General features: G+C 44.1%; 1 protein-coding gene across 2 annotated transcripts; it reads left to right on the top strand.

The window, feature by feature from the left end:
* The first annotated feature begins 73987 nt into the window (after positions 1–73987).
* MBD6 (methyl-CpG binding domain protein 6) lies at positions 73988–134153 on the top strand. 2 transcript variants are annotated; one of them, XM_075851991.1, is made up of 14 exons: positions 73988–74443; positions 112423–112609; positions 113416–113552; positions 114675–114777; positions 115215–115383; positions 115905–117590; positions 118323–119023; positions 119996–120185; positions 120280–120452; positions 120593–121336; positions 122843–122895; positions 124740–124815; positions 126061–126133; positions 133345–134153. In XM_075851991.1, exons 3-13 carry the CDS (start codon positions 113440–113442, stop codon positions 126130–126132), a joined length of 4080 nt encoding a protein of 1359 aa, XP_075708106.1. In that variant the 5' UTR covers positions 73988–74443; positions 112423–112609; positions 113416–113439; the 3' UTR covers position 126133; positions 133345–134153. The 2 variants fall into 2 exon arrangements, with proteins under 2 accessions (XP_075708106.1, XP_075708104.1); XM_075851989.1 differs by having other exon boundaries at positions 126061–134153.
* Positions 134154–144179: the final 10026 nt, after the last annotated feature.

Raw genomic sequence — 144179 nt, 5'->3', positions numbered from 1 at the left:
ACTGAGGTTAAATACATTTGCATAATTCAGAACTTTTTTTATTTTTTTTATTTGGGTGAAATTCTCTTTAATCATCCGCTCAACAGCTAAATAGCTGAATTTGCCAGGGGAAACCGTTGCCGGACAGACATATCCACTGCAGTGAGCGCAGAGGGGGATCCTGAGCAAGGGACTTATGGACAGGGTTCTCTTCATGAAACCACCCCTTTAAATGGGCAGGATATCCAATGATCCTCTCAGGTTTTCCTTATTTGCTTTATAGTTCAATGGGTGTTTTGTTTATTCTACTTTTCCTGATGTGACATAGGTCATCCACATTTGGCAGGATATTGAAACTTTTATTTTTGTTAGGCTATTCACCTGATGTTACAGGTCCCTTTTAGGCCCCAGGCCTAAATACACGTCACAGATCCACTTTAAATAGACAAAGACAATAACTTTTTAAACAACTTATTCTAATCTAATAGTATACCTGATATATATCAACTTTGTAAGTTACTTACTGTTTAAATTTTGTTGTTTTATCCATGCAAATTCTGTGTGAAGTTACTGCCGCTAGGTGTCTCCCTTTATGTAATCTGCTGTTCACCCCTTGTCCAGCAAAATCTGTCCCTAGTTACAGAGATGGACTACAGGATGTGGGAGTGTGTCTCTTCACAGCCTGCCCATAGAAGTCTACGGCGAGGGGGAGCAGAGAGAGAAGACTGACATGCTGCCCATACAAATTTTTTGAGAGAGCAGGAGGAGAAGGGAGCAGAGTGAGGAACACAGACATGCTGCCCATAGAAGTCTATGGTGGGGGGACAGGCAGCAGGAGAAGAGTGAGAAAGATACACAGGCATGCTGCAGCTTCCTAGTTATTGTTACTTCTCACCCCAGTGCTGGATTTTCAGCTACACTGATAATTACTGCGGTGTAATCTCATTCATGCTGCTGCTGCTGCTTCTATGTATATTGAGATAGGAGAGCAAGATTCTCCTCTTCTCTATATGTTTAGTGTATGTAAGACATCATAGCAGTTAGGCTCCGCCCACAAGCTTGCAGACAACTTAGAATTCGAGATTAGAGCCTGTAGAGGAGAAAACTGCAAAGAAATGTAAAATACAAGTCATAATAGCCAGAAATAGTGTTATTCCTCATGTACACACATATGACCGCTTATTCTGAAAAGTTAGTGTCACGATCTGTGGGTATGTGGACACACTGGGCCGTACCGCCTAGCGGGATAGCAGCTGGCCAAACAGTTTACCAAGTCAATGTCTATATAGTCCAAGCACAAGGCTACCTGTAGCAGTTTAGACAGTAGTAACGGCTAGGCTCAGATGGGACTTTGGCACCAGACACCAGGTGTGGTGTAGCACCGCAGGTGTGACCGATGGCACAACTCGACTCCAACATTCTAAGGCACAGGAACAACGGTAGCACGGGATACAGGTAGCAGGTACAGGAACACTGGGAACAGGATAACACTAAGGGACCATTTGCAAGACTAACACAGGTAAACCGCTCAGGCAATGAGTGAAAAGGCAGAGCCCTTTTTATAGTCCAGGGTGATCATGGGTAAATTGATTATTATTTTCATGTGGAAGGAGGTGCGGGCTGGCGCTCACAGATCCATGGCTGCGGCCGTCGGGGGTTGAGTAATCCCGACGGTCCGCGGCCGTGAATGCTACAGTTTCCCCCCTCTTACGCCCCCTCTTCTTGGGGCCAGAGCGAGAGAGGAAATTTTTAATGAGAGCAGGAGCATTGAGGTTCCCTTCTGGCTCCCAGGACCTCTCCTCTATACCAAACCCTTCCAATCCACCAAATAAAACGTTCTTCCTCCTACTTTTTTGAAGTCCAGGATCTCATTAACCTCGAATACATCGGAAGAACCGCTGGGAGCAACTGCAGGGCTACGCGTTTTTGTGTAGCGGTTCAGGACCACAGGCTTCAGGAGGTACACATGAAAGGAGTTGGGGATCCTGTGGGTAGGAGGCAGCCGAAGCTTGTAAGAGACAGGGTTGATTTGCTGTAGGATCTCAAAGGGTCCGAGGAACGTCGGAGCAAACTTGTATGATGGCACCGTCAGCCGGATCTTCCTTAATAGCCAGACTTTGGTACCTGGAAGATACAGAGGTGGCACTCTTCTCTTAGCATCTGCTTTTCGCTTCATGCGATTGACTGCCTGCAGAATAGAGGACCGGGTTTGCTGCCAGACCTGTAGAAAATCTTCAAATGCAGGGTCAGCTGCGGGTACCAGGGATGTAGCCAGAACAGGAAGAGGAATTTGTGGATGTTGGGCGTAGACCATGTAGAATGGTGTGGAGGTGGTCGACTCGCTTGTATGGTTGTTGTACGAGAACTCGGCCCATGGAAGAAGCTGTACCCAATCATCATGCTGCATGGAGATGAAGTGGCGAAGATAATTTTTCATCATTTGGATAATGCTCTCGACTTGGCCATTAGACTGGGGAAGATAGGCTGAAGAAAAGTCCAACTTCACGTCTAGGAGTTTACAGAGGGCTCGCCAGAATTTTAAGGTGAACTGAACCCCCCGATCAGACACGATATGAAGAGGCAAACCATTCAAACGGAAGATGTGCTGGATGAAGAGATTCGCCAGTGAGGAGCAGAAGGTAGGCCGGTCAGCGGGATAAAATGAGCCATCTTCGAGAACCGGTCCACCACCATCCAGACTGTATTGCATCCTGCAGAGGAAGGAAGGTCAGTGACAAAGTCCATTGCTATACGCTGCAAGGGAACATTGGGCACAGACAGAGGTTGGAGCAGACCGGCAGACTTGGAGTAACTACTTTGTTGGAACCACACAGAGTGCAGGACGAGCCAAAGTCCACAATATCTTTGGGCAGTGTGGGCCGCCAGAAATGACGGGCAAACAGATGTCGGATCTTACGAGCATCCACGTACCCAGCCAGTTTGGAGCTCTGCCCCCAGCGAAGGATTCTCCTCCTGTCTGCCAACCGCACAAAAGTCCTCCCCAGAGGGATGTCTCTAACTTGCAGAGGATTAGCAGAAATAATACAGGATGGGTCAATGATACTTTGCGGAGGCTCCACGGTGTCCTCTGTTTCAAATGACCTGGACAGGGCATCGGCCCTCACATTTTTGTCCGCGGGCTGGTAGTGGAGCACAAACTGGAACCGGGCGAAGAACAGTGACCACCTGGCTTGACGGGGGTTCAGCCTTTGAGCCGACTGGAGATATGTAAGGTTCTTGTGGTCGGTGTATATCAGGATGGGGTGCGCCCTCTAGCAGATGTCTCCACTCCTCCAGAGCCAATTTAATGGCCAGTAACTCCCGATCCCCAATAGAGTAATTGCGCTCTGCGGAAGAAAAAAGTTTTGAGTAATAGCCACATATCACTGCCTTTCCTTTGAAGCCTCTCTGGAACAGAAGTGCACCTGTACTAACAGTGGAAGCGTCCACCTGCAACGAGAACTGTCGAGAGATGTCAGGATGATGGAGGATTGAGGCTGCGGTAAAGGCATTCTTGAGGCTATTAAATGCAGATTCTGCCTCGAGTCCACACCTTGGCGTTCACTTCCTTCTTGGTAAGGTTTGAGATAGGAGCTGTCAATGATGAGAAGTTTGGGATAAACTGCCGGTAAGAGTTGGCGAATCCCAAAAAACGCTGTATGGACCGCAGGCCCTGAGGACGTGGCCATTCCAGGACGGACTTTACTTTTTCAGGCTCCATCTTGAGACCTTGATCCGAGATTATGTAATCCAGGAAGGGCAGAGAGTTATTTTCAAAGACGCACTTCTCCAGCATGGCATACAGATGATTCTTCCTTAATCGCAGTAGAACTTGACGAACATGCCTCTGATAAGTCGTTGGATCCAGAGAGAAAATCAGAATATCATTGAGATGGACCACAACACAGACATAGAGAAGATTTCAGAAGATATCATTGACTAATTCCTGGAAGACCGCGGGAGCATTACACAGACTGAAGGGCATCACCAGGTATTTGTAGTGCCCATCTCGAGTGTTAAACGTAGTCTACCACTCATCACCTTGACAGATTTGGATCAAATTGTAAGCCCCACGCAAGTCTAGTTTAGAGAAGATCTTGGCTCCTTGTATGCAGTCAAATAGTTCTGAAATTAGTGGCAATGGATATTTGTTGTTGACCGTGACTTGATTGAGACCACGGTAGTCAATGCAAGGCCAAAGAGATCCGTCTTTTTTTTCTTGACAAAAAAGAACCCGGCCCCTGCCAGGGTGGAGGATTTTTGTATACCCCTCTCCAGATTCTCCTTGATATAAGCTGACATAGACTGAGTGTCTGGCAAGGAGAGATGGTATACACGACCACGGGGAGGGGACACATTTGGAACCAGTTCAATGGGGCAGTCATAAGCCCAGTGTGGAGGAAGCGTCTCAGCCACCTTGCTGAAGACATCTGCAAACTGAGCAAATTAATGGGGTAATCCTGCCAATGACTGAGGCAGAGGAGGCTGGACAGGATGGATCTGTAACAAACAGCAGCTGCAACATTTGGAGCTTTATTGGAGAACTTCTCCCGAATTCCAGTCCAGGACTTGGGCATGGAGTCAGAGCCAAGGCAGGCACAGTAGGACACGATTGATGGCTTTAGGCAAAACAAGACACGAAATTACTCCAACTTGGAGCTTCAGCAGCTTGGTTTCAGATACGATCGGGTCGGGCAGAGGCAGTCCATTCACTGAGTCAACAGCCAAAGACGTCTCCAGAGGGACTGTGGGCAAAAGGAAAAGATCCATTAGGTCTTTTTGGATGAAGTTTGCTGCGTTCCCTGAGTCCAGATATGGAGAAACCCTGTGGGTCTTTTCACCAGTCACTTTGGTCACGGGAATGGACAGTTTTGAGGAGACCTTTCTATCTAGCGCCGTTCCACCTAGGGTTGTCTCTTCAACCAATCCTAGGCATTGGAGTTTCTTTTGCGTCTGAGTGCACAAACGCACAACATTGCCTCCGAGGCCGCAATACCGACAAAGCCCTGAAGTGCGTCTGCAGTGTTTCTCCTGGGCAGGCAGTTTGAGCCGGTCCACCTGCATAGTCTATTCGGGTGGCACAACTGGCGAGGGCAACAGGGATTACTGGAAGATAGGAGCCAGCTTAGGGAATCTTCTCTGCCGACAAACCTCTTGGGATCGCTCCCGGATCCTCATGTCAATCCGGGTGGCTAGAAATATGAGATCATCCAGGGTAGGTGGCAGATCACGAGCGGTAAGCTCGTCTTTCATTTTAGGAGACAGTCCCTGCCATAATGTAGCCACTAAGGCCTTGTTGTTCCAGGACACCTCTGCCTCCAGGGTGCGGAACTGAATGGCGTACTCGCGTACAGCGAAGGGTCAGAAGAGATGCAGATGCTGAGGAGACTCGTCCAGGTTCCTAAAATACTGTGTGAAAATTCTGTAGGAAACACTGGCAGGCAACAGCTACTACATTATCTTTACTCAGAGAGTTATCACTGTGTTATCTGTGGCGTTACATAGGACTGCAGGTAACACTACTATCTGTATTTAGAGAGTTATCACAGTGTTATCTGTGGTGTTATATAGGACTGCAGGTAACATCTACATTATCTGTGCTGTGTACATATGTGCCTGTGTGTGTATATATGGGTCTGTTTGTGAATGTGTCTTTGTGCTTGTATATATGTGTCTTTTATGTATTTGTATATGTTCCTGTCTGTGTATTTATATGCCGGTGTTTGTGTGTATATGTGTCTGTACGTCTATATATTTACCTGTATGTATATATTCTAGAATGTGTGTGTATATTTGCCTGTATGTCTAAATATCTATCTTTATGTATGTACAGTATACAGTGAAGGAAATAAGTATTTGATCCCTTGCTGATTTTGTAAGTTTGCCCACTGTCAAAGACATGAACAGTCTAGAATTTTTAGGCTAGGTTAATTTTACCAGTGAGAGATAGATTATATTTAAAAAAAAACAGAAAATCACATTGTCAAAATTATATATATTTATTTGCATTGTGCACAGAGAAATAAGTATTTGATCCCTTTGGCAAACAAGACTTAATACTTGGTGGCAAAACCCTTGTTGGCAAGCACAGCAGTCAGATGTTTTTTGTAGTTGATGATGAGGTTTGCACACATGTTAGATGGAATTTTGGCCCACTCCTCTTTGCAGATCATCTGTAAATCATTAAGATTTCGAGGCTGTCGCTTGGCAACTCGGATCTTCAGCTCCCTCCATAAGTTTTCGATGGGATTAAGGTCTGGAGACTGGCTAGGCCACTCCATGACCTTAATGTGCTTCTTTTTGAGCCACTCCTTTGTTGCCTTGGCTGTATGTTTCGGGTCATTGTCGTGCTGGAAGACCCAGCCACGAGCCATTTTTAATATCCTGGTGGAGGGAAGGAGGTTGTCACTCAGGATTTGACGGTACATGGCTCCATCCGTTCTCCCATTGATGCGGTGAAGTAGTCCTATGCCCTTAGCAGAGAAACACCCCCAAAACATAATGTTTCCACCTCTATGCTTGACAGTGGGGACGGTGTTCTTTGGGTCATAGACAGCATTTCTCTTCCTCCAAAGACGGTGAGTTGAGTTAATGCCAAAGAGCTCAATTTTAGTCTCATCTGACCACAGCACCTTCTCCCAATCACTCTCAGAATCATCCAGATGTTCATTTGCAAACTTCAAACAGGCCTGTACATGTGCCTTCTTGAGCAGGGGGACCTTGCGGGCACTGCAGGATTTTAATCCATTACGGCGTAATGTGCTACCAATGGTTTTCTTGGTGACTGTGGTCGCAGCTGCCTTGAGATCATTAACAAGTTCCCCCCGTGTAGTTTTCGGCTGAGCTCTCACCTTCCTCAGGATCAAGGATACCCCACGAGGTGAGATTTTGCATGGAGCCCCAGATCGATGTCGATTGACAGTCATTTTGTATGTCTTCCATTTTCTTACTATTGCACCAACAGTTGTCTCCTTGGTATTTCCAAAGCAAGGTACCAAAATCTACAACCACAAGTGTATTCGTACAAATCTGAGGTCAGGACTGGCACAGTTCATGCAATGTGAATTTATTTCTGTTACGAAAATTTCTCCAACATATTCTGCAGCGCTGTACAGAAGTTGTCCTCACATGCTGTCCCCAGTGGGGCTCACAATCTACCTATCTGTATTTGTTTTTGGAGTGTGGGAGGAAACTAGAGTACTCAAAGAAACCTCTCGCAAACACAGGGAGAACATACATACTCCATTCAGATGTTCTCCTTAGTTGGATTTAAACCCCGTTTTTCATTTAGCGTCATTGTGTACACACTTTTTTATGGCATTTAAGTCCTATAGAAGCCTTAAAAAAACGCGATTGACTGTAAAATTGCCTTAAAACTGCCACAAACCAAAACGCAGTTGTAGTGCATTTGATATTTTACTATAGACTTTAATGTTACATCTGCACTAAAAAAGCGCATAAAAAAACTTAAATCGCTTTATGTGAATCAATCCTTAGGCTCCATGCACGCGACCATGCCCGTAATTACGACCTGTAATTACTGGCACGGATGGCCGCGGAAAGCCGGCCGTATTTACGGGCCATGTTCCCATTATAAAGTTTCGGAGCACGGTCCGTAAATTAAAGAAATAGGACATTTTTCTCGGCACGTTTCTACGGCACGGACAGCTTCCTGTAAATATACGGGAAGGCGTCCGTTGGCTATAGAAACTAATGGGCCCATAATTCCGAGCAATTTTACGGTCGTGTGCTTGGGGCCTTAGGGTGTATTTACATGGGTAGGTTTTGTTACATGGTTTTACTATGGTTATAAAAATTGTAGTGAAACCCATGACAAAAATGACTCACGTATAAACACTTTCAAATGGACATGATCCAAAAAACCCTGATGCTGAAGCTTGTGGTGGCAGTTCTGAACAGGTTTAATTAATCAGAGGTGATCAGCCACAGGCGGAGCACCGACCTGCTGACATCATTGAGGCTTCCAAATCCAGTCTGATGACTGTGCGCGAGCTGTATATTTAATGCCAAAAACTGATTATATTCCATTACAGTGAGGCAGGAAAACCTTCCCCAAAGATTGCGAATTGTTTATAAGCCAATTCGCTGTATGTGTTTCAGAGACAGAAGTCGCACCCAAACCCTGGTGCTTGCGGGGCTCAAAGGCTATAAATGGCACATTGTAGAAGGGGGTTTGTTACAGATTTTGCATTCGGGCTCAGGAACTTCAAGTTGAAAGGTATTCCAGTGAAAAGCATTTTCTCATCTATCTTCCCGTTCTGACCAGCAGGTTTGTGGATCCACTCGGCTACTCCACCGGTTTGGATAAGAGCCACCTCTAAGGCTACATGCACGCTTTGCGGAATTTGGTGCAGAAAATCCGCATCAAAACCACAGGTAAACACATGTAATTCCGCGGGTGAAATCTGCACCTAATAGTGCGATCGTTTATGCGTTTTTAAGTGCGGTTTTTAAATTTTGATGTGGAAATAGGTGCGTTTTTATGCTGCATATTTTGGTGCATTTTTTAAAAAACTTATCAGATACAATTCACAAGCGCAAACATAAGATAAGTTGACATGCGGCGGATTTTAAAATATGAACCGTAGGTCAATTTACGTGCAGAAAAAATCTGCAATCCGTGTAGATGAGATTTCTTGGAATCTTATTTACTTTGCTGGTACTGTATTATGCGGCGGATTTGCCGCACAAAAATACGCGCGGCAAATCCAAATGTAATACACATCGTGTTCATTTGGCCTGAGGGCGTTATCTACAGGGATCTGGTCTTCGCTGTGGCGAGGCTACCAGGTAGCTGCCTCTTGAGGTGGTCCCGGCGGAGTAGCTGCTGGCCAATCGGACTAGAAACAGGCACTGGCAGATGGTACCAACCGATCAGGCTTGACACCAACCGTATGGGGCAGACTGACAGCGGACAGCTGGGTGGAAGCTGATCGCTGGACACTGATGGATAGCAGATGACTGGACACAGGCAGATAGCAGACAGCTGGAAACTGGCAGGCAGCAGATTACCAGATACTGGCAGACAGCAGGCAACAATAGCAGACTGGATACAGGCTGACAACAGATAGGTATAGTGCAGGGGCGTAACTAGGGGGGGCAGGCGGGCCATGTGCCCCGGGCGCAACCCGGAGGATAGGGATGGGGGGCGCCGAAGAGCAGCTGATCGCTGCTGACAGGCGCTCCGTATGTCGGACACCTGCAGCAGCTTAGGAAGAGCCAGGACATTACGGCGTTCTGACTGGGGTCTGTGACGGCCAGGGAGTGGACCAGTCCAGTCACCTGACCTCACGTCAGTGACATGAGGTCAGATGACTCAGGTCAGGGGACAGGTCCACTCCTGTGCTGCAGCCTCCCTGCATCTGCCTCTACTCTGTGCTCTGTGCTCTGCCGAGAAGCAGAGAGGAAGCTCCGCCCACAGCCCGTCCTGACCTGTCAGCAAGGAGACATGGTGAGTGTCTGTGTGTATATATATATATATAATAGTGTGTGTGTGTGTGTGTGTGTGTGTGTGTGTGTGTGTGTGTGTGTGTGTGTGTGTGTGTCTGTCTGTCTGTCTGTCTGTGTCTCTGCATGTGTTTGTCTCTTACATCTACTACATTATCTGTAATCAGAGAGTTATCACTGTGTTATCTGTGGTGTTACATAGGACTGCAGGTAACACTACATCATTATCTGTACTGTGTGCTAAATTACAATCTCAGCTCTGCTACACAGTAAAGATAATGTAGTAGATGTTACCTGCAGTCCTATGTAACACCACAGATAACACAGTGATAACTCTCTAAATACAGATAGTAGTGTTACCTGCAGTCCTATGTAACACCACAGATAACACAGTGATAACTCTGATTGCAGATAATGTAGTAGCTGTTGCCTGCAGTCCTATGTAACACCACAGATAACACATTGTGCTGAATTACAATCTCAGCTCTGCTACAATGTGTTATATGTGGTGTTACATAGGACTGCAGGCAACAGCTACTACATTATCTTTACTCAGAGAGTTATCACTGTGTTATCTGTGGTGTTACATAGGACTGCAGGTAACTTCTACTATATTATCTGTACCCAGAGAGTTATCACTGTGTTATCTGTGGCGTTACATAGGACTGCAGGTAACACTACTATCTGTATTTAGAGAGTTATCACAGTGTTATCTGTGGTGTTATATAGGACTGCAGGTAACATCTACATTATCTGTGCTGTGTACATATGTGCCTGTGTGTGTATATATGGGTCTGTTTGTGAATGTGTCTTTGTGCTTGTATATATGTGTCTTTTATGTATTTGTATATGTTCCTGTCTGTGTATTTATATGCCGGTGTTTGTGCGTATATGTGTCTGTACGTCTATATATTTACCTGTATGTATATATTCTAGAATGTGTGTGTATATTTGCCTGTATGTCTAAATATCTATCTTTATGTATGTACAGTATACAGTGAAGGAAATAAGTATTTGATCCCTTGCTGATTTTGTAAGTTTGCCCACTGTCAAAGACATGAACAGTCTAGAATTTTTAGGCTAGGTTAATTTTACCAGTGAGAGATAGATTATATTTAAAAAAAAACAGAAAATCACATTGTCAAAATTATATATATTTATTTGCATTGTGCACAGAGAAATAAGTATTTGATCCCTTTGGCAAACAAGACTTAATACTTGGTGGCAAAACCCTTGTTGGCAAGCACAGCAGTCAGATGTTTTTTGTAGTTGATGATGAGGTTTGCTCACATGTTAGATGGAATTTTGGCCCACTCCTCTTTGCAGATCATCTGTAAATCATTAAGATTTCGAGGCTGTCGCTTGGCAACTCGGATCTTCAGCTCCCTCCATAAGTTTTCGATGGGATTAAGGTCTGGAGACTGGCTAGGCCACTCCATGACCTTAATGTGCTTCTTTTTGAGCCACTCCTTTGTTGCCTTGGCTGTATGTTTCGGGTCATTGTCGTGCTGGAAGACCCAGCCACGAGCCATTTTTAATATCCTGGTGGAGGGAAGGAGGTTGTCACTCAGGATTTGACGGTACATGGCTCCATCCGTTCTCCCATTGATGCGGTGAAGTAGTCCTGTGCCCTTAGCAGAGAAACACCCCCAAAACATAATGTTTCCACCTCTATGCTTGACAGTGGGGACGGTGTTCTTTGGGTCATAGACAGCATTTCTCTTCCTCCAAAGACGGTGAGTTGAGTTAATGCCAAAGAGCTCAATTTTAGTCTCATCTGACCACAGCACCTTCTCCCAATCACTCTCAGAATCATCCAGATGTTCATTTGCAAACTTCAAACAGGCCTGTACATGTGCCTTCTTGAGCAGGGGGACCTTGCGGGCACTGCAGGATTTTAATCCATTACGGCGTAATGTGCTACCAATGGTTTTCTTGGTGACTGTGGTCGCAGCTGCCTTGAGATCATTAACAAGTTCCCCCCGTGTAGTTTTCGGCTGAGCTCTCACCTTCCTCAGGATCAAGGATACCCCACGAGGTGAGATTTTGCATGGAGCCCCAGATCGATGTCGATTGACAGTCATTTTGTATGTCTTCCATTTTCTTACTATTGCACCAACAGTTGTCTCCTTCTCACCCAGCGTCTTACTTATGGTTTTGTAGCCCATTCCAGCCTTGTGCAGGTCTATGATCTTGTCCCTGACATCCTTAGAATGCTCTTTGGTCTTGCCCATGTTGTAGAGGTTAGAGTCAGACTGATTAATTGAGTCTGTGGACAGGAGTCTTTTATACAGGTGACCATTTAAGGCAGCTGTCTTTAATGCAGGCACCAAATTGATTTGGAGCGTGTAACTGGTCTGGAGGAGTCTGAACTCTTAGGGTATGTGCACACGGCGGGGGTCCGTAACGGCTGAAATTACGGGGATGTTTCAGCCTGAAAACATCCCCGTAATTTCAGCCGTACCGGCATGTGCAGGCGCTTGAACGCCGCGTCAATTACGGGCGTAATTAGCGCTGCTATTCATTGGAGTCAATGAATAACGTCTCTAATTACGGCCAAAGAAGTGACAGGTCACTTCTTTGACGCGGGCGTCTATTTACGCGCCGTCTTTTGACAGCGGCGCGTAAATATACGCCTCGTGTGAACAGACAAACGTCTGCCCATTGCTTTCAATGGGCAGATGTTTGTCAGCGCTATTGAGGCGCTATTTTCAGACGTAATTCGGGGCAAAAACGCCCGATTTACGTCCGTAAATAGGCCGTGTGAACATACCCTTAATGGTTGGTAGGGGATCAAATACTTATTTCTCTGTGCATAATGCAAATAAATATATATAATGTGATTTTCTGTATTTTTTTTAATATAATCTATCTCTCACTGGTAAAATTAACCTAGCCTAAAAATTCTAGACTGTTCATGACTATGACAGTGGGCAAACTTACAAAATCAGCAAGGGATAAAATACTTATTTCCTTCACTGTATATGTTCCAGCGTGTCCATATATGTGGTTCATTTTTGGTTTGTGTAGGGGGCGGCAATAGAGAGTCCCGCACAGGGCGCCATCCAACCTAAGGCCGGCCCTGGCTGTCACCAACCTTAGTCAGAAGGAACTCCGCCGCTGCCTGCGCTGAATGACCTCCTCGGCTCCTCCGGTAAGTCACACCAGGCAGAGCGGAGAGTGGTAGCGGTAGGCTACTGCTCACCGGTCTGTTCACAGTGTGGCGCTAAGTACAAGGGGTGAGAGTGTGGCGCTAAGTACAAGGGGTGGGAGTGTGGCGCTATTTAAAAGGGGGGGGTGTGGCGCTATTTACAAAGGGGCAGCGGGCTGTGTGTGGCACTATCTACAAGGGGGGCTGTGTGGCACTATATACAAAGGGGGCTGTGTGTGGCGCTATCTACAGGGGGCTGTGTGTGGCGCTATCTACAAGGGGGCTGTGTGTGGCACTATCTACAAGGGGGGCTGTGTGTGGCACTATCTACAGGGGGCTGTGTGTGGCGCTATTTACAGGGGGCTGTGTGTGGCCTCTTTAATTAATTTTCTTTTAATTTATTTTTATGTTAATTACATTATAGAACTATATCGCTTGTAAAATGTAGAAATGCTTTTATACTCGCGTTACATTAAAAAAATTGTGAACAAAAAATTACATCTCATTGATTGGTAGGGAAAGAAAACATGGCGAGGGGGAAGGAGATGTTGGGGGGGTGGGGCGCCAATCTGAATCTTTGCCCCGGGTGCAGGAGAACCTAGCTACGCCTCTGTATAGTGGACTGGAATCAGATGCACACAAGAACCTTCAAAGGATACAACTAGGTTGTTTAAATGATGTTCAGGCACCAGGTGGACAGCAGAGGTGTCTTAAAGGAACAGTGTCATCACAAATAAATTTTTTATATGTTAAAGATGTTAGTGCTTTAATAAAAACGTTTATATTCATTTGTGTGTTTGTGTTTTACTGTTTCTTATTTTTACACTTATTTCTTCCCTATGGGGGCTGCCATTTTTTGTTCCATTTCTGTGTGTGTCGATTAACGACACACACAGACATGGAATACGGCAGCCACAGTCCCATAGGGACTGTGAACGGCTCCCGTCCCATTGACTGCCGTGCACGGCGTCTGTGTGGGAACTGCGCATGCGCCGCTCCCACACAGTCCTATTCGAAATTGGCGCCGTCCGGCGCCATTTTCCTGTGGACCGGAAGTCGCGGCCGGACAGTAATATTACTACTTCCGGTCGCGGCTTCCGGACTTGTGCACATGGAACAGCGGCAGCAAACGGAGCGGACGGGCCGGAGGGAGCCGCGGCGGCAGGATCAGGTAAGAGATTTCAATGTATGTTAGTGTTTGTGTGTGTTTACTACTGTATGTAAACCTACTACACTGTGGGTTACCTCAAAAAATGGCGACACACAGTGTAGGAGGTTAAACCTTTCAAACCCCTCGTTTATCCCGGCACTAGCCAGGATAAAGGAGGGGGGGATGCTGAGAGCTCACTAGAGCGAGGGCTTTTAACCCAATGTTGCAATGCTGCAATTTTGGGAACTAGCTCCATCTAGTGACCAAAAATGGGTAGTATTATAAATTAGAAAAAATTTATAATATTTCCTGACTCGCGAAAAAAATAAAAAAAATTTGAACAATGTTCAATCACCCACACACTAAATGTTTAATTTTTTAAAAAAAAACATGTTTTTCTGGCAACACATTCCCTTTAAGTAGTCCTGGGGGCAACAGGGACTGGAGAGTGATTTTTAAATTTTGTGCGCGCTGGCCCTTTAAAAGACGGCCAGAATGCACGCTCACTAGGGACAGTGCCGCCACGAGCTGAGGACAGCAGAAGACGCCGCCGGCATTATACTTCCCAGCACAATCTAGTGATCCGTGGGATTCCCAGCGGTTGGACCGCCATCGATCTGACATTTATCACCTATCCAGTTATTTGGTGATAAATGCTTTTATCTTGAATACCCTTTTAAGCCTTTGGTGACGTGACTGAAACAATGCTAAAGACCATTAAAGGATTATTCCACATAAATGTCTGATGCAAGTCCCAGCTCTAAGACCCGCACCTATATTGAGAACCGGGAAACAGCCGAGCAAACGCTGCTCGGCTATTTACGTAACGCCCATAGAACATAATGGAGAGAGTAGTGTACATGAGTGGCTACATCTCCACTTAGTATCTGTCTTGAATCGGCTGCTGCCTCACCAGGCGAGACGGGGGTCAGGTAACCCCCATTCTCGATAGATGTCCCACTCTGGGACCCACACCTATATCAGACATTTATAGCATATCCTGTGAATATGCCATAAATGTCTGAGATGGAAATGACCCTTTAAAATTAACTGAATGTAAAGAAATTGTATTTGTGCAATATTTCAGTATGTGTACTTAACTTGCTGAGTCACACTGGAAGCTTCTCCTCGCCCCACAGTTTGCTTCTTTTATAATATGCGTGCTGAAAGGAATATAGGTAGAGAGTCATGCAACACAGATAAACAACAATTATCAGACAAGTTATATGTAATAGGACAGTTGATTGTGGAATATCTAGGAGGGAAGAAATCTCTCGAATTGACTTGTTGCATCGGTGGCGTCCCATTACAGGACCACGCCAGAAGTCCGGGATCTCTTTAGAACGACCCACTCTTTCACAAATGCTTGTAAAGGCAGACTGCATGCATTAGAGCCTGTCCCTACTCCAGGCCGCCGGACTCTGCTTGTGTCCCCTGCTCGCGGCCGCACTGTTCTTGGCACACATGCGCCAACCAGGGGCGTAACTAGGAAAGACTGGGCCCCATAGCAAACTTTTGACTGGGGTCCCCCCTCCCCCAGGTGTCACACAACCCCCCCCCCCTTGTAGATAGCGCCTTTTTTACAAACCCCCCCTTTTGATAACGCCATACAGCCCCCTTTGTAGATATCTACAGAGGGGGCTGTATGGCGCTATCTACAGAGGGGGCTGTATGGCGTTCCCTACAGGGGGGGTGTATGGCGTTCCCTACAGGGGGGTGTATCGCGTTCCCTACAGGGGGGTGTATGGCGTTCCCTACAGGGGGGGCTGTATGGCACTATCTACAGGGGGGCTGTATGGCGCTATCTACAGGGGGCTGTATGGCGCTATCTACAGGGGGGCTGTATGGCGCTATCTACAGGGGGGCTGTATGGCGTTATCTAGAGGGGGGACTGCATGGCGTTATCTATGGGGGGGCTGTATGGCGTTCCCTACAGAGGGGGCTGTCTGGCGTTATCTACAGGGGGGACTGTAAGGCGTTACCTACAGGGAGTCTGTGTGGCGTTCCCTACAGGTGGGTCTGTAGGGAACGCCATACAGCCCCCCCTGTAGGGAACGCCATACAGCCCCCCCTGCCCTGTAGGGAACGCCATACAGCCCCCCTCTGCCCTGTAGGGAACGCCATACAGCGTCCCCCCCCGTAGGGAACGCCATACAGCGTCTCCCCCCCCCAGTAGGGAACGCCATACAGCGTCCCCCCCTGTAGGGAACGCCATACAGCGTCGTCCCCCCGTAGGGAACGCCATACAGCGTCGTCGTCCCTGTAGGGAACGCCATACAGCGTCCCCCACCTGTAGGGAACGCCATACAGCGTCCCCCCCCCTGTAGGGAACGCCATACAGCCCCCCGCCCTGTAGTGAACGCCATACAGCCCCCCCCTGTAGGGAACGCCATACAGCCCCCCCCTGTAGGGAACGCCATACAGCCCCCCCCTGTAGGGAACGCCATACAGCCCCCCCTGTAGGGAACGCCATACAGCGTCCCCCCTCCCAAAAAAATGCGACCCACAGTGTGTCCTAATAAAAGACATGTATCCCCTATCCACAGGATAGGGGATACATGTGTGATCGCTGGCAGCGATAGGGAGAACGGGGGACTGAAAGTCCCCTGAAGTTCTCCATGACTAACCTCGGACTTCTGGCGTCTGCGCAGCTCACTAAAAATTAAAGGAGCGCTGGTCACGCATGCGCACAAGCGGGACCGGCGCTCCATTCATTTCTCCGGAGCTGCCGACACAGACCCCGGAAGTCCGAGGTTTGTGATGGAGAACTTCAAGGGACTTTCAGTCCCCCGTTCTCCTTATCGTTGCCCACGATCACACATGTATCCCCTCTCCTGTGGAGAGGGGATACATGTCTTTTGTTTACTGGCAGAGCGGGGAGATACCTCCCTGCTCTGCCGTACTGTTCAGTGGCGTCCCGCTGTAGCAGCCATAGCGGCTGCTAGCGGAGCCTCCGGCCATGGTGGGGGCCCGTGCCGGTGGGCGACACGGGCCCCCTCATGCCGCGGGCCCCGTAGCAGCCGCTACTGCTGCTACGGCGGTAGTTACGCCACTGGCACCAACCACTTCTTAAAAGGCCAGTGTGTGCGAAATTCAAAAATATCTCACAAATCACTGTTTCCCCCTAGGACTTTTTAAGGCACCTTCACTATTTACCTGGTGCCTAAGCAATATTGGAACAACCTAGTGTTATCAAGCTATTGTTATCTGTTACCAGCCTGTATCCAGTTGTCCTTTCCAGTCCGCTATTGCTCTCTGTGATCAACCTGTATCTGGTTGTCCATTACCAGCCTGTTTCCAGTCCGCTGTTGCTATCAGTGGTCAGCCTGTCTCTGGTTATCCATTACCAGCCTGTATCCAGTCCGCTATTGCTATCTGTGGTCAGCCTGTATCCGGTTATCATTACCAGCTTGTATCCAATCCGCTGTTGCTATCTGTGGTCAGTCTGTACCTAGTGGGCTGTTGCTATCAGTCATCTGCCAGTGCCTAATTACCTGCCTGTGTCCAGTTACCTGCTTGTGTTGTTACCTGCTGCCTGCCTGTGTCCATGTACCTGCTACCTTCTTGTGTCCAGCTGCCCGCTAGCTGGATGTATCCAGCTACCCACTACCTGCCGGTGTGCAGCTATCCACTATCCACCTGCGACCTGTAATCCGCTGCTAGCTTCTATCTGTCAAGGTACCATTTGCTAGTGCCTGTTTCTTGTTTGGCCAGTAGCTACTCCGCCAGGACCACTTCAAGGAGAGGCCCAGTAGGTTCACAAACCTGATGTAATGTCCGTGGCTGTGGGCTGTCCGCTCCAACCTCCTTCTGACAGCCGAAGCCGCGAGTCGGCAAGCGCTGGCCCCAGCCTCCTCCTCAGGAGACGCCAGCGCTCGCGTCCATTCACCTCTGCCGGATCCCGTAGGGTGCGCGCGCACGCTTGTGCCCGCTCTTAAAGGGGTACTTACGGGTCAAAGTTGATCCATGAGGCCCGGTGCGCACGCTACCCCTTTTAGAGCGGGCACGAGCGTGCGCGCTCACCGGACCTCATGGACGAACTTTGACCCATGAGTACCCTGGACTATAATAGGAGTCCAGCCCCCTAGTTCTATGCCTGAGCGTTGTTGTGTTCCCTATAGTTTGTCTATGTGATGGCCTACTAGTGCGTTTCCTGTTCCAGTCCCTGTCCCTGTACCTATGCCTGTTTCCAGTTCCTGTTCCTAGCAATCCATACCTTCCTGGTCTAGCACTGAGCTGTGCGAAAGTCGTGCTGTGCTGTATCCACGTTTAACGCCTAACGTGCGCCTGTTACCTAAGTACCAGCCGAGCCTGCCCTGCTGCTGTCTGAGCTGCCACAGGTACCTATACAACTATAGACCCTCACCTGCTCCCTGTTGTCCAGCTGCCTTACCGCCAAGGCGGTACGGCCCAGTGGGTCCACAAACCCTACGTGACAGTACGCTCAGGCCATGGACCCCGCTGGTCGTTTCAACATGACACAGGACACTATGACGACGACACAGGAGATTCGAGCGGATATGCTGATCTCCGGTCTCGAAAGGACCAACTCCTCCTGGCGTTGAACATTCTTGCTTGTCGGCAGGAGGCACAAGCTGCCGTTCCTCCTGCTATACCTTCTGGCAATATGGATCCTCAGTCTACACCTCTTGGCAGTATTGACCCACGTGTTTCTTTGCCACTTCCTGACCGCTATGATGGAGAAGCAAGTACCTGTTGTGGTTTTCTTAATCAACGCCAGATCCACTTCAGCCTGTATGCTAGGACATTTTCGTCTGATGGTGCCAGGGTCGCTTTCATCATTTCTCTCCTCACAGGCAAGGCTCTTGCATGGGCGAACCCTATCTGGGAGAGACAAATACCAGAGACCCGTGACTTCCCTGCCTTCCTCCAGACGTTTCGCATGATGTTTGAGGAGCCCGGACGGGTCTCATCTGCAGCGGCCTCTTTGATTAACCTGCGCCAAGGAGACACCTCCGTGAGTGAGTACGTCATTCACTTCCGCACCCTGGCGGGAGAGCTCTTATGGAACAATGAGGCTCTGGTGGCTGCATTCTGGCATGGACTATCCTCCAGACGAACTTGCCGCCCGGGATCTGCCGTCTACCCTGGATGACCTCATCCTTCTGTCTGCCCGGATTGATATACGGATCCGTGAACGCCTCCAAGAGGTTCAACGGGAGGGAGCCCTTCCTAGTCTGGTCCCTACTTTGCAGCAACCCCTGCTGTCCTCCGATGTCGATCCTCCTAAGAAGTTGGTAATAACGGACCAGTATAAGTTATCTACCTAAGAGATACAGCGCAGACGCACATCTGGACTCTGTCTTTATTGCGGTCTCGATGGCCATCTGGTGCGCCTGTGCCCCCAAAAATCCCAAAACCTAGGGTTGCTAGGAGTGACAACCTTGGGTAAAGATGGACTTCCGTCTAAATTGTCCATACCTGTCACCATAGTGTCCGGCGCAAAAACGCATCAGGTCTCTGCGTATCTGGACTCTGGATCTGTTGCTAATTTCATCCGCAGAGATCTGGTAGACCTTCTGCAATTGCCCACCACCCCTCTGGAGAGCCCGTTGACAGTTGCTTCAGTAAATGGACTACCTCTGCCAGATCCTGTTATAGCTGTGACCAAGCCGCTGAGGCTCCAAGTGGGAGCCCTTCACTCCGAACTTCTGTCTTTCTATGTCCTGCCCAAAGCTGTTAACCCTGTGTTGCAGGGCCTGCCTTGGCTCCGACTGCAGGGCCTGCCTTGGCTCCGACTGCATGCCCCAGTTCTGGACTGGAATTCTGGAGAGGTTCTCCAGTGGGGCACTGAGTGTCAAGGTCGTTGCCTGGTGTGGATTTGTTCGGCTCAGCCTTCGCTGCCTCGGTCATTGGCAGGATTGCCAGGTCATTATGCTGCCTTTTCGGACGTCTTCAGCAAGAGGGAGGTGGAGACATTGCCCCCACATCGGGCGTATGACTGCCCTATTGAACTGATTCCTGGTGCATAGCTTGGTGTCATCTGGATGTTACGTTTTTACTTTTTTTTGCAAGACACAGAGGGCTTTCTTATTATTTAAAATTGGAGCTCATATCTTTTATTTTGTCAGTTTTACTTCGAAATAAATGGTCAGAAACCAGAAAAAAAAGTTTACATTTTTTTTTTCATCAATAATATTTACACACAAAATTATTTACTCTAATTCTTAGTCATATCAAATATGTGTATACTGGCTAACATATGAATAAAGACTCCTGTACGTTTTACATGCATCTCCCTCACTTCACTTTAGATGCAGCATCTGCACATGAGGGGTTTAATCATACTGGTACAGACATTTTTTATTGAAGACAAGAGAGCAGATAGAGCCCGGGTAGAACAGACAAAAAAAAATTGTGGTTAGGATTAAATATTGTATGTTTGGTATAAAATACATTCTGTGTGATATGAATGATGCGTGAGCACCCTGTGATCTTGTCACACATGATGTCTAATATTGGTTGGTGTAGGATTGGAGAGGTATGGGTTTTTTTTATTGCGGAAGTGGATTTTGGTTTATTTTTTGCTTTTTTCATTGTTTTATTATTTTTTCTAAGTGTATTTATGTTTTACAAATTACTTTATTCACTTATTTTTTTATTATAGGGGCAGAAGTAAGACCAACTTTATATGGTGTTTTTGCCTTCCGTCAGAGGTAGTCCTGATGTATACCTTTGACAGAAGGCTGCAGCGCATCCCATAGGCACACAGTGGCATATGTCGCCGAAAAACCCTCCGGGAAGATTGCTATCTGAAGAGCTGTGCCCGGGAAAGCTCCTGGAATCACTGTACATATATGGACAGTGATGTCAAGAGCTACAATGCCGCAGTTCCTGGCCAGAGCATCGCAAGTGCTCTGGCCAGGAACTCCAGCATTGGGGAGCTTCCCGACTTATACGTTTAACTACCATGTTAAAAAAACCGTATACTTTTTTTTTTTTTGCACCATTCCTTTAGGATAACATAGCGTAGTCTACTACGATATTCTATCCAACAAAATAAGGTATAATGACATATACCAACCTGACGGAGACCAAAAGGACACTCTTTTGTTCTCCGTTTGGCTAATAAAGCCCTATGGACACGTTTAGCGTGTACGTCGGGAGCTTTCCCAACACGCTAAACGTAGGCCAAATGTGATGAGAATTAGGCCTTAACATAGGAAATATTCTAAAGAGGAGGACAAGACTGTGTGTATGAAGGGCACTTGCACACGAACATCCATGCAAAAAGTACATACAAAGGTTATTTAAGCCATAAATAAGTACAAAAACATATGTGAGCTACAAAAGTTAAAAGGTAACTAAACGTTCAACAAACTTCTGACATGTCATAGTTTTGATTGGTGGGGGTCCGAGCACTGAGACTCCCACCAATCGCTAAAACGAAGCAGCAGAAGTGCTCGTGTGAGCGCTCAGCCGTTTCGTTTCTGTTCTGATTTTTCCGGAAATCGATGTAGCGGTGTACGGATTCAATAGAAAGTCTATGGGCTCGTACTCCACTACATCGGCTTTCTGGTAAAAGCCGAACAGAAATGAAGCGGCTGAGCGCTCACACGAGCACTTCTGCAGATTCGTTTTAGCGATTAGTGGGGGTCTCAGTGCTCAGACCCCCACCAATCAAAACTTATGACGTCACTATGACATGTCAGAAGTTTGTTGAATGTTTAGTTACCCTTTAACCCCTTCCCGTCATTTGTCATATGGATACGTCATGGAAAGCTAGTTCTTCCTGCATTTTGCCGTACCCACACGACAAATGGTGGACACCAGCTCAGAAGCTGAGTCGGTGACACCATCCCCGGGTGTCAGCTGCATGTTATAGCTGACACCCTGAGGTAATGGCGAGGAACGACGTTTGCTCCGATCCCTGCCATTAACCCCTTAAATGCAGCAGTCAAAAGCGATTGCTGCATTTAAGGTGTTTTCAGCTCATCGGCACCCCATTAATAAAATTACCGGGATGCCAGTGGCTACAAAGGCAACTGGAGGCCTAATACCGGAGGCGGGGCCTAAAAGGCCTCTGTAGCTGCCAGTAAGATGGCGCAAGCTCAGGAGCTGAGCTGGCATCATCAGCGGTGAATGTCAGCTGTATGTTACAGCTCACATCCACCTGTAACGGCAGGAACCGGCGCTAGCTCCGATTCTTGCCATTAACCACATCGCTGCATCTTAGTGGTTGGCAGCAGATCAGCGGCTCTGCCCTGCATTCTCATGACTGCCGACTGCTACTATGGCAACAGGAGGCCTAACGATGGCCTCCTGCTTTGCCATTACGGAAACTGATAAGGCCCCACCCGGAGGCGAAGCCTAATCGGCTTGCTGTCAGTGAATGACTGACAGATCTAATACATTGCGCTACGTAGGTAGTGCAATGAATTAGAAAAAAATTTGGACAGCGGGACCTTCAAGTCCCCTAGTGGGACTAAAGAAAAGTGAAAAAAAAAAAGTGTAATAAAAGTTTCAAGTAATAAAATAAAACACAATCGCCCTTTTTCACTTATCAAGTCCTTTGTTATTGAAAGAAATAAATAAACCATACATATTTGGTTTCAACTGTATTTTTATTGAAAATTTTCAAAATATACACATAACATTAGTACGCATGGGTAAGCCATACAATCCATTTGACATAGCAGTAAATTCAAACAGACAAAACAAGACACCAGGGAAAAACAAAAAAAGGGGGGGGAGGGGATAATCAGAGATCAAGCTACGGCCTAGTCCTGAGATATCGGAAGTCAATACTTATCCCACGTATCCCACACCACTTTAAACCTGTCTAGCGTGTTATCAATAGAGGCCGTCATATACTCCATAGTGCGAATTTCCCTAATTCTAGTCATTAATTCGATGTGAGAGGGAGGGGCGGTCTGTCTCCATTTCCAAGCTATCAACGTCTTAGCAGCGGTGAGAAAGTGTCGAAAAAGTCGGGCTAGTGGCTTCTCCAGGGACCTAGGGGGGACATTCAGGAGATAATGAAGAGGGTCTAGAGGAATATCCTGCTGTAATACCGCCATCGCCAAATTCCTCACCTCCAACCAATACTGTTGGACCAGTGAGCAACCCCAAAAAATATGGAACAGGTCTCCTCTCTGATCTCTACATCGCCAACACTCCGAAGGAATACCCGGATTGAAGCTATGCAGAAAGGCAGGGGTATGGTACCAAAACATCAGAATTTTGTATTGATTTTCTTTATATGCAGTGCAGATGGAAGTTTTAGCTGCTTGTGACCAGATAATCTGCCACAATGAGAGTGGGATAGTTTTATTCAGCAGGGTCTCCCATTTCAACATGTATCTATGCCCAGGCGTAGGGGAGTCATCCGGGGACAGCAGTATTCGGTAGATAGCGGATATAAGCCCCTTAGTTGGTGGTAGCATTCCTACACAACCTTTCGAAGCTTGTAGGCGTAGTGACTTGCGTGGTTTTGAACGTTTGTTGCATGTAATGTCTGATCTGAAGGTAATGGAAAAATGCGGAGGAGGGGACGTTATGATGTCGTTGAAAATATGAGAACGGGTGAAGTTCTAGTGTGTGGGGGTCAACCATGTCGGCCAAATGGAATACTTCCCGTCCACAGTCGTACTATTCGGGAGACAGTACCGCCCGGATTAGTGGGAGTGTAGAGTACCGAGGTCAAGGGTGGACAACCCGACGCCAAATGAAAGCGTTTTTTACAGGTTTCCCACACCTCCCTCTGGAATCTCATGGGACCCAGCAGAAGTGAAGACGGCATTGCCAGCGGATCGCCCCATAACAAGGAGTTTGGGTGAACCGGAGCCATCCATAGCTTCTCTATTTCGGTCCACTTGTTGTATGCCCTTAAGGACACCCAACAAGGTATGCGGCGGAGATGGGTCGCCCAGTAGTATTTCACCACATCAGGAACTGATAACCCTCCCCCAGATCGTCCAGACAATAAAACTGATTTCGGGATTCGATGTCTGCCGGAGTGCCATATGAACCTGAGGATGGAAGACTGCAAAGCCCGCAATTCCCTCATAGGTACTGCCACTGGCAGGGTCTCAAAGAAATATAATAATTTAGGTAGCAAGGTCATTTTGACCGCCGCTATGCGCCCAAAAAATGACATGGGAAGAGGATCCCACTTGGCCATCAGTCGACGTAGATCCACAAACAGGGAGGGGAAATTAGCCTTGTAGGCCGATGCATAAGAGGGAGTAAGTTGAACACCCAGGTAAGTCAAGGAGGTTTCCTTCCAGTTGTAGGTGTAGTTTTGTTTGAGGAGCATGAGTTCCCTTTGTGGGACGTTAAGCGGGAGCGCTTCCGTTTTAGATGTATTCGTTTTATACCCTGAGAGCCGCCCATATTTACGGAGAGCCGTAGTAAGGGTAGGGAGGGAGATATGAGGTTTAGTAATAGTCAGAAGGACGTCATCCGCAAACAGGGAGACCTTAAACTCTTTATCTTGTATCTTAACCCCCGCTATATCGCCGGATTTCCGTATTTGAGCTGCTAGGGGTTCGATGCAGAGCACAAACAGGAGAGGGGACAGGGGACACCCCTGACGCGTACCATTCCAGATTTGAAACGGGGGAGAGGTGGAGTGTGGGAGTTTAATTGCCGCTGTTGGGGTGGAGTAGAGACCACGCAGCGCCGTCAAGAAAGGACCCGATATCCCAAATGATTTTAGAGTCTCAAACATAAATGGCCATCCCAAGCGGTCAAACGCCTTCTCTGCATCCAGGCTAAGAAGGATCACTGACTCCTTTTGCTTATGTAGGGCATCAATGAGATCAAGGGTCCTTCGTGTATTATCTCCCCCTTGTCTAAGAGGCACAAAGCCTACTAGATCAGAGTTCAAAAGAGCTATGGGCCTGTAATTGGAGCAATCTGCGTGGTTCTTACCCGGTTTAGGGATCAATGTAATGTGGGAGTGCAGAAACGTTTGAGGGATGGGAGAACCCTGCAGGAAGTCGTTAAACAACGAGGCCATCTTTGGAGCCAGGATATCCGCAAATGTTTTATAATACTCATACGTGAAGCCGTCTGGCCCAGGGGCTTTACCACCAGGGAGGTCCTTCAATATATCAGACAATTCATCTGCAGAGATCGGGGCATTCAAAGAGGAAAGCTCCTCGACTTTCAATCTAGGGAGAGCACAGGAGGAAAGATAGGCTTGAAGGGTTTCCTGCCGGCGGGCTGGGTCGGGAGGTAAGGTAGTCGGTAAATGATATAGGGATTTATAATAATCGTGGAAGAGTGTGGCTATCGTGTCTGGGTGATGTTGGAGGATGCCCGCGTTATCTCTAATCGCCTGTGGGGTACGAGCAGTCGCCTGGTCCCGCAATAGCCTGGCCAGGTGCGAGTGTGCCTTATTGCCTTTGTCATAATATTTCCTTTTCGTATATTGGAGTGATTTTTCTACCCCCTTCATGGCTAAATCCTTAAAGGGGTTGTCCCAAGTTGACTCAAATTTTTTTTTTTTAAACATTCTAAGCAGGAAATGAATTTTAAAACATTTGCTGTTAAAAAAATTTAAAAATTCATTTCCTAAGTGCTTTTTTTTTACACTTGATAACTCAGCAAGTGCTGGTTATCTTTTCTAAAAAGGGGCGTGAGCGGCTTGATGTCAATCAAGCCGCTCTGCTCTGCAGTGTGCGCGCTCCCGATGTTGCTAGATACTGTAGTTCTAGCAACATCGGGAGAATGTTCGTCTCAAGCGGGCATGGTAAGCCCGATTGAGACGAACTTACCGTGAATGTCATCAACCCTACAATACACTACACTACACTACATTACACTACACTACACTACATTCACCCCGTTTCGGCAAACAACTTCTCTCTCCCCCCCTGTCACTACATGTAATTTGTGTACCCGCCGCATCGGTGCTGCATCAGCTGCGAACAACTAAAAATATATAAAAAAAATAAACTCACCTAAGACGTTCTAACGGCGCTCTGAACAGTCCCGTCACTTGCTATCTTCCTTCTTCTTGGCGCCGCTCGCATTCATAGTAACAATGCGTTGTGGCGCTGATGACGTAATCATATCAGGCACACGTGATTACGTCATCTGCGCCCACCGCTATGTTATTGTGAATGGGAGCAGTAAGAAGAAAAGTGACGGGACCTTTCAGCTCTTCGTGGGAACGTCTTAGGTGAGTTTATTTTTGTATGTATGTTGTCATGTATGTATGTATGTATGTATGTATGTATATGTATGTTTTCTTGTATGTATGTTGTCATGTTTGTATGTGTATGTATGTTTGCTTGTATGTTTGCTTGTATGTATGTATGTTTGTATGTGTATATGTGCATGTATGTTTGCATGTATGTTTGCATGTATGTATGTTTGCATGTATGTTTGTTTGTTTGTATGTTTGTATGTATGTATGTATGTATGTTTTCATGTATGTATGTTGTCATGTTTGTATGTGTATATGTGCATGTATGTTTTCATGTATTTATGTTTTCATGTATGTATGTTTTCATGTATGTATGTTTTCATGTATGTATGTTTGCTTGCATGTATGTTTGTATGTATGTTTTCTTGTATGTATGTTGTCATGTTTGTATGTGTATATGTGCATGTGTGTATATGTGCATGTATGTTTGCATGTATGTATGTTTGCTTGTATGTATGTATGTATGTTTCTTGTATGTATGTATGTATGTTTGCTTGTATGTATGTATGTTTTCTTGTATGTATGTATGTATGTTTTCTTGTATGTATGTATGTTTGCTTGTATGTATGTATGTATGTATGTATGTATGTATGTTTGCTTGTATGTATGTATGTTTGCTTGTATGTATGTATGTTTGCTTGTATGTATGTTGTCATGTTTGTATGTGTATATGTGCATGTATGTGTATATGTGCATGTATGTTTTCATGTATGTATGTTTGCATGTATGTATGCATGTATGTTTGCATTTATGTATGTTTGCATGTATGTATGTTTGTATGTATGTTTTCTTGTATGTATGTTGTCATGTTTGTATGTGTATATGTGCATGTATGTTTGCATGTATGTATGTTTGCATGTATGTATGTTTGCTTGCATGTATGTATGTTTGCTTGCATGTATGTATGTTTGCTTACATGTATGTTTGCTTGCATGTATGTTTGCTTGCATGTATGTTTGCTTGCATGTATGTTTGCTTGTATGTATGTTTGCTTGTATGTATGTTTGCTTGTATGTATGTCTATGTGCATGTATGTTTGCATGTATGTTTGTTTGTATAAATGTCTGTATGGCCATGTATGATACTGTCTGCTGGCGCCCGGTATCTTAGCCAACTTTGCCGCAGGCTTCTATACATGGTATAACAGTCAGTATCACACATGAAAGTGAAACTAAGCCTACGACATGTTTTATTTCATTTTTTTTTTTATATTTTTGATTTTTTACAGGTTTGGTGTTTGGACTACGTCGGTTTCGAGGACTATTTAGATGACGCTTTTTTTTTCCATCAATAAAATGGTTAATGAGGGTTGTGTTGGGGGTGCTTTATTTCAATAAAATATTTTATCTATATCTTTGTGTTTTATTTTCAAGTTTTATTACTATCACTTTAGTAATGGCCGCTGTCTGAGTGACAAGGTCCATTACTAAGGGGAGGCTTAGTGTTAGCCGGTACAGAGGCTAACACTAAACACCATTATTACCCCGTACCCACCACCACCAGGGGTGCCGGGAGGAGCTTGGTACGATCCAGTACCCGACCATCTGTTGTGATGGTCGGGTCCTGGGGCGGCCGCAGGCTGGTATTATGAGGCTGGGAAGGGCCAAAAACAGTGGACCTTCCCACCCTTGTAATGCTAGGCTGCTGCTGCTATGTTGTATCTGGCTGGTTATAAAAATGGGGGGGACCCCACGTCATTTTTTTTAATTATTTATTATTTTTATTAAAAAGACATGGGGTTCCACCCAATTTATCATAACCAGCCACAAACACAGTGTTATTAGCCTGGGAATGTACTAAACCAGTGGCCCCTCCCACCCGTGTAATGCCAGGCTGCTGCGGCCTTGTATATGGCTGGTTATTAAAAATGTGGGTGACCCGTCTATTGTTAAATTTAAAAAAAAAACGACGTGGGGGTCCCCCACATTTTTATAACCAGCCCGATACAACACAGCAGCAGCAGCCTAGCATTACAAGGGTGGGAAGGTCCACTGTTTTTGGCCCTTCCCAGCCTCATAATACCAGCCTGCGGCCGCCCCAGTACCCGACCATCACAACAGATGGTCGGGTACTGGATCGTACCAAGCTCTTCCCGGCACCCCTGGTGGTGGTGGGTACCGGGGTAATAATGGGTGGTTAATGCTAGCCTCTGCACCGGCTAACACTAAGTACCGCCTTTATAATGGACGCTGTCAATCAGCCAACTACCATTATCTAGGCACTAATAAAGTTTGAAAAAAAAAAACACAAAGACAATTTTTTTTTATTGAAGTAAGAAATCCCCAACAAAACCCTCGTTAACCATTTTATTAAAATTTTCAAAAAACGTCGATCTACGCAGTAGTCCAACGAATCGAAGACGTAGTCCAATTGGTACATCAAAATCTGCAACAACATAAAAAAAAGTTATCAATGTGAACAATACCGATACTTATACTCACCTACACACACACAAACAACCACACACAAACATATACACAAACTCATATAAACACACACCCATATATTACATAAACACATACACACAAACATATACACAAACACACACATACACATGTACACAAACACCCATATATACACAAACACACAAACATATACACACAAACATATACACAAACACACACATATACACAAACACACACATATACACAAACACACACACACATATACACAAACACACACACATATACACACACATATACACAAACACATATACACAAACACCCATATATACACAAACACACATAAACTCCAAAAAACACACATATACACACAAACCTATACACAAACACATACACACAAATATACATATACAAAAATACACAAACATATACACACAAACATATACACATATGCACAAACACACCCATATATACACACACATATACACACACACACACATATACACACACACACACACACACACACACACACATATACACAGAAACATACGTACACACAAACATACGTACACAAACACACCCAAATATACACAAACACACATACACAAACACACACACACAAACATATACACAAACACACCCATATATACACAAACACGCCCATATATACACAAACACGCCCATATATACACAAACATACACAAACACACACATATACAAAAACACACACACACAAACATATACACAAACACACCCATATATACACAAACACGCCCATATATACACAAACATACACAAACACACACATATACACAAACACACACGTATACAAAAACACACACACACAAACATATACACAAACACACCTATATATACACACACACCCAAATATACACAAACACGCCCATATATACACAAATACACCCATATATACACAAACACACACGTATACAAAAACACACACAAACATACACACAAACCTATACACATATGCACAAACACACCCATATATACACAAACACACACATATACACACAAACATATACACACAAACATATGTACACAAATACACCCATATATACACAAACCCACACATACAAAAACACACACACAAACATATACACACAAACATATACACAAACACACCCACACACACACACATATACACAAAAATATACACAAACATATACACATACACACAAATACACCCATATATACACTCACACACACACACATATACACAAACACACACAAACAAACATATACACACTTACCTTTAGCGGAGCGCAGACTTCTCCTTGCGACGGGTGCCTTCCACTGCATCTTCTGCGCATGCGCCGAGAAGCGCCGAGATGCGCGTTCACGAGCAAATGACATCCTCTGCTCAGGGCGCAGAGGATGTCATTACGCATGCGCGGCCACCGCTAAAGGTAAATAGCGGTGGCCGGGAACCTAGGCAACGAGCAGGATACAAAGAGGGACCGACCGCAACTTCAATCAACGATATCAAGAAAACGACATCGCTGGACGACGGACAGGTAATTAGAATTCTTCTTATTTTTACATGGGGGAGCTTTATAGCTCCATTTATCAACTTGGGACAACCCCTTTAAGTTGTGCCCTAGCCTCTATTAATTTCCGTAATGTCGACACCGCCGGTTTAGTCCCCATTTCCCTTTCCCGCTTAGCAATTGTCTGAAGGAGAGCCACCCGCTTGGCCCTAGCGTCTCTTTTCAGTCTAGAACCCATAACGATGCATTGCCCCCTCATCACCGCCTTATGCGCCTCCCAGAGAGTGGATATAGAAGGAACCGAACCCTCATTAAGTGCATAAAATTCACGCATGTGCCCGGCCAGGCTATCCCTAAGAGCAGGAGACTTAATTAAAGTTTCGTTTAGGCGCCAATGACAGACTCTCGTGGATGGTTTCCCTATTTGCAAAGTCATAGAGACTGGCGCATGATCTGACCAGGAGATGGGGTCTATAACCGCCATTTGAAGCAAACGGAGGGCCGGAACATTACCAAAGAAGTAATCTAAGCGCGTGTGAGTGCTATGCGTATGGGAGAAGAAAGTATAGGACCTATCGCCTGGATGATCCACCCGCCACAGGTCATAGAGGTGGTGTTCCCTAATCAGTTGCCTGAAGCGAGTAGAAAGTCCTGCTAGGGTGGGGGACGGAGTCGCGTGTGTAAGAGAGACCCTGTCCATAGTCGTGGAGAACGGGATATTAAAATCTCCCCCCACCAGCCATGCCCCCCATGGAAGCTTTTGGAGCTTGGAGAGGAGTCTACGTAGGAATGGAATCTGCGCGGTATTAGGGGAGTAAATGTTACATAAAACAATGGGCTGGCCCAACCGAGTCCCCTCCAAGATAACATACCTGCCCCTCGGATCTAAATGTGAGGTGTGAACCTGGATGGGACAGGCTGCGGCTATCAAAATGGCCACCCCCTCCCTCTTACGACCAGACGAGGCAGAGTACACAGCAGGATACGCCCCTCGGGCAAATTTGAAAGATCCGGAGGAATCTAAGTGCGTTTCTTGCAGAAAAGCGACCTCTGCACCAAGCGATTTCAGCTCCCTGAGAAGCAAGCGTCTCTTCACATTGGAGTTGAGGCCCTTGACATTAAGTGTTACAAATTTAACCATGATCAAAGATGTATGAAAGAGCAAAGAAGGATGTGAAGAGTGCGGATATATACAGCTCACAGTTACGTCGGGGCCAGTCCCAGAGCAGTTGTTATCTCGGGTGAAAGTAGGAGGGAAGGGAGAGACATTGGGATAGAGACATACCGGGGGGACAAAATACATATCTGCAGTAAGAACAAAGAGAAATGCATGAGATCAGTGTACTTCAAACAAAAACAGAAAGTACTACCAGGGAGAATACTATACCCTGGGGCGGGTGATATTAAAGCAAACTAAAGCTGGTAATAGAATATTACCCTTTGCAACTCTCTAAAAACAGAGGGAGAACTGCAAAAATATTACCCCTATCAAAAGAGGAGGTCGGGTCTCAGCAGTCAAAGAACCTGGTACAAAAGTACATATAAATACTTAAAGGCCAAAAACACAATAAAGGGGTGAATGAGCTAAGTGAACCCAGGTCAGTCGCACCCTGCCACAATTTACTTTAGCGAAACAAAAGAAAGCAATATAAAACAAGAAATATATTCCTAAATGCATTTTAGCCTAAAATAGTGCAACTGGTAAGGAGAGTATCTGGTATAAGTGACCAGGCTCCTTCACATATATCACAGAAGTGCCATGTAACAGCGCAGCGTCCATCAATTCTGGTCAGGTCTCGAGGAACTTCGGCTTGGCAGTCGTCTTGGGGAGAGCCTACGCTTGTTTCTGACAGATTGCCAAACTGGGGAAGGAGATGAAGGCGGCAAAGGAGTCTCCCAACTCTGCATCTTGGGCGTTGGTATACCAAGGGAGTCACAAAAATGAGGCAAATCCCCTGGGTATCTGAGGGTGGCAGAGACGCCATCTCTTCTGGCTGTGAGGGAGAACGGGAACCCCCATCGATATATAATATTGTGATCCCGCAAGGTGGCGAGAAGCAGGCGCCGTTTCTGCAGCGTAATCCAGGAGAGATCCGGAAATAGCTGAATCGGAGCACCATCATACTCCAAACTTTTGCGCTGTCTGGCCTTAAGCATAATGTCCTCTTTAGTACGGAAATCCTGGACGCAGCAGATGATATCCCTAGGTTGAGATGTGATAGATTTCGGTTTCAGCGCCCGGTGTGCTCTATCAAGTGGTATCCGATTAGACGGGGGTGCACCCAATAGGTCGTTAAAGATAGTCTCTAACACAATGGGAAGATCTTCTGACCCTGATGGCTCCGGTATACCCCTTATCCTTATGTTGTGGCAGCGTCCCCGGTTATCCAAATCCTCCAGGTGCAGTTGCATATCTCTAATGGACGCCAGCTGAGAAGACACCGAGGATTGTATCACAGAAACATGGCGCCTAGTAGCATCGTGGTCGTCTTCCAGGGTCTCTACCCTTGTAGCTATTTGCTGTATATGCTGAGAAACCACCGCCAATTCTGAGCGAAAAGTTGCCTTCACCTCTTGCATCATACTCTTAAAGGCATGGTGTCGCCCCAAAAACATGTTTTTTTTTTAAATTTAAACATTTAGTGTGTGGGTGATTAAACATTGTTCAAATTTTTTTTATTTTTTTCGCGAGTCAGGAAATATTATAAATTTTTTCAAATTTTTCAAAATTTATAATACTACCCATTTTTGGTCACTAGATGGAGCTGTTTGGAGCTAGTTCCCAAAATTGCAGCATTGCAACATTGGGTTAAAAGCTATCGCTCTAGTGAGCGCTCAGCATCCCCCCCTCCTTTATCCTGGCTAGTGCCGGGATAAACGAGGGGTTTGAAAGGTTTAACCTGCTACACTGTGTGTCGCCATTTTTTGAGGTAACTCACAGTGTAGTAGGTTTACATGCAGTAGTAAACACACACAAACACTAACATACATTGAAATCGCTTACCTGCTCCTGCCGCCGCGGCCCGTCCGCTCCCTTTGCTGCCGCTGTCCCATGTGCACTTGTCCGGAAGCCGCGACCGGAAGTAGTAATATCACTGTCCGGCCGCGACTTCCGGTCCACAGGAAAATGGCGCCGGACGGCGCCAATTTCGAATAGGACTGTGTGGGAGCGGCGCATGCGCAGTTCCCACACAGACGCCGTACACGGCAGTCAATGGGACGGGAGCCGTTCGCAGTCCCTATGGGACTGTGGCTGCCGTGTTCCATGTCTGTGTGTGTCGTTAATCGACACACACAGAAATGGAACAAAAAATGGCAGCCCCCATAGGGAAAAAAAAGTGTGAAAAAAAGAAACAGTAAAACACAAACACACAAATGAAAATAAACGTTTATATTAAGGCACTAACATCTTTAACATATAAATAAAATATTTGTGATGACACTGTTCCTTTAAAGTCCTCTTTAGTGGGCAATTGTGAGAAACATTCCCTCCACATAGGAGGCACATCTGAGGGTAGTGAGGCCGAGTCCTCCAGGTCTGAATTTGAGGCATACACCGGGGCCTGAGCATATGGGGTCAAGGATGGTGTGTCTCCCAGGTCATCTCCCCTCCCTGGCTGCTGGATTATGGGCCTTTGGGGCTTGGGTGCAGGCCAAACCTGAGGGGCTGTTTGTATGGAGGGCTGCGACATTGGTGGGTCAGGCGGCTGAAGTACTGGGTCCCCTGACTGCGGGTGTGCACCACGTGGCATGGCCGCCATCTTCTCATTCCATGAGGGCCCAGCTCTCTGCTGTTCACAGGGCGAGGCCGAGGGCAGTATGGGGGAGCTCGGAGGGTGTAAACTAGCCGTCTGGCTATTCTTCTTACCCTGCGGGTGGGGAGCTGCGCCTTCCCCCTGCAAGGACATCTCTCCTGTCTGCCGGCACGAGGCTGGTAAAGATGGCCGCCGCTGGAGCTGAGGGAGCGGTGTGGTCTGCCGCCGAAGAAAATAGCCGTCCAACGTTGGTGGAGCAGGAGCGACCTGATGTAACGCTGCAGGGGTAAGTCCAGACTCTTGGGGTCTTCTTTTCCCCATGTGTGGGCACCTATTAATGCTGTAGGCTGCGGATGATGTGTGGCAGGGCACGGAGCTCTGTGCTTATGCGACCGGCGCCATCGACTGCTGGCCACGCCCCCCAACCATACATATTTGGTATCGCTGCATCTGTAACGGCCTGAACTATAAAAATATGTTATTTATTCCACGCGGTGAACAGCGTAAAAAAAACCTTAAAAAACAATGCCAGAATTTAGTTTTTTTTGGTCACTTTGCCCTGGCATAAAAAGTGATCAAAAAGTCGCATGCATCCAAAAATTGTACCAATACTAACTACAACTTGTCCCACAAAAAACCAAGCCTTCATACAGCTCCGTCGATGAAAAAATTAAAAAGTTATGGTTCTCAGAATATGGCAAAAGAAAAAAGACATTCTTTTTACAAAATAAATTTTATTGTGCAAAAAGTTGTAAAACATAAAAAAGTGCTATAAATTAGGTATCGCCGGAATCTTACTGACCCGTAGAATAAAGTTAACATGTAATTTAGGACGAGTGGTGAACTCTGTATAAAAAAAACTATGCCAGAATTGCTGTTTTTTGGTCACTTTGCCTCCCAAAAAATAGGATAAAAAGTGATCAAAAAGTCGCATGTACCCCAAAATGGTACCAATAATAACTACAGTTCATCCCACAATAAAACTAAGTCTATGACAAAATAAATATGTCAGGAAAGAAAAATATGCAGTTGTGCCGACCCGAGGGGAACATGTCTTCTGTTTCAAAAGGCTTTTTATCAAGGCCCTAAAATTAGGGAACCAGGATGGGTAGGGCCCAAACATATCTGCTGGAAGCGAGAGCGTCCGTATTATACCAGGACAACACTTTCCCAGCAAAATTCCCCAATCTGCAAATGTGCGGAGTTTGGACCAAAAGAGGATAAGAAAGGACACCATTTATCAGTGGGACACTGGCCTGTGCAGAAAGGATTGCTTCACAGCGTAACAAATATTTATGGATTATTTAATTGTTTTTTTTACCCCATTATTATACCACCTGACTATGCACCTGATGAACTCTGCCCAGCTTACATGTACCCCCACATTATAAACAAAAATACCAGTAAAACTCCAAACAAAACTACTACCAAGCAAAATCCACGCCCAAAAGGCGCTACCTCCCTTCTGAACCCTACAGCGTGCCCAAACAGCTGTTTACTTCCACATATATGGCATCGCCATACCCGGGAGAACCCTTTTAACAATTTTCAGGGTCTGTGTCTCCAGTGGCACAAGCTGAGTATGGCATATTTGCCACTGAAATGGCATACCTGGGGAAAAATAAAAATGTTACATTGCACCATCCACAGCGCAATCATTTATGGAAAAGACCTGTGGGGTGAAAATGCTCATTACACCCCTTAATAAATTCCTTGAGGGGTGTAGTTTCCAAAATGGGGTCACTTCTCAGGGGTTTCTTTTAGTATTTCACATCAGAGCCCTGCAATTGTGAACCAATACTTTGTAAGCCGCCAAATTAGGCCTCAACTTCGCATGGTACTTTCACTCCTGAGCCTGGTCGTATGTCAAGGCAAAAGATTAGGGCCATATGTAGGGTGTTTATAAAACCAGGAAACACAGCATAATAATTAGAGAGCTGTCTTTTCATGGTGGCACAAGCTTGGCATATGTATGCAAAAAATCCCATTTTCACTCTGCAAGAGTGCACACTAATTTCTGCAAAACACCTGCGGGGTTAACATGCTCACTATACCCCTAAGTGAATACCTTGAGGGGTGTAGTTTCAAAAATGGGGACCCTTCTGGGGGGTTTCCACTGTTTTGGTCCCACAGGGGCTTTGCAAATGCGACATAGCACCCAGAAACCAATCCAGCAAAATCTGCACTCCAAGAGCCAAATGGCGCTCCTTCCCTTCTGAGCCTTGCCGTGTGTCCAAACAGCAGTTTATGACCACAAATGGGGTATTGCCGTACTCTAGAGAAATTTCTTTACGAATGTTGAGGTGCTTTTTTTCCTTTATTTGTTGAGAAAATGAAAAGTTTTGAGCTAAAGCTACGTCTTATTGAAGAAAAATGTTTTTTATTTATTTTCACTGCCCAACTCTAATAAATTCTATGTGGGGTCAAAATGCTCACTATAAACCTAGATCATTTCCTCAAGGGGTGTAGTTTCCAAAATTGGGTCACTTGTGGGGGGGTTTCCACTGTTTTGTCCCCTCAGGAGCTTTGCAAATGCGACATGGCCTCCCCAAACCATTCCTGCTAAATTTGAGCTCCAAAAGCCAAATGGTGCTCTTTCCCTTGTAAGTCCTGCCGTGTGTCCAAACAGCCGTTTATGAACACATGAGGGGTATTGGTCTTTCTCCTTTAGTCCTTGTGGAAATGGGAAAACAATAGCTAAACCTACATTGTCTTTGAAAAAAATTTAGATCTTTATTTTCACGGCCTACTTGCTCACTATACCCCTAGATAATTTCCTTTAGGGGTGTAGTTTCCCAAATGGGGTTTTGGGGGATTTCCACTGTTTTGGCACCGCAAGAGCTCTTCAAACCTGACATGGTGCCTAAAATATATCCTAATAAAAAGGAAGCCCCAAAATCCACTAGGTGCTCCTTTTGCTTCTGAGGCCTGTGCTTCAGTCCATAAGCGTACTAGGACCACATATGGGATATTTGTAAAAACTGCAGAATCTAGGCAATAAATATTGAGTTGTGTTTCTCTGGTAAAACCTTCTGTTACAAAAAAGATGGATTAAAAATGAATTTCTGCAAAAAAAAAATGAAATTTGTCAATTTCACCTCTACCTTGCTTTAATTCCTTTGAATGTCTAACAAATTAAGAAACTTTCTAAATGCTGTTTTGAATACTTTGAGGGGTGATGTTTTTAAAATGGGACGACTTATTGGGGGTTTCTAATATATAAGGCCCTCAATGCCACTTCAGAACTGAACTGCCCCCTGTAAAAATAGCCTTTTGAAATTTTCTTGAAAATGTGAGAAGTTGCTGCTAAAGTTCTAAGGCTGGGTTCACACGACCTATTTTCAGGCGTAAACGAGGCGTATTATGCCTCGATTTACGCCTGAAAATACAGCTCCAATACGTCGGCAAACATCTGCCCATTCATTTGAATGGGTTTGCCGACGTACTGTGCCGACAACCTGTAATTTACGCGTCGTCGTTTGACAGCTGTCAAAAGACGACGCGTAAAATTACAGCCTCGTCAAAAGAAGTGCAGGACACTTCTTGGGACATTTTTGGAGCCGTTTTCTCATAGACTCTATTGAAAACAGCTGAAAAAACGGCGCGAAAACGGCGGGAAAAACGCTGCGAAAAACATGAGTTGCTCAAAAAACGTCTGAAAATCAGGTGCTGTTTTCCCTTGAAAACAGCTCCGTATTTTGAGACGTTTTTGGCTCAGCGTGTGAACATACCCTAAGCCTTGTAACGTCCTAGAAAAATAAAAGAATGTTCAAAAAACGATGCCAATCTAAAGTAGACATATAGGGGATGTTAATTAGCAACAATTTTGTATGGTATAACTGCCTGACTTACAAGCAGATACATTTAAATTTAGAAAAATTCACATTTTTTTTTTCTTAAAATTTTGAGGTTTTAAATAAATAAATAAATACTGAATGTATTGAACAAATTTTGCCACTAACATAAAGTCCAATGTATCACGTGAAAACAATCTCAGAATGGCTCGGATATGTAAAAGTATTTTGAAGTTATTACTACATAAAGTGAAACATGTCCGATTTGAAAAATGAGGCTCTGTCAGGAAGGTCAAAAGTGGCCAAAGCGGGAAGGGGTTAAAAACACATACCGTATTTTTCGGACTATAAGACGCAGTTTTTAGCAAGAATACATCTTGCTAAAAAGTCCCTGCCTCTTATAGTCCGCAGTCAAAGGATCCGGCATCGCCGTGCCCCCTGACCGCTTCATTACTTAACCCCTTCCCGACCCATGATGTGCTGGCACATCATGGAGCTGGAGGGGGATGATGTATGTAGCGGGCTCACGCACTGAGCCCGCTCCATATACTGCAGGTGTCAGCTTCTGACACACTGCTCTAACGGCCAGGAACAGCAATTTTGCTTTTCCTCGCAGTTTAAAGGGGTTGTGCCATAAAACACATATATCCCCTATCCACAGGATAGGGGATACATGTGTGATCGATAAGAAGAATGGGGACTGAAAGTTACCAAGAGCGCTGCATGAGAAGCTGTGACTTCCGCGTTCTGTGTCCGGCAGCTTCATAGATATCAATGGGATTCTTCTGCGCATGCGCGAACGGCTATCCATTGATCTCTATGGAGCTGCGGAACAGATAAGACGGACACAGAACCCGGAAGTCCAGGCTTCTCATATAGCGCTTTCGGTGACTTTCGGTCCCCTGTTCTCCTTATCGCTGGGACCCCCAGCGATCTCACATGTAGCCCCTATCCTGTGGACAGGGGATAAATGTGTTTTATGGCAAACCCCTTTAACTAGTTAAATGCCGTGGTCAATAGCGACCGCGGCATTTATAGGGGTTTTTCTATGAAGGACATTTATGACATAGCCACAGGATATGTCATAAATGTCAGATAGATGCAGGTCCTACCTCTGGGACCCCCACCTATCTCTAGAACGGGGCCCCCTAAACCCCGTTCTAGCTTTCTGTGCTCTCCCGGCCACTTGATTACATGTGGAGTTACTGAGACAGCGTAACTCGCTGAGCTATGCTGTTTCCGCAACTCCCATAAAACTGAACAGTAGTTACGGAAACAGCGTAGCTCGCATGCTACGCTGCTTCCGTAGCTGCCATTCACTACTATGGGAGTTAGGGAAACGGCGTAGTTACGCTGTTTCAGTAACTCCACATGTAGCCAAATGGCCGCTGGTTCAAGTCCCCTAGTGGAACTAATAAAATGTGTAAAAAAAATAAATGTTAGATACATTTTCAGGAGTGTAAAAAAAATATATATTAAAAGTTTAAAAAAACAACTTTTCCCTGTGTCCGTAAAAGTCTGATCTATTACAATATACCATTACAACTTGCACGGTGAGTTTAAAAATTTAAAACAAAATAGTTTTTTGGTCACCTTAGTGCTTAAAATATGAAATAGAAAAAAAAGTGATCAAAAAAATCGTATGTATTAAAAAATGGTACCAATAAAACTACAGCTCGCCCCACAAAACGTAAGCCCTCACACCGCTCAATCGATGAAAAAAAAGATGAAAAAATTATGGCTCTCAGAATGTGGTGAAACAGAATAAATAATTTTTTTCCTATTCTCTGTTGTCTAAAACCTGGGTGCGTCTTATGGTCAGGTGCATCTTATAGTCCGAAAAATACGGTATTCCTCCCACATGAGGCAATCCTGAAAAGGATGAGCCTCCTGTATGGACGCTTCCTATTACGAAATACAAAAGGTATTATCCTGGCTGCCCAGAATGTAGCATACATCAATGTAACGTCAGGCATAATGCAAGTAAACCAAAAGATGGCAGCCTGTGTAAATAAAAATGGATACATCCCTGTTTCAGAAGCGTCCACCTGGGACCCGCCTCATGTATTACACTGACATCAGGGCTTCCATCTGTGACAGATCCACCAAGTTAATGGGACAGTGGTGCAATATCTTGCACAACCGCTACAAATGCAACCGGCGCCTACAAGTACAAATAAGAGGGAAAACCACGTAAACAAAATGTGGCCCCTTCAAACAGCTGATTGACGGTCGGACCCCCACCAATCTACTATTGATGGCCTATCTTAAGGATAGGCCAACAATTTTGAAAACCCATATAACCTCTTTAAGGGTATGTTCACACGCTGAGCCAAAAACGTCTGAAAATACGGAGCTGTTTTCAAGGGAAAACAGCACCTGATTTTCAGACGTTTTTTGAGCAACTCACGTTTTTCGCAGCGTTTTCGTGCCGTTTTTTCGGCCGTTTTTGGAGCTGTTTTCAATAGAGTCTATGAGAAAACGGCTCCAAAAACGTCCCAAGAAGTGTCCTGCACTTCTTTTGACGAGGCTGTAATTTTACGCGTCGTCTTTTGACAGCTGTCAAACGACGACGCGTAAATTACAGGTTGTCTGCACAGTACGTCGGCAAACCCATTCAAATGAATGGGCAGATGTTTGCCGACGTATTGGAGCCGTATTTTCAGACGTAAAACAAGGCATAATACGCCTCGTTTACGTCTGAAAATAGGTTGTGTGAACCCAGCCTAAGGGTGACTTGCATTTATCGCAAAAAATCTCACCATGTCAGAATTCTTGGGATTGTTGGTCAACTTTTTTACCTATGAGAAAACATTGTGGCCGTCTGCGAGTCAGGCTCTGTTCACACCTTGTCAGCACCTTCTGTCGGAGGTATACGTTGGGAATATTCCTCGATGTATACCCCCAACGTATGCTAATGTATACGTTTTTTTTCCAGTGGCTCATTGTACATGAATAGTGTATTCTACTAAGCTATTCCATACCGCAAAACTAAGGTATACAAAAGTACACGGGCCCCTTGGAAGCCATATAGATACTCTTTTGGTCTCTTGAATGGAGCCCTATGAATATGCTTTTCCAGTGTACACGGTGTGAACAGGGCCTTATATTAATGCCACGATTTTACAGCTACTAGCAGGTGGCCAAATGTCACAGTAAGGGTATGTTCACACGGCCAAATTTCAGACGTATACGAGGCGTATTATGCCTCGTTTTACGTCTGAAAATACGGCTCCAATACGTCGGCAAACATCTGCCCATTCATTTGAATGGGTTTGCCGACGTAATGTGCAGACGACCTGTTATTTACGCGTCGTCGTTTGACAGCTGTCAAATGACGACTCGTAAAAATACAGCCTCGTCAAAAGAAGTGCAGGACACTTCTTTCAGACGTTTTTGGAGCTGTTTTCTCATAGACTCCAATGAAAACAGCTCCAAAAACGGACGTAAAAAACGCCGCGAAAACGCCGCGAAAAACGCCGCGAAAAATGCGAGTTGGTAAAAAAACGTCTATAAAGCAGGGTCTGTTTTCCCTTGAAAACAGCTCTGGATTTTCAGACGTTTTGGTTGACTACGTGTGAACATACCCTAAAGCCCTAGTCTAAACACTTATCAGGTAATTACAGGCTGCCTGCTTCCTGATCTCTGTGAGTCAGATAATGGTTCTACTATCAGACTATACAGATCTATTCTCTGTGGCTCAACAGGAGTGCTCCGTTATATGGGTTTCCTGCCAGGTTATGTAACAGTTAGAGGGGGCTGAAACTACAATGAAGGATGTACACCCCTTTTTTTTTTTTTTTTACAAAAGAGGCAGCTGCACAGATAAAGCTCACAAGTACTTTACCAATATACAGCACTAAAAAATCATGGCTCAGAGGGCCACCTGCTGCTGAAGTGTAACATTTCTATTTACATGTAGCTTAGGCTTCGTTCACACCTGTCGGAACGGAGACCTGACTGACACAAACTAAAACCAAAGGTTTCCGTTTACATCACCATTGATTTCAATGGTGACGGATCCGATGACAATGGTTTCAGTTTTTCTCAGTTGTGCAAGGGTTCCGTCGTTTTGACGGAATGAATACTGTAGTCGACTACGGTATTCATCCCGTCAAAACGACGAAACCCTTGCACAATGGAGACAAATCGAAACCATTGGCACCAGATCTGTCACCATCGAAATCACTTTTGGTAGGTACTGACCACTGCATTCTGGAAACAGCCCACAAGACCTGCCGTTTTAGAGCTGCACTGGCCCTGCCATCTAGCCATTACAATTTGGCCCTGGTCAAAGTTGCTGAGATCCATATGCTTGCCCATTTTTCCTGCTACCAACACATCAACTTCAAGAACTGACTGTTCTCTTGATGCCTAATATATCCCCAACCTTGACAGGCGCCATTGAAACAATTTAATTAATCACTTAACATGTCGGTAGTTTTAATGTTATGGCTGATCGGTGTATAGTATAATATAAATGTATGTATGTATATGTTTTTACTTGTTTTAAAGACCAAGAAATTTTTCAGTCCTCTAAGGCAGTGATCCCCAACCACCGGGCTGCGGACCAATACCTGGCCGCAGATCATTCGGTACCGGGCTGTGGTATCTGGTATCAGCCTCGGTGGCCGCAGGGAATTTCTGGTCATCCCAGGAGACCGCTGCAGCTTGTAATTGGCCGATGCAGTGGTCACATGGGATGAAATATCATCCCAGGAAGCCGGCCTGGAGGAAGAACACGGACTTCTGGGCAAGTAAATGTTTTTTGTTTTTTTTCCTGAGTTGCGTTTTTGTGGCGGAATCGTTGCTATTCTGTTGCAATAAATGCAATAACTACTATTTGTTGTGGGCTTTACCTTCCCATTGAATTTGATGGGAAAACCCACAACAAATAAGCAGAGTTTACACAAATACAATTGACATGCTGCAAAATAAAACTCTGTACCGCATGTACATTTCTGAGTTCTTCCGCTCACTATTTATGCAGCGTGTGGATGGGATTTGTTCTATTTCATCCACTTTGCTGCTACTGTATTATGCTGCGGATTTTCTGCAACCAACTCAATTGTGGAAAATCCGCTGTATTTACGCAACGTGTGAACTAACCCAACCCCCCCCCCCCCCCCAACCACAAGATTCCCATCTCCCCTCCGCCCCCTGGTAAAAATTTCTTGCATGAAACTGGTCCTTGGTGAAAAAAATGTTGGGGACCGCTGCTCTAAGGCCATATGACAACCGCTGTTTTGTCATCCCATTTCATTGACCCTACATTGACGGTGAGCTTCTCGATGCAGCTATGACACCCCTGCTGCAGCTCTGCCACAATATTACAGCTGAATAACCCCAAAAAAAACAAGTTGATTGTGGCGTCTTGCCACTAGAGAACCAGAAGGTGCTGTTTGTTTGAACAAAAGGCAACTAAATACACTGTTAAAGCCAATATTTTTAATACGTGCAATAACTTTAGATGTGATTGATATCCGAGCTTGTCTTAGGACGAGTGTTTACCACTGAGAGCTGTCTCGCATGCATTATAGCCCTTTAAAGGCTATGTAAACCTTTGATGGGCATATTTATTTTTTATAAACAAGCAGTGTGATTAGTGCAACTTTTTAATTAGGCTTTATTAAAAAGTTGCTTTACTTCTTTAGATACAGCTGCTCTGTGTTCTGTATACAGAGCAGCTGTATGCGGCGCTAAATACTGTTACCGTCAGGTCTGCAGGACTGACGGGTTCAGTGACATCGGATCATGCCTGTCTCTGAGCGAGCTACGCTGTTTTCGTAATTCATGGTCGGGAATCACACGTGTCAGCCACAACTCAGAGCTGTATAACGGGTTTTAGGGGGCACCGTTCTAGAGATGGGTGTGGGTCCCAGAGGTGGAACCCGCATCTATCTGACATTTCCTGTGGATATGTCATAAATGTCTCTGATGGGAAAACCCCTTTAACCCTTTCCCATTGCTAATATGCCTATTTACGTCGGGAAAGGGTGTTTAATATGGCACCTGCTCAGAAGCAGAGCGGGCGCCATAGCAACCGGGTCCCTGCTGTGTTACGCAAGCATTTAACCCCTCAGATTCCGGTGTCAGATGTGCAGGTGTCAGGTCTCAATAGCAATACACTGACTTTGCCGTAGACTGCAATATTGTGATATTGCACTCTGTTCGAGCCCCCTAGGGGTGGATAAAAATGTTAAAAAGAATAAATATATATATATATATATATATATATATATATATATATCTATATATATACACTATAAAAATATTTATTCAATAGGATAAACATCGTAGCGGGAAAAAAGGTCAAAATGGGCGAATCGCAGGTTTTTTTTGCCACTTCAACCCCCACAAAATTTTTTATAAAAAGTGATCGAAATGCAAGACATTCGCCAAAATGGTATTAATAAAAACTACATATTTCCATGTACAAAAGACGCTTTACACAGCTCTGTACACAGAAATATAAAAAAAAGTTATGGGAGGGTCACAATATGGCGATGCATTCAAACTTTTACATTTTTTAAAGGTACTAAAATATAACAAAAACTATATAAATTTGGTATCACCGTGATCATACTGACCCGCAGAATAAAGCTAACGTGTCATTTTCACCGAACATTAAACACCGTAAAAAGGAGACCCATAACATTTTTTCGGAAGTGCTGTTTTTTCCCAATTACACCCATTCTGAATTTTTTTTCAGCTTCCCAGTACATCACACTTAATATTAAATAGTACCATTAGAAAGTACAACATGTACTGTAAAAATTAAGCCCTCTTATGGCTGTATCAACGGGAAAGAGTTTTTGAAGGCGGGGAGGAAAAAACAAAAACAGAAAACCAAAAATTTGTCTCGTCCTGATAGGGTTAAGCCAGGGGTAAGTGGGCCACATATAGAAAGAATTAGAAGTTAACAAGCCGCATTTCAACAATCCAGTTTTCCAGTTTAAGTGTCGCTAAATGCAGTCTGGCGGCCCAGTTGGCAGCGTTTGGCAAACACACAAATGTCAATATTGGGCAGCCCCTTTTAAGATACTGCCACAGAGCCCTCTGTAGATACTGCCACAGAGCCCTCTGTAGATACTGCCACAGAGCCCTCTGTAGATGATGCCACAGTGCCCTCTGTAGATACTGCCACACACCCACCCATAGATAATGCCACAGTGCCCTCTGTAGATGCTGCCGCAGTCCCCTCTGTAGATAATGCCACACACCCCTAGATAATGCCACAGTGTCCTCTGTAGATGCTGCCACACACCCACCCATAGATAATGCCACAGTGCCCTCTGTAGATACTGCCACACACCCACCCATAGATAATGCCAGCGTGCCCTCTGTAGATACTGCCACAGTGCCCTCTGTAGATAATGCCACACACCCCTAGATACTGCCACAGTGCCCTCTGTAGATGCTGCCACACACCCACCCATAGATAATGCCACAGTGCCTTCTGTAGATACTGCCACAGTGCCCTCTGTAGATACTGCCACACCCACCTATAGATAATGCCACAGTGCCCTCTGTAGATACTGCCACAGTGCCCTCTGTAGATGCTGCCACAGTGCCTTCTGTAGATGCTGCCACAGTGCCTTCTGTAGATGCTGCCACAGTGCCCTCTGTAGATGCTGCCACAGTGCCCTCTGTAGATACTGCCACACACCCACCCATAGATAATGCCACAGTGCCCTCTGTAGATGCTGCCACAGTCCCCTCTGTAGATAATGCCACACACCCCTAGATAATGCCACAGTGTCCTCTGTAGATGCTGCCACACACCCACCCATAGATAATGCCACAGTGCCCTCTGTAGATACTGCCACACACCCACCCATAGATAATGCCAGCGTGCCCTCTGTAGATACTGCCACAGTGCCCTCTGTAGATAATGCCACACACCCCTAGATACTGCCACAGTGCCCTCTGTAGATGCTGCCACACACCCACCCATAGATAATGCCACAGTGCCTTCTGTAGATACTGCCACAGTGCCCTCTGTAGATACTGCCACACCCACCTATATATAATGCCACAGTGCCCTCTGTAGATACTGCCACAGTGCCCTCTGTAGATGCTGCCACAGTGCCTTCTGTAGATGCTGCCAGTGCCTTCTGTAGATGCTGCCACAGTGCCCTCTGTAGATGCTGCCACAGTGCCCTCTGTAGATGCTGCCACAGTGCCCTCTGTAGATGCTGCCACAGTGTCCTCTGTAGATGCTGCCACAGTGTCCTCTGTAGATGCTGCCACAGTGCCCTCTGTAGATACTGCCACAGTGCCCTCTGTAGATACTGCCACAGTGCCCTCTGTAGATGCTGCCACAGTGCCCTCTGTAGATGCTGCCACAGTGCCCTTTGTAGATGCTGCCACAGTGCCATATATGGACAGTGATGTCAGGGGCTTGCCCAGAGCTGGAGTCCCGGAGCAGAGACATTTCTAGCAGTCTGCCTGGGACTCCAGCTGTGCTGCTGACATCACTGTCCAGTTCTGGGGAAGCCCTAGACATCGCTGTTCATATGTGGACAGCGATGTCAGGGGATTCCACAGAGTCCCGGAGCAGAGCCTATACTAGCGCTCTGCCCGGAACTCCTGCTCTGGGAGAGCTCCAGACATCGCATGTCCATATATGGACAGGGATGTCAGGTAATTCCACAGAGACCCGGAGCAGAGCATATACTAGCGCTCTGCCCGGGACTTCGCTCTGGGGAAGACCCTGACAACACTGTCCATATATGGAAAGCGATGTCAGGGAATTCCACAGAGTCCCGGAGCAGAGCCTATACTAGCACTCTGCCCAGGACTCCGCGCTGGGGAAGCTCCAGACATCGCGTGTCCATATATGGACAGCGATGTCAGGGAATTCCACAGAGTCCCGGAGCAGAGCCTGTATTAGCAGCTCTGTGTCCCGCGGGCCACAAATGACAGCCTCAGGGGCCGCATGCGGCCCGCGTGCTTGAGACCCCTGGTTTAAAGAGACTCTGTCACCACATTATAAGTGCCCTATCTCCTATATAAGGAGATCGGCGCTGTAATGTAGGTGACAGTAATGCTTTTTATTTTAAAAAAACAATCTATTTTCACAACGTTAGGAGCGATTTTCGTTTATGCTAATGAACTTTCTTAATGCCCAAGTGGGCGTATTTTTACTTTCGACCAAGTGGGCGTCGTACAGAGGAGTGCATGACGCTGACCAATCGGCATCATGCACTCCTCTCCATTCATTTACACTGCACTAGCGATATAGTTATATCACTATGTGCAGCTACATACACAAGAACCAAACATTACTACAGTGTCCTGATAATGAATACACATGATCATCCAGCCTGGACGTCATGTGTACTCAGAATCCTGACACTTCTGAATCTTTTTTGTGAGATTCCGGCAGGTGAAACGAAATCTCGTTTAGCTCCGTAATCTCGCGAGAAAGACGCTGCGAAAATCGGCGTGCAGGCAGAGCAAAATCTGCCTGCAAAAAACTCTGTGTGAAACCAGCCTTATAGTGAAGTTCGGGTTCAGCATCATCATCTTATTATTATGCTTTTCTACAGCAGGGGGGGGATCTTGTTAAAATTTTAGTTCATATGGATGGTGCAAAATACAGTGATGGTGCTTCAATAAAAAGGAAGTACATTTATACGAAGCAATTAAAGGGGTTTTCCCATCAGAGATATTTATGACATATCCAAAGGATATCCTCAGAAAAAGCATGGTTGAACAGCAGCACTAGTCTCCCAAGTTTCAATCAATATGTTCTTTTATTGGTCAAACAGAGGATGTTTGACCAATAAAAGAACATATTAATTGAAATTTGGGAGATGTGTGCTGCTGTTCAACCATGCTTTTTCTGAGGATTACATTACGTCAGACTGGGTTTGTCTGATTTTACAGCGTGACACCGCTCCTGATATCGGGATTTGTGCTGCTTCAAATATTTTGCTTTTTGGAATATCCAAAGGATATGCCATAAATGTCAGATAGATGCCGGTCCCACCTCTGGGACCCGCACCTATCTCTAGAACGTGGGTCCCCTAAACCCCGTTCTAGCTTTTTGTGCTCACGCTACCTCCCAGCCACTTACTGATTACGTGATCGGGAGTTACAGAAAAACAGCGTAACTAGCTAGGGGGCTTCGTTCTAGAGATAGGTGTGGGTCCCAGAGGTGGATATGTCATAAATGTCCCTCATGGGAAAACCCCTTTAATGTTTCTCAAGGACATTCTTGAGATGAGACCATAAGTAATTTTAGATATTTTTATTGTGTTTTTTTTTTTTTTTAAAAAAGGTTCAGACAGTTGTATCATTATGATTAAATGGTTTTATGTAATAATATATTTTGCACTAAACATGTTTCAATGAGTAGTAATACCTAAGTATTAATTTTTGAATAGTTCCTTCTGTTTATTAGAACTACTGACAATCTGGAAGATTCAGAAGGGGAAGATTACGTCTACAGGCCAATATATTGACCTTGATAGAGTCAGCCACACCACCAAACAACCCACGTCAGTGTTTTCAAGCGCTGGAACACTGGCGCAGTTCCACAGATGGTGGTTCTACATTTCTGCCCCCTTCACCACCTGCCCAACAACCACCATTACCTCCCCCAACATGGCAACATGAGTATCGGCAGATGCCATATGATGTGTCCCCTCCCCTGTACTCACAGGACAGACATTATGGTGGTTATCAACGGCATCCCGATATTTAAGTTCCTCCTGGCACAGGCCCTTTCTACCCCAGCCACCAACAATACCCTTATGGCTCACAGCATGGGCAGGACCGTGGTGATCACAGTACTTGTGAGACATCATCCAGAGCTGGCTCACCACATTTTTTTATGACCTTTTATTTTGATGCTAATACATTTTCACCATGTTGGTGTGTTTAGTTTATATACAGAATGCATATGTGTTATGTTTCGCATTTTTTGCCAAAGTACATTTTTAAGTAATAAATATGTGAAACAAACATTTTCCAATGTTTGAGAAAAACAAAAATGGCAAATATTTTTTTTTATTCATTGCAAATAATTCATGTAGTGATTGTTGGGAGTTATATGTATACTCAAGCTGTGAGATGATAACATCACAAACCTCCATACTTCAAACACTATATACACTGTGTATGGTTGGTGAAACAAAAACTTGGCGAAGCTTGGCTAAAAAGGCAAAACATAATTTCCATAATCTACAGTGCAGTGTGATTTAGTTAGTGACCTCACAGTACCGATTGTATGATAGTGGTTGTGCGATGTGATGTTTGGACATTAAAGTAATATTTTGTTTATGACGACTATAAGTAAATAAACGCACACACAGTTTCAAACACTTTATTATTATTAAAAAAAAATTGGTATTGGTTGATTTTTTTGAAAAATGTCAGATATTAAGTGTTTTTTTAAATTTTCGGAAAGGTAATTCTACCGTTACATGTCACTAGAAATGGCTAACAAATGTCTATAGCTAATGTTTTATACAGTACTAAGTACATCACTGCAATTTACATTTGTCCAAAATATTAAATATCGCAACCCACGTCAATGGTCCTCATTGTCTTGCGAGTCCCTACACTATCCAATAAAGTGAAAAAACAAAATGAAACAATCATAAACATGATGTTGAAATTCAAAATTGTCGACTTCCGGTTCCGGTCCCTGCATGTGAGGACGTGCAGAGGCAGAGCTCCGGCCTCCGCTCCAAGTATCTGTAACGTCTATGGCCACGGCCCGTCGGTCTGACTTACCCCTCCACGGCCGTGGCCAAGGACATCCGAGTTGCTTGCAGCATCGTCCTCCTGTGAGGCGTCGGCACTCACTTCCGGATATCGAGACTGTCTCCGGAGGGCGCACGTGCGTGCATGGCCTTAAAGGGCCAGTGCGTGCATAATTGCAGGAAGTCTGCAATCTAGTCCAGAATGCTCTGGGCTATAAAACGGGCTCTGCCCTCTTGTTCCTTACTGGAGTGTTGTTTGTTACCCAAAGTTTGTCGTGCTAATGGTCCCGTAGTGTCTTCCAGCTTCCTAGTGTTCCCTGTTCCTGTATCCTGTTCCCGTGCTATCCTGGTCTAGTGCCGTGCTGAGCCGTTGCCGTGTTGTGCTGCATCCCACGCCTGTTCTGCTATGCCATGCCTGACGTCTACCTGCCGCCTGGTCCCAGCCGTGCCTGCCTTGCTACTGTCTACATTGCCTCAGGTATCCTCTCTGAACTATAGACTCTATGTACTTTACCCCGCATTGTGACAGTATCCTTCTGTCTGATCACCCTGACAGATACCGACGACGGTGTGTAACTCACCTTATAGCTTCAGCAAAGTGCCGTGGGGTTTACGGACAGATTTATTTCTGTCATGGGAAAATCGGGGACTCAAACTAATCGTCTGGCTGACCAGCAACCAAACATGGCGGAGGATCACATCCCGCCCAGCGGCTCCCCGGGCATAAACAGTCAGGATGCTACGGGTAAGGATTCACCTGAAGACCTGGAGGGTCTTATTGATTATAAAAAACTGGCGATTACCGTGGCATCGCTTATATCGCCAGATCTTCAGGAGTCATTATCAAAGACGGTGGCCTCCTCTTTGTCCCTACTGCATGCAACTGTGACGCAGCATGAAGAAAGGCTGGACGCCAATGACACCTCTTTAGAGCACGTGCGCTCACATATGGAGGATTTGTGTTCCTTTATACATGATGCTCAGCAAGGAAATAAAAAAATTATGGGATCGCATTGAGGATTTGGAAAACCGCTCCAGACGTAGTAATCTACGTATAATAGGATTACCTGAACAGGTGCCGTCCAAGAATTTGAGATATCTTTGTGAAATTGATCTTCCAGCAGCCTTAGGTATAAATCGCTCATGCAAGGTCGAACGAGCACATAGAATTGGACCGGATCTGAAACAAGCTTCTTTGGATCAACGGAAGGATGCCACTGTACAAGACAGACCGAGGCAAGTCATTGTTAAATATCTTGATTACTCGGATAAAATGTCGATACTGAAAGCGTTTAAAAATTAAAATAGTGGACTGGATTTCAAGGGTCAACGTATATTAAAATTTGGGGAATTTTCAGCTGAAGTTACCAAGAGACGCTTTGCTTTTTCTAGGATTTGCTCGGAACTTTACAACAAACATGTTAAATTTGCGCCGTTATATCGATCTTGCGAGTATTTCACAAAGATGGCACATCGGGTGTTTACCATTCCCCTGAGGAAGTGGCATCCCAAGAAGCAAGGGGAAGCATCTGTGTCTCAGGCTGTGGGTGACTTGGACTCTCTAATGCCTTCATCATCACCTTTGCCAGCTCCTCTGGAACAACGTAGACAAAAAGCTGCACTTCCCTCTACCTGACAGTCGTCAGTTGGGTGACACTGATGATTATGATGATGATGATACTCATGTAGGTGGGCCAATATGACTCCTTTATTTGCAACGGATGGACATCATGTTTGGAGTCATCGTTACTCCACGTGCAGTGGCATTATATCTTTTATTATGTGATAATTCATTATGTTCTGCAAAACGGTTACTGGAGATGTGCTGATATAATGTTCTGTCGTCACCAGGGATGACTTTTTGCACATCGATAGGCATCTGAGTTGAGCTTTAACATATAAAGTGGATCGGTTATTTACTCAAGAGATGGGAATGTGTTTCTGAGCATTTATGTTTGATATTCTATGTTAACTGTCGGGTAAGTCTAAGGCTGGGTTCACACGAGCATGTTACGTCCGCAATGGACGAAACTTATTTCGGCCGCAAGTCCCAGACCGAACACAGTGCAGGGAGCCGGATACTAGAATCATAGTTGTGTACGATGTTAGGAGTCCCTGCCTCTACGTGGAACTACTGTCCCGTACTGAAAACATGATTACAGTACGGGACAGTTGTCCTGCAGCAAGGCAGGGACTCCTAGCATCGTACATAACTATGATGCAAGGAGTCCCGCTCCCTGCAGTGTGTTCGGTCCAGGACTTGTGGCCGAAATACGTTCCGTCCTTTACGGAACATGCTCGTGTGAACCCAGCCTTAGACTTACCCGACAGTTAACATAGCATATCAAACATAAATGTACAGAGGAGTGTATGATGCTGACCAATCAGCGTCATACAATTCTCTTAATTCATTTCCTCAGCGCATAGGGATCCTGCTAAATCAGTATGCCAGGATGGGATGTCTATTCACAATCCCGACACTTCGGTAACGTTTCTGGGATACTTACAGCAGAGCAAGCGTAATCTCGCTGTAACCTGTCATTTAAAGCGTGATCTCGCGAGGTTACGCTTGCTCTCCTGTAAGTCCCACAGAAACGTTACTGAAGTTTTGGGATTGTGAATAGACATCCCGTCCTGGCTGGAAGGAATGTCTATTCACTGTCTAAAACTTCAGTAACGTTAATGTGTCAGTATAAGACAGCACATACTGATCTAGCAGGATCCCTATGCGCTGAGGAAATGAATGGAGAGGTCAGCGTCATACACTCCTCTCTACAATGCCCACTTGGTCAATAGTAAAAACACGCCCAGTTGTCCATTAAGAAAGTAGTTAGCATAAAACTAAAATCGCTAATAACGTGGTAAAAATAGATAGTTTTTCTAAATAAAAAGCACTGCTGTCATCTACATTATAGCGCCCATCTCCTTATGTAAGAGATAGGGCACTTATAATGTGGTGACAGAGTCTCTTTAAGTAATTATAATATATATGCACCTAACACTAAGCAAGCAGCCTTTTATCGTGAGATTGGTACACTTATAGGAACTGACCTACAGCAAAATAAAATCTTGGGCGGAGATCTTAATGTTGTTTTACATCCGGGGGAGGATAGGACTTGCACACGCTCATCGAGTGTTGGCACGAGATCTGTACAAGATGACACGTCAGATTTCCTTTCAGGGACAGGTCTGATAGACCCCTGGCGACTTTTCAATCCGGAGGGAAGAGAGTATTCTCACTATTCTCATGCCCACCAATCGTGGTCAAGGATAAACTATGCTTTGGTGTCGAATTCTCTGTTGCCAAGGGAAGGGCATTGTGAAATTGAGAGTATGGTCATTTACGATCATTCTCCTGTGGTGCTGGATATACACGATACTGTTCCTAGGGGGTCAGATTATTTATGGCGGTTCCCATCTAATCTAGCATCAGAAGAGGCTTTTCAGGAAAAACTGTGGGGTTGGTGGCGAGAATACGAATTAACGAATGGGGCGCATATAGAGAATCCCAAATTGTATTGGGATACTGCTAAAGCAGTATTACGAGGGAATTTGATATCGTATATATCCAATCTCAAAAGGACTATTAAGAAAAAAAATCAAGATTTTAGCCAGGGTCTTAGATTGGCTTATACACATTTGCAAAGACAACAGACATCGGAAAATAAAGAAAAGTGGCAGAAGGCGAAACAGGATTATGAGATGTGGATAGATAGGGATGTCAAATTAAAAAGATCGGCTCTGGGTTTATAGCGAGAATGAGAGATTCAACAGGAAAAGCACATATTCACCCTCAAACTATCAATGACATATTGCAGGATTTTTATACTAAATTGTATGCCAGTCCTCTTACCGGCGGACCCCTTTTAGATACCCCCTTCACTACATTAAGATTACCTACTCTACTCGGATCAAGCCAGGATATCTCTTTGTTTTCTCCCCTCCCCCTTCTATTGTCTTGTCGTATATGTTGTATATGTTTGCTAGTTTTTTTTTTATTTCTTTCTTTTTATTACTTCTCTGAAAGCAGAGTCTACTTAAGCGATAGAAAAATATGGGGTCCATATATTACCAAATTACTTGTTCTTGGTTGGGAAATTTTTTTCGTGACATGACTGATTTTTCCTATGATGCTCATTGTAGAATGTATGATATTTTTGGTATTCACCATGTTATACCTCCATACCACCCCTGCCACGGCTTATACTCTATATTGTATTGATACCATGTATGTTTTGTTCTTTATGAAAAAAAATATATATATATAATAAAAAAAAAAAAAAAAAAAGATTACCTACTCTTACGGCAGCTGAGAATGAAATGCTAAATGCGCCCATAACTGTGGAAGAAATTCGAACTACTATCTCACACATTAAAAATCAGAAGGCACCAGGTCCGGATGGATATTTCAATGAATATTATAAAATATTGAAAGATCATGTGATGCCTTGTTTAGTTTCTGTAAAGGGTTTGCCAAACACAGGTTCTGTGTCGACGCCCGGGGTTAATCAGCCCTCATCAGCTCCAAGGTCTGCTAGAGTGACGCGATCTGTTACCACTCAGGCTTGAAGGCTGAAGAGAGGGAGAACCTTTCACAGCCTGGCCTGACGGTTCTAGCTCCCGCCCTTGGTTTATTTATACCCTCACTTGCAGCATGTTTCTTGCCTGTGTGTCTGGTTTCCTGGCTCTGCTGTTCCTGCTATTTACCTGACTGACCATTGTTTCTTATTGACCCTGGCTTGACGGACTATTCTCCTGCTCTGATTTTGCTACTACGTACTCTCCTGGTTTGACTCGGCTCGTTCACCACTCCTGTTGCTCACTGTGTTTCCGTGGGCAACTGCCCCTACTTCCCCTTTGCTTCTGTGTGCCCGAGTCTTGTGTTGTCTGTCTTGCACTTATTGAGCATAGGGACCGTCGCCCAGTTGTACGCCGTCACTTAGGACGGGCGGTGCAAGTAGGCAGGGACTGAGTTGCGGGTAGATTAGGGCTCACCTGTCCGTCTCCCTACCCGAGTCATTACATAATCACAGGCCCCATACCTTTTCTTACCCTGGTCCCTGACTCTACTATGGACCCCCTTGAGGCCCTGGCTCAGCAAATGCAGGGTCTCTCCCTACAGGTCCAAGACCTGGCTCAGAGGTTCAACCAGCGTGATGTTACCCAGCTAGTGCCCTTCATCTCACCTCTTGAACCCCACCTCAAGTTGCCTGACCGGTTCTCAGGGGACCGAAGGACTTTTTTCTCTTTTCGGGAGAGTTGTAGGCTCTATTTCCGACTCAGACCCCACTCCTCAGGTTCTGAGAGCCAGCGAGTGGGCATAATTAGGTCCCGGCTCCAGGACTGCCCCCAGGAATGGGCCTTCTCCTTGGCCCCTGAACTTTCTTCTGTTAACCTTTTTTTTTCTGCTCTCGGGCTCATCTATGACAAACTGACAAGACTGCCTTGGCCGAGAGTCAGCCGGTGACCTTACGTCAGGGTAAGAGACCCAGGGCCGCCATCAGGGGGGTATTAGGGGTAGTGGTGTGAGGGGCCCGGCCAAACCTAATTGAAAGGGGGGCCCGGCAACTGCCTCGACATTCTTTTGGTAGGAAAAAACGGGCCCCTGCAATGGGGCCCGTTTTTTTCACCAAAAGAATGTCGTGAGCTGCTGCTGCTGCTGCTGCTGCGGGCCCCCTCCCCTCGTCATGGGGGGCCGTCAAACCGTCCGCCAGCGCGCGCGCACCCGATCGCGCGCACAATGAAACTCCCGCGCGTGCGCACTCGCGAGCGCGCATCCACGAACGCCCGCACTGGAGACCGCCCGCGCGCGCACCCGCGATCGACCGCGCGCGCACCCGCGACCGGCCGCCCGCGCACCCGCGACCGGCCGCCCGCGCACCCGCGAACGAAGCGCGCGCAGCCGCGGACCCACATGGACAAAACTTACCTGGAACCTGGCTGGAGGTGAAGGACTGGACGTCTGGACCGAAGACCTCCCCTGGAAGACATCGCCGGAAGAGGACTGGAGTGGGAGCAGCTCTTCTGACAGTGAGTAAATTATCTCAAAGTGTTGTTTATGTATGGCCCTGTTCACACAGTATTTTGCAGGCAAAAAAAAATCTGCCTCAAAATTCCTTAAAGAATTTTGAGGCAGATTTTGACCTGCCCACACTATCTTGCCGCGTTTTTTTGCTGCGTTTTTTGCCCGCGGCGATTGAGGACAGCAGACAAAAAACGCAGCGAAAAATGCATTTTCTGCCTCCCATTGATTTAGATGGGAGGTCAGAGGCGGAACCGCGGCAAGAAAGGACGTGCTGCTTTTTCTTTTTTCCGCGACTGGCTCCCATTGATTTCAGATTAAATCAATGGGAGGCGGTTTTGGAAGTTGTTTGGTGCTGATTCTGACGCAGTGTCCGAGTCAATATCAAGGCCCAAAAACTCTGTGAACTGGGCCTTGTTGTTAGGGCTTATTCAGACGAACGTGTAATACGTCCGTGCAACGCGCGTGATTTTCACGCGCCTCGCACGGACCTATGTTACTCTATGGGGCCGTGCAGACTGTCAGTGATTTTCACGCAGCGTGTGTCCTTGTGTCCGCTGCGTAAAACTCACGACATGTCCTATATTGGTGCATTGTTCGCGCATCACGCACCCATTGAAGTCAATGGGTGCGTGAAAATCCCGCCCAGCGCTTCCGCAGCCGTATAAACTATGAATGAAATTAGAAAAGCACCACGTGCTACAAACATACAAACAGAGTGTCGTAATGATGGCGGCTGCGCGAAAATCACGCAGCCGCGCATCATACGCTGCTGACACACGGAGCTGTTATGGACCTTTTGCATGCGCAAAACGCCACGTTTTTTGCGCGTGCAAAAAGCACACGCTTGTGTAAATCCGGCCTTATGGTAGGAACACACTAGGCATGAACACTGCGGATTTTATGCAACACATTTTATTGTGGAAAATCCGCAGCGTATCACAGTCGCAGCAGAGTGGATGAGATTTTAACAAATCTCATTCACACGCTGCAAAAAAAATGGACCTGCAGTGTGGCTTTGGCTTTTTAAGTCGCATGTCAATTTATTCTGTGGAATCGCCGCTCCTCTGTTGCGGAAATGCTGCGGTTCTGCCGCAAAAATCACACAAGAGAAGAAAAAAAAGGTACTTTTTTAAATTGATAAAGTTTAGACTTGCCCCGGCCGTAGTCCTGGTGACGCGATCCTCTATTCTTAGCGCAGCCCGGCCTCCTGTCATGACGTTTCATCCCATGTGACTGATGCAGCGGTCACATGGTCTACAGCGTCATCCCAGGAGGCGGGGCTACGTTCAGAAGAGAGAGATGCGTCACCTAAACTACGGCCGGGGTAAGTCTAAACTTTTTTTTCCCTGCAGGATTCCCGCAGCGGACACGCCTCACGAAACCTGCGCCGCTATTTGGTGCGGTTTTGCTGGCAGAATTCCCTGCGGCTCCCGGGATAAGCTGTGTCGTTTTACTCAGCATATCCGCCTAGTGTGTCCCTTATGATGTCGCTCCTGGAGCTGCTGCCGCTCTCTAAATAGGCAGTTGGTCCAGTAGAATTTGGAATTATTTTTTTTTGTGAACCAGCTTAAAAAAATACAAAACTTTTGTGTTAGGGCCTGTTCACATCACTGTTCGCTTCCGCTCCGGGGTTCCGTCTGAGGTTTCTGTCGGGTGAACCCCGCAATGGAAAGTGAAAGTGATAGCACAGCTTCCGTTTCCATCACCATTAGCGCAGTCGACTGCGCTATTAATTCCGTCCGAAAACCAGCCGGAATGGTGACGAACCACCGCTCCGGGGTTCCGTTTGAGGTTTCTGTCGGGTGAACCCCGCAACGGAAAGTGAAAGTGACAGCACAGCTTCCGTTTCAGTCACCATTGATCTCAATGGTGACGGAAACATCGCTAATGGTTTCCGTTCGTCACCATTCCGGCTGGTTTTCGGACGGAATTAATAGCGCAGTCGACTGCGCTAATGGTGATGGAAACGGAAGCTGTGCTATCACTTTCACTTTCCGTTGCGGGGTTCACCCGACAGAAACCTCAGAAGGAACCCCGGAGCGGAAGCGAACAGTGATGTGAACAGGCCCTAACACAAAAGTTTTGTATTTTTTTAAGCTGGTTCACAAAAAAAAATAATTCCAAATTCTACTGGACCAACTGCCTATTTAGAGAGCGGCAGCAGCTCCAGGAGCGACATCATAAGGAACACACTAGGCGGATATGCTGAGTAAAACTACACAGCTTATCCCGGGAGCCGCAGGGAATTCCGCCAGCAAAACCGCACCAAATAGTGGCGCAGGTTTGGTGAGGCGTGTCCGCTGCGGGAATCCTGCAGGGAAAAAAAAGTTTAGACTTACCCCGGCCGTAGTTTAAGTGACGCATCTCTCTCTTCTGAACGTAGCCCCGCCTCCTGGGATGACGCTGTAGACCATGTGACCGCTGCAGCAGTCACATGGGATGAAACGTCATGACAGGAGGCCGAGCTGCGCTAAGAATAGAGGATCGCGTCACCAGGACTACGGCCGGGGCAAGTCTAAACTTTTTTATAAATTTAAAAAAGTGCCTTTTTTTTTTTTTCTCATTTGTGATTTTTGCGGCAGAACCGCAGCATTTCCACAACAGAGGAGCAGCGATTCCACAGAATACATTGACATGCGACTTAAAAAGCCAAAAAGTCACACTGCAGGTCCATTATTTTTGCAGCGTGTGAATGAGATTTGTTCATATCTCATCCCCTCTGCTGCGACTGTGATACGCTGCGGATTTTACACAATAAAATGTGTTGCATAAAATCCGCAGTGTTCATGCCTAGTGTGTTCCTACCCTAAGGCCGGATTTACACAAGCGTGTGCTTTTTGCGCGCGCAAAAACGTGGCGTTCTGCGCTTGCAAAAGGTCCATAACCGCTCCGTGTGTCAGCAGCGTATGATGCGCGGTTGCGTGATTTTCGCGCAGCCGCCATCATTATGACACTGTTTGTATGTTTGTAGCACGTGGTGCTTTTCTGTTTTCATTCATAGTTTATACGGCTGCGGAAGCGCTGGGCGTGATTTTCACGCACCCATTGACTTCAATGGGTGCGTGATGCGCGAACAATGCACAAATATCGGACATGTCGTGAGTTTTACGCAGCGGACTCGAGCTGCGTGAAAATCACTGACAGTCTGCACGGCCCCATAGAGTAACATAGGTCCGTGCGAGGCGCGTGAAAATCACTGACAGTCTGCACGGCCCCATAGAGTAACATAGGTCCGTGCGAGGCGCGTTGCACGGATGTATTACACGTTCGTCTGAATAAGCCCTAACAATAAGGCCCAGTTCAGAGTTTTTGGGCCTTGATATTGACTCGGACACTGCGTCAGAATCAGCACCAAACGACTTCCAAAACCGCCTCCCATTGATTTAATCTGAAATCAATGGGAGCCAGTCGCGGAAAAAAGAAAAAGCAGCACGTCCTTTCTTGCCGCGGTTCTGCCTCTGACCTCCCATCGAAATCAATGGGAGGCAGAAAATGCATTTTTCGCTGCGTTTTCTGTCTGCTGTCCTCAATCGCCGCAGGCAAAAAACGCGGCAAGATAGTGTGGGCAGGTCAAAATCTGCCTCAAAATTCGGTGCGCGGTTCCAGGCGGTCGCCGGTGCGCATGCTTGGGAGTTTGCGGGTGCGCGTGATCGGTCGCACGGGCGGCGGTGTTTGACGGCCCCCATGCTACCCAGGGCCGCCATCAGGGGGGTATTAGGGGTACTGATGTGAGAGGCCCGGCCAAACCTAATTGAAAGGGGGGCCCGCAGCTCATGACATTCTTTTGGTGAAAAAAACGGGCCCCATTGCAGGGGCCTGTTTTTTTTCTACCAAAGGCAAGTCGCGGCAGTTTGCCGGGCCCCCCTTTCAATTAGGTTTGGCCGGGCCTCTCACATCAGTACCCATAATACCCCCCCTGATGGCGGCCCTGGGTACCATGATATAGTACTGGACGGAGTACCGTTAACAGGCGGTTCCACGGTAGGGGGGCCCAGAAAATGTAGCTGTAGGGGGCCCTGAAATTCCTGATGGCGGCCCTGAAGAGACCCGTTGAGGAGTACTGTTCTGACTTTAGGAAGTGGTGTGTAGCTTCTCGGTGGAATGACCCTGCCTTGAGGTGCCAGTTTAGATTGGGTCTGTCGAACGCCCTGAAAGACCTGGTAGTTAGCTATCCCACCTCAGACTCTCTAGATCAGGCTATGGCTTTAGCAGTACGTCTTGACCGACGTCTCAGGGAACGACGACTTGAACGTTCTGGTGCCTTCACCTTTGGCTCCCCTATGATGGCTCCAGAGGTTCTGTTGCTTCGTTGTTCCACTGAGAACTCGGATGAACAGATGCAACTCGGGGCCTCCGTGTCTCCCCAACAACGTAGAGATTTCCGCAGGAAGAATGGTCTCTGCTTCTACTGTGGGGATGACAAGCATCAATTTAACTCCTGTCCCAGGCGCAAGAATAAGCAGCCGGAAAGACTTCCGCGCCTAAGTGACCATCAGGGAGGTCACTTGGGCGCACAGGTATTTCCTGTAAACATGAAGACTAATAAAATCTTGCTTCCCTTTCAGGTCTCTTTTGATGGTAGGTCTACCACCGGCAGTGCCTTCGTGGATTCAGGGTCTGCTGCTAATATTATGTCTGTGGAATTTGCTATGTCTCTAGCTATGCCACTAATTGATTTGCCTAAACCTGTGCTGGTAGTGGGTATAGACTCCACACCGCTTGCTAATGGTTATTTTATACAGCATACCCCTGTTTTTGAACTCATTGTTGGCTCCATTCATTTGGAGCAGTGTTCTGTGTTAGTGATGCAGGGGTTATCGTCCGATTTGATTTTAGGCCTCCCTTGCTTGCAGACGCATAATCCCACTTTTACCTGGAATACTGGTGATCTTACTAAATGGGGTAATGAATGCATGACGTCATGTTTTTCTATTAATTTGGTTTCTCTCGTTGAGGAGGTGATCACTCTACCTGAGTTTATTCAGGACTTCGCTGATATCTTTTCTAAAAGTGCCTCCGAAGAGTTACCTCCTCATAGAGAGTACGATTGCGCAATCGATTTGGTACCAGGAGCTAAGCTCCCTAAAGGATGGATATTTAATCTCTCTTGTCCTGAACGTGAAGCCATGAGAAAATATATCCAGGAAAGCCTGGCCAAGGGTTACATTCGCCCCTCTACTTCTCCGGTAGGTGTTGGCTTCTTCTTCGTAGGGAAGAAGGATGGTGGTCTTAGGCCGTGCATCGATTACCGAAATTTAAATAAAATCACTGTATGTAAGGAACCAATATCCCCTTCTTTTGATTCCTGATCTCTTCAATCAGGTTCAGGGAGCCCAATGGTTCTCTAAGTTTGATCTTCGGGGGGCTTATAACCTTATCCGGATCAGAGAGGGGGATGAGTGGAAGACTGCGTTCAATACACCCGAAGGTCATTTCGAATATCTCGTCATGCACTTTGGGTTGTGTAATGCACCCGCGGTCTTCCAGAATTTCATAAATTAGATTTTAAGAGACTATCTGGGGGTATTTCTTGTAGTGTACCTTGATGATATACTTGTGTTTTCCAAGGACTGGTCCTCCCACATTGAGCATGTCAGGAAGGTGCTCCAGGCCCTTCGGAAAAACAAACTCTTTGCAAAAACCGAAAAATGTGTGTTTGGGGTGCAGGAGCTACCATTTTTGGGTCAAATCCTCACTTCTAACGAATTCCGTATGGACCCTGTCAAGGTTCAGGCTGTGGCAGAATGGGCCCGCCCTGCCTCCCTGAAGGCCTTACAGTGTTTCCTGGGGTTTGCTAATTATTACAGGAGATTTATTGCTAAATTCTCGGTCATCGCTAAGCCTCTTACGGACCTCACTTGTAAAGGTGTTGATCTCCTCCACTGGCCTCCGGAGGCGGTCCAGGCTTTTGAGATCCTTAAGAGGTACTTTGTCTCTGCCCCAGTACTGATTCAGCCTAACCAAATGGAGCCATTCATCGTGGAGGTTGACGCCTCCGAGGTGGGAGTGGGTGCTGTCTTTTCCCAGGGTACTAGGTCTCTCACCCATCTCCGTCCCTGTGCCTACTTCTCCAGGAAGTTCTCCTCCACGGAGAGAAACTATGACGTTGGCAACCGCGAACTCCTAGCCATTAAATGGCCATTTAAAGAGTGGCGCCACTTCCTGGAGGGGGCTAGGCACCAGGTAATGGTCCTTACTGACCACAAGAATCTAGTTTTCCTAGAATCTGCCCGGAGGCTAAACCCGAGACAAGCTCGATGGGCGTTGTTTTTTACGAGATTCAACTTTGTGGTTACCTATAGGGCTGGGTCAAAAAATATTAAAGCTGATGCTCTGTCGCGTAGCTTCATGGCCAGCCCTCTTCCAGAGGAGAACCCCGCTTGTATTTTGCCCCCAGGTATAATCATATCCTCTGTGGATTCAGACTTAGTCTCCGAAATTGTGGCTGATCAAGGTTCTGCTCCCGAGAACCTTCCTGAGAACAAGCTGTTTGTTCCCCTGCAATTCCGGCTAAGGTTGCTCAGGGAGAATCATGACTCCGCACTATCTGGCCATCCAGGCATCCTGGGTACCAAGCACCTCATTTCTAGAACCTATTGGTTGCCTGGGTTGCTTAAAGATGTTAAGGCCTACGTCGCCACTTGTGAAATTTGTGCTAGGTCTAAGACTCCCAGGTCCCGACCTGCGAGCTTACTATGTTCTTTGCCCATTCCCCAGAGACCTTAGACCCATATCTCCATGGATTTTATAACCGATCTACCTCCATCCCAAGGCAAGTCGGTGGTGTGAGTTGTAGTAGACCGCTTCAGTAAGATGTGCCAATTTGTACCCCTCAAGAAACTACCCAATGCCAAGACGTTAGCTACCTTATTTGTCAAACATCCTGCGTCTCCATGGGGTCCCGGTCAATATTGTTTCTGACAGAGGGGTACAATTTGTTTCATTGTTTTGGAGAGCTTTCTGTAAGAAGCTGGAGATTGATCTGTCCTTTTCCTCAGCCTTCCATCCTGAAACTAATGGCCAAACTGAGAGGACTAATCAGTCTCTGGAACAATACTTAAGGTGTTTTATCTCAGACTGTCAAAACGATTGGGTCTCCTTCATTCCCCTCGCCGAATTTTCCCTTAATAACCGGGTCAGTAACTCGTCGGGGGTCTCCCCCTTCTTCTGTAATTTTGGTTTTAATGCACGGTTCTCCTCCGTTTCACCTGGTGGTTCCAACAATCCCGAGGTAGATGGCGTTCATCGGGAACTGTGCACAGTCTGGGCCCAGAAGAACTGTGAGGCGTCCCAGAGCATCCAAAAGACTCAGGCAGATAAAAGTCTTCTATTAAATATCTGGGGATACACATTGGCCGAACTCCTGAATCACTTTATACACTTAACTATCCTCCCCTGATAAAAAAAAAAATATTTTCCCAAACGTTTATATCCTATGCAGACCATTCCTCTGTTGCTAAAGCATAAAGATGTTATTGCATTGAACTCGATTTTCTCAAAGTTTATATGGTCTAACAAACGGCCTAGAATAGCGGTCCGAAAGTTAATACTTGCAAAATCGGTAGGGGGACTAAATTTACCTGATATACGTAGCTACAATCTGTCCTGCCTCTTTCGACATTGTATAGATTGGATAATACACTCTAAATATTATTCCAATTATACTCTGTAAGCTGGAATAGCACAACCCTGGCATTTGTCATCTTTGTTACATCTTTCGGTGCTTTTGTATATGTCCCTGTGTTTTTATCGGTTCTGTACATACTGCTATGTCTGGATTGCCAAAAAACATAGATTGTTATTTAGAGATACTATAATGACATGGAAAATAGTTCAAACATCATTCAACTTATCATTTCGGGTGTCTAAACATACAGTGGAGGAAATAAGTATTTGATCCCTTGCTGATTTTGTAAGTTTGCCCACTGTCAAAGACATGAACAGTCTAGAATTTTTAGGCTAGGTTAATTTTACCAGTGAGAGATAGATTATATTAAAAAAACAAACAGAAAATCACATTGTCAAAATTATATATATTTATTTGCATTTTGCACAGAGAAATAAGTATTTGATCCCTTTGGCAAACGAGACTTAATACTTGGTGGCAAAACCCTTGTTGGCAAGCACAGCAGTCAGACGTTTTTTTTGTAGTTGATGATGAGGTTTGCACACGTTAGATGGAATTTTGGCCCACTCCTCTTTGCAGATCATCTGTAAATCATTAAGATTTCGAGGCTGTGGCTTGGCAACTCGGATCTTCAGCTCCCTCCATAAGTTTTCGATGGGATTAAGGTCTGGAGACTGGCTAGGCCACTCCATGACCTTAATGTGCTTCTTTTTGAGCCACTCCTTTGTTGCCTTGGCTGTATGTTTCGGGTCATTGTCGTGCTGGAAGACCCAGCCACGAGCCATTTTTAATGTCCTGGTGGAGGGAAGGAGGTTGTCACTCAGGATTTGACAGTACATGGCTCCATCCATTCTCCCATTGATGCGGTGAAGTAGTCCTGTGCCCTTAGCAGAGAAACACCCCCAAAAGATAATTTTTCCACCTCTATGCTTGACAGTGGGTACGGTGTTCTTTGGGTCATAGGCAGCATTTCTATTCCTCCAAACACAGCGAGTTGAGTTAATGCCAAATAGCTCAATTTTAGTCTCATCTGACCACAGCACCTTCTCCCAATCACTCTCAGAATCATCCAGATGGTCATTTGCAAACTTCAGATGGGCCTGTACATGTGCCTTCTTGAGCAGGGGGACCTTGCGGGCACTGCACGATTTTAATCCATTATGGTGTAATGTGTTACCAATGGTTTTCTAGGTGACTGTGGTCCCAGCTGCCTTGAGATCATTAACAATTTCCGCCCGTGTAGTTTTCGGCTGAGTTCTCACCTTCCTCAGGATCAAGGATACCCCACGAGGTGAGATTTTGCATGGAGCCCCAGATCGATGTCGATTGACAGTCATTTTGTATGTCTTCCATTTTCTTACTATTGCACCAACATTTGTCTCCTTCTCACCCAGCGTCTTACTTATGGTTTTGTAGCCCATTCCTGCCTTGTGCAGGTCTATGATCTTGTCCCCGACATCCTTAGAAAGCTCTTTGGTCTTACCCATGTTGTAGAGGTTAGAGTCAGACTGATTAATTGAGTCTGTGGACAGGAGTCTTTTATACAGGTGACCATTTAAGACAGCTGTCTTTAATGCAGGCACCAAGTTGATTTGGAGCGTGTAACTGGTCTGGAGGAGGCTGAACTCTTAATGGTTGGTAGGGGATCAAATACTTATTTCTCAGTGCACAATGCAAATAAATATATATAATTTTGACTATATGATTTTCTTTTTTTCTTTTTTTTATATAATGTATCTCTCACTGGTAAAATTAACCTAGCCTAAAAATTCTAGACTGTTCATGTCTTTCACAGTGGGCAAACTTACAAAATCAGCAAGGGATCAAATACTTATTTCCTTCACTGTATGTATTTATGGGGTCACCCAGAGTTTCCCCAGGGAAGGGACAATGCTTATTTTCGTACATGGCGTGGGTTAGGTATCACTACTGTTAGTCATCGTACACATACTTCAGAAAGGAGATATATGACTTTTGCAGAAATGACCTCCAGTCTGGACATACCTCTACATCATCATTTGGCATATTGTCAATTGCTTTCCTTTTTGCGGTCCAAATTAAGGGACATCTCTCAGGAGTGTATAGGGAATGTCTTGGATCGTCTGATTGTACCATCAAATACAAAAAGTTCTCTGTCTGTTATATATCTTGCTATAAGAGAGGGTTTGGCTAAATTTGCTTCTGCTGATATGTTCAGACAGTGGAACAAAGATGTCACAGATTCACAACTTTCCCTTAGAATATTAGAAGTTTGGGCTATAGTTAGAATGGAGAGAAACACATTTTAAATTTATACATAGAGCAATCTATGGATTTAATATACCTCGCAATCCGCAGACATTGGATAGGTTGATAGCATGCCCTAGGTGCGATTTACCGAAGTCAAACTTGTTTCATGGCATGTGGACCTGCCAACTTATAAGTCGACTGCGCTATTGATTCTGTCGGAAAAACGGAAACTTGCCAGAATGGTGATGAACAGAAACCATTAGCAATGTTTCCGTCACCATTTATATCAATGGTGACGGAAACGGAAGCTGTAGTTTCAGTTTGACTTTCCGTTGCGGGGTTCACCCGACGGAAACCTCCGACGGAACCCCGGAACGGAAAGCGAACGGTGATGTGAACAGGCCCTTATGCCCAGTCAAAGTGTATATATTGTGGAAATATACTGTTTGTTTTTTATTTTTTTGAAAATCAAATAAAAATATTTATATAAAAAAAGCGTCAGGCGGCCACACCCTTCCGCACTATAATTGTACCTGCGTCTATAGGATGCAGATACAATTACATGCATAAACCCTTAACGGCGGGGCACATTCTGGGCCCCGCTATTCAGCGCCTTTCAATGACGTAAGCGGCGCGATGACATCACACCACTTGGGTCGTTGAGTGACAGGGTACACTGCCAATCAGCGCCTTTTAACGACGCAAGTGGCGCGATTATGTAATTGCGCTGCTTGCGTTGTTCAGCCCCAGCAGACCAGCTCAGAAAAGAGCAGGCCTGCATTGAAAGAGGACGGTGCTGGAACGTGTTTAGGTGAGTATGTAAAGTTGATTTTTTTCTGTTAAAAGTGAGTGACTATATGTGGAGCACTATCTACAGGGGGGGGCTATATGTGAAACACTATCTACTGCGGGGGCTATATGTGGGGCACTATCTACAGGGGGGCTATATGTGGGGCACTATCTACAGGGGGCTATATGTAATAAACTACTAATAAAATACACTAAATGACAAAGACAGAGAATCTAAAATAAATCCTTGTACGGATCACAGATGTATACATTGATGACAGTATATATATATATATATATATATATATATATATATATATATATACACACATTACACTAATGGTATGCACGGTTAATATAACTCAATGTAGCTCCAACACAGGGTGCATCAAATAAAAGTGGTTTAAAGTGCAAGCAGTGCAAGGATAGACAAAAATGCCTAACTCAAAAGGCCTGTAACTACTCCAAGTGATTAGTGCCTTGGAAAAACGGCATTAAGCCAAATTGAGTGACTATATGTGGAGCACTATCTACAGGGGGGGGCTATATGTGAAACACTATCTACTGCGGGGGCTATATGTGGGGCACTATCTACAGGGGGGCTATATGTGGGGCACTATCTATAGGGGTTACTATCTACAGGGGTATCTATGGGGGCCACTATCTACAGGGGGATCTATGTAGGGCACTATCAACAGGGGGCAGTATCTACAGGGGTTTTATGGGGGGCAGTATCTACAGGGGGCTCTACAGGGGGCACTATGTATGTGGGACACTCTCTACAGGTGGCTCTATGTCTTCTACAGGGGCTCTATGGGGCACACAATATCTACAGGGGGCTCTATGGGTGGCGGGGGGCACTATCTACAGGGAGCACTGTGTTTGTGTGGCGGACAAAGTGTATGGTGCTATTCTAATCGGGGACACATTGTATGGTGCTATTATAATCAGGGACACAGTGTATGGTTCTATTATAATTAGAGGTGCAGTGTATGTCGCTTTTATATTTAGGGGCATAGTGTGTGGCACCATAAGAATTTTTGTAGCACCCATGGCCGCGGGCCGTTGGGTTTACTCACCTCCCGACGCCCGCAGCCATGGATCTGTGAGCGCTGGCCTCCGTCTCCCTCCTAGGAGATGCCAGCGCTCACTTCCGCTCCGTCCGGGTCCCGTAGGGTGCGCGCGCACGCTCGCGCCCGGCCTTAAAGAGCCAGCGCGCACAATTAGGAAATCATCATCATCAACTGCCACGATTTCCTGGTTTATAAGTAGGCCCCTGCCTTCTAATCCTTGCCTGAGCGTTGTTAGTCTTTCCCAGTCTGTCTCGCAAATGGTCCCTTAGTGTCTCCCATTCCAGCTGTTACCCGTGCCCTGTTACCGTTCCTGTATTCCGTAAAGTGCCATCTGCCACGTCAAGTGCCATCTGCCACGTCAAGTGCCATCTGCCACGTCAAGTGCCATCTGCCACGTCAAGTGCCATCTGCCACGTCAAGTGCCATCTGCCACGTCAAGTGTCTACTGCTCATCGGATACTGCCCGCCACGTCTGGCGCCACTTGCCGCACCTGCCTCCATCCGTGCTGAAGCCACAGCCCGGACTATTTCAGGTACCCAAGCATTACTGTCTGCCATTTACTTCTGCTTAGACTGTGACCTGGTCAGCTGCCTCTCCATGACAGGGTCCGTGACAGTTTTATCTTTGTTTATAGGTGCAGAAATGTTTGAAAAGTGAGAAGCTGAAGACATCTGAGTGGAAAACTGAAAAAGCGGGACGTGGCCGGGAGAAGTCATTATAGAGGTCTGGACCGGATGGAGAACTAAAGAGAAAAAGACTATAACAGCCTTTTTTCCCATAATAAGTCTTTTATTATAGGAAAAAACGGAAAACATAAAAAAAAAGTACACATATGTGGTATCACCGCGTCCGTAACGACCCGAACTATAAAAATATCATGCTATTTTACCCACATGGTGAACACTGTAAAAAAACGAAAATAAAAAGCTATTCCAGAATCGCAGTTTTTTAGTCACAACCCCTCTCAAAACAAAATAAAAAGGGATCTGAAAGTTGCATGTACCCCAAAATGATAGCATTAAAAGCCTGTCCCGCAAAAAACAAGCCCTCCCACAGCTTTTTTGACGGAAAAATAAAAGTTATGGCTCTCAGAATATGGCGACACAAAAAATTCATTTGAAACAAAAAGTGATTTTATTGTGCAGACGCTGCAAAACATAAGAAAAACTATATACATATGGTATCGCAGTAATCGTACCGACCCGCAGAATAAAGTAAAATTGTCATTCATAGCGCATGGCGAACGCCGTAAAAAAAATAAAAAACATCAGACTTGCTGTTTTTTGGTCACCTTGCTTGCAAAAAAATGAAATAAAAAGTGATCAAAGAATTGTGCACCCCAAAATGGTAACAATGAAATCTGCAGATTGTCCCGCAACAAATAAGCCCTCACGCAGCTCCGGTGGAGAAAAAATAAAATAGTTCTGGCTCTCAGAATATGGTGATGCAAAATGTGCAGTGTGTTCCAAAAGCAGATAAGATTGGGCACCATTTATCAGTGCGACACCGGCCACATATCTATGAAATATTATGTATTTACCCCATTATTATACCCTCTTATTATACCCTAATGTACCCCGCACAGATTCCATATACCCCCACATCATAAACTGAAATACCAGCAAAACCCCAAACAAAACTACCACTAAGCAAAATCTGCGCTCCAAAAGCCATGTAGCGTCCATGGCCGCGGGCCGTCGGGTTCACTCACCTCCCGACGCCCGCAGCCATGGATCTGTGAGCGCTGGTCCCCGTCTCCCTCCTAGGAGACGCCAGCGCTCACTTCCGCTCCGTTCGGCTGTGTCCCGTAGGGTGCGCGCGCACGCTCGCGCCCGGCCTTAAAGGGCCAGTGCGCGCAATAAGGAAATCGTCATCATCATCAACTGCCACGATTTCCTGGTCTATAAGAAGGCCCCTGGCCTTCTAATCCTTGCCTGAGCGTTGTTAGTTTTACCAGTCTGTCTTGCAAATGGTCCCTTAGTGTTTCCCGTTCCTGTTGTTACCCGTGCCTTGTTCCCTGTTCCTGTTTCCCGTGCTTTGCCTTAGTATCAAGTCGTGCCACGTCCTGTGTCATCTGCCACGTCCAGAGGAATCTGCCACGTCCTGTGTCACCTGCCACGTCCTGTGTCACCTGCCACGTCCTGTGTCACCTGCCACGTCCTGTGTCACCTGCCACGTCCTGTGTCATCTGCCACGTCCTGTGTCATCCGCCACGTCCGGAGGAATCTGCCACGTCCGGAGGAATCCGCCACGTCTGGTGCAACTTGCGGCTCCTTTGTCATCCGCCACGTTTGGCGCCATCCGCTGCACCCATCTCATCTGTGCCAGAGCTGCGGCCACCATCTGGACTATTCAGGTACCCTTGTGCGGGACATTGGATTTCTGGGGTTTCCTGTGGTTTGTCCAGCTGCCTTCCCGCTACGGCGGTACGGCCTAGTGGGTCCACCAACCCGCTTCGCGACAAGCCAAATGGCTTTCCCTCCCCTATGAGCCTTACACTGTGCCCAAACAGCAGTTTACGTCCACATATATGGCATCGCCATACCCGGTAGAACCTGCTTAACAGTTTGAGGTATTTGTCTTTAGTGGCACGAACTGGGTACAACATATTATGCACTAAAATGGCATATCAGTGGACAATTGCAATTTTCACTTTGCACCATCCACTGAGCATTCATTTCTAATAAAAAAAAAAAACCTGTGTGGTCAAAATGCTCAGTACGCCCGTTAATAATATGCCTTCACGGATGCAGTTTCCAAAATGGGGGTCACTACTTGGGGTTTGTTTTACTATTTCACCCTAGAGCCCTGCCATTGTGGGCTAATATTGTGAAAATCACCAAAATAGGCCTCACATGCGCCTTTCACTCCTAAGCCCTGTCATATGTCCAGGCAAATGATAAATGCCTTGAGGGGTGTAGTTTACAAAATGGGGTCACTTCTCAGGGTTTTACACTCTACTCTGGTACCTAAGGGAGCTCTGCAAATGCGACATGGCGCCCGTACACCAGTCCAGCAAAATCTGCGCTCTAAAAGCCAAATGGCGCTCCTTCCATTTTGAGCTCTGCCATGTGCCCAAACAGAAGTTTAGGGCCACACATGGGGTATTGCCGTGCTCGGGAGAAATTGGGTAACAAATTGTGTGTTGTTTTTTCTCCTATTACCCCTTGTGGAAAAAAAATTGGGTGCAAAATTACATATCTTTGGGGATTTTTTTTTTTTTCCATTTTCACTGCCTTATGAAACACCTGTGGAATCAAAATGCTCACTACACCCCTAGATGATTACCCTGAGGGGTATAGTTTCCAAAATGGAGTAACTTCTCAGGGGTTTCTACTGTACTGGTACCTCTGGGGCTCTGCAAATGCGACATGGCGCCCAAAAAACAATCAACCAAAATCTACATGCCAAGTAGCACTCCTGCCATTCTGAGCCCTGCCGTGTGTCCAAACAGCAGTTTATTACCACATATGGAGTATTGCCGTACTCGGGAGAAATTGCTTTACAATTGTTGGGGTTCTTTTTCTCCTTTATTCCTTGTGAAAATGAAAAAAATGCAACATTTTAGTGGAAAGAATGTAGATTTTCATTGCCTAATTACAATAAATTCAGCAAAAAACAATTGGGGTCAATATGCGGACTATACCACTAGATAAATTCTACGAGGGGTGTAGTTTCCCAAATGGGGTCACTTTTGCAGGGTTTACACTATTTTGGCCCCTCAGTAGCTTTGCAAATGTGACATGGCGCCGCAAACCATCCCAGCAAAACTACTCCAACAAATGTCAAATGGCTCCCTGTCGTTTCCCCGCCCTGCCGTGTGTCCACACAGCAGTTTATTACCACATATGGGGTATTGCTGTGCTCAGAAGAGTTTGCTTTACAAATGTTGAGGTGCTTTTTCTCCTTTATCTATTGTAAAAATGAAAAAATATGAGCTAAAACTAAATTTTATTCAAAAAAATTTAGATTTTCAATTTCACGGCATAATTCCCATAAATTCTGCAAAAAACGTGCTGGGTCAAAATGCTCACTATACCCCTAGAAATATTCCTTGAGGGGTGTAGTTTCCAAAATGGGTCACTTTTGGGGGGTTTCCGCTGTTTTGGTCCCTCCAGGATGTTGCAAAGACGACATGGCACTGAAAACTATTCCAGTAAAATCTGCTCTCCAAAATCAAAATGGTGCTCCTTCCCTTGTGAGCCCTGCCGTGGGTCCAAACAGCAGTTTATTACCACATATGGGGCATTCCCATAATCGGGAGTAGATGCTTTGCAAATGTTGGGGTTCTTTTTCTCATTTATTCCTTGTAAAAATTAAACATTTCTAATTTTTTTTTTAGAAATAAGTAGATTTTCATTTTTACAGACTAATTCGAATAAGTTTAGTAAAGAAACTGTAGTGTCAAAATGCTTACTATACCCCTAGATAAATTCATTGACGGGTGTAGTTTCCAAAATGGGGTCACTTTTGGGGGGTTTCCACTGTTTTGGCACCACAAGACCTCTTCAAACCTGTGATAGTGCCTAAAATATATTCAGAAAAAAAGGCAGCCCCAAAATCCTCTAGGCGCTCCTTTGCTTCTGAGGCCTGTGCTTCAGTCCAGTAGCACACTAGGGCCACATGTGGGATATTTCTAAAAACTGGGCAATAAATATTGAGTTGCATTTCTCGGGTAAGACTTTCCGTGTTAAAGAATTTTTTTTATTACCAATGAATTTTGGCCAAAAAAATGAACATTTTAATTGTCCCCTTTAAGTTGCTTTAATTTCTGTGAAACGCCTAAAATGTTAAAACACTTTCTGAATGCTGTTTTGAATGTTTTCAGGGTTCTAGTTTTTAAAATGGAGTGATTTATGGGGACTTTCTAATATATAAGGCCTTTAAAGCCACTTCAGAACTGAACTGGTCTCTGAAAAAATGGCCTTTTGAAATTTTCTTGAAAATGTGAGAAATTGCTGCTAAAGTTCTTAGCCTTGTAACGACCTAGAAAAATAAAAAGACTTATAAAAAACAATGCAAACATAAAGTAGACATATGGGAATTGTGAAATAGTAACTATTTTGTGTGGTATTACTATCTGTCTTACGAGCAAATACATTTAAATTTAGAAAAATGCTAATTTTTGCACATTTTCTCAGAATTTTGGGGTTTTTCACAAATAAACACTGAATATATCGACTAAATTTCACCACTAACATAAAGTACATTGTGTCACGAGAAAAAAATATCAGAATCGCTTGGATACATAAAAGCATTCCAGAGTTATTACCACATCAAGTGACACGTCAGATTTGAAAAAATTGGATATGTCCTTAAAAAAGCAGGGGTTAATATAGGGTGTATTTGGAATATTGTAATTATTTTGATTAATAGAATCATTTTTTAAGGCGCATATCTTTGTAGGCAAAACAGAGAACTTGTTGTTAAAAATTTGAATCCCACCCCTGGATATGGCGGACAGAAGCTGCTTCTCAAGGCAGGGACCCCTGTTCTCGAGATAGGTGCAGATCTCAGAGCTGAGACAGATCGCCTCCTAGTGGCAGCAACCAGCAGCTGAGATTTTTACTAGTATGGAGGAGCCTTTACCTGCTGTTCCACTGAAAGTTCTTTTAGGGCCTGTTCACATCACCGTTGGCTTTCCGTTCCGGGGTTCCGTCGGAGGTTTCCGTCGGAATCAATAGCGCAGTCGACTCCGCTATTGATTCCGTCGATAAAACGGAAACCTGCCGGAATGGTGACGAACGGAAACCATTAGCGATGTTTCCGTCACCATTGATATCAATGGTGACTGAAACGGAAGCTGTGGTTTCAGTTTGACTTTCACCCGACGGAAACCTCCAACGGAACCCCGGAACGGAAAGCCAACGCTGATGTGAACAGGCCCTTACTACCTAAGGGTATGTGCACACGGTAGCAGGCTTTTACGTCTGAAATGACAGTTTTCAGGAGAAAACAGCTGCCTCGTTTCAGACGTAATTGCTCCTGATCGCATTTTGCGAGGCTTCTCTGACAGCCGTAAATTTTGAGCTGTGCTTCATTGAGTTCAATGAAGAACGGCTCAAATTACGTCTGAGAGAAGTGCCCTGCACTTCTTTTGACGAGGCTGTATTTTTACGCGTCGTCATTTGACAGCTGTCAAACGACGACGCGTAAATGACAGGTCGTCTGCACAGTACGTCGGCAAACCCATTCAAATGAATGGGCAGATGTTTGCCGACGTATTGCAGCCCTATTTTCAGACGTAAAACGAGGCATAATACGCCTCGTTTACGCCTGAGAATAGGTCGTGATGGTGGTATAGTTAGTGGTCCCTAACCTAGTGACAGGTTTCAGCCATGATGGATGTGTGAAAAAAGCCAGAGCCTCTTCTGTCCCCCACTAACCATGTGTCCAATAACATGACAACTGTGTCATCCAAGGCAACAGTCAAGTACCAATGTGACGCAAAATCGGATTCGATGACATGTCACTGAGGCATAGGCATGGGGGACAGAAGTATTATTTTTTTTAGCAGTAAGTATATTATAAAGTTCTCGATTTTTTAACTTGTTCAAGAGGTTTTGTAGAAAATGACTGAATCCCCGCACAAAGTGAATATACAGCAACAAATACCTCAGGTGCACTATGTTTGTGTATTTTCTTCTCCCTCATGACCTACTTTTTTTTTTTACTCCTCCTCACATAATGGTAAAATTACAGTAAACCAATAATGAATGAAAATATAAAGAAACCGCGCTCCTTATAACCTCCATGTCAGGTTGGGGCACGGCCACAGCGCTCATCTCTCGCCTGTCACTCCCCTTCTATGATACTTGTCTATGTCATGAAACCGTTCGTGTCACCAGCCATTTTGTGCAGTTATTGTACACGTCTGAATAGGCGCCGCAGAACTAATGTTTTATCACATTATTCTTTTTAAAAAAAAAACGATTAACGTAAATCACGAAGAGTAATTAACCCCTCCGACTGGCAGTAAAGGAGTTACAAAACGAAAGCAACGCATTTGTTTGCCCACAACCACAATGGCGGGTCGCGCAATCCTCCCGGCTCCCGTAGTGAGGATTGTGTATTGTGGGCAAGGAATCCCCAGGGCTGCCCTTCTATCTTCTCCGCGCATGCGCAACAGGAAACTCCATGATCTGGCTCCAGAGCCCAGGGAAGGAAAACAGCCACTGAGAAGAGAGAGGCAGGGGTAGCTGGGAAATCTAGTAGCAAGCACAGGCCTGAGCCAGCCAGCTGCATTACCTGCAAGCTATCTTCTAAGCGAACGGACCCCCTGGGGGCAAGCAGATTCTGTGGGCACTTCACGGCTTTCCTATGCAGCCAGACACGGGGCATAGTGACACAACAACCCCCCACGGCCAGCCAAGAGGAGCCTAATAAGGAGGGGCTGCTGCCAGAACATCAACAACATCCAGCAAACACAACAATAACAAGAATGAGGGGGAAGCAATAAAACGGAGCCGGGTTTATTGCTCTTTGTTGTGGCATTTATTTACCCCCTGCTACAGAGGCCTGCGAGGAAGGGGCAGCTGCTGCAGGGGAGCCTGTCATCCGCACTGTGCTGCCACACAAACTTCATCTGCTGGAGGTAAGTGCCCGTGTGTAACCAGCATGGCACTGTGTGAGAGCTGGCAGCTGCTGCCTGTCTGTAACCTACATGACACGAGCATGTCACCTCTCCAGGTGTGGGGGCAGGGAGAGGAAGTGTCCTGTCTAGGTCAGATGGACGACTATATATATATATATATATATACCAGCGCTGGATACAATGCTGCTTCTCATGCTGACAGCTTGGTATCTGGGGCTGGACGACAGTTTCTGTGAGTATTTAATGTAATAATAATTACTACTCCATATTTTACCAGGACTTGCCTGGCTTGTAGGCTACTGTTATGCCACCATAACGTCACTTTTGGTATGTGGCAGGAGCTGTCGCCAGCCAGTTACGTTATACAGGAACGCAAAATGTATGAGGCGCTGCAGCAAAAGTTGTCCTCAGCTTGTCTGACATTGTCATGCGGCTGTCACCATAGTAGTGAGTGAAAAGTCACACTACAGTAAAGCAGTTTTTATTACGACCGTCTGCGTCTTCTGACAGGAATCGTGCGACACAAGTCGTCGTCCGGGCCTAGAAACAACTTCTGAATGTGGTGCCTAAAGTGCTGGGACTCACTCGTGTGGCACGACTTGTCTGGTGCCCATCTTTTTTTTCCTCGAAGATTGCACTTTTGCATGACAATCACAATTTCTACTGATATCAACAGAGCTGAGTTGAAAAGAAAATTGCTCGACCATTCCGCGCCAGGATTTACAGCGGATAAATCGTCTTTATTGCCAATCGTATTGTAGTTATTATAGTGTCTGTCTCATACACTGCCCAGCTCATGGTTAGATTTCCATATTTGTTATTATATTTTGACTGTGTAACTTAATACTCTATTAGGGCAGATTTTGTAGTAAAAAAAGCTAACTTAAGCCGGAATTTAGAGTAAAATGCGTAACGTATAGGGCATGCTGTAGATCTTTTCCGCGTTGTATGACTGGGGTTTTGTAAAGCCTTTATATACTTGCATTGTACTTTTACTTTATTGCAGATTTTCTGTGCAGAGTCTGCACTGAAAATCTGCTACATATGCTATGTGTGAACATGGCCTTACTGGTATAAGCGATACACTTTATCTCATTTATGGGTTGTTGAGTTCAACTAAATTACCACAAAAAAAATGAGGTTGAACAGCACCAGTTAAAGAGACTCTGTCACCACATTATAAGTGCCCTGTCTCCTAGATAAGGAGATCGGCGATATAATGTAGGTGACAATAATGCTTTTTATTTAAAAAAACGATCTATTTTTACAACTTTATTAGCGCTTTTAGATTTATGCTAATGAGTTGCTTAATACCCTAGTGGGCGTGTTTTACTTTAGACCAAGTGGGCGTTGTACAGAGGAGTGTATGACGCTGACCAATCAGTGACCAATCGGCGTCATGCACTTCTCTCCATTCATTTACACAGCGCAGAGGGATCCTGTTAGATCCCTATGTGCTGTCTTATACGAACACATTAACGATACTGAAGTGTTTAGACAGTGAATAGACATTCCACGGGATGTCTATTCACAATCCCTGCACTTCGTTACTCTGTCTGTGGTAGTTACAGCTGAGGAAGCGTGATCTCGCGAGATTACGCGGTAAATGACAGGTTACAACGAGATCACGCTTCCCCTGCTGTAACTACCATAGAAACAGTAACGAAGTGCAGAGATTGTGAATAGACATCCCGTGGAATGTCTACTCACTGTCTAAACACTTCAGTATCGTTAATGTGTTAGTATAAGACAGCACATAAGGATCTAGCAGGATCCCTATGCGCTGTGTAAATGAATGGAGAGAAGTGCATGATGCTGATTGGTCAGCGTCATACACTCCTCTGTACAACGCCCACTTGGTCTAAAGTAAAAATATGCCCACTTGGTCATTAAGCAACTCATTAGCATAAATCTAAAATCGCTAATAAAGTGGTAAAAATAGATTGTTTATTTAAATAAAAAGCATTACTGTCACCTACATTATAGCGCCGATCTCCTTATGTATGAGACAGGGCACTTATGTGGTGACAGAGCCTCTTTAAAGCCTAGCGTTGTTGAGTAGGGTGCCTCTTTTTGGGGGCTCTGGTTACTACACCTCTTCTGACTGGCATAGCAGTGTTCGTAAATCTTCCCAAGTATCAGCTCTTATGTCTTCACAGGTTTAGATGCTATGCTGTTAGGTATTACTGCTTTGCTCCCTCATGCTTCTTTGGAGGTAATTTATCAGTATTATCCGGTTCCTGTGATTTGGCGTACGGTGTAACTCATTGGTGTATTTTGCTTTCAGACAGGAGTTCCAGTATTTTTCACGCCAAGAATTATGTAGTCTGCAAAACTATACTTGCCGTCAGACATACTGGAAACCTGATGGACCCCATTATAAGTACACAAGATAAGGTAACAGCTTTTTGTTGCCTTTTTAAATGAGTTTTTTTTTTGGTTTGGTAGATAAAACTGCCATGTCTCTCAATGAGAGCTCAAACCAAAACAAAAAAAAAGCGTTAAAAACTCAACAAAGACACAGTGGGTGAAGTAATAAAAGAGAGGGGCCACCAATCACACCATAAATATGTGAGAGATAGACCACATTGGTGAACACCATCTAGGTAAGTATATTTGAATATAGGAAGGGAGGAGAAGAAAAGTATTCTGGCTTCTTCCCCTAGAGGAAGCCAGAATGCTGGAGAAACGCGCGTCGGGTGCTCAGTGCTTTTTAATATTGTAATGTGCAACAATAGGTTCTTTAGCTACCTAGTGCATCACAATTGTACGTAGCTAACCTCTTTGCCACAACCGGACAGGCTATCAGCTGTCCTGCAAGAGCAGAGCCTAGCCTCGCGTGGTTTTGTCTGAGCAGTGGTGCGAAATTCAGCGCTCAACTGCTTCTCTCCTGCCACGTCTGGAGGTTTACCCCTCCGGCATCCCACGCCGGCCGGTCTGTCCTGCATCGCCGCCCCAGCCTTGCCTCGCTGGGGCGCCGCTTCAGTTGACTACCTTGTCCGGAGTGGTTCCAGTCGGGCATGACATAGCGAGATCCTCTTGCCTCTGCCGGCTTGCAGCTCCGGACGGCACCCCCCCGCACTGCCGCTCTGCTGATCTTAGTGGAGCGCCGCTGTGGGAGATCGCATCGTTGGGAACATAGGGAGATTCTCTCGCTGCTGCCGACTTGCAGCTCCCAACGCCACCCCCCGCTCTGCTGAGCTTGGTGGAGTGCCGCTGCAGGTGATCGCATTGTCCGGACTCTATTCACACAGTGTTGCCTACCAGGCGAATATTAGCACAGTATTCATGTGCTTTTTCCAGTTCATACTTTGGTTCACAGCTTTTAGTGACATACACATGTTACATTGTGTTTTTGGCCCATAGGAGAGTGTGAGTTTAGGGGTCACTCTCACATACCCAGTTGCACTAATTGGAACTTTTATCATTATTTGTTTATTTTAATTAAATTAATAAAAGTTATATATTATAAGACCACATACTTTTCTTCTCCTCCCTTCCTATATTCAAAGACACAATGTGAACCCAGCCTTAGGCCACTTTCACACGAGTGTAATATGGGTATTTTTTTTTTTTTTGCGCTCCTATTACAGATGCGACATTTGGACCTCTCGATGTTCATGAGAACCCATGTTTGAGCACCTTTGAAACCTTTGGAGAATCCTTGATGCTGCCGCGACACGGCCAACAACCTCTCCGGCACCATGTTCGGCGCGGCTGTCAAATAGCCTGTTAATGAGAGCGCGTTATTGTGCGTAATACAACCCTTTACCTGCAAAATTATGCAGCCATTAATTAATACACCCTTTATGGCCACACGATATTGTAGACAAAGAGCTGTTTTACGCACAATAATGTGCGGCCATTAACAGGCTATTTGACAGCCGCGCCGAGCATGGTGCCGGCGCGGTTGTCGGCTGCATCGCGGCCAGTTCAAGGCCGCTCCTTTTGGACTTAACCTTACTCCAGTCTGATTGTTTTGTCCATAATACAGGTGCAAAAAACTACCTGTATTACGCTCAAGCGGCCGGCCCTGTTCGCACAGGGTTTTTTTTGCAGGCAGAAAAAATTTGCCTCAAAATTCCTTCAAGAATTTTGAGGCAGATTTTGACCTGCCTGCAAATTCTTGCTGCGATTTTTGCAGCGTTTTTTTGCCTGCGGGTAAAAAAACGCTGTTAAAAACGATTTCTCTGCTTCCCATTGATTTCAGTAGGAGGTCAGGGGCGGCAAGAAAGAGCATGCCTTTTTTTTTTTTTACCAGAAGAAAAACACCTCCGTCTCCCATTGAAGTCAATGGGAGGCGGTTTCAGACACTTTTTTTTTGTCGCGGATTCCGACGCGGTTTCCGCATCAAAATCAGCGTAAAAAAACTCTGTGAGCTGGGCATTAGACCTCATGCACACGACCGTAGTAGCGTGCATGGCTCGTGTCATCCGTGGCATGTCAGAAGTTTTGATCGGTGGGTTCCGAGCAGTGAGACACCCACCAATCGCTAAAACTAAGCAGCAGAAGCGCTCGTGTGAGCGCTATGTCACTTTGTCTCTGTTCAGCTTTTTTCGGAAAGCTGATGTAGCAGTGTACGAGCTCATAGATTTTCTATTGAGTCCGTACACAGATACATCGATTTCCGTAAAAAGCCGAACAGAAATGAAGCAGCTCAGCAATCACCTGAACGCTTCTGCCGTATCATTTTAGCGATTGGAGTGGGTTTCAGTGCTCGGACCCCCACCAATCAAAATTCGTGAAAAACGCACGTGAATCGGGTCCGTGTGTGTGGCGTTATGCATCAGAGTGCTTTGCGAGTGGCATGTGTCATTCACGCACTCGCAAAGCACATTTTTTTTTCTTACTTTCAACTGAATTGATGCGTACATCACGCACCGAACATGCATGTGTATGTGTGTGCAGTATGTGGTTTTCACGCACCCATTGACTTCAATGGGCGCGTAGCTGCGTGATAACGCACCAATATAGGACATGCAGTATCTTTCACGCAGCGGACTCTCGCTGCCTGAAAAATCACGCATGTGTGAAAGGCCCTAATGAAATCAATGGGTCCGTGTGCTGTTTCAATCATCATAGATAACCATGATGCTAGGAGCCCGGCTCCGTGCAGTGTGTTCGGTCCGGGAAATGCGGCCGACATACGGACCATATATCACGGACCAAACACGCTCGTGTGAGGCTCCTCAGACAAAGAATTTAAGCTGTTGAATTTGCCTCAAAATTCCCAAGATCTATATCCAATTGAGCATCTATGGGATGTGCTGGAAAAATAAGTTTGATCCATGGTGGCCCTACCTTGCAATTTAGGGCTCATTCACACAAGCGTGAATCTCGTCCGTGTTCTGTGCGTTGAAACAGCGCACATCACACGGCCCCATTGATTTCAATGGGGCCATTTTACACATGCGTGAGTTTTCACCCAGCGAGCATCCATTGCATGGAACTCTCTGCATGTCCTATATTGGTACATTTTCACGCGCCTAGCTGCCCATTGAAGTCACTAATGTATTTCAGTATATCTTGACAGTCTCCTTTTGATGCCCTGCCAGAAGCAGAGCTTTAAAGGAGTACAAATATGGCAGACCTGGGGGTCTTCATTAGGCTGCCATGACAACAGTCGTCAATTGCCGAACCTGTCGCGGGGTGACGCGATGGCGTGTTTGGGGGGGCGTCCCCCTGATTCTAAGGGTATGTTCACACGCAAACGCAAAATACGTCTGAAATTACGGAGCTGCTTTCAGGCGAAAACAGCTCCTGAATTTCAGATGTTTTTGCAAGTACTCGCGTTTTTTGCGCCGTCAATTACGGACGTAATTGGAGCGGTTTTTCAATGGAGTCAATGAAAAACGGCTCCAAAAATGTCCAAAGAAGTGACATGCACTTTGACGCGGGCGTCTTTTTACGCGCCGTCATTTGACAGCGACGTGTAAAATGACAGCTCGTCTGCACAGATCATCGTAAAACCCATTGCAAGCAATGGGCAAATGTTTGCAGGTGTAATGAAGCCGTCTTTTCTGGCGGAATTCGAGGTGTAAAACGCCCGAATTACATCTGAAAATAGGCAGTGTGAACATACCCTAACCATTTAAATGCAGCGGTCGCGATTGACCGCAGCATTTAAGATGTTAAAGAGGCTCTGTCACCAGATTTTGCAACCCCTATCTGCTATTGCAGCAGATAGGCGCTGCAATGTAGATTACAGTAACGTTTTTATTTTTAAAAAACAAGCATTTTTTGCCAAGTTATGACCATTTTTGTAGTTATGCAAATGAGGCTTGCAAAAGTACAACTGGGCGTGTTGAAAAGTAAAAGTCCAAGTGGGCGTGTATTATGTGCGTACATCGGGGCGTTTTAACTACTTTTACTAGCTGGGCGTTCTGACTAGAAGTATCATCCACTTCTCTTCAGAACACCCAGCTTCTGGCAGATCACGCTGTGACGTCACTCACAGGTCCTGCATCGTGTCAGACGAGCGAGGACACATCGGCACCAGAGGCTACAGATGATTCTGCAGCAGCATCAGCGTTTGCAGGTTAGTAGCTACATCGACTTACCTGCAAACGCCGATGCTGCTGCAGAATCAACTGTAGCCTCTGGTGCCGATGTGTCCTCGCTCGTCCGACACGATGCAGGACCTGGGGCAGGAAGTGAGTGACGTCACAGCGTGATCTCGCGAGAACACGCTGTGTCTTTGCACTGCCAGAAGCTGGGCGTTCTGAAGAGAAGTGGATGATACTTCTAGTCAGAACGCCCAGCTAGTAAAAGAAGTAAAAACGCCCCGATGTACGCACATAATACACGACCAATTGTACTTTTACTTTTCAACACGCCCAGTTGTATTTTTGCAAGCCTCATTTGCATAAATACAAAAATGGTCATAACTTGGCCAAAAATGCTCGTTTTTTAAAAATAAAAACGTTACTGTAATCTACATTGCAGCGCCTATCTGCTGCAATAGCAGATAGGGGTTGCAAAATCTGGTGACAGAGCCTCTTTAAACGAGCGTAATCAAAGTGATCATTGATTCCGCCGCTGCAGTGAATTGTCGGCTGTATAACACAGACGTAACCCGCTGAGTATGAAGCGAGCTCAGCCCAAGAGCCTGCTCCATACTTCCCATTAACGGCTGCCACATACATGTACGTGACGTGTCGTTAAGGGATTAATGTTACGGCTGGTCAATATGTGTATATACCTACATAGAAAGTTGAATTTTGGAATACGTTTTATAACTTTTCATGTAGTTATCCTGAATTACAACCTGTGTCTAGAGCTGCATTCACAATTCTGCTGGTTGTTATTGGAAACATTGGTGAAGCTTGACAGACACTGGCCCGACAGTTTAGCTGAACTCAAAGGCAAAGTTCACACGTTGCAAATTCTATTGCGGATTTGATTCGCAGCTTATCCTTTGAATTGCAAAGGGTAAAATCTGCATTGAAAATCTGTAACAAATCTGCGAAGTGTAAACTCAGCCTAAGGCTCTGTTCACACTGCGTTTTTTTGCCATGGTTTACGCAGCGTTTTTCGCCCCCGCGGCCTTTGAAGCTAATTCGAGGACCGCGGGCAAAAAATGCCATGAATAACGCTTGGAAATGTGAGGCGCTGGTTTTTTCTGCCTCCCATTGATTTCAATAGGAGGTCATAAGCGAAAACCACGGCAAGAAAGGACATGCTGCTATTTTTTCTAAAAGCCGCCCGTGAAAAAACCGCCCCTGCCTCCCATTTAAATCAAAGGGTATGTGCACACACACTAATTACGTCCGTATTTGACGGACGTATTTCGGCCGCAAGTCCCGGACCGAACACAGTGCAGGGAGCCAGGCTCCTAGCATCATAGTTATGTACGACGCTAGGAGTCCCTGCCTCGCTGCAGGACAACTCTCCCGTACTGAAAACATGATTACAGTACGGGAGAGTTGTCCTGCAGCGAGGCAGGGACTCCTAGCATCGTACATAAGTATGATGCTAGGAGCCCGGCTCCCTGCACTGTGTTCGGTCCGGTACTTGCGGCCGAAATACGTCCGTCAATTACGGACGTAATTAGTGTGTGTGCACATACCCAAAGAGTGATTTAGGCAGTTGTTTTGGTGCTGATTCCGATGCAGTTTCCGCATCTAAATTAGATTAAAAAAAACAGTGTGAACAGGGCCTAGGGCCGGGTTCTCATGTAGCGTAAATGCTGTGGAATTTCAGCAACGAAATTCCGCAGCATTTAAAGTAGCAGCAATGTGAATGAGATTTAGAAAACGCAGCGTAAACATTAATATTTTGACTTGCAGTGCAGCGAAGAGAGGTCTAGGGTGTTTTTGACACTGATTCAGACACGGTTTCTACATTAAGAAACGCCATGTGAACTGGGCCTCAGACGTGGAGGATTTGTCACAGATTTTCAGCATGTTATTCCGTGCTGAAAATCTGCAAGACATTACAGTGCAATACATGTGAATGGGGTTTTCGAAATCCACTGCGCATCTAGCGGAAAAAATTTGAGCAATTTTAAGGACTTTTGAAAACCCACAGCATGCCTACTATCTGGCGGGTTGTAGCAGATTTCCATGGTGGAATTCATCTTTTGCCATGCAAGGGGTAAAATCTGTGTCAAAATAAACATGACACAGATTGATGGGTGAATTTTTTGAAGTGCGTCTTTACTTGCTCTAAGGCTGGGTTCACACGACCTATTTTCAGACGTAAACGAGGCGTATTATGCCTCGTTTTACGTCTGAAAATAGGGCTACAATACGTCGGCAAACATTTGCCCATTCATTTGAATGGGTTTGCCGACGTACTGTGCAGACAGCCTGTCATTTACGCGTCGTCCTTTGACAGCTGTCAAACGACGACGCGTAAAAATACAGCCTCGTCAAAGAAGTGCAGGACACTTATATACATTATATGCAGGACACTTATATACATTATATGCAGGACACATATACATTATATGCAGGACACTTATATACATTATATGCAGGACACTTATATACATTATATGCAGGACACTTCTTTCAGACGTAATTTGAGCCGTTCTTCATTGAACTCAATGAAGCACAGCTCAAAATTTACGACTGTCAGAGAAGCCTCGCAAAATGCGAGGAGGAGCATTTACGACTGAAACGAGGCAGCCGTTTTCTCCTGAAAACAGTCTGTCATTTCAGCCGTAAAAGCCTGCTACCGTGTGCACATACCCCAAGGCTGGATTCAGATGAGACATAAAAGATCAGTGCAAAAAAATCCACCTAACTCTTTGCACTGCGCCATAAAAATGCATGTTTCATTTTACAATGCATTTTAGTATTGTTTTTTTAGATGTGTGTTTTTGCACAAAAAGATAGGACAGATAAAGTGTATGGGAAAGAAGCCTTTTGTAGATTTGTATATCTTCCCAATAATGGTCCTTAGGACCACACACACAGATTTGATGCAGTTTTTGTGGCAGTTTTCGTCTCCGTTTTTTGGGTTCGCGGGACTCCAGAGGCACCAGCGGCTTCAAATACCTGTTTGCTACTTTGCAATGGCATTTTAGCAGCTGATCTCCTAATCCTATTAATTTGTCTGGCAGAAACCTTCCTCATTATGCCTTTATCTGAACGAACCCATCTGTGCTCTGAATCAGCCACAAATCTTTTCACAGTACGATGATCACGCCTAAGTTTTCTTGAAATATCCAATGTTTTCATACCTTGTCCACAGTATTGCACTATTTCACGCTTTTCGGCAGCAGAGAGATCCTTTTACTTTCCCATATTGCTTGAAACCTGTGGCCTGCTTAATAATGTGGAACGTCCTTCTTAAGTAGTTTTCCTTTGATTGGGCGCACCTGGAAAACTAATTATCACAGGTGTCTGAGATTGATTACAATGATCCAAAGAGCCCTAAGGGTATGTGCACACGATGAGAGGCTTTTACGGCTGAAATGACAGACTGTTTTCAGGAGAAAACAGCTGCCTCGTTTCAGCCGTAATTCCTCCTCCTCGCATTATGCGAGGCTTCTCTGACAGCCGTAAATTTTGAGCTGTGCTTCATTGAGTTCAATGAAGAACGGCTCAAATTACGTCAAAGAAGTGTCCTGCATATAATGTATATAAGTGTCCTGAACTTCTTTTGACGAGGCTGTATTTTTACGCGTCGTCGTTTGACAGCTGTCAAACGACGACGCGTAAATGACAGGTTGTCTGCACGGTACGTCGGCAAACCCATTCAAATGAATGGGCAGATGTTTGCCGACGTATTGTAGCCCTATTTTCAGACGTAAAACGAGCCATAATACTCCTCGTTTACGTCTGAAAATAGGTCGTGTGAACCCAGCCTAAGACACAATACCATCCATGAGTTTAATTGAAAAACGAATAATTAAATGTTTATGACACTTAAATCCAATGTGCATAATAATTTGGAACACGGTGTACATAAAAAAGTCCAGTTTTTCGCGGACACAAATCGGACACGCTTGTGTGAATAATGCCTTCGATGTAATATAGTGGATCTTCTTAGTTTATTTGTAGCTAAACATGTAAATATTCTTCTTATAAAAGTATAAACGTTTAATGTAGAGCTATTTCATCCTGTTCCTGGACGTAGCCATGGTAACCAGATTCATCATCTAAGAGAACTGGAAACCAGTGCGCAACAAATGTATATTATTACAACATGGGAACTAAGTACTTTCCGTAAATTGAAGCAATAATATGTCATGGTGATGGTCATCACTTGTGGGTGTCGGCAGTATTATACAGCCGACAACTCGCTTTAAGGCTACGTTCACACAGGGCGGATATGCTGTGTAAAAGTACACAGAGAATCCGCCCTGGCAGCCGCAGGGAATTCCGAACAAAAAAACGCACCAAATTGTGGTACAGTTTTTTTTTGTCGAGTGCCCACTGAGGAAAACGACACGTTTTTAAAAAAAAAAAAAAAAACACATACAGACCCACTGATGTCCTGTAGCCCGGCCTCCTTGGATGACGTTCTATAACATGTGACTGTTGCAGCCTGTGATTGGCTGCAGCAGTCACATGGAATGAAACATCATCCCAGGAGGCCGGCCTGGACGAAAAAGGTACTGAATTCTGGGTAAGCATAAGATATATATATTTATTTATTTTTCTCTTGAGTTGCGTTTTTTTATAGGTATCGCAGCTTTTCCGACGCCCAAAAAATGCAACATCTGATATTTGTTGCAGGTTTTGCCTCCCCATTGAATTCAATGGGGAAAACACAAAAGCAGCGATTCCGCAAATACGATTACATGCTGCGGATTAAAAAAACCGCACCGCAGGTCCATTTCTGAGTGCTTTTTTCCCGCACGTCATTTCCGCAGCGTGTTAATGAGATTTGTTCAAATCTTATCCACTTTGCTGTAACTGTGTTATGCTGTGGATTATCCGCAGTATTTATGCTATGTGTGAACTTACCCTAACAGCGGGGATCAGAGATAACCCCTTAGATGCCACGGTCAAAATCTATTGACCGCAGCATCCAAGTGGTTTCAGAGGGAGGGGGCTGCCATAGCAACCTATAACGACATAACTTTGCGGGCTTGTTTTATGTGGGATAAGTTGTATTTCTTTAATGGCACCATTTTGGGGTACATATTTATTTATGAACTTTTTATTCGCTTTTTTTGTGGAGGAATGGAAAGAAAACTTTATTCATTTATGCAGTTCACTGTGCTTTGTTAATAACCTGTAACCTTTATTCTATGGGTTGGTATGATTATGGCAATAACAAATTTGTATAGGTTTTTTTATGTTTCACTACTTTTGCACGATAAAACCTTTTATGTTTTTGCATTTTGGTTGGGTAAGAAAAAAAAATTGCAATACTGCCATTTGCAGGTGTTATTTTGTGATCGCTGCAATACCGTGTATGTGTGATATAGATATATATATATTTTGCATTCGGAAAGTCTTCAGACCCTTTCGCTTTATTCACATTTTAAAAACAGAATTTTAGAGGTTTTTGCAAATTTATTATAATTTTGCATGATCCTAAGTTTTCAGACCCTTTGCTAAGTCACTTTAAATTAACCTCTACCCGCACGAGTCAGTAACTATATGTCGTCGCGGGAGGTTACTTCACACACGAGGACGTATAAGTACTGAGTCGTTCCCGGTGCACACTTTGGATGACATTGTGCTCCGACAGCTGACACTCCACTCTTGCCAGCCAGTGGTCCTTTGCAGCTGATTTTGGCAATTAACCCCTTAAATGCAGCGCTGCATTTTAGGGGTTTCTAGCACATCGGCAGATCCCAGTCTGAAATCACAGGGTTTGCCGATGGTTAGCATGCCAAACACGGAGGCCAAACAATGGCCTCCGTGTCTGCCATGGCTGGTCCTGATGGGCTTCCTTTCAGAGTGACAGGATGTCACTGTGTCCTTCCTGATGCACACTGTCGGTGACCGTGTGCATCGGGAAATGGGAGGTCAGCTGACACTGCAGTGTTGCCAATCAGCGGCTCATCGCCTCTGATTAAGGCAATTAACCCCTTAAATGCGGCGATCGATTGCCGCATTTAGGGGGTTTGTAGCACATCAGCAGCCCGCATGCAATCGGGGTTGCCATGGCAACCAGAGGCCAGACAACGGCCTCCGGGTCTGCCATGTATGGAAGCCTATGAGGACCATGGTCAGCTTAAGAAGTTGTATGTAACATAAAATAGGACTAACAAAAGCTACAGCTCGTCCTGCCAAAAATAAGCCCCCAGACCGCTCAATCTACCAAAAAATAAAAAAAGTTATGCCTCTCAGAATCTGATGATAGAAAACAGTTTTTTGTTTTTTTAACAAAGTCTTTTCTTTGTAAAAGTAGTAAAATATAAAAAAAAAACTATATAAATTTTGTATCACCGTAATTGTATTGAGGTGCAGAATAAAATTAAGTTGTCGTTTTTACCGCACGGTGAAAGATGTAAAAGCAAAACTCAAAAAACCATGACGGAATCAGGTTTTTTTTCCAATTTCAGCCCGCCAAGTACATTGTATCGTACTTTAAATGGTGTCAATAGAAACTACAACTCCTCCCTCAAAAAATGAGCCCACACACCGCTCTATTGACGGAAAAATAAAAAAGTTATCTCTCTTGGAAGGCGGGGAGTGAAGAATGAAAAAGCAACAAAGGATTAGTCCTGAAAGGGTTAATTTCTAATAAATCATTTATGACCACATATGGGCTATTGCCGTACTCAGGAGAAAATGCTTTTCAAATTTTGGTGTGGTTTTTCTCTTTTATCCCTTGTGAAAATTAAAAAAAAATCAATGTTTTAGTGGACAAAAATGTTGATGTTCATTTTCACGGCCTAATTCCACTAAATTCCACAAAAAACCTGTGGGGTCAAAATGCTCACTATACCCCTAGATAAATTCCTTGAGGGGTGTAGTTTCCAAAATGGGGTAACTTTTGGGGGGTTTCCACTGTTTTGGTTCCTCCAGGGTGTTGCAAACGCGACATGGCACCAAAAACCATTCCAGAAAAATCTGCGCTCCAAAATCCAAAAGGCGCTCCTTGCATTCTGAGAACTGCTGTGGGTCCAAACATCAGTTTATAACCACATCTGCGGTATTGCCATAATCGGGAGGAATTTCTTTACAAATGTTGGGGTGCTTTTTCTCCTTTGTCCTTGTAAAAATGAAATTTTTTTATGTTTTAGCAGATAAAAAGTAGATTTTCATCTTCAAAGACTAATTCCACTTAATTCTGCAAAATAAACGTGGGGTCAAAATGCTAACTATACCCCTAGAAAAACGCCTTGAGGGGTGTAGTTTCCAAAATGGGGTCACTTTTGGGGGGTTTCGAGTGTTTAGGCGCCACAAGACCTCTTCAAATATGACATGGTACCTAAAATATATTCCTTTGCTTCTGAGGCCGGTGTTTGTCAATTAACATACTAGGGCCACATGTGGGATATTTCTAAAAACTGCAGAATCTGGGCAATACATATTGAGTTGCTTTTCTCTGCTAAAACCTTCTGTGTTACAGAATTTTTTTTAAATTAAAAATGCATTTTAGCAAAAAAAAAAAAAAAAGTAATTTGTACATTTCATCTCTACTTTGCTTTAGTTCCTGTGAAACGTCTAAAGGGTTAAATACTTTCTGAATGCTGTTTTGAATACTTTGAGGGGTGCAGTTTTAAAAATGGGGAGAGTTATGGGGACTTTCTAAAAGAGAAGGCCCTCAAAGCCACTTCACAACTGAACTGGTCCCTGAAAAAATAGCCTTTTGAAATTTTCTTGAAAATATGAGAAATTGCTGCTAAAGTTCTAAGCCATGTAATGTGCTAGAAAAATAAAAGGATGCTCAAAAAATTATACAAATATAAAGTAGACATATGGGAAATGTTAACTAGTAACTATTTTGTGTGCTATCACTATCTGTTCTACAAGTAGATACATTTAAATTTTGAAAAATGCTAATTTTTGCAAATTTCCTTTAAAATGTTACTTTTTTCACAAATATTGAATTTATCAACCAAATTTTTTCACTAACATAAAGTGCAATATGTCACGAGAAAACAATCTCAGAATCGCTTCGATAGGTAAAAGCATTCCCAAATTGTTACCACATAAAGCCAAACCAGGCTGTGTCCTAAAGGGGTTAAGACTCACATTTCTCTAAATCATCTTTGAGATGTTTCCACACCTTGATTGGAGTCCATCTGTGGTAAATTAATTTTATTGGACATGATTTTGAAAGACACACCCCTGTCTGTTGGAGTCAATACAGGGGTGGACTATATGTGGAACACTAAATACAGGGGTGAGCTATATACAGGGGTGGGCTATCTGTGGAGCACTATAGGGGGAGCGGTTTGTAGGACACTATATACAGGGGTGGGCTATATGGGGGCACTATCTACAGGGGGCTCTATGGCAGGCACTATCTACAGGGCGCACAGTGTGTGTGTGTGTGTGTGTGTGGGACACGGTGTATGGTACGCTATTATATTTAGGGGCGTAGTGTGTGGTATAATGAGAACTTTATCTTTGTTTATAGGTGTAGAAATGTTGAAAAAGTGAGAAGCTGAAGACAGCTGAGCGGCAAACTGCAGAAATGGGCTGTGACCGGGAGAAGTCATCATAGAGGTCTGGACCGGATGGAGAAAAAGAACTAGAATCTGAGACGTCACCGGTGAGTCACTTAATGTAAATGTTTGTTCTGCCTCTAATCAGTAATGTAGTCACTGTATGATCTGCAGCGAGATGATGGGTGGTATGATTATTATATGATTTATTTTTTGTGAAACCGCATCTCCCAGCATATCCTTACAATTGTTCGGGCCATGCTGGGAGCTGGAAACAAATTAGTGCAAACCTATACGGCAGGGGTTTCATTAAATTGAGCAGTATTTGTGCTGGTGTTGTATTTATGTACTGAGCTTTGTTCTGGTGCTGTATATATGTACTGAGCTTGGTTCTGGTGTTGTGTGTAGATGTACAAATGGTTTTTATGCTCGAGTTACATAAAAAGAAATGTGGAAAAGAAATGACACGTCATTGATTGGTAGAGAAAACAAACATGGCGAGGGGAAAGGAGATGTCAGGAAAGGGGTTGAGGGTGGGCGCCAAACTGAATCTTTGCCCCGGATGCTGGAGAACCTAGCTACGCCTCTGCCCTATTCACGTGGCAGGGATAGATGGCCGTTTATTTAAAAGCCGCAGTTAATACAATAGACCACAAATGGGGCTATTTACACAGACTATTTTTTGACGGTACGGAAAACCGGGCCGTCAAAAAATGGAACATGCCCTATTTTGGGTCGTTCTCACATACTCCCACAGATCCCATAGAAGTCTTTGGGGGCGTGTAAAACACGGCCGTCGCTTGGATGTCGTCCGAGTGACGGCCGTGCTTTCTGCTGCGAAGTGCATGTGAGGAGGAGGAGGAGATTATTTTTTTTTTTCTGTAGGTAGTGCCACTGCCCCTTGTAGGTAGCACCACCCGTATATGGCACCCCCTATAGAAAGCGCCACTGTAGCTCCCTGTAGGCGCGGAATCTTTCTGCCCGGGGATTCCTCCTAGATGGAGCCCCTGAGGTCACTATCCATATATGGACAGTGACATCAGGGGCAACTCCTGAAGCGGAATCCCCGGCCAGAGGGATTCCGCTCCTACAGGGAGATACAACAGCGCTATCTACAGAGGGTGCTATCTACAAGTGGGGCTGTGTGGCACTCTACAAAGGGGGCTGTGTGGCACTCTACAAGGGGGGCTGTGTGGCACTCTACAAGGGGGGCTGTGTGGCACTCTCTACACATGGGCACATTGGTACTATCTACAGGGGGCACTATCTACAGGGGGCATCAACATCTGCGATTGCTGTCCGAAATCCACTAAAGCTGCAGTACACGTTTCAATGATTGTGAGGACATGGTAGCAAATAAAGAATAGCAGAGAAAAAGACAGAAACTAATGCAAAGAAGCTGAAGGATCAGACAAAGCTCTCTACTCTGAAAGCCAGAGAAAATGGTGACTGGGCGAACATGTGACCTTCCCGTGGGTGTGTTTAGTGGGTTGGGACCCAAAAAAATTGACATATTAAATTCATCAGTTTTTAAAACGGACATTGAAAAACTGATGCTAAATGGGTCACAATCGGCCGTTAAAAACTAAAACACGAGGCGAAACGCAACGGATGCAAAACAGCCAATAAAAACTCAACAGAACGGCAGTTTTTATCAGCCGACACCCGGACCCTGTCGAGTGAATAGAACCTTAAAGGGTAGCTAAAAGCTTGACAAACTTCTGACATGTCCTAGTGACATGTCAGAAGTTTGGATTGGTGGGGGGGTCTGAGCACTGAGACCCCCACCAATCTCTAGAATGAAGCAGCTGAAGTGCTCGTGTGAGCGCTCAGCCGCTTCGTGTCTATTCGACATGTCAGAAGTTTGTCAAACATTTAGCTACACTTTTTAATGAAAACATGATCCAGAGTTACCAGAATCTGAGTCTGGGCCAAAGGTACGTGGAGTCCCCTGTGGTCCAGTACTGCATTATAGTACTGTGTGCTTCTAGGGGAGAATACCTTCGTAATATGAAATGCGATGGAGCATGCTACAATGACCGAAAAAAAACTATTTTACTGTTATACGTGTAACTGTGCATGAGGTCTAACGTTGATTGCCAGACCTGGATTCAAGTAATTTGACTGTACTTCGTATTACTTTAGAACCACTGGGAGCAGCAACTATCATCATGGAAAATGTGGGAAAGGGTCACAGCACTGTGGTGACCATTGAAGCAGAAGGGAACAAGACACTTCTGTGATTACTGGGGCGTCATAAAGCCATGGTCTCGCATGTTATGCTCTGTTCACATCACGTTTAAGCCCTAGGTTTGGCGTATACACATCCATAGGGCTCCTTTCATCCAATTGACTCCAACAGAGCATCTGGCTGGTATACATCGGTATTCCCACGCTTTTCTATGTCAAGGCATCCCATAAAAAATGGTATGCTGTGCAATATATACGTTTTATTACCATGGGAGCCCATCAGCAAACTCCAGAGCTGGATAAATAATCAGATGAGGGTGGTATAAAGAAAAGTTGTGTTTCTGCTAGAGGACTTCTTTAATAGCATGCTCAGAATTGTTAAGGCTTTTTCTTATAACCCCTTCCTGTCCTGAGCCATAATAGTACCTCGCAGTTAGGTGTTCCTTTCCGCAAACCGTTGTACTATTACGGCTTTAGGCACTTTTCATATCTTTGTTGCTATTTCCGTTCTGCTCCTTCATAGGAGCAGAACAATTAAAGTAATGGCAGTGACGGATCGTGGTGTCCGTCATGTACCGTAAAAAATAACGCAGCTCACTGCACTATTTTTTTTTCTGCATTTTTTACTTGTTCTATAAATGCAGGTGTGAACATTGCCCAATGCAGGGCCTATTAGGCTGCCTGTCAGTGTAACACTAACCGGCATAATATATTGCAATGTACAGATATGTGGAAGAAGTAGAAAAAATTAAGCTGCGAAGAAGCATCATAACATACCTTAAAGGGGTTGTCCGAGATATTTTTTTTTTTTGTACATTTAAAACCACATTGCAGATATTTACAATTTCATAATATACTTACCCTTGCAATCTTGCTTCTGTTCTCCGCTCTGGCAGCTTTTTCCTGCTCATCACATGACCTCCAACGTCACGTTTTCTGCCTCCACTGTCGTGTCGTATACCGATCACATGGTCTCGGACCAGAGAGACCTCGGATGGTATACGACACGTCACTGGTGACGTGTCGTTTCTGCAGGTGCTGGTTCTTTAGTGCCCGCCCAGCCTATGTAGTTGTTAACTGTGAGTGCGCCTGTGCGTGTTCACAGTGAACAAGGACGGCACCTGCGTATGACTATCCTGGTCTACGAGGTACAATGTCAGCACCAGCACTTTTATGTTTTAGAACTACATACACTGCCAAAGTCTACACATAGTAGGCTTTGATAACAGGTTATCAAACACGCGGCACACGGGATGCATGCAGTCCTTGAGGCTGTTATCTGCTGCCCGTTGCTCCCTAGGTAGAGGACAGAGCAGACCCAAGGAGGAGCCTCACAACGCTAGTAAAGGCTCTGCTCCGATGTCAGGGGATTCCACAGAGTCCCGGAGCAGAGCCTATAATAGTATACTGTACAAGATTACTGTCTGCTGGGGTCCTGTATCTAAGATTACATTGTGTTAGGCTTAGAAGGTCTAACAAACAGTGTCACATGGACCCTACATGCACGCTGCAGCAATGCATGCAGGGAAAAAAAGTTTTCCATCAGAAGGAAACTTCAACAAACCGGACCTGGAGTGCATGTAAACAAACGCCGCTAAATTCAAAGAAGATATGTGGTAAGTGGATTTTTTTAAAAAAAATACTGCTTTATTTAGGTTGTGTGTGTATAAGGGGTAATGTATGACACACCTTTTGAAAATTTGATCGTATCTCAGACAACCCCTTTAACCCTTTCAGGACCAAGCTCATTTTGGCCTTCAGGACCAGCCCCATTTTTTCAAATCTGACGTGTCATTTTATGTGGTAATAACTCTGGAATGCTTTTGCTTATCCAAGCGATTCTGAGATTTTCTCGTGACATATTGTACTTTATGTTAGTGGAAAAATTTGGGCAATAAATTCATTGCTTATTCGTGAAAAACACCAAAATGTAAAGAAAATTTGTGAAAATTATGGTTCTTATTTGAAATGTATCGGCTTGTAAAACAGATAGTAACTATTTTGTGTGGTATTACTATTTCACATATTCCATATGTCTACTTTTATATTTGTATAGTTTTTTTTGAACATTATTTTATTTTTCTAGGATGTTACAAGGCTTAGAACTTTAGCAGCAATTTCCCACATTTTCAAGAAAACTTCAAAAGGCTATTTTTCAAAGACCAGTTCAGTTCTAAAGTGGCTTTGAGGGCCTCATGTACTAGATATACCCCATAAATCACCCCATTTTAAAAACTGCACCCCTCAAAGTATTCAAAACAGCATTCAGAAAGTTTCTTAACCTTTCAGGCGTTTCACAGGAATTAAAGTAATGTAGAGGGGAAATTTAGACATTTGATTTTTTTTGTGCCGAAATTAATTTGTAATACGTTTTTGTAACACAGAAGGTTTTACCAGAGAAACGCAACTCAATATTTATTGCCCAGATTGTCTAGTTTCTAGAAATATCCCACATGTGGCTCTAGTACTAATGGACTGAAGAGAATAAGCCTCAGAAACAAAGGAGCACCTAGAGGTTTTTGGGGCCTCCTTTTTTTAGAATATATTTTAGGCACTATGTCAGGTTTGAAGAGGTCTTGTGGTGCCAAAACAGTGGAAACTCTCCAAAAGTGACACCGTTTTGGAAACTACACACCTCAAGGAATTTATCTAGGGGTATAGTTAGCATCTTGACCCCACAGGTCTTTTGCTATATTTATTGGAGTTTGTCTGTGAAAATGAAAGTCTACTTTTTCTCTGAAAAAATATAAAAAAATTAATAAAGAATAAAAGTTTGTAAAGCTATTTTCCCTGATTACGGCAATACCCCTATGTGGTAATAAACTGCTGTTTGGACCCACGGCAGAGCTCAGAAAAGAAAGAGCGCCATATGGATTTTGGAGCGCAGATTTTGCTGGATTGGTTTTCAGTGCCATGTCGCTTTTGCAACGCCCTGGAGACCAAAACAGTGAAAACCCCCCCAAAAGTGACCCCATTTTGGAAACCCCACAGGTTTTCTTAGTGGAATTAGACCGTGAAAATGAAAATCTACTTTTCGGAAAAAACATAGAAATGTTTAATTTTTACAATGAATAAAGGAGAAAAAGAACCCCAAAATTTGTAAACCAATTTCTCCTGATTACGGCAATACCCCATATGTGGTAATAAACTGCTGTTTGGACCCACGGCAGGACTCAGAAGGAAAGGAGCAATATTTGGCTTTTGGAGCTCAAGTTTAGCTGGCATAGTTTTTGGGTGTCATGTCGCATTTGCAAAGCCCCTGAGGTACCAAAATAGTGGAAACACCCCAAAACTGACCCCATTTGGGAAACTACACCCCTTAAGGAATCGGTATAGTGAACATTTTGACCCCCCCAAAGGTCTTTTGCAGAATTTATTAGAATAAGGCCTTATTCACACGAACGCAGCGCTTTTTGTGCGTTGCAGTACCGTGTGTCATCTGTATTTGGTGCGTGGCTGCGTGATTTTCGCGCATGTGGCATCGTTTGACACTCTTGTTTTTATGTTTAGAATCGGAAATGAAGGAGGTGGTTTTATTTTTCCCTTCATTTCTTTAACAACTGTTGCGCGAATCACGTGCAGCACACGGAAGTGCGTCCGTGTGCCACGCGTGATTTTCACGCACCCATTGACTTCAATGTTGTGCGAAAAACGCTCAACTATAGGACATGTCGTGAGTTTTACGCAGCGGACACACACACAGCGGACTGTCTGAACGGCCCATTGAGTTACATAGGTCCGTGCGACGCGCGTGATTTTCACAGGCTTATCATGGATGTTAAATATGCTCGTGTGAATAAGGCCTTAGGCCGTGAAAATGAATATCAAAATTTTTTCCACAAAAATATTGAACTTTCTCATTTTCACAAAGGATAAAGGAGAAAAAGCATCCCTACATTTGTAAAGCAATTTATCCCAAGTACGGCAATATCCCACGTGGTTATAAATCGTTTTCATTAGAAATTAATTAACCCGTTCAGGACTGATCTTTTTTTTGCTTTTTCATTTCAATTTTTCCCTCCCCGCTTTTCAAGGGCCATAAAAAAAAAATATTTTTCCGTCAGTAGATTGGTGTGAGGGCTTATTTTTTGCGGGAGGAGTTGTAGTTTCTAGTGACACCATTTAATGTACTGGGAAACTGAAAATAAAATTCTTTGCAGGCTGAAATTGGATTCCTCCATTGTTTTTTTGCGTTTCGTTTTTACTGCTTTTACCTTGCGGTAAAAAAGACAACTTCATTTTTTTCTGACACTTTTTCTATGATTAATGTGATACCAAATTTATACATTTTTTATTCTATATTTTACTACTTTTACGAAGTAAAAACTATTTGTTAAAAAAAAAACGTTTTGATTCACCACATTCCAAGAGCCATAACTTTTTTTTTTTTTTTTGGTCGATTGAGTGGTGGGAGGGCTTATTTTTTTGCAGGACGAGCTGTAGTTTTTATTGGTACCATCTTTTTGTGACTAAAAAAAACCAGCGATTTTGGCATTTTAAATTCTTTATTTTTTTACGGCGTTCACCGTGCGAGTTAAATAATGGTATAGTGTAACAGTTCGGACTTTTACAGATGCAGCCATACCAATTTTGTTTATTTTTTACATTACTTTAAAGGAAAAATGGGAAAGGTTTTTTTTTTTTGGACTTTAAATATTATATATTTTTTTCACTAATAATAACTTTATTTATTTTTGTACACATTTTATTAGTACCCCTAGGGGAGTTGAACCAGCGATCATTAGATCGCTGGTACAATACACTGCAATACGAATGTATTGCAGTATAATGTCATTTTTACAGGCTCCTGTAACAGCGCGATCGCTGTTCCTGTCCATTAGTCCCGGGTGTCAGCTGCTGTAATACACAGCTGACACCTGCAGCATATGGAGCGGGCTCCGCGCGTGAGCCTACTCCATATATAAACCCCCCCATATATAACATGCTCTTAAGTCGTGGCGGGCCCGAAGGGATTAATGTGCAGCGGATGGTGCAAATTGGAAATTAAATTTTTCCACTGATATATATATATATATATATATATATATATATATATAAAATGTCATATATGTGGATGTAAGCTGGTCTTTGGGCACGCTGTGGGGCTCATAAGCGAGGGAGTGCCATTTGGCTTTTGGAGCACAGATTTTGCTTGGTAATAGTTCTGTTTGGGGTTTTGCTGGTATTTTAGTTTATAACGTGGGGGCATATTTAAGCTGTGCGGAGTACATCAGGGCATAATAAGAGGGAATAATAATGCGGTAAATAAATAATCATAGATATGTGGTCAGTGTCGCACTGATAAATGGTGCCCAATCTTATCCGCTTTTGGAACACTCTGCACAATTTCTGTCACTATAATCTGAGAGCCAGAACGTATTCAATTTTTTTCTTGCATTAAACTTGTACCAATGAAAACTACAGATTGTAGGGTACATGTGATTTTTTTTTTTTTTTTGGCAAGCAAGGTGACAAAAAAAACATAAATTCTGACAGTATTTTTTGTCTCTTTTTTTTATTTTTTTTACATTGTTCACCGTGAGCTATAAATGACATTTTACTTTGTTCTGCGGGTCGATACGATTACAGCGATACCAGATGTATATCGTTTTTTTAATGTTTTGTGGCGTTTGCCCAATAAAATCACTTTTCTATAAAATAATTTTTTGTCACCATATTTTGAGAGCCATAACTTTTTTCTAGTAAAAAAAAGCTGTGGCTTGTTTTTTGCGGAACGGGTTGTAGTTTTTATTGGTACTATTTTGGGGTACATGCGACTTTTTGATCACTTTTTATTCTATCATTTGGGATGGGTGGTGAGCAAAAAAATAGTAATTCTGGCATTGTTTTTTAATGTTTTTCTTTTGCGGTGAAAAATATTATATTTTTATATTTTTGGGTCGTTACGAACGCGGTGATACCAAATATCTTTACTTTTTTAACGGTTTAATTTTTTTACTATAATAAAAGACTTATATCGAAAAAAAAACTATTTTTTTGTTTTTGTAATTTGTAACTTATTTTTACCTTTTTTTTTTTATAAAACATTTTTATTACTTTTATTTATTTTTTTTTACTTGAAGACCGGCAGCACTGATAGCTGGTATAATACATTACACTACGTAGGTAGTGTAATGTATTATAAACTGTCAGTGTGACATTGAGAGTCACACTGACGGGAAGCCTATGAGGACCAGCCTCCGGTCTTCATAGGCTTCCGTGCATGGCAGACCCCTAAGCCGTTGTATGGCCCCTGGTTTTGCCATGACAACCGACGGCAGCACCCACAATCGGTCCCTAGGAAAGTTTGTTATAGCAACAATCCGGTCCCAATCATGTCTCGGGGACCAGAGGCAGGGGTTAACAGCGCGATCCGGGTGTCACCGCTACTCTGAGACACCCGATCGCGCTTTAACACCCACCATAAATTCACGTCGGCGCTGCATAGAGCCCAGCAAGTGCCAACGTGAATTTACAGTGGGCGGTCGGGAAGTGGTTAAAATGTCTCCAAACTGCCGGGACCACTTGACCACGGGTGCAATTGGGCTGCCCATGCAGTGACGACTAAGTTGCTTTATTTCAAATACTGGCATAAATACGGGTACTTTGTCACACGTATTTGACCCGTATTCCACCCGTATTTACGGACCGGTTTTCTCTGCAAAATTTCCTTGCACTAATCGGCAGCACTTTCTCTCTCTCAGTGCTGGATAGAGAGAAGGGGCAGCCATTTCGGGCAGAGTTTCCGCAGCGGAAAAACAGCAATTGTAAGTAAAGTAAGTTCATACATACCCCGGCAATTGTCTTGGTGACGCGTCCCTCTTTTGACATCCAGTCGACCCACCTGGATGACGCGGCAGTGTATCTGACCGCTGCAGCCTGTGATTGGCTGCAGCAGTAACATGGGATGAAATGTCATCCCGGGAGGCCGGACTGGAGGAAGAAGCAGGTAAGTTAACTTTTAATACTATTAACTCCAGCGGTAGTCACTGTCCCGGGTGCTGAAAGAGTTACTGCCGATCAGTTAACTTTTTCAGCACCCTGGACAGTGACTATCCTCTGACGTCGCCTAGCAACCCTCCCGTAATTACGGGAGCCCCATAGACTTCTACGGGCCTGCCCGAGCCGTAATTACGGCCTGAAATAGGCATATTTTTTAACGGCACGATCTAATGATCGCTGGTTAAAGTTCTAGGGGAACTAATAAAATGTGTAAAAAAAAAATAATTTTAAATTACATATATTTTCAGGAGTATCAAATTTTTTTCAAATTTAAAAAAACAACAACCCTTTTCCCATTTTTCCCCAAGCACAATGTAAAAATAAAAAAATTGGTATCGCTGCGCCCGTAAAAGTCTGAAACTATTACAATATAGCATTATTTGACTCTCTCAGTGAACGGCGAAAAAAACAAACCAGAATCGTTGTCTTTTGGTCAAAAAATGAAATAAAAACTGATAAAAAAAATTGTATGTACCAAGAAATGGTGCTAATAAAAACTACAGCTCGCCCCGCAAAAATTAAGCCCTTACACTGCTTAAATGATGGAAAAATAGTTATGGCTCTCAGAATGTGGTGAAAATGAATAAATATTTTTTTTTAACAAATAGTTTTTTCTTTGTAAAATATGACATTTTTTCCTATTTTCTGTTGTCTAAAACCTGGGTGCGTATTATATTCAGGTGCGTGTTATAGTCCGAAAAATACGGTATACAGCTTTAAAAAAAATGCCTTTCAAAGGTTTACATAGCCTTTAAAGAGGCTCTGTCACCAGATTCTCAAATCCCTATTTCCCCTATTGCATGAGATCGGCGCTGCAATGTAGATAACAGTAAAGTTGTTTTTTTTTAAAAAACGTTCATTTTTGGCCAAGTTATGAGCTATTTTATATATATGCAAATGAGGTTTGAAATGGACAACTGGGCGTTTTTTTTTTCGTTCTGTCCAACTGGGCGTGTATTGTGTTTTTAACTGGGCGTGTTTACGTGTATGATGCTGACCAATCAGTGACCAGTCAGCGTCATACACTCCTCTACATTTATTTACACAGCAGCGATGTGCAGCCACATAAACAGAGATTAACGTTAATCAAGTGTCCTGATAATGAATACACATAAAATCCAGCCTGGACGTCATGTGTATTCAGAATCCTGACACTTCTGAATCTTTTCTGTGAGACTCCGACAAGGGAAACGAAATCTCGCGAGATTACGGAGGTAAACGAGATTTCGTTTCACTTGCTAGAAATCTCAAAGAAAAGAGTCAGAAGTGTCAGGATTCTGAATACACATGACGTCCAGGCTGGATTTCATGTGTATTCATTATCAGGACACTCGATTAACGTTAATCTCTGTGTATGTGGCTGCAAATCGCTGCTGTGTAAATCAATGGAGATGAGTGTATGATGCTGACTGGTCACTGATTGGTCAGCGTCATACACATAAACACGCCCAGTTAAAAACACAATACACGGCCAGTTGGACATAACGGAAAAAAAACGCCCAGTTGTCCATTTCAAACCTCATTTGCATATATATAAAATAGCTCATAACTTGGCCAAAAATGAACGTTACTGTTATCTACATTGCAGCGCCGATCACATGCAATAGGTGATAGGGATTTGAGAATCTGGTGACAGAGCCTCTTTAAGGCCCAAACTAGGTTGAGTCCATAAGGGTTTAAACTTTAAAGCCCCTTTCACATGGTCAATCTTTTGCTTCAGAATTTGTAAACCAAAATCCGGAGTGAATCCAAAGCATAAATCTTTCCAGTATACTTTTTCTCTGTGTGTGTGTTTCTCTGTGTATTCTTGGAAGATCAATGAAATGAAGAACTATGAAAGATCAAGTGAAAGGAAAAAATCCAATTGGAAATAAATATTTCTAATTGTTTAATTAAAATCATATTTTTTTTCTATAGTGAATTTATAAAATTTTTCTTTTTTTAGCAAAGTAAGTTTTGGCACAAAAATAACAGAAAATAAAGTGTGAAAGTATAACAACTTTCAACAAACTTCTGACATGTCATAGTGACATGTCAGAAGTTTTGAACGGTGGGGGTCCGAGCATTGAGACCCCCACCGATCGCTAAAATGAAGCAGCAGAAGCCCTCGGCTGAGCTCTGAGCCACTTCGTTTCTAAACGGCTTTTTTCGGAAAGCCGATGTAACAGTGTTCGGGCCCATTCCGAGAAAAGGCGATCAGAAACCAAGCGGCTCAGCGCTCACCCGAGCGTTTCTGCCGCTTTATAGTTACATAGTAGATACATGAACTTACATGTGATCGGTAACCGGTTAGTCTTGCGTGTCAGAGCCCCGCAGGACCCGCTGTCACTGAGCCCAGCAGGTCCGTGGGACTGACGGATTCAATGAATAGTGCTAGATACAGCTGCTCTGTATAGAGAATACAGAGCAGCTGTATCAATAAAACGTATCCACAAAGTTACACAAAACACACTGGTACACCTTTTTATTAATAAAAATTTGCCTTTCAAAGGTTTATATAGCCTTTAAGTGACCTTTTCAAGAACCATGTGAGTATGGCTGGCAGACTTTACAAAGTTCAGGCCATTGAAATTGGGCATCAGCAAATGGCATTAACTTTTATTCGATTAAAACCCTTTTGTAGGGTTAAAATGAGAGTAAATGTCAGCGCTAATCCAGCTGTGAGAGAAATAATTCTGAATATATTTCATATGAGGCTCATTTGGAGGTGGTGGGTTGGGATATAACCATATTTATTCATGTATATCTTTGGTCCTACTGAACAGAGCAGAAGGGGGGTTATTTCATGCATAAATGCAGTAAGTTATAATGCAGAACATTCCGCATCCATCTGTCAGTCTGCCACCAGCCTTTTTAATAAGCGGACTTGCTATTTTTGTGACTACATTCATGGTTTAGTTTTACGTTTATACAGGAATCCGAGGTAAAGTAGATGTTACAGATAAAGTAGAAGTTGAATAACTGTCGGACGTTACACGAACGGTTTTTCCGTAAAAGAACCTTCCACACTGAAAGATCGTTCATCCTTTGCTCGGGGACTAAAATGTGTATGGCTGCGTCGGCATAACGGTCGTTCACAAGACGATCGTCCTAAAGTTGTTCAACCATGGACCTCCGTCTATCTAATATGTGTGGCCACCTTAATTTTATTTTTAGTCAGGGCATGAAAGGTTGTGTCTCTTTACTACCAACCACGACCTTGGTTTAATTGGTTACTATTGGAGTAGATATTTTCTTGTTTTTCTTTCTTTATTTAGGGGGAGCATTAGTAAGATTAATGTTTTATATGCTAGCCTTAATAAACAATTAGTTGGAGTAAGATTCAACAAATTAAGTAGTATACGCCTCTTAATTCGTTTGTTGCATCATTTGGCAGGCCGGCGCAAGGTTCGGGGGTGTTCACCGTCCATTCCCCCCTAACTATCGGACATAAAATCAATATATTCATCTCACTTCTCCTCTTTGCTTTTCCCCACCGGACCCCCTCAGGCTCCCTCAGAGTCCTTTTGGCTCATAACATAACGTCCTGATGCTGCCTTGCGTTAGTACGTTGTATGAGCCGCAGCACGCCAAGGGGACCCGGTGAGATAAGTTTGTTTTTTTTGTTTTGTTTTTTTTTTAATTGTGGAAGGGGGTGGTACAGCGCCCGGCATGGGCTTCTACCTTGCTATGCTCCACAGAGTAAAGTCTACGTCAGCTAGTATCATGCTGCGCTATTGTCTCCGGTAAAATCACGGACACCCTGACGAAACCTATTAAAGCCAATGGGTTCCGTCGGTGTCCATTGTGCAACTGAACCGTTGCTTCCGTTTTTTCTTTGTTCTACTCCTCTGACGGTGCAGAACAATAGAGCACGCCAACACAGGTGTGAACCAAGCCTTAGCTGTATGAGTGCTTATTTTTTGTTGGATGACTTGTTGTTTTTATTGGTTCAATTTTAGCGTACATACGTCTTTTGGAAGGCAGGATGAATAGAAAACAGCAATTCTGGCGTTTTTGTTTTTTATTTTGCTTTTTACGGCGTTCACTGGGCAGGTTAAATAACGTAACAATTTCATCGTTTTCCTTTCATAATTTTTTTTTTCTTATGATTTTGCTTTTTTAATATGAACTTTTATTGATCCTTTTCTTTTTTTTCTTATTTAGTCCCACTACTCTGCGATCATTTGATTGCGTTTTGATACGCTGCAATACCATTCCGTAAAATCTGACTGCCAGCTAAATAGACATACGCAGAAGGCAGACCTGGGGGCCTTTGCTATGCCCCCAGCTTCTATTGAAACCTCGGCACCCCGTGATCGGGGTTGCCTAACGGGTGACAGAGGGAGCCCCCGCCCTCTGGAATTATTTAGATGCCGCTGTGGCTATTGACCGAGGAAGTTTCTGCACAGAATACAGTTGCGGAAATTCCGCAGCTTTTACGCTATGTGGGAACTCAGCCTAAGGGATCGGAGGTAACTCTGATACCAACCGTTAGAGCAAGAGCCTGACTGTCTTCAGACAGCCCGGCACCTGCTCTAGCTGGCAGGGGACACCCATGCCAGGCTGATGACCATGCCCTGAAAAGGCGGCACTGTGACATAAGTACTCTTAATCACCACTGTGAAAAGGCATGTGGGCAGACATTAAGGTGTTAAACAAATACATATTTTTAATGTTTGCATATATCTTGGCACCTGCAGTGTGCTGCAACAATTTTGTGACAGGTCAACACATGTGAACGCTGCAGATGTCCCATTTTTATGACGTGTCATCGCTAGAGGCCGGTAAACACAGACCGGCTGGGGTAACAGGGAAGTTTCACCACAGGAGCGCCAGGGGACGGGTAAAGTCAATATGCTGCGAGCACTTGATTGCAGATTTCTTCTCCATTTTTAAAATCCGCAACAAATCTGCACATTTCATGTCCGAAATTGACATGCAGTAGATTTTGAAATCCACACTGTAGGTCAAATTCCATGCGGAAAAATTCTGCATGGAATAAGTGATAAATGTTAATCTTGGAAATACCTCTTTTGAGGAGTTGCCCAGAAGTACAATATGTATTAAAAATTCTGCATTGTGGCATGCCACAATAGACAGACAACCGTGCACCTGAAGTAAAACTAACAAATATGTCATTGTTATAATGGCCAGTGCTGTGTTGTCTGTAATAGGGTTGCACGATGCATCGAAATATCGATACTATTTTGATGCCGTGCACCCTCAAACAGTTCAATACCGTTAATTCATGTATTTTGATACTAAGCTGTGCGGCCGCGCAGCTTAGTATTGTAACACATGATTTTAGTCAGAGCGGGGCTGCGGCTGTGAAATACAGCCATTGCCCGCTCCTGACAGGTGTGCACTCGCGCAATGATGTGATGCGGCAGGCACTGCACTAATGATCGCTAGCACTCAAGACAGAGAACATGGCGGGCGCACTGCAAAGCATCCCTATGTTCTTGGTCGTCAGGGCAGACAATACACAGGCTAATGTACTGGCATATAGATACATGCCAGTACATTTAAGTTTAAAAAAAATCAAATAAAGTAATGTTAAATAAAAATGTAAAAAAAAATACAATTTTTTTCAACAAACATTCAAATAAAAGGCTCAATACATAAAATATACACGTATTTGGTATCGCTGCGACCGTAATACCCTGCACAACAAATTTATGGCGTTATTTATGATTTGTACGCTGTAAAAAAAAAATGCTTTCTTTCACTTATTAATGTGAGGCAATAGGTGTTATGAATTTAGTATCTCCATGTGCCTTACATTAATAGTCATTAACCCCATCATGTACCTCACACATTAACCCAATGTTGTCCATTATGACAGTGAGAAACATAATGGGGTTAATTACTATTAATGTGAGGCACATGGAGGTTCAAAATTCATCACACCACATGCCTCACATCAGAAAATGGAAGAACTTTAAAAAAAATTATTATTGGCAGAGTATCGTTTTGGTATCGAGAATCGCAATACTATACAAAGTATCGATATTGAAGTCCAAATTCTGGTATCGTGACAACCCTAGTCTGTAATGTTTTCAATGTAAGGACATGAATGTGGGTGGGACTTGCTGTGTTGTGATTGACAGCTCTGTTCTGTGGCCCTGGTGCACGATTCTGTGATTGGTGAACATTGAACACAGTGCTATCTGCATTATAAAACAACATTTTCACACACATATATATATATATATATATATATATATATATATATATATATATATATATGTTTAATATAGCGATGATGAGAATTCTGCAGGTGGTGTGCACCTTTTGCTACTAAGCAGCACGTGCAAACACAGCAGATGGTCAGAAAATCTATAGGTGTAATCATACCCCCTCTTACAATGGACTGGCATGAGCATAAGCATTGTTTACTGTTTACATCTGCCGGAGCAACCCAGGGTTGTTTATCTTGATTCCTGTCTATTAATCCCTTAACGCTATGTGACGTAATAGTCCGTCACAGGCGTTGTCCTGTTAACGCAAACTTACGGACAGGGGCGTAACTAGGAAAGACTGGGCCCCATAGCAAACTTTTGACTGGGGCCCCCCCTCCCCTGGGTGTCACACAACCCCCCCCCCCCCTTGTAGATAGTGCCTTTTTTACAGCCCCCCTGTAGATAACGCCATACAGCGCCCTCTGTAGATAACGCCATACAGCGCCCTCTGTAGATAACGCCATACAGCGCCCTCTGTAGATAACGCCATACAGCGCCCTCTGTAGATAAAGCCATACAGCCCCCTCTGTAGATAGCGCCATACAACCCCCTCTGTAGATAGCGCCATACAGCCCCCTCTGTAGATATCTACAGAGGGGGCTGTATGGCGTTATCTACAGAGGGGGCTGTATGGCGTTATCTACAGAGGGGGCTGTATGGCGCGATCTACAGAGGGGGGCTGTATGGCGCGATCTACAGAGGGGGGCTGTATGGCGCGATCTACAGAGGGGGGCTGTATGGCGCGATCTACGGGAGGGGGGCTGTGTGGCGCGATCTACGGGAGGGGGGCTGTGTGGCGCGATCTACGGGAGGGGGGCTGTGTGGCGCGCTCTACGGGAGGGGGGCTGTGTGGCGCGCTCTACGGGAGGGGGGCTGTGTGGCGCGCTCTACGGGAGGGGGGCTGTGTGGCGCGCTCTACGGGAGGGGGGCTGTGTGGCGCGCTCTACGGGGGGGGGGCTGTGTGGCGCGCTCTACGGGGGGGGGCTGTGTGGCGCGCTCTACGGGGGGGGGCTGTGTGGCGCGCTCTACGGGGGGGGGCTGTGTGGCGCGCTCTACGGGAGGGGGGGCTGTGTGGCGCGCTCTACGGGAGGGGGGGCTGTGTGGCGCGCTCTACGGGAGGGGGGGGCTGTGTGGCGCGATCCGGGCCCCCTCAGCTTTTTAATCCGGGTGACACGGGTCCCCTCATGACGCGGGCCCCGTAACAGCTGCTACGACTGCTATAGCGGTAGTTACACCACTGCTCACGGACTATTACGTCACAGCATTAACCGGGTACTGTGTCTGCAGACATGCAGCCTAATAATGGCCTCCTGGTCTGCCACGTACGATAGCCTATTAGGCCCCGCCCACAGACAGGACCAAATAGGCTTGCTGTCAGTGAATGACTGACAGCTCTAATGCATTGCACTATGTGGTTAGTGCAATGCATTTGAGTAAAGATCAGAGGTGCAGGCCTCCATGTCCCCTAGTGGGACAAAAAAAAAAGTTGAATATAAGTGTAAAAAGAGAAGTTTCGAGTTAATAATAACAAACACTGCCTTTTTTTTCTATAATAAGTCTTTTATTATAGGGAAAAAATGAAACCGTTAAAAAAAGTACACCGCAAAAAAATGAAAAACAATGCCATAATCGCAATTTTTTTATCCCCTCACAAAACCTGGAATAAAAAGTGATCGAAAGGTCGCATGTACTACAAAACCGTACCAATAAAAACTACAACCCGTCCCGCAATAAATAAGTACTTAGTTCTGGCTCTCAGAATATGGCGACACAAAATGTGCAGTGTCCAAAAGCGAATAGGATCGGGCACCATTTATCAGTGCGACACTGGCCACATATCTCTGAAATATTATTTATTTACTGCATTATTATGCCCCGATATACTCCGCACACCTTACATATGCCTGCACATTATAAACTGAAATACCAGCAAAACCCCAAACAGAACCACTACGATGCAAAATCTGTGCTCCAAAAGCCAAATGGCGCTCCCTCCCTTCTGAGCCTTACAGTGTGCCCAAACAGCAGTTTACGTCCACATATATGGCATCGCCATACCCGGAGGAACCAGCTTAGCAGTTTACGAGGTGTGGGTCTTCGGTGGCACAAACTGGGCACAACATGTTGTGCACTAAAATGGCATATTAGCGGAAAATTGCTATTTTCGCTTTGCACCATCCGCTGCGCATTAATTACTAATGGAAAAACACCTGTGTGGTAAAATGCTCACTACACCCCTTAAAATACCTCAAGGGGTGTAGTTTCCAAAATAGTGGTCACTACTTGGCGATTTGTTTTACTGTTTGACCTCAGAGCTCTGCCATTGTGGGGCAATGCTGTGAAAATCACCAAAATATACCTCAAATGCGCATGTTTCTCTTCACTTCTGAGCTCTGTCATATGTCCAGGCAAATGTTAAATGCCTTGAGGGGTGTCGTTTCCAAAATGGGGTCACTTCTTGGGGGCTTCCACTGTACTCTGGTACCTTTTTAGGGTTTTGCAAATGCGACATGGCACCCAAAAACCAATCCAGCAAAATCTGTATGCCAAATAGCGCCCCTGCATTTTTGAGCCCTGCTGTGTGTCCAAACAGCAGTTTATGACGACATGTGGGGTATTTCCATACTCTGGAGAAATTGCTTTACAAATGTTGGGGTGCTTTTTCTCCTTTATCCCTTGTGAAAATGAAAAAATTCAGCTTTTTAATGGAGAAATTCCAATAAATTGTGCAAAAGACCAGTAGGGTCTAAATGCTTACTATACCCCTAGATAGATTCCTTAAGGGGTGTAGTTTCCCAAATGGGTCACTTTTAGGGCATGACCAGACGTGGCGGAATTGCTTTGGAATTACACGTTTCTCCATTGCTTTCCACAGCTTTTTAGTTGGATTCGTTTTCACGTTGCGGACAATTCCGCCACGGAGCACAGGCTGCGGTGCGGAATTTGGTGTCCGCAGCATACACTGACTGTTGCGGACGTGTAGCGGACTTGTTGCGGACTCATTGCGGAATTTCTCCATTGACTTCAATAGAGAGTCAAAATTCCGCAATGAAGTCCGCAGATGTTATGTGTGCTGCGGAGCGTATTGGTTTTACTACCATGACATTTCTTCATTCTGGCTGGACCTATGTATTTCTAGGTCTACAGCCAGACTGAGGAAGTCAATGGGGCTCCCGTAATAACGGATGACTACGTGTGTGCACCCGTAATTACGGAAGCGTTGCTAGGCGACGTCAGTAAATAGTCACTGTCCAGGGTGCTGAAAGAGTTAAGCGATCGGCAGTAACTGTTTCAGCACACTTGACAGTGACTTCCGATCACAATATACATCAACTGGTAAAAAAAATAGATTTACATACTTACCAAGAACTCCCTGCTTCTTCCTCTGGTCCGGCCTCACAGGATGACGTTTCAGTCCAAGTGACGGATGCAGCCAATCACAGGCTGCAACGGTCGCTTGGACTGCCGCGTCATCCAGGGAGGTCGGGCGGGAAGTTGAAAGAGGGACGCGTCACCAAGACAACGGCCGGGTAAGTAAGAATTTATTTTACTTTTACTAGGGAAAGGGATGTCCCTTCTCTCTATCCTGCACTGATAGAGAGAAGGGAAGCCCTCTTCACCTGAATACGCAACGGCTAGTCCGCATCAATTTAATGTCCATTTTAGGCAAAGCCGCAACAGAATCTGCACCGCAGATTCTGTGCGGCATTGATGCGGACAGTGTATGCAGAACTCCGCCACGTCTGGGCATACCCTTAGGGGATTCCTACTGTTTTGGTCCCGCGGGCACTTTGCAAACGTGACATGGCACCCAAAAACCATTCCAGCTAAATTTGAGCTCCAAATGGTTCTCCTTCCATTTTGACCCCTGCCGTGTGTCCAAACAGCAGTTTATGACCACTTTTGGGGTATTGCCATAATTGGGAGAAATTGGTTTTCCAATGTTGGGGTGCTTTTTCTCCTGTATGCCTTGTAAAAATTGAAAATGTCGACATTTTATTAGAAAAAAAATTTTGAGTTTCATTTTCACTGCCTAATTCTACTAAAGTCTGCAAAAAAACTGTGGGGTAAAAATGCTCACTATACATCTCGATAAATTCCTTGAGGGGTGTAGTTGCTCATATTGGGTCACTTTTGGGAAGTTTCCACTGATTTTTGTCCCTCAGGGGCTTTGCTAATGCATGGCACCTGAAAATCATTGCAGCAAAACTTGAGCTCAAAAAACCAAATGGCGCTCCACTTCTGAGACCTACAGCGTGCCCAAACAGCTGTTTATCACCACATATGGGATATTGCCGTAATCAGGAGAAATTGCTTTTCAAATGTTGGGTAGTTTTTTCTCCTTTATGCCTTGTAAAAATGGAAAATTTCTATGTTTTTATTGGAAAAAATGTAAATTTTAATTTTCACGGCTTCATTCCACTAAATTCAGCAAAAAACTGTGGGGTCCAAATGCTCACTATACCCCTCTATAAATTCCTTGAGGGGTGTTTCCACTGTTTTGGCATCACGAGGCCTCTTCAAACCGGACAAAGTCTCAAATATATTCGAATAAAACGAAGGCCCCAAAATCCTCTAGGTGCTCCTTTGCGTCGGAGGTCTGTGTTTCAGTGAATTAGCACACTAAGGACCACATGTGCGATATTTCTAAAAACTGCAGAATCCAGGCAATAAATATTGAGTTGCGTTTTTCTGGTAAAACCTTCTGTGTTACAGAAAAAAAAGGATTAAAAATGAATTTCTGCAAAAAAAATTTAATTTGTAAATTTCATCCCTACATTGCTGTAATTCTTGTGAAACGCCTAAAGGGTTAATAAACTTTCTAAATGCTGTTTTGAATACTTTGAGGGGTTCATGTTTTAAAATGGGGCGATTTATGGGGGTTTGCATTGTATGGGCCCCTCAAAACCACTTCACAACTGAACTGGCCCCTGTAATAATAGCCTTTTGAAATTTTGTTGAAAATGTGAGAAATTTCTGCTAAAGTTCTAAGCCTTGTGATGTCCTAGAAAAATAAAAGGATGTTCAAAAAACGATGCCAATCTAAAGTAGACATATGGGAAATGTTAATTAGCATTTATTTTGTGTGGTATTACTGCCTGTCTTACAAGCAGATACGTTTAAATTTAGAAAAATGCTAATTTTTGCAGTTTTTCCCTTAATTTTGGTGTTTTTCACTATAAAATACTGAATGTATCGACAAAATTTTACCACTAACTTAAATTATAATGTGTCACGAGAAAACAATCTCAGAATCGCAGAAAAGCATTCCAAAATTATTACCACATAAAGTGACACGTCAGATTTGAAAAATGGGGCTGCGTCCTGAACGTGCTAACTAGTCCATGTCCTTAAGGGGTTAAACTTAATTTACTAAAAGTCCAGACAGATCCTTCAGGGAGTAATCTGACATTTTCAATGATGGCTTTTTCTTAGAATAGGTAATCAATGAATGATTGTGGGTGTCGGACCCCCACCAATCATCATCCAACGATCATACTTCCTCATAGATTGTAAGCTCTTGCGAGCAGGGTCCTCACTCCCCAGATTTGAATTGTAAATGAACTTTGTCACTATGTAATGTCTGATATTGTTTGTTTCATGTCCCCTCTAAATTGTAAAGTGCTGCGTAATATGTTGGCGCTATATAAATAAAGATTATTATTATTATTATTATAGAAGTCTTCATTATTTATGCAAGCACAGTGACATACGTGAGTGTGGCTGATCCTGGTACTGCAGCTCAGCTTGTTCAGAGGAAAGGGCTAAGAGGGGCTGAGCTGCAGCAACAGGCGAAGACACACTCGTATGTACGGCGCTATTGCTAGATAAACAATGATCGAAGGGGCCATGTCGCTCCAGAAATAACTGCAGCGCCTACGTTCTTATGGTCCGCATGGGGTCCCAGCAGTCGGACACCCCCAAGAATCAGCCATCAATTGAGGAGTCCGGATAACCCCTTAAGGCCATGCACACATGTTGACAGCAGTTTTTTGTTTATTTTCTTGTGCTAAAACGGGAATTGGATCCAAAATTGAAGATCAGTGTAAAGGAAAGCTTTATACCTTGTTCGACACATTCCCAGTTTTGGCAAAAAAAAACAATAAACCACGGCAGAAAGTGAAACTGACCTTAATTTGTTCCCGGCAATGTTCTAAAAGGCCTCCTCCTCCATATTTGTAATTAGTCATTTAGCCGTTTCTGCTAACTGCTCCTTATTGATCTCTAGAATAAATTCTAGAAAAGGTCCCACAGAAAATCCACACCAAAACTAGACCAGTAAAAAAAACGAATGGACACAAACCCACCTGACCCCCTGCAGACCGTCTCAAGGCCGCTGAGCTTTGGCGTGATCCACTTATTTCTTGCGATTCATACTTTGCAATGTCCTTTCGCCGTTAAAATAATCTTTGTCCCTTCTCACAGCCTCATAGCTTTTTTCGTTAAGTGAAGGAAGGGTTAACAAAAATTCCTGTACGTCTTTCTCTCTGCTGGCAAATGTATTTCTTAATAAATCCAGTACTACTAAATGCTTCTGTAACCAGAATGTAATCATGTCCAGTCAGGATCTACAGCATAGCAGGCTGTAGTGAGAGAGAGAAACTGGATTGTGGAGACACATTGGCATTCAGAAGCCATGCCCATCCGAGTGTGAACTACAATGCACACCATGATCTGCCAGTGCATGTAGTAAAGGTAATCAATTCCTCTGGGCAGTAAAGGGTTAAATTAGGCTGACCCTCCTTCCTGACTCCTCCCCCAGATGCCTTCTCGGTCTTGTGGGAATGACTGCTATTCTTCCTGAGGGTAATAAATATCAATTTACTGGCTGGCAGGCTCTTTGTCCTGGTTATTTCATCTGGTTGGAGGCTAGAGAGTGTGGAGGATGATCTCCACCGCCCCCCTCCATCCACTCCCAGCCCTGTCTGTAGTCACACTACACACTGACATGAGCACCTTACTCCCTTATCACAGCCAAAACCAATATGGCAGCGGAAACAGCCCTGGGCTCTCTGCTTGAGTCCACTATACTGGCTCTTGCCCGGATGTTTCTGGAGGGGGGTTTAGTGGAGAACTGTCAGTAATCAGCTGGGTGAGGGCAGGGGAGGTTATCGCATGGAGTTCTGCGTATGGCTGCTTCAAGACCCATGTGATAATTATGATATTGAGGCTGCCGCCTGCATAGCCATTTATAATGCTTATGAAGTCATAGGTATGAACAACTGTAACCGTGTGACTAAATGCAGCGTTAGAGGGTGAGTATTGTGTTCATTAAAATAGTACGTTAAACCTTTGCAATGCAGAGCTGCTGGCATCATGTGAGACCACAGCTCTTTTCATGGTGGAGAGCTATAAGGGTGGGCACAGATTTAACAACACTTGAAGCACTTTGCTGATCCGTTCTCATATGTCATACAGTGATTAAAAGTGTACAACGAACTTTAGTAATGACTCCCATCACATGTGCACATTTGCTTATATCTTGTTTTTTCCCAATTAATTTAAAATGTTTTGTTTTTTTCTGGTCTTTACAGAAAAGATGGATCCCTAGCAATTCTAGTGCAGTCCTCTCGCAGCTCCAAAGGAACACTAAGGGAGCAGGTGAAGAACATCCAACTCTGCCTCTTCCCACCACGGGAACCTGACACACAGTAACTGTGCCATGCTGGGCTGTGAGGATCGCATGCAGACCTAACGCCCATACTGTGCCGCAATGAGCAGGTAGAGTTGTTCACAATTGCATGCTTTCATGCTGCAACGACTATTAAAGGATATGTAAACCTTTGAACTCCATTTTTTTTTAAATAAAACAATGTATTATGTGATTTTAAGTGACTTTTAAATTAAATTAAAAAAATGTTTTCTTATTGAGATACAGCTTCTATGTATCCTGTATACATAGAAGCTGTAACTTGCCTTCAAATCCGAATCCATAAGGTCAGCAGGACTGACGGCTCATCTGAAAGCTGGTCCTGACACGCAGAATACAGCTGGTATTCATCACATCTAAGTCCATGTGACCAGAACCAGCTTCCAGCCGAGACATCCGTCCTGCTGACCTGACTGATTCGGCTTTGACGGCAAGATAAAGCTTCTAGGTATACAGGATACATAAAAAGAAAACCTTTTTTTTATTTAATTTAAAAGTTACTTAAGATCACATAATACATTGTTTTATTTGAAAAAAATAAAATAGTTCAAAGGTTTACATATCCAATCCTTCAGTAGCAAATATTTCAGAACAATACTTACATGTGCTGACCGTGGGCAAACTCTTATGCATGACTAAATAGAGCCGTCTGGACAAATTCCTGCTTTGGTTAAAGTGCACAGATATTAGAGATCACTAATAGGTATTTGTGTCTATGGCCTTTTCAGTTGCAAAACTTTTCTATAATAAACTTTTTTTTATTTTTTTTTCCACATAGTGGAGGCAATAAAAGCGTGGATTCTGTCTGTTCATAACAATTATCATGTTTGTTTGCTAACAAATAGTCATCCTAATCCAAACAATGTTGGTACTGTAGGTACAAGAGAGAAGAGAGAACAAAATGAATGGCGGCAGTGAAAGTGGAGGAGTAGATAACTATGGAGGGGTCCCGATGGTCCAGGTGCCCATTGGTTGGCAGAGGCGGGTGGAGCCAGGCATTGTGGTATATGTCAGGTAAGTCCCTCTCAACAGCTCTGCCTGAAGTAGTCCTTGCTGCAGTTTGCAGTCGATGGTTAATAACTTACTACATGCTCAATCTAAATGTGCAGCATTTGTATATAAAATACATTAGATATACTTCAGTGTCACATAAAGAGATACAAGAAATCTAAGCACGTATGAAAAATGAAGGATACTCTGAGAGTAAAGACTGATATTTCCTTTATTTAGCCTCTTTTTCACATTTTTAAAGGGTACCGGTCACCAGCATTTCACCTATTAAACCAGCAATACCTGGTGGTAGTGGGCGAAAAATAATTTCTATATAACCTATAATTGTCGTCTTAGTCGGGTCCGTATGCTAATGAGCATAAGAGTCAAATCGTCGTTTGAAGAGAGTCAAATCGTCGTTTGAAGAGAGTCAAATCGTCGTTTGAAGAGAGTCAAATCGTCGTTTGAAGAGAGTCAAATCGTCGTTTGAAGAGAGTCAAATCGTCGTTTGAAGAGAGTCAAATCGTCGTTTGAAGAGAGTCAAATCGTCGTTTGAAGAGAGTCAAATCGTCGTTTGAAGAGAGTCAAATCGTCGTTTGAAACGAGTCAAATCGTCGTTTGAAGAGAGTCAAATCGTCGTTCCTCAAGTCTTTCCGAGTTTACCCCGCCTCCTTACTTTTGATTGACAGCTCCTCGCCTTCCCCCAGCACACAAAATCCTGTGCTTGTGCATTGCTGTCCTCTTCTGGGGTGTGCGCACAACTGGACACCGGATTATTACGATTAAAAAGCGCTAAATGTTTGCAGACCGTTATTTACAGTCAGAGGAGGAGTTTAGGAGAGGAGATAATGGCAAAGAACTTTTGATAGCAGCGGCCAGTGAGGGATAAGTAAAATTCAATAGGTGAAATGCTGGTGACCGGTTCCCTTTAAAGCGTCTTCTTAATGCTTTATTACCGGCTTCATAATTCTTCACTGTTGTATTCCATTACCCCCTAGTCTCATACTACATATGACTCCGAGTAGCTATGAGTATTGAAAGGGAAATTCTCAGATTACAAAAGGACATTACAAAATGAAAAGCCTTTTTAATACTGCGCTGTAATCAGGTTGGTAATTTTGGTGATTTGTCTGTTTTGTATTGCAGTCCAAGTGGTAAAATCCTTACCTCTATGGATCAGCTGCGGACTTACCTAGTAACTGATGGAACTTGTAAGTGTGGGCTGGAGTGTCCCCTGAACATCTATAAGGTGAGTATTTTTGCTTGTCAAAATAATGTTGTGGGTGTAGTTCCACCTTCCTCCTCACTATTACCTGACCTGCATTTTGGTTTAACTTTGCTACAATGGGAACTATTTTCTTATTCCAATCCTTGAAAATATCCATTTGTATGAATGGCCCAATAATCAGTGTGATGTTACTATGATAATGGCCATGTCCCTGATGTGTAAACCCAGCCAAGATATGCTTTTAAAGTGTTTCTCACATTTCATTTCTTTTTTTGGTTTCCATACACAGTTCAAGGATTCTTGCTGTATATCACGTTTATTTAGTAGTTGGCACATCGCAAGGATTACTATGATTTTGGCACCAATCCTCAATAGAACAGGCATTCTTGAAAGAATCTTCATCCTCTAAGCAAAACTTGTAAGCTGGGTGATGCATAATATTATGTTTCTGCCTGCAGGTTTTCAACTTTGACGCAAGAGCAGTGGTGAAACGACGTAGCGCGGAAGACGTGAAGGCTGAAGAGGATATGACCAAACTCTGTAACCATCGTAGGAAAATTGTAGCCCTTGCAACCCTGTATAAAAGCATTGAGAGTACTCCCCTTGCACTACAAAGTCAAGCTGCTGGTAAACAAGAATTTGTCATGATCATTTCTTATTATACTAGTTTTGTAAATACATTGTCTTTACAAACGGTTTGTACTTTACACTATCAAAATATTAATCAGTTTGGAAACTTTTCTATGGTTAGGTGAATAGCAAAATATATCATCTCAGTGTATGTATTGTAATGCATCTCTAGGAGTACATACAATTGCTCTTGCAAGTTGTTCATCTTTAAATTAGAAGTAGTACTCCTTAGTAATCTAGCAATTAAGCAGTATCCTTTATAAGCCATAAACAGACTATAGTAACATGACATAGATAAATGATGGAAATAAGGAAACAATAGTATTAATATTCCCAATAATTTGCCCGAAATAGAAGCCATATAGAGTACAAAGTTCAGTAAAGATTTTGTAGTACAGATTACATCCAGCAATTTACCAAAAGAATATAGAGATCCAGTAATGTCCGGAACGTGTGTGAGGTGTCTATACAATGTTTACACTTTATGTTTTCACTTTGTCACTCTATTTATTTGACAGGATGTGGCTCAAGTCAGAACTTTAATGCAACATCCACCAGCCCAAAGATGGGGCAACACCCTTGTTCCCTGGATCCTGACATCTTCACCAAACTAATGATGGAAAAGGCCCACAACATGCCTGCTCACCACTTGGAGAAACCCCTGGATCATAAATCTGATACTTTCACTCCCCACCCTGGAGAAAGGTACTCTGACTTACGATCCAACCAGCGGCCTGCTTTGCCGAGGCAGCATGGGGCTCCTCTTGGTGAATCATATGCCTTAAGGAACTGTCCACCAGTGCCATCAAATGGTAATTACGAGGTGTTTTCAAGGACTTCACAAGCCATATCTCATGAGCTGTGTACCAGTTCTTTTACACAAGTTAAGTCTTCCCAGAATCGGCCTTCCTACCCCTCATGTAGTCAAGAACTTTCAGGCCTGTCCCCCAAACCATTAGCTCTTAATTCCTATAGTTTTGTGCCAGGTGGCAACTTCAATCGGACGCTTGAGGAATCTATTCAAGGCCCACGGCGACAGTTTGTCTTTCCTGAAAAAGATCCACTAGGTATTTTGGACTCTAACAGCTGTAGGCCACCAAGTCCAAAGCACCATGTGTTGAACTCTCCTCCCTTAATTCAGTCTCAGGTTCCCTTAATGAACCCTCACCCTACTCCTGAACACAACGCAGGCAACCATTCATCCCCAGCCCTACCCCCTCCATTCTCTCCTTTCACCCGTAGTGGTGCTCTGACATCTCCCTCTACTACTAGGTCCTCAATGTCCTCCATTTCTTCCCCAGCTGGTAGTGTGGAGCCGTCCCCTCAGCGTTCCCGCCATTCATCAGCCTCCTCTGAGCACTTTTCTGCCCCCATAAGGTCAAGCTCAAGATCTCCACGACCTGTCAGCTCCCCTAAGCGCTCTGTGCCCCACAGTCCAAAAGCAATACTTGAAGGCCTCCCTCCCTTTGGGCAGGCCCAACTGGGATCCTCTTCAAATGCCAGCCATGCCTTAACCCACCAAAGCAATAAAACAGCACCACCGGTGTCTTTGGGAGCAGTGCAGGGCTTACTGGGCTTTCCCATCGGATGCATATTGGGTCAGCAAGGCAATGCTTCTTTTCCTGCTAGCAGCCTTCTCACAGCAGCTGCTAAGGCCCAAATGGCTAATCAAACCAAACCTGAAGCCACAGCCCCTAGCACTTTACCCAGCCGAGTGCTGAATCCCAATACTTTGCTTTCTGCAACTGTCACACAAGAAGGTCGGTCCCTTCCCAGCCGGACTCACTCTCAGAAAAGAGATTTAATTGTGAAGCGCAAAAGACAAAGGAATTCTCCATGCCCTGATACAAGTCCTCAGGATCTTAGTGGGCACAACCCCACTAGCCCTTGTGGACTCTCCAAAATAAATTCTTGTTCAAAGTTATCAGGAACTGTGGGACAGCTTGAGGAAGACATGGGAAGATCCAAAGCCATCCATCCACACTCTGTTTCTGGTCATACTCCCTCTTTTCTTCAAATGCCTCGTTCATCAGTAGAGGAGTCCCCAAGCCAAAGCAAAGCTACAAGCATGTCTCCCGCCTCCCAAGATATCGGCAACCATCTTCTTGGCCTTGTGGGGCAACTAGTCCAGACTTCTACAGAGCAGAACTCAGGGACTTCTTTACCACTGAAGTTACCAACTACACCCACTGGCACAAATCCAAGTAAGTAATAAGCCTATTTAAAATTGTATATAGTTTATTTAAAGTTAAAGATTACAGTAAGGTTGTGTATTGCAACATTGCATGTTGCTATGGTCAGCTACTTTATTAACATGAATCCTGCTCATTCTCTGTGAGGCCCTGACAGCAAAGCATTCTCTGTGCTGTCTGACCAGCTAATAAACCGAGACACATTCCCATCACACACAGAGTAGCCACTCCAACAGCGTGATGGCACCAGATTACCTGCTGGAAACCAGGTGTTAAGAAGCCCTGGTACCTGCTGATTACATTCAGAACAGCAGGTCCTGTGTCTAAGAGCACCTCACTACCTTACAGGACAAATTTGCTGTTCGACATAGAGGATCTGTGAAGGGATGTTTGTATGAGGGTGCTGGGTGCCAGTGTTAGAAGCTGGTCAGACAGCACAAAGATGGCCCCTAGAGAACAAGTAGGATTTTTAAAGCTAATAAAGTCAATCAAGCTATAAACGTGCCGTTATTTCACTGCTAATCTTTAACGTTAAGAAATGTACAAAATATCTTGCACTTCCAAATACTATCCACCTTTATTATATTTGGTGGAATTTTCATTTTTTTGAGGGATTTGCATACATTGATATATTAGTTGTGCCTCTATTATTTATTTTTAAAAAAGATTATTGTGCATGTTGTTTTACCTCATTAGCTTATAAAAGTGATTAGTTGTATAACCATGTTCTTATTTTTGTTTCAGCATTATCTTCTGGCCGACCCAGTCCGTCTCCAGTACCAAAATCTCCTATTCCTAGCCTGCCCCATAGCAATGTAGTAGAAGGCAGCAACGAGCTGCCATGTTCTCTGACTAATGCTGGGGATAGCTTCTCTTTTTTGGGACAGGAGCACGTCTTGCCATTTTCTGCTACCCCTGCCCTATTAAACTTAGCAATGCTGGGGTCATTGCCGCTTTCCCTCAGCTTGAATCCGCACCAACAGCTTCTTAACCAAGGTTTGCTTAATTTGCTTTCCTCCTCTTTATTGGGTAGTGCAGAAATTGGCCTGCTGGGACTCCAAAACCCACCGTTGGCGTTGCCTTCTGCTATGGGTGACCCCGACTACAGTGCTGTGCAGGCTTTCTTAATGGCATCTCTACTACAAAACCCTCTTTTACCACTGGGAGGCCTTGGCTTACCACAGTTCGATCTTCCACCACACAACCAACAGCACAGTGCTCTCTTGTCATCCCTTGCACCTTTGCTGGACTCTATGCCGACTCCACAGAATGACACAACTGAGAAACATGAAACACCACTTTCCTTGCATGAAACGTTCTCTGAAAATGCTCTTCAACCATTGCTGTTCCCACCTGTCTCTGCATCTCCAGCCCTCATAGCTCTGAATTCAGCACTACTGGCTGCCAGTCTTGGGGCTGTTGACACCTCTGCCTGCCCTGGACAGGTAAGATGGATTTTATTATGGCAGCCTAATAGTTTCTTTACATTATGAATGGTATTCAGTCTTCACCTGCAGATCACACAGGAGGTTACAGGATGCTCAACAGGGTTGTCCACTTGATCCAATTATTATAATATTTTTTTTAAATTATTATTTTTATTGAACTTTTTTTCAAACTTGATCCAATCTTATTTTGTTTGAAGGTTTCTGCCTGCAGCTACCGCTGAAGACTGATTTGTACAGTTTTCATTGAAATTGATAATACATCTGTATGCAGTAAGCTCCTAGAGCCTGATGTCAGCATGGGCAATTGTGGTGCAAATCCACTTTCGCCCATGCTGACATCAGGATCTTATGTAACCTTGAGTGCACATTCACACAGGTCAGCTTTGCTGCAGAAAATTCCATGGCAAATCCGAGCCAGGTTCCGCTGGGAATTCCATCCGAAGGATTTGGTGCAGATTTTAGTCTGGACACTGCAGACAACAGAAGGGATAAAAAAAGACTACTCATCTCCCCTGTACTCCCGTAGTAACGCGTCCCTGCTCCACTGGCTGGTCTCTCTATTGCCAGTCTCCTGGAATGACGTTTTGTTCCATGTTGACCTCTGCAGCCAATCACAGGCTGTGATTGGTTTCAGCGATCACATGGGACGAAACGTCATCAGGCAGACTGCATATAGAACAGCCTTGTAAGTAGTGAGGCATCGCTACGAGAGACCAGGGTAGATGAGTATAATCCTATATTTTTTATTTTTTTAAATTAGGGGGGGTTATGTTTTTGTTATTTCCCCACTTGCAATGTTTGCTGCGAATTCACAGCATATCGTCACAGTAGTTGTTAATATATTTATTGCAAACTATCATTGATTTTTAGCTACAATTACAGTACATACATTCTGTACTTTTGAGCATAGAGTAGTATAGTAGTCTGATTTAGAGTGAATGTTTAACTATATTTATATTCCTATTTCAGAGCTGTATCAATACCTCATGTACCGGATCTGGCTCCATTACTACAACCACTAACTCACCTGCCTTAGCAGAGGGGAAACTCCCTCCGTCCGAACCACACAGCCCATTCCACCTCCAGCCACAACCACCTGGCCGGCTTAATACTCTGATGCCCCCTCTGCTCAACCCGTTGATTACTGCTGGATTGTTAGGTAGGTAAAAATGACTGCAGGGGTTTGGGATTTGGGATGTTTTCCCACTTTTGCTCCTAGTCCATAAAAAAACCCTACAACTACACTTTTACAGGGGATCTTGCAGCGCTGAACACTAGCACAAGTGCCCAGATGGGAAGCCTCCAGTCTCTGTTGGGGGCTCATGCCCTACTACAAAACCAGCAGGCTTTTTTACCTTCCCTCCCAGGGGCTCTGGGAATGCAGTTCTTTCAGGGACAGTGCCTTTTGCAAGGACAGCGCAACCAGGTAACTCTTTTCCCTTATCCCATTTATGCTTTTTTATTTTTTATATACATTATCACCACAGTTAATGTGCTTTTCTTTGTAATTCCCAACCTTTCTATTAATAATTCAATAGATTAAACTGTAACTGTCTCTCACTACAGAACCATTCCACATCCGAGAAGGAAGTTAACTCATCACCCCATCCAGAAATCTGCATTACACCTACATCTCAATTCCTGTCAAATTCTCAGCAGGCTTTGGACTCAAGTTTTCTCTCACAACGAACTGATGTGACTAACAAGTCTCAAACTTTGCCTCTTACCCCCTCGCAGCCTGGTTCTTTTGTCTCCAACACCTCAAGTGCCTTTGAATCCAACCCTATCCCCAAAGGCTCCCCTTTTTCGGGACCAGTCCGCACTGACCTTCCTCCAGACACACCTTCTGATCCCCCAAGAACAGACACATTATCCCAGACAATGGACCCTTCCACCTCAGAGACAGAGCCAGAGGCATCTCCACTAAAAAAGTGCAGACTGCTGACTGATTCTGTCATTCCCTGTGAGATCCCCAATGGAGCTTCCCCAAACAATTTCCCATGGATGGGTTCCCCTCACTCAGCCAATACATTAAATCTTCCTGAAATGGATCTTAACAAGGGCAAAGAGCGGGGCTACAGGTTCAATGGTCGCTCTCGGACTGAGAGATCTTATGGTCGTCGGCCACGTGGTGATAGATTATCCAGCTCCAGGCATTCTTACTGGAGATACAATGGGGAAGATACCTTGCAGAATGATGGAGAGGAAGCAGGACAGAGCCAGGAAATCACACAACCCGTCCTGGGTATCCCTCCATTCACTCACCATTGGCACGAGGAAAGAGAACAGCCAAGGGAGCAGGAGGTGGATGTATGTATTGAATAGACTAAGTATATTGCATATTAATGTAACATTGTGTGATATTTAGATCATTCACTTTGTTTTCTGCCCATCCCTGGTTTCAGAAGTGCTAATGGCACATTATAAATAACAAATGAGGGTCATTAGCCGTTCCTGACAGGTCAAAGTAGAGCGCTGGTGATGGCTTTTGGAAAGTGCACCAGACCTGAGTACTATTCTAGGTGTTGAGCCAATTTTGATCTGACCTTGTTTGCCCATCCTGAAACGATTAGTTTGGTAATCTGATTTGGGGCATTTTAATTTTTGTTAAGCAATAAAATAAAATGTGTTTTGACTTTTTTTCCAAATCCACACAAAATAATAATATACAATCGCTGTCTCATCTTTATGTTCTTGTTTATGCTGCCCATACACTAGTATTTTTGAATTTCAATATAGGCCTATTTTAGACCATTTGCTGCTGACTCTTGGCAACTTTTAGAGACCCCAATGAGCATGACTGGCACCAACTAAAGTGAAAAGTCTTTCTGGCGTGTTTTTTGGTCATTATCAGATGCTGTTGGCATAATTGAAAAGTAGTTCATGGCAGATTGGCTTCAGTGGGCATGTGCCCAGTGTTGTGACTTCATCAACATTCACTGCTCTAATCCAAATCACAGAACAATTTAAAATCACTAAAATATGGCTTCAGTACAAAAGAAAAAACTAAAACTCCAAAATATCCACAGGACAAAAACTGTCAATTTAATCAGCAAAAAAGCTTTATTGTATAGCACATCTAATCAAACACAAATGTTAAAAACACTTGTGGCGGTGAGAGGTAAGTACATAGTCCATTGCAAGAATGGTAAACGGACATAAAACATGTGCCACAGGACCAAGTAATGAATAGTAGATAGCTGGCTGCAGATAAAGAGCTGACAGGAGGTAAACCGTAACCACAAGTCAAGGCGGCAAACTGGCAGGAATAAACAAAATTGCAAGGAATATACCAACCACACACTAACCACCAGCCCCAATGCACGTTTCGCTCCTCGCTTCGTCCGGGGGTATTAAGTATAAAAAGTGCAGCATCCGAAGCCAAAGTCACAATAGTATGTGTGGTGCGAGTCAAAAGAAGGTGGCTCTGTCCAACACAATATCCACCAACAGAGTAATATACAGCACAAAAGTCAAATAACTTTAATCCAGTTGTGCAACGTTTCGGCCCAGCAGCTTTTCTCAAGCATACCTGTACCTGAGAGAGGCTGCTAAGCTGAAGCGTTGCACAACCGGATTCAAGTTATTTTACTTTTGCATCAAGACGTGAGTTCTATTTGTTACTCTGTTGGGGGATAGTATGTGGTTTTAAGTACTTTATGACTTAGTGTGGGGTATATTGGTTGCATAATCTGAACCTTTTTATTAGAGGAATGTATAAAAATAGCAAAAAAAAGTGGAAGAAAAAAGGTATGAAATGATCAAGTATATGTAGACCTTTTAGTCTCAGGAACTGAACTGCTCTCTGCCCATCAGGTGCCACCCCAGCTGCTGAAACGCTCCCGTAGAGGAAGAAGAAGAGGTCAAAAGTAAGTTAAATTGTAAGAATTGTGCACGTAGTATAAACAATGTTGTCATGCTGTATAGATGCCCAAACTCCTCACTGAAAGGCTTCAATACGTGGCAAAATAAAATGTATTGTATTAATAAATTGTAAATTAATAGTTGTGACTTTGATGCTACATTTGTTTTGTGGATAGGTAAAATAGTAGTTGAAATTGATCATGAAGTCTGCAAACCAGGTCAATTCGAGTTAGTAATGTCCATGTAATTCTGAGCAGGAAGCAATGAAAAAAAAAATCATTATCCATATAACTTCATATACACATGTGTCGGATTTGCACATTTATGCCACAAGTTAGGCCTCATTCACTCTGCTGTGCCCGTAATCACGGCCCGCGATTGCAAGGACGGCCGCGAGCTGCATTTTTGGGCCGTGCTCCCATACAAAGTATGGGAGCACGGCCCGTAAAAATCGAAAAATAGGACATGCTCCATAATTCCCGGCACGGACACCTATCCGTAGCGGTACGGACAGGTGTCCGCTTCCAACAAAACAGGGGCGGCTCCGTAATTGCGGACCGTATTGCAGCTTGCAATTACAGAGGGTTTTTTTTACGGTCGTGTGCATGGGGCCTAACTGTGTAGTGATGGGATCTTTTTCTTATCTTAGAGCACTGCGTTTCCAGTGTTACTCCTGCAAATGTATGAATAAATTGACAGCTGGTTGTTACTATTCCCCTTGTCAAAGGGGCATGTCTCCGACACTGTCCAGTCAGTGTTGACAGAATCAGATTGTGTACGGACATGCCCCATTGGCAAGAGAAATGGCAACACCCAATTGTAAATATGTTCATACATTTCCTGGAGGAATAACAGAGGAACGGCACAATGCAGATTTCTTAGAATACAGGTTAGAGAACTGGTGTTTTATCAAGGATTTAAGTATTTATTTAAACAAACATGTCTGGAGAGCCAACCAGTCCTCCTTAAACTGCATGTGATTTTGGTTGCGGTTTTGCTGATGCTTTTGCTTTGATAAGGACAACAGCAGCATCAGCATTGAAAACCATTTGTAAAAGCTGTAATGATGGTTTTTCATAGACTATTACTAGGGAAATCTTCCCATGAAACAGTTTTTTATAAAACCACAATCAAGGCAAAAAAAGGCTTTTTTTCCTCTGTATTCGATGCTTTAGGCCCCCACACATGACGCTATCGCCTTCCGCTGGAGGTGTACGTTGGGATGACTCTCAACGTAAACCTCGAACAGAAAGCTGCAACGCATACCAGGGCCGAATTCCCCGAGCAGAATGCTTCCTCCTCCCGAGGAAACCGGCTCTGGGGAAGGCAGTGCTGCCTGCTGACTTGTGCAGGAATCACCAGTGGTATAACGGTCAATATATGGTGAGTTCATCACTGGAGCCTCAAGATGAATAAGTTTTAACATATACCTGTGACGGATGCCATACACTGGCATCCGTCACCTATAGGCTCCCATGTAAAAAACAAAAAATACCTATACCACGCAGTATATATTTGTTTTTGCAGGACTCTGCGGGATGAAATTGCCAACTCTACTAAGCTATTCCATTTTTTAAAAATAAATGTATACTGACGTATAACAGCCTGACGGAGACCAGAAGGACGCTCTTTTGGCCTCCATCGGGCTAATGGAGCCATATAAACACGTTTATCCAGAAGTACACAATAAATGTAGAGCAGAAACGTGATTTGTATCTTAAAGGCGTAAATATTATACTGCAAAACCTGAACCTTTCAGTTATTGTGAAAAGTGAACCATAAAAGATTACTAGCACATGGAGAAACTGCCTCCTGATTCTCACATTTTCACGCTTGCTTGTGGTTCCAGTTCCCAGAGGATGGGTTCTCGTATAGAAGCTGTTCCTGCAAAATGGCCAACGATGGATCCTGCCAATGGTTTAAATGTAAGAGTTGTACCAAAGTTGTCTTCAGTGTACTCAGAGCTCTCATACTTTTGTATATACATGAAAGTATCCTATTCTGTAGTAGCCCAATATAGGAGTGGGTAGTCCCTGGCCATGCAGGTCTACACTATACACAACACTCATCCTAGAAAACCCCTTTAATTGCATATTACATGGTTGACCTTCAATGTATGATTGGTGAGGTTCCCACCCCTGGGACTCCCAACGGACCAGCACAACGAAAAGGTAACAGCATAGCCAACTGGATATTGCTGTGCCAGATACTACAGTAAAGCCTCATGCACACGACCGTGTGTGCCTGGCCGACCTGATACTCAGATCGTTTTTCATGGACCCGATTCACCCGCTAAAGTGAATTGGTCCGTGTAGACTATCTGGTGCCACTCGGATGCCGTAAGAAACGGCCCCAGTGGCACAACGGTTGTGTGCATGAGGCGTAAAGGGGCAATGGTACATTGCTACACCTTTTGTTCTGCTGATCGGTAGGGGCCCTTAGTAATTCCTGTCAGGTCATGGAAATTATATATTTTAGGGGACTTAAGTGTTGTCAACCTTTTCCTGCTGCTTCTGTTGCTAGGAAAGTCTAAAGGACTTACGAACGTATAATGTGTAGTATCCCTAGTAAAAGGACATAGTCAATAGAGAGAGCACTCGTTCACTGGCAATCCTAGTGGAATTGAGCCTTTGCATGAAGTCGAAACCTTGCATCTCCGGACATTTAAAGGAATACTCTGGCCAAAACTGATACTCTGTGCCTAATGCAGGGCCTGAGGGCTGGTACATGACACAAGGATTTTCAGGCCCTACATGAGGCATAACCGTGTGAGGAGGCGGTGCATGACACGGATTCAAGTACACAAGAGAATTCCGGTATTATGCCCTCCCCCTCACACTGTTAGGCTCTGCATGAGGTATATCCGCTCTGCCCAGTTGTGTTCCTTTGTTTATTCAGTGATGCAATGTTGAAATTCGACTAGGATTGCACATTTATTGTCCCACCTTTCACACTAATTACCGGTTATGTTTTGGGGTGGATTGGCAGAGCCTACTGAGAGTCATGCACCTCCTATATGTTACAGGTTGTTTTTTTTTTTTAATTATTATTATTCCAATTTGATAATGGGACATAAAGGTAACTCCCTGATATTTTCTCCCTGATGTTTTGGTATTTTGTCCTTTTTCTTTAAATGAGACCTATATAATGTGATCCCTTTATTCTCTCAGGCTGAACGTCCCATAATCCGGCATAACCGCCCTGGCCGCCCTGCCAAGAACAGACGACGAAGGATCATTTAGAGTAATTTACCTACGCTCACCCAACGGACCGGTGTCTGTTAATCTTCACCTCAAAGGCACTTCCCTTCTCCCCAACCTATGCCACATTTTACTTTGATCCAGCAAGCTAGAGGCAACTTTTATTTGATTCTCTCTTTGAGACACACCAAGATCTTCTGTCTTGAGAGGCTGCATTGGTGAGAAATCGGGGTATGCTGTCTTGTCAGTTCAGTCACAAGTCTCCTCTCTAGTGTGGGCTTAGGCCTGAGCACTGACCTGGCCCATTAAGCTCCATTTAGAATTCTATATTTAGTATTGGGACTTTGTATCATTTGGATCTTCGTATGAGATTTAAAACACTTCTGTTATGATACGTATATCCTTTGACATTATTATAGATAAAACAACCCCCCCCCCTTTTCTGTGGGGGGGAGGGGTGGCATATCTGCAGTTTTCAAGGGTGTTGAGGTAGAAACAGGCCATTGTCCCCACTCCCTAGTTCTCTTGTTTATATATAGTAATATTTTGTCTTATACGTTGACTGACAAAGTAATGGGCCCTGGGGAAACACTGTAATCCGGTCTAGATAACTATTGGCTCCCCAACTAGTATTGGTGTAAAACTCCCAGCATACTCTGCCAGCTGTATAGCTAATAATGTATACTGAATCTTGTGTATACTCGGTGACTAGATGCCTAAACCTACTTTAAGAGCTGGATAATACATAAGCCATAAAGTAATTCCGATCCTAAAAGCACAAATTGCATTATCCACATTCTGTCACATGCTGTTCTTTTGTCCATTACACTATTTTAATTTATTTATTCTCTTTTATGTATATGTTTTTTCTTCCTTTTCTTTCTACATTTTGGTACTTCTAGTTTGGAATCTTCACATGATGTGACTGTCATTGTCTCAGCCACTAATTCACATGTCACGTTGTTTTTGGCTTTTTGTTTTTTGATTGCTCAGCTTGTACTTGTTGCCCAAATTCCACTTTACAGCCACTTTAAGGTTTTCATACGTCCACAACCACACCACTCTTCGTTGTTACACATCCCCCACAGACTAACTCCCATGAACTTCAATGCACAAGGGCCGCACATGCTGCCGCCTCTCCACTGAGTTCAAGGAGGAAAGCTGCAGCTGTGATTGGTGGTCTCGAGACCCCCATTCTGCCGATAGGTGAGGGTCCCAGAGGTGGTTCTGTGGATTTGCCACAAATGTTTTAAGATGGAAATAACCCTTTAACTACTGCAGGTCTCTACTTTTCTTCTGGAAAATCTGCTCGTTTAACAGTTGTTGCAAAAGTCTGCGATCTAGACCATTTTATCAGATGTGGGGCTGTCTGTACAGAGCATGGGAATAACATGAATTTTAAGACCTCTTTAACTGCAGGACCTGATGCGTCATCAGCAATCCTGGATAAGATTTCCCACATAATGTAGAAGGGGGTCACATATATTTCAAGTCAACCTTGAATAATATGTAACCAATTGTCTTTAAAGAGGGTGTAATATACATTAATATTTATTTTTGTAACAATGCACTTTTTAATCTGTGTCTGCTCATGAAATATGTGGCATTAAATTTGATGACATTAATGACTAAAGTGGCAAATGACCATCTATAAGAGTAATGATCTTAAGTATCATGTGCTAACAACATTATCAATCTCTTATTCTCTATAACTAGTATTTTAGGCCTTATTCAGACTAACGTGTAATACGTCCGTGTGACGGCCGTTGAAACAACGTCTGTCACACGGACCTATATAATTCAACGTGGCCATTCACACGGCCGTTGTTTCAACGGACCGTGTGAATGGTCTGTGAGAAAATAGGACATGTCCTATTTTTTCACGCTTCACAAATCCCTCCATAGACTAGTCTATGGGGGATGCGTAATATCGCATCCCGCATTGCAGAGCACGGACACACCTCAGACGTGTAAAAACTAACAGTTTTCACATCTGAGATGCGCATCGCCCGTCTGAATCTAGCCTTAGGGCCCATTCACACGAACGTGAATAACGTCCGTGTGCTGCGCATGGACCCTATATTAGTGCGTTTTCACGCACCTACGCAGCCTTTGAAGTCAATAGGAGCGTGAAAACCATGCACCGCACACGGATGCACATTCGATTGATTGAAAAAAAAGTTTGCGAATGCGTGAATAACGCATGCCATTCGCAAATCACACTGATGCATACGCAGCACAAGGAACAGATTATCGTGCGTTTTTCACGCGCGTGAATCTCATACGCTCGTGTGAATGTAGCCTCCTACTGTGTGGACAATAGAGATTGGTTGCTGGAAAGAAGACATGTTTTAAAAATAAATAGCTGAGAATTACTTTGCTAGGTAATTATTTAATGTATGCTATAGGAGGGTTAAAGAGGACCTGTCAGCTCTCCTGACCAGTCACATTTGGTAAATGCCTGCATTCCCCATAATCTAACAATGCTGTACCACCTTTTCTTAGAATTCTGCATTGTGCCATTCCTGAATAAATTGACCATTGGGTATTACCACTCCTTTTGTCCATGAGGGTATGTTCACACGATGAGAGGCATTTACGTGTGGAAAGACAGACTGTTAACAGCTGCCTCTTTTCACACGTAAATGCTCCTCCTCGCATTTTGCGAGCCGTCTGAGACGCTCGTAAATCTTGAGCTGTGCTTCATTGAGTTCAATGAAGAACAGCTCAAATTACGTTGCAAAGAAGTGTCCTGCACTTCTTTGCCGAGGCAGTCCATTTACGCGTCGTCGTTTGACAGCTGTCAAACGACGACGCGTAAATGACAGGTCGTCTGCACAATATGTCGGCAAACCCATTCAAATGAATGGGCAGATGTTTGCCGACGTATTGTAGCCCTATTTTCAGACGTAAAACGAGGCATAATACGCCTCGTTTACGTCTGAAAATAGGTCGTGTGAACCCAGCCTAAGGTTTTTCTCATACAGTCGTACACACTCTACACTGAATGGACAGTGTCAAACTGTGAAGGGACACATCCTATTGACAATGGGAATGGTAACACCCAGCTGTCAATTCATTTATACATTTCCAGGATGAGGAACTGCACAAAGCAGAGTTCTAAAAAAAAATATTCCCAAGAATTTTTATATTTTGGTAAATTAAAGCATTTACTAAAACATACATGTCAGGAGAGCTGACTGGTCTTCTTTAAATAAAAATGATAATCTTCATCTAGATTGGCACATCCAGACGTTTACTCTGGATTGTATGAGCCGAGAATTGTCAGTTACTGTTGTAATACCTGTAAAATACTGATAGCAATGTTACAGGCCTGGGGAGAATCTTCAGTAATACCATAGCACATTTATTTTTTTCTTTCTCTTGTCCACCTTGGCCCTTCTACGTGTACAACGTTATATGTAACTAAGATTAGCATCACACTGCTCCAAAATCTAGGTTATCCAATGACACTATCAAACAGGAGTTACATATTCATCACCTGTTCCTTATATTATAAATAACCAAATGCTTAATTTTCATATCTTCACTTGCTTCCACCCATGTGGTCAAAGGCGAACTACATGCTGACCCTAGTATATGTCCTGTAGGGATATAGAGATTTGGAAGTTATTTCTTCATTTTTAGATTTTCCTAGAAATACCCCTACAGGATAGATCCTAGGATTATCAGGCAGTTTGCCTGCAGCCATGAGAGCAGAAGCAAGCAAAGATAACCAAAAACTGTATTTACCAAAATATCTTGATGCAGAATTAATGCTGGAAATATTTACTGGTGGAATTGGGAGTAGTTATTTGGGTTTGACGCAGTAGGGAAGGTGCTGAAATTACAAATTGGGGTTTAGAAACAACTAAACCTTTTACACAGCACATAAATCAAGACTGAAACAAGATGCAGCTACTCTAAAGTTTGAACATACACATGAGCTAAAAGTCTACCGAAATGTAGGATTTTGGCCATATTGGCTGACCATCGTTTGACAAATTAAGTTTTGAGATGACCGACAGACTTCTGTCCGCCAAAAATGTGATCGGCAAGTTTGGAGAACTTTGAATCTACGTGCGTATGGCATAACTGTGAATTCGGCCAATCAAAAAAACTGACTCCCTGATCAACCAGTTTTGTCTCTTCTGTTGCTATTGGGATAGTTCATACGATTTGATCCCGTGAACAATTGAACGCCAGCATTGTGGCCGGTCATTTTCTTGTCAAAAAGGTTGGCACTGTGGAAATAGCAATATATGATATAATTTAAAAAAACAACTGAAATAGGACATGTCATAAATGGCTTAAAATCTGTCTGTAATCTATTTCCTTTAATACATACAGGTCTTTGCAAAGAAAAGTGAAATAATTAATGCGAAAATAATCCTCTCTCAAAAGGAGAGACAGGTCCTGGTAACGATGTTTTGCATATGGCCTCATATCTCCCATAGACTATAATAGAGCGTGACTTGCGCATGTTCGGCCACTTCTCCACAGGAACTGCGCGCCTCCATTCCTGGGATAATCCCTGCAGATGGACCACCACGGATCAGACATTTTTGGCATATCTAATAATTAGACCATAAATGGTCATAATAGAAAAAAACTCTTTAAAGAGGACCTGTCACCTCTCCTGACATATATATTTAATAAAGAATTACTCCTAGAAATGTATTAATACATTTACAACTAGGTGTTACTGTTCCCCTTCTTAAAGGGTTGTATCCCTAAGTTACTGATGAGGTGCATTTTCATTACCTGTAATTTAATGGTTCGGCTCTTTTTTTAGAAGGAATTTTTCCTTTTATATGACTTTTTTATTCTTTTATTTATTTTTTTAAAGTCACAGGAAAATGTCTTTAGTTTATACTGTCCATGCTAAAAATATACATAGTATTAGACTAAATCCCACGTACATGGGCAGCATTCACCCAGTATATGTACATAGTAGTAACTATGTTCAGTGTTATTTTGTAAAGTAATGATAACACGATATTAAAAAAGGTAGATGTGTTTGTGATTATAATATTGTAAAGCACCCATGTATTGCTATCACATTGCTACCTTTTGACTGAAACTTTGCAGGAAGGAAAGCTGCATGACTGGCGCAGATAATCGACATAAAATGAAATGAGACTTCGTCTTGTTTATTTCTTGCTCGTGTTGTTTGCGGTGATTTTTCTCGTGTTTGAACCGTATTGGTTTGTTAACATTTAATTGCTTCATCCTTTTAAATTTACAAGTTTTGCAATTTATAAAAACACTTCTAAAAGTTACTGTCCTACAAATAGACCATTTGAAAAGCAGATGCCATGCATGGCGCAGTGGAAAATGGGACATGCAGGTCCCAAGGATTTAGAAATCAGTTCAGACTACGAGATACCGTTTACAGGGTTTACAACCTATTTCACCAAGAGCAGCTCACCCGCACGTTCAATGTATCTCCTATTTCACAGGCCTATACTATATGAAGCATAAGCGTGATCACAACTGCTTCTGTTTCCTAGTGATTATGCAATGTACCAGTTCTTTGTAGGAATTGGTAAATGAACACTCATAAAGTGCACTTATTATGACGAGGGACCTTCAACAAGCTGCCCAGAAAGGGTTAAAGTGTTTGCCTTGAATCCCATTTTACAGGTCACAATAGATATAATCTATTTAAAGGGGTTCTGTGAGATTTGGGGAATGTTAACTTAATGGTGGGAAACTACAAAAATAACTCCAATATACACGTATAAAAAAATTCCACCAGCCGCCAGTAGTGTACACATAGGATGATGTGCATGGTTTACAACAGGGAGGGCAGTGGCGATTTTTAATACAAGTAAAATAGGAAGTGTTTTCTTGTTGGAGTTTCTGCAGGTTTTTCGAAGTTCTGGACGACCTCTTTAAAAAGTTGAGCAACTTAAAAAAAAAAAAAAACATTTTCACTTATGACACGTGCACTTCAAATATTCTGTTTATTGTGATAGTGGTGGTGTTTATAGCGTAGGGGCTGTAGAGGAAACCTCCTAGTGTAACACTAACATTACTTTGCCATCACTACAGACCTGTTATATTCCCCTTTACCTGTAGACATTTATTGTCAGTATAGAAATACTGTGCTCTCCAGATCTTCCCAAACAAGAGCATCTTTGATATAGTAGACCTTTTTTTATTGCAGCTGTAACCATCACAGAGCATTTCACCCTTTCTGGTTTCAGCATCAACTGTGAAACAAGGAACATATTCAGGTTAGATCTGTCTTGATGATAGTTGGGCCCCATGCACACGAACGTGCTTTTGCGGCCGCAATTCCCTCGAAAATCCACGGGAGAATTGCAGCCCCGTTCATTTCTACGGGCCCATGCACACGACCGTGGTTTTCACGGTCCGTGCATGGCCCAGGGGCCTGGACCGCAGAAAGAATGGACATGTCTTATTATGGCCGTGTTCTGCGGTCCAGGCTCATACAGAATAATGGATGCAGCCATGTGCACGGCCCGCGATTTGCGTGCGGCCCGCGGCTGGCCGACCCAAAAATCACAGCCGTGCACATAGCTACGGTCATGTGCATGAGGCCTTAAAGTTACGTGTAAAATATCTGTACCTGGTCATCCTTAGGTCTTGTTCACACAGGGTGATAGGCAGCTCTCCCTCAGGAAAAATTCCTCCCTGCTCAGTTGCAGCTAAGTAAAATGCAGCGTGTGAATGGGTATGTATGCATTCCTACTCCTGTGCCATCTACCCAGTAACCCGTAATGCCCCATTTAAACACAATCTAATGGCTCTCTTCACATTAGCGTCTTGGCTTCCATTATTGAAGGCACATGACAGATGCGAATCCTGATAGAAATCTGATGAACCGCATTATTGGTTAATGGAATCTATCATATTTGAATTGTCACCAACCCTGATCCGGTTGGCCAATAAGATTTATCCTCTCTTTCAGCACGCTGAGGTTTTTCGGCATTAGGCCATCACCAACCTGTACAATTCTCAGCCTCTCACTACATGAACATCTCCAGTGCTCTGGTTGGTCAAAATATACCTTTAGTTCTCTCACCTTACAAAGCCGCTCGGGTAATGTAAACCAACTTGCATCTATTGCTGAAGTTTTGATACTAATATAAAGTTTTCACTACACATCCCAATTATAACCCCCATAGTCACATCTACTCTTCATGACTTTTTCTCTATTGAATTCTTTTTGTACAACTATTAAATGAAGCATATTTAATTATCCTCTTTTTTTTTTTTTTTTAGGAGATGCATAAAGCCATATTGTATTTATTAGCCCCATAGTTATGGGGCACAGTGTAACTTATCACACATTGGATCCTGGCACGCTACAAATCTGTGCATGAATTCTATCAATGTTTCCATTCTGACAGATGATGGAATACTTTTAATTTTGTGCTTCTAATTATTTTATGTCACAGTGTATTTGTTATTATATCAAACTACCTTTCCGGCAAAGATTATTCGAAAATATCCCATGTTAAAATCCAGAGCTCATACAACTCTGCATCATGTAAGTGCATTTAAGTACATATTACAGACCGCAACCACCTCATCTAGTGTAAGATCACCAAGTGCTGTATACTGTGCAAAGGCTATGACCTGATCTGTGATATAATGGTTGTCAGACACACTGTGCATACGGTTGTACAGTCGGGACTTCTGTTGTCCCATATTGGACCTAAAGGTGACCGTTATACCATAGAAGATCATTGATCCCAATGAGCTCTGCTGCCTAAATCCCAGAATGTAGCGTTGATCCTCTGTTACTGCACACTACAGATATAGCTCGGTTATAGACCAGTCACTCGAGGAACAAGTGACTTCTAATCTTCCTAACTGATGGCAAAGTGCTTCTCAATGAATGCTTTATAGTCCTCTTCAGCAAGGATGGAGATAATGTGTACACTCAATTATGCAAATGTATTACTTATTGTTTGTGTCTGTAAATATTGTATAGTCCCATTTGTCTTGTTACTTATGAGACATAAAAAAGAAACAATATGTCAACAAGAAATTGGATTTTGTATCAATTTTTGCTTTTTCATGTAAAATATTTTCCTCTTAAGTTTTTAATATTTTTTTGTACAAAATAAAAAAAAAAGGAAAAACAACAAACTTTTACAATTGTGAATTTGAGCTTTTTATATGGAAGTTGACTTTAATTTAACAGATGAAAATATTTTGAACATTTTTAGATTTTATGTTTTCTGATCATTGAGGGGTCTTTTTATTTTGTATCAAGTATTAAAATGAAAAGTGTGGTAATGTTTAAATTTAATGTGCGTCCGTGTTTTTTTTCCTGTATTTGGTTTTGTACCTACATTTTCACTTTATGGGGGGGAAGTATGTGGACATCAGACATCCTTTTGTAGTTGAATATCTTATTCCAGAACTATGGATATTAATATTGAGTTGGCCCTTACGTTGCTTCCGTTACAGCCGAAAGTCTTCTGGGAAGGATTTCCACTAAATATTTTAACATACAAATATAATGGTGGTTTCTCTTGGCTCAAATACCCACAAAATCTCTCTCAGACCAGAGCAGGCAAAACTAAATTGGGTATGATCCAACAAATACCCTAAATAACATATATAAAGTACAGTGAAGTTTACCGCTCAGACGGCACTTGTAACAGTCCAATATCATTCAGTATAGACACTCTCTCCCAGAAAAATGCAGTGGACAGTCCGCAATCCAATGAGGGTGTGGATGGTAATTCTTATCCTTGTAGTTCCACCAAGCTCCTTATCGTCTCTCTCCACATTCAAAGAACTCCTGGTAGGAAAAGGATCTTATGTCTCTAATAGATGGAAAAAGGAAGACACATAGTGCAACACCCTCTGCAAAAAGATTGCTCCACGCCAAGTTTAATCCATACTCACAGAAGTAACAAGAAATAAAAGCATCAAGGTAAGTAAAAATCTTTAAAGTTTCTAGGCGGCTCGCCAAACACTCTCGCCCGACCCTGGGTTTCGCCCTTCCGGCTTCCTCTGGCTATAAATTACAATTTTACATTATTCTGCGGGTTGATACGATTACAGCGATTCCATATGTATATAATTTTTTTTATGTTTTGCAGCGTTTCTGCAATAAAATCACTTATTTATAAAATGTATTATTTTTTGTGTCACCATATTCTGAGAGCGCTAACTTTTTTATTTTTCAATCAAAAAAGCTGTGTAAGAGCTTGTTTTTTGCGGGACGGGTTGTAGTTTGTATCGGTACAATTTTGGCGTACATGCGACTTTTTGATCACTTTTTGTTGTATATTTTGGGAGGGGGGGTGACCAAAAAATTGTGATTCTGATATTGTTTTTCATTTATTTTTTTGGCGGTGGTCACCGTGCGGGAAAAATAATATTACAGTTTTATAGTTGGGGTCGTTACGAACGCGGCGATACCAAATACTTTGTTTTAACGTTTAATTTTTTTCCTATAATAAAAGACTTTATTATAGGAAAAAAAGCCGTTTATGTCACTTCTAACTTTTATTTTTACACTTTTTAAAAACATTTTAATTTTTTTTTAAACTTTTTTACTTGTCCCACTAGGGGACACTTAGACTTGCAGCTCTGATCGCTGCTGGAACACATTACACTACCTACGTAGTGTAATGTGTTCTAACTGTCATTGTAACGTGACAGTCACACTGCCAGGAAGCCTCGGAGGACCGGCTGGAGGCTGCTCCTCCGAGGCTTCTGTACCTGGCAGCCCGGAGGCCATTGTCTGGCCTCTGGTTGCCGTGATAAGGATCGCCAGCCCCCGCAAATGCATGTGGGGGGCTGCCGACCTGCTCTAAACTTCTTCAATGGTTTACGATTTTTGGCCGCAAACTTGGGGCATAATTGCTTTGCCCGGCGCTCTTGCGCTGGGTGATCTTACTACAGCAGAGCACTGGCGTAGCTATAGGGGTCGCAGCGGTCGCAATTGCGACCGGTCCCCGAAGCCAGGGGGGCCCACAGCCCCCCCGCACCACATCAATAAAAAGTTACTATAGTAACTTGGGCCGCGGGCCCCTGTTACTATAGTAACATACTTTACTTACCTTCCTGGTTCCGGATGGCAGCGGAGGTGCTGACGTCAGGCGCTGTGCGCAGCGCATGATGTCACAGCGCTATGCGCCGCGCACAGCATCGAGACAACAGAACTCCCGCCGCGGCCGAAGAGGAAGGTAAGGTTAGCCCTGACTGCCGCGGTCCGACTCCTGGGACCCGCCAATCAGCTGTTTTGAAGGGGCCGCAGAACTCGTACGAGAGCTGCTCCCCTTCATTCCGGTCACACTGTGAATCCGTGTCGGCGATTCACAGTGTGAGCGAGTAGTGAAATGAAGGGGAAGCAGCTCTCGTACGAGTGCTGCGGCCCCTTCAAAACAGCTGATTTGCGGGTCCCGGGCGACACATCAGCTATTGATGTTTAGGGACTGCACAACCCCTAAGCCTACGATGTAGCAGACTTAGGGGCCCCATGAGACAGGATCACAGATTGTGTGATCCTGTCTGCTGGGCCCTGTATCTAAGCCAATCACATGGTAGGCTTAGATACATGGCCCATGTGTGATCTTGTCTGGTGGGCCATGTATATAAGCCTACCACACTGTAGGCTTAGATACATGGCCCATGCGTGATCCTGTCTGCTGGGCCCTGTATCTAAGCCAATCACATGGTAGGCTTAGATACATGGCCCATGTGTGATCCTGTCTGCTGGGCCCTGTATCTAAGCCTACCACACTAGGTTTAGATACAGGGCCCCAGCACACAGTAATCTTATACTGTATAAGATTACTGTCTGCTGGACCCTGTATCTAAGCCTACGTTGTGGTAGGCTTAGATACAGGGTCCCACAGACAGTATCACACATGGGCCCTGTATCTAAGCCTAACACACGTGTTACTAATCATTTTTTGTGTGTTTTCTTACAGGTTCGGTCGTTGGACTACGTCGGATTCCAGGACTACTTCGATGACAGCTTTTTCTTTATTATCAATAAAATGGTTAATGAGGGTTGTGTGTGTTTTTTTTTTTTTATTTCAATAAAATATTTTTTCTATGTCTTTGTGTTTTTTTTAAAACTATTTACTACCGCCTTAGTAATGGCCGCCGGCTGATTGACAGTGTCCATTGCTAAGGCGGGGCTTAGTGTTAGCCGGTGCAGAGGCTAACACTAACCTCCTTTATTACCCCAGTACCCACCGCCACCAGGGGTGCTGGGAAGAGCCGGGTACGATCCAGTACCTGACCATCTGTAGTGATGGTCGGCCACGGGGGTGGCCGCAGGCTGGTATTATCAGGAGGGGAAAGGCCAAAAACAGTGGCCCTTCCTACCCTGGTGATGCTAGGCTGCTGCTGCTTTATTGTATCTGGCTGGTTATGAAAAATGGGGGGGGACCCCACGTCATTTAAAAAAAAAATAAAAAAAAATTTGGAAAGAACGATGTGGGGTCCCCCCCCAATTTTCATAACCAGCCAGATGCAACACAGCAGGCAGCAGGCAGCAGGCAGCAGGCAGCATTACCAGGGTGGGAAGGGCCACGGTTTTTGGCCTTGCCCAGCCTAATACTACCAGCCTGCGGCCACCCCAGTGCCTGCCCGTCACTACAGATGGTCGGGTACTGGTTCGTACCCGGCTCTTCCCAGTACCCCTGGTGGCGGTGGGTACCGGGGTAATAATGGGGTTTAGTGTAGCCTCTGCACCGGCTAACATTAAGCCCCGCCTTAGTAATGGAGGTTGTCAATCAGCCAGCGGCCATTACTAAGGCGGTGATAATAAAGTTTAAAAAGATACAAGCACATAGAAAAATATTTTGTTGAAATAAAAAAACACAACCCTCATTAACCATTTTATTGAGAATAAAAAAAACGCCGTCATTGAAGTCCTCGTATCCGAAGTCCAACAACCGAACCTGTAAAAAAAACACAAACACAAAAATAATCAGTAACACATAAAGAAGCAAAATTATTATTCTTACCTATCCTGGGTCCAGCGCTGGAGCTGCAATGTCAGCGAGCTGGGCCCTGTATCTAATCCTATCATGTGTGATACAGTCTGCTGAGCTGTGTATCTAATCCAATCATGTGTGATACTGTCTGCTGAGCTGTGTATCTAATCCTATCATGTGTGATACTGTCTGCTGAGCCACTGTATCTAATCCTATCATGTGTGATACTGTCTGCTGAGCTGTGTATCTAATCCTATCATGTGTGATACTGTCTGCTCAGCCACTGTATCTAATCCTATCATGTGTGATACAGTCTGCTGGGCCACTGTATCTAATCCTATCATGTGTGATACTGCCTTCTGAGCCACTGTATCTAATCCTATCATGTGTGATACTGTCTGCTGGGCCCTATATCTAATCCTATCATGTCTGCACTGCAACAGGGCGTTTGTGCCCTATGTCGGGGCACTTCATCCTCTCCACTTCTGCATTGAGGTGCTGTGCACCCTGGTGGTTTACATCAAGGCCATTCCTTTTGCACAGTTTCATGTGTCTTCTTTTGAGGGCAATTCTCTCCTGGTGGAAGCGCTTCTCCGATTCGCTGGACCACCAAATCCTGCTTCCCCTGACCATCCGACAGTCTCTCCTCTGGTTGCCCTCCTCCCCGATGATCCACCCCAGGGCTGCTTCTTCCTGCCGCTCTGCTAGCAAGTCCTCTCCATGGACGCCAGGGTTGGGGGAGGTGCCTTCCAGAATCTCATAGCCCAGGGTTCTGGCCCATCCAGTCATCCAGGCTTCTCATCAACATCCTAGAACTAGGGGCGATTTACCTTTGTCATTGGATGGCTCTCCTGCGCGGCAATCCAGTCTGAGCACAAACAGACACTGCCATGGCAGTTGTTTACCTCAATCACCAAGGCGGCACACGAAGTGCAGCGGCTATGACGGAAGCATCCAAGATTCTGGGCTGGGTGCAATTTTAGGTTTTTGCTATTCGGCAGTCCACGTTCTCGCAGTCTATTTTAATTGGGTCACGGAGCTTCTCAGTCGCAATCGGGTCAACCCTGACGTGTGTTTGAACAAATTTGTTCCAGGTGGGGAATGCCAGATTTGGACTTTCTGATGTCTCGTCTCTTTTGCCAGGTTCCCCTCTTCCCTCCCCTCGCTGTCTTGAGATACTGAAGCGTTTGTGCTTGACTCTCCATGGCATCAATTTAGCCTGATTTATAAGTTTACTCCACTGCCCCTTCCTTCAAGGCTCTTTAGGAGGATCAGAGCCCATGGGATTTTGACCACCCCGGAACTGCTGCGCCGTAGTTGGGACGCAAATGTGGGCACTCTATTAGCCAATGTTACCTGCTGATTACCTCTTCGGCACAATCTACTCTCTCGATGTTTCTATTTTACACCCGAGTTTACAGTTGCTATGTTTAATGGTGTAGCTGTTGAAGCCGCAGTACTAAAGGCACGAGGCTTATCGCAGCGGGTGCTCCAAACCATGTTGAAGGACCAGAAGCCTTCTTTGGCCTGCATTTCTCACCATAGTTGGAAGACTCCTCTACAGTGGTGTGAGTATCGGCATCTTCCTCCCTTGGTTTTTTCCTTGTCCCGGTTCCTGTAGGATGGGTTTGATCGTGGACATGCTCTCAGCTCTATTTAATAGCATATCTCAGTGTAGTCCTATTTTTTTTCAGTCAACAGGCTTCTGCCATCCAAGTCTGATGTCCGAACCATTTTGCAAGGGACTGCACATGCGGTGCCCCCTATTGGCCCCAAAATCCATCTTGAGATTCGTCTCTCATTCTCTCCACAATGCAGTCAGCTGTGATTTGCGCCTCTTCGGGACATCTTGTTGCATGTGCTCGCCCGGCAATTGGTGTTCCTGTAGAGGTGACCTCCATTTGGAGGGTTTACCGAGCTGACGGCTCTGTCTTGTCGCACGCCATATCTGTCTCTCCATCAAGTGTCCTCCTTTTTTGCCCAAAGTGGTCTCCTCAATCCACCTTAACAAGGATATAGTTTTGCCATCCTTATGCCCGTCTCCAGTACATCTTAAGGAACGCTCTCTTCATAATTTAAATGTGCACGCACAATGTGGTCACCAGCCGTGGACGGGTATCTGGCTCCTTCTTCATGGCTGACACTTGTGCGACCTTCCCTGAACTTCTCTATCCATTCATACACACTTCTTCGCGACAAAACACTTTTGCCATACTGTGCACAAAGTTTTCGATAAATATGGCACCAGACACCCTCAGACCACAAAAAACGAATCACTGCACGCTGCTCTTTTGTTCAAATCATATGTGGGGCAGCCATTGTTTCTCACATCGCAGTCACAAATAACCAATTCAAACCTGCACAGCAGTGTCTGGGGAGACAGCGACCTTGTACAGAAAGCGCTGATCAGACAGTACGGCCAACTGAAGTTTTAATATAACCGGAGTGCGGTTAATTTTTCACTCTCCCTTGTATATACAGATAATGCTGAGTATTTATACTGTTGCAACACGTGAGAAGTTCATCACTGTCAATCAGTACACAATGAGAATTGAACGTGGTTTTCTTATCTGGTTCTGATGTTATATTATCTTGTGTTATGCCTCTCCTACTGCTTCTGTACAGACTGACTAGCTCAGTGCCTGTAGGAAGGGTACTTGCTGTAGGCAGATTTAACAACTTTTTAGTCTGGGTGACGCCTCCTAGTGGCAATAGCATATACCTGTGTTCTGTGTCCCACATTGAACTGGACGAGCAAAAGTATTTTACAGTGAGTACCCAAAAAATTATATTATTTAGATGAATTCAACTGATTTTCAGTCGCAGAAATATCCGCAACAAATATGCCATGTGTGAATATACCCTTATTCTCCGGATTCAAGCTTAATTACTGCAGCTTGTATCTGTATGACAGATTCTCTTTAAACTATTGCCATTCTCCAGAATATATGCTGTAACTTTAAAATTTATTTTTACTGGAATAATGGGGCACGCACCATGATTTGTTCTCTTGCACCCTTTACAGTTGGCACTACTCTATCACAATGGCAATGTCCCTCTAATCCAGATTCATCTGTCAGATGGGCCAGAGTTCTGTGCTTTTACATCACCCCTGGTGTCTGCTATTGCCGATGGTATTTTTGGCTTGTTTTGGTTTCTATGGCTAGGCAGCCACAATCTGTGAAGCCCTCAATAAACCGTTATTATTATTCTAGCTGTGGTTCAGAATATGAAAGTGAGTGTTGCAAAACCAGACTGACACATTTTTCTGCTTATCATTAGTAGCGCTTTTTTGCTCCTAGATGTTTTAATTTATAATGGCACTTATAATTAGGCAGGACAGCTATCAGTGGCTTAGGTTCAAGCCCGTTGATGCTCGGTGGTGTAAACCGCCTCATTGTCAATTTATTCATGAATTACCATATAGGCGGTCAAAACTAATAAGACTGATTGTGGGGGAACGGAGGAGTGTAGGGAGATCAAAAAAAGGGGCTGGAATATGAAGGAAGTCAGGAATCCAGGCATGGCGGCATCTTAAATATTTGGGGACATGACTGGTCGACTGCGCTATTGATTCCGTCGTTAAAACGGAAACCATTAGCAATGTTTCTGTCACCATTGATATCAATGGTGACTGAAACGGAAGCTGTGGTTTCAGTTTGACTTTCCGTTGCAGGGTTCACCCGGCGGAAACCTCCGATGGAACTCCGGAACGGAAAGCCAACGGTGATGTGAATAGGCCCTTATAGTTAGCGTCCATTAGTGACGGGCATTCAGGTTTTTTTTTAACTGAAGTTCGGTCACTACATTTTTGATAGCATAGCGACAGTTTTAGTATAAATTTACAGCTTATAGTTAGCATCCGTTTAGTGACGGACATTCAATTGTTTTTAACTGAAGTTCGGTCACTAAATTTTTTTATAGTGTAGTGACACAGTTGTAGTTAAAAAAATTTTACAGCTCTATATTGGACGTTCAATAAATTTATTTCGCCTACATTTTTCTTATTCTTTTCTTCTTTTTCTTCTTAATAAATTGAGTATTAGGTATTGAAGCACTACATACTCCCCTAATAAAAATGTCCCAATTATCCCAAAAGGTTTATTCAGCCGAAGAGGCATACGCCATCCTGGCCTCTGACACTGAATCGGCCAGCGAGGGAGAACAGGAAATTGCCCAACTCCTCTTGACCTCCTCATCATCATCCTCATCCAGTGACGAGGAACTCCCGCAATGATGCCCCAGGACATCAGCTGAGGTAACCCCCCCCCCCCCCAAAATGAGTGATACCATGTGGAACCCAACCCCTGATAATTATGAGCCTCACATTCTGGATTTCACATGGAGTTCAGGAATTCGGTTTGAGACTGTAGGCCTCTCAGAAATTGATTATTTCAAGCTCTTTTTCTCTGAGGATTTTGTTAATTTAATCGTGGCCCAGACAAATTTATACGCCCAGCAATTTTTAGCCCAAAACCCCACGTCATCATTTGCTAGGTGGACCCCCATAGAGGCAGCAGAGATGATTACATTTTAGGGCCTTGTCCTACATATGGGCTTCGTAAAAAAAGCTAGAGATTAGGCAATACTGGAGTGCGGACATTTTATGCAGCTCCCCATTATACCGCATGGCAATGACCCGGACACATTTTTAAATAATTCTTACATTTTTGCATTATAATGATAATGCACAGTGCCCACCCCGTGATGACCCCACATACGACCACCTATTAAAAATCAGGCCAATCATTGATTATTTCTGTACCAAATTTCAATAAACTTACACCCCAGAAAAGAACATAGCAATAGACGAGTCCCTTGTACATTTTAAGGGGAGACTAAAATTCTGCCAATACCTGCCAAGCAAGAGGGCGAAGTATGGAATTAAAGTGTACAAGCTGTGTGAGAGCTGCTCAGGGTACACCTAGAGGTTTAGCGTTTATGAAGGGAAGAACACCAGGATAGAACCTCCAGAATGCCTCCCTTTCCTGGGAGTTAGTGGAAAAATAGTGTGGGATTTGGTGCACCCACTGCTGGACCAGGGTTATCACCTTGCAAATGCATGGCTTAAGTCTTGGTGTAGAGGAGAAGGCTTTGGGTTCCTAGAGCACTGGGCTGACTTTTCATTGGGGGTACAAACTATTCTGCAGATGATTTGCACCTAAATGGAAGGGGGTCCGCTGGGGTGGTGGAGTATTTAAACTAGGGCTGAGGGGGAGGTCAATGTAGAAAAAAAAGGGGTAGTCAGGTTAGAGAGGGGTCAGACTATATTGGTGGGGGGAGAAACAGAATGTGGGGAGAGGACTAGACAACAGGATAAGGAGATCCTTTTGTTACAAAACAGCAGTGTAAATAAAAATGCCCAAATAATGTCAAATCACATTTCTGATAATAAAAATGAAAAACTGAAAGGCAAGTTAAAGTGTATGTTTACAAATGCCAGAAGTCTAGCAAGCAAAATGTGGGAGCTGGAGGCCTTGGTACTGGAAGAAAATATAGATATAGTTGGTGTTGCTGAAACATGGCTGGACTCTTCACATGACTGGGCTGTAAATCTACAGGGTTTTACACTGTTTCGGAAAGACAGGACAAATAGGAAAGGTGGTGGTGTATGTCTGTATGTGAGAAGTGATATGAAGGTGAGTGTGAAAGAGACAATAGTGGGTGAATACTGTGAGGAGGTTGAAACCTTGTGGGTGGAACTAGAAAGGGAGGTAAACACTGAAAAAATTACTTTTGGTGTAATCTATAGACTCCCCAAAATAACTGAGGAGATGGAAGGTCAGCTATATAAACAGATGGAGCGGGCTGCACAGGCGGGTACTGTAGTGATAATGGGAGATTTTAATTTCCGGGATATTAATTGGTGTCATGGTTCGGCTTCAACTGCAAAGGGGAGACTAATTCCTCAACCGGTTGCAGGAAAATTTTATGGGCCAATTTGTGGAAGACCCGACTAGAGGTGAAGCTCTGTTGGATCTGGTTATTTCTAATAATGCAGATCTTGTTGGGAATGTCAATGTTCGTGAAAACCTTGGTAACAGTGATCACAATATAGTTACATTTTACCTATACTGTAAAAAACAAACGCAGCCTGGGAGGGCAAAAACATTTAATTTTAAGAAAGCCAATTTCCCCAGG

The sequence above is a fragment of the Rhinoderma darwinii genome, chromosome 2 (assembly GCF_050947455.1).
Source record: "Rhinoderma darwinii isolate aRhiDar2 chromosome 2, aRhiDar2.hap1, whole genome shotgun sequence".
Taxonomy (NCBI): Eukaryota; Metazoa; Chordata; class Amphibia; order Anura; family Rhinodermatidae; genus Rhinoderma; species Rhinoderma darwinii.
This window is presented reverse-complemented; position numbering and strand designations above follow the sequence as displayed.

Excerpts from the sequence above, each read along its gene's own strand:
- MBD6 (XM_075851991.1), top strand. The coding sequence starts at position 113,440 with ATGAATGGCGGCAGTGAAAGTGGAGGAGTAGATAACTATGGAGGGGTC. Across the intron at positions 113,553-114,674 it reads GGCATTGTGGTATATGTCAG|TCCAAGTGGTAAAATCCTTA; the intron begins GTAAGTCCCTCT and ends TTTGTATTGCAG. Across the intron at positions 124,816-126,060 it reads ATCCTGCCAATGGTTTAAAT|GCTGAACGTCCCATAATCCG; the intron begins GTAAGAGTTGTA and ends TTATTCTCTCAG.